This window comes from Lutjanus erythropterus, chromosome 22, assembly GCF_056507025.1.
Source record: "Lutjanus erythropterus isolate fLutEry1 chromosome 22, fLutEry1.hap2, whole genome shotgun sequence".
Taxonomy (NCBI): Eukaryota; Metazoa; Chordata; class Actinopteri; order Lutjaniformes; family Lutjanidae; genus Lutjanus; species Lutjanus erythropterus.
This window is the reverse complement of record NC_139338.1, coordinates 10,753,987-10,875,882: the sequence shown is the minus strand read 5'-3', so window position 1 is coordinate 10,875,882 and position 121,896 is coordinate 10,753,987. Positions and strand designations below refer to the sequence as shown.

The 121,896-nt window shown below is 39.4% G+C and overlaps 1 protein-coding gene across 1 annotated transcript; it reads right to left on the bottom strand.

Annotated features, from left to right (window-relative positions):
• Positions 1–1,088: 1,088 nt before the first annotated feature.
• Positions 1,089–115,049, bottom strand: LOC146306671 (copine-8). Its single transcript, XM_084710832.1, has 20 exons — positions 114,843–115,049; positions 83,184–83,224; positions 80,262–80,308; positions 78,213–78,316; positions 72,752–72,791; positions 63,779–63,855; positions 47,317–47,380; positions 46,154–46,257; positions 45,432–45,536; positions 40,376–40,417; positions 38,182–38,257; positions 34,474–34,527; positions 34,189–34,250; positions 19,475–19,521; positions 17,622–17,803; positions 16,046–16,173; positions 13,085–13,187; positions 10,022–10,079; positions 9,765–9,838; positions 1,089–2,804 (listed from the first exon to the last, which is right to left on the bottom strand). The coding sequence occupies exons 1-20, from the start codon at positions 114,938–114,940 to the stop codon at positions 2,616–2,618; spliced, it is 1,695 nt and encodes a 564-aa protein (XP_084566958.1). The 5' UTR covers positions 114,941–115,049; the 3' UTR covers positions 1,089–2,615.
• Between the last annotated feature and the right edge of the window lie 6,847 nt (positions 115,050–121,896).

Sequence of the window (121,896 nt, the reverse complement as noted above, 5' to 3'; positions counted from 1 at the left end):
CATGTGGGCATCCTGTTGCCAAGGCAGTTTGGAGAACAGAGACAGAGACAGAGAGAGAGAGAGAGAGAGAGAGAGAGAGAGAGAGAGAGAGAGAGTAGCTATGCTTCCATTCAGAAGAGAAAATAAATGCTACGCACAAAAAAATGAGAAGCTGGAAAACAGAAAGTGCACAATTTGAAACTTCATCAAAAAAAACTGGCATTTGAAATGTAAGAAAGTAAAAACTCTGTTCTTAAATGTTTGCTAAAGTTGGCCAAACTTGACAGTCCCTTTGAGACAAAACAAAAGACTAATATCATTTTTACACCAAGATTTAGCATGCATATGCAGGTTTCTTAAACCTGCTCCAAGTCTGACTCCTTTCCCATTGTCAGTAGATCAGTTTGCTTTTTTTTAACTGATGTGTTGTTTGATATCACAAATGCACTGAAGAACAGGGTTAGTATACCGTAGAAACCAGCACAGAGGCCAGTGTGGCTTCTTCTTCATATGTTATAGTCTCTCTTTCAAACTCAACGCTGACTATTTTTGAACAATGTTCAAGCGCTGCTTCAATGGACACAGATGGAATTTGTGGCCTTTATAGCACTGCATTAGAAAAAGGGGGAGGGTTAGAATGGCCACGCAACTGTCATGTTTCCAACATTGTCCATCGGACCTGGAGCTGGTAAATACTTGTGACTGGACAGTGATTTGACCCAGGAGTGAAAGCCTACCGAAGACAAAGCCAGATGCCAACCAGGTTATTTGTAGTGGTAGACCAATTAATCGCTTGGCCGATATTTTGATATAATCGTCACTGGTCGATGCCTGCGCTCATGACACCGATAAACAAAAAATGTCTGCAGACACATCTGCAGGCAGCCTTGTCAGTGTGGCAGCTGTGGAATGATGTTAGTGCTGCCCCTTGTGACTTTTGAGAGGGCCGTGAAAAAGATTGTTTTGTCAAGTTATAATCTAAAACCACCAACTGCCTAACACTTCATCATATATATTATGTATATATTTATGTACAGAATAATGCAGCTGAATGACGTCACTTCTGACATACTGTATCTTACTCTCCTTTAAATACCAGTCAATTATTATTAATTGAAGTGTGCATAAAATAATCATAATTATACATGACTTTTCTTTGTTTTTTTATTGTAAACTGCTACTGAAAAACCCTAACCACTAGTTTTTGTCCAGTGTAAGATCTTTCAGCCACGCTGGCCAATGTGACTGTACTGAGTTGCATGCTAATGTCAGCATGCTAACAGACTCACACTTGCAGGCTAATATTTGCTAATTAGCACTGAACACAAAGCACTGCTGAGAGTAATGGGAATGACGTTAGTTTTATGGTTATTTGGGAACAAATCAAAGTATTAGCCAACTTAAAATTGGGCCCTAGTGATGGAAACTAGCTGGAAAAAGGGCGAAACATATTTTACATTTTAAATATTCATTTGGAACTGTAATGCAGTGAATTTGAACCATTCATGAAGCCAATTTACGTCAAGGAACAGAAAGGGCATTTCTTTGCTATTCAGAACATTCTGTAATAAAAGCCTTCCTCTTCTGATGAGCATAAAAATGATGCATTTTCTGTTCAGCTTGTCTATTATAACTTGCCAAAGAAAAAAAGTTGGATGGAAACACAGCCAGTGAAAGAGAAAGAGTCTTAAAAGAAAGCAAAGAGAGAAAGAGAGAGATGGACAGGAAGAAAAGGGAGACAGATCAGGCCTGAGAGCAGTGCAGACAGACAGGGTGAAGTGACAAATGGAGATACAGGCCGACAGACACTCACCCCCGACAGACAGACAGACAGGCAGACAGACAGACGGATGGGTAGAAGAGGTAGTGCAGGGCCACTATATGCATGCACTTGACTGAGGCTACACTCATGCAAAAAGGTTAATACAAACACCAGAATACAGTACGGTACAGTACAGCACGGTACGGTACGGTACAGAAGGGCTACCAGGACCTGCACTGCTGCTACCTGACACACATGCCAGGAGAGAAGAGAGACAGAAAGAGTAGAGAGTATTACAAGCTTCATACTGAAACTGTGTATATAAAAGTATCAACAGTAAAAATCCTTGTTAGCGTTTACTGTAAACAATGAGTGAGTTGGAGAGAGATAGAGAGAAAGAGAAGATAGAGAAAGAAGAAGTTAGAGATGTCCAGTTATTTACAGAAAAGGTTCTTTTAAGATCAAGTGATTCCTTTGTTTTGTCTGGAGACATTCTCTTTACAATGTTTCCCAATGAGCTGTCCTTCATTTCCTCTTTTCTTTCTTTCCTTCAGTGCTTCTTTTCTTCCCAACTTGAATTCAGACTCTCCAAATCCTCTCCGGATCCTGTGCAGTTTTCCCAGGCGAAAAAACAAAAAAAAAAATTCCAGACAGTAACAGGAATGCTTGACAGTGGAAGTAAACAGACTCTCATTGGCTTTTCCTGTCCTCAAAAGCGACACTCTCCCGGCCCGACATGCAGCTTCCTGAACACGAGAAAGACCACCGTGATCCACGACGGCAAGGCATGGAGAGCGGCTTTAGGGAAGTGGAAGTATTTTGCGCATTAAGTTTGGCTAACTCCTGACTCCGAAACCGATCTCCTCCCGGCTCCTCATATCTGGGTTTGGAGGGGCTGGACCGGTGGCGTGTAGGGAGGCGGCGCTGGCGACGGCTTGATCCCGCGGGTCCTCATGTAGGACAGGAACTGGTCAGGGATCTCAGCCAAGACGTCTTTGGCGAGCCGGGCCATGCTCAGGATGTGGTTTCCCGTCCGGTCAATGTAGTCCCTGAATGGGACAAACTGTGAGGGAAGAGAGGCAAGAAAAGGAGTTATGGTGATATTTTGAAAGGAAGGGAAAGAGAAGTTGAAAGAGAGATACTGTATATTTGCAAAGTGAAAACTCCCCTCTCTCTTTTTTCATGAGTATTATTTAGCCACAGTCATATTATTCTAGTTTGGTATGTTACTTGAGTGCTAGTACCAGCGTGTAAAAGTCTGTGGATTGAAATGAACAACTTCTGCCTTGTTTGAATTATGTTCATAAATATCCTAAAATTCAGAATCAAATTGAAGTTATTCCAACTATTTCAAATGCATAAGTTATCTGTCCATTCTAATACATCAGCGTTGACTAAACTGACCAAAACTTAATCAAAATAATTCCACTGGGAATTGAAATATGGCCAGATGGGGGTTTAAACAGCCTTTTAAATATAAGTGATTATACTAATAATGCTAATTATGCTAACTGCCGAATGTGTGCAAGTTAGCCTACAGTTTCTGAATGTTGGGGACCAATAATAAGCTGGCAAGTAGACTACAATGTACGCGTGCCTTAAAGCTGCATTCTTTCTAATGGCCAGCAGGGGGCAACTGCACTGGTTACAAGGAATTCCGATTGCATGTACTCTGATGTCAAAACGCATCAACTTCTCACTTGATTTACTACCTCAGTAAATGGTTTCCTAAGGAGTCGCCCACCAGCTACACGCTGGCGCATTATCTGGCTGCATAAAGCAAAATGGTGACCCCCATAATGCCAAGTTCAAGGTTTCAAAACAGTCGTCAACAAACCGATGGGTGACAACACAGAGGTTTCTCATGGAGCTCTAGTGAGATAGGTGGTATCTTTTTTTCTAATCGCCTTTCCAGATGCAAAAACACAAGCGCAAATGTGTAAGGAGTGAATTAAACAGTGCGTTTGTCTGCTTTAACACGAGCTGCAAACAGTTTAAATATGATTTTTTTTTAATAACCAATCCCTGTATTTCATGATCTCTGTCATGCGCTAATGACAACTTATATAAGTGCTTTTAATTTAATTCACATTGTGGCATAATGTGACAGAATATCTTTTTTTTATTTAACACATTCACACACACATATATATATAAAATAAGGAGTTAGATATATTACATTATATGGCAACATTTAATACAAGTAATTAGTGATGAATGCAAGAGAACACAATAATTAATAATAATAATTAATGTCACTGATAATAATGACACAATAATTTGACAAGAAGCTGTTTGCACTTGTAACGACTACAGGAGCTGAATTAGATCACATTCAATGATCAAAACATAAATAATATCAAGGTGAAATGTCATTTAAGAATTTAGTTAAAACAGAGCCTTACAAGGCGCTAAACAAACGGAGAGCAGAAAGTTTGATGACACATTTGATTATTGCTGCAATCATTAGTCAGTTAATCAATTAGTTGTCAAAAAAAGCTATTCATTGCCAACTACTTTGATCATCGATGAATCACTTTGACTCATTTCCTTTTAAGAAAATATGTCCAAAATCTCTGATTTCAGCTCCTCAGATGTGAATATTTTCTGGTGTCTTTAGTCTTCTATGACAGTAAACTGAATGTCTTTTGATTGCGGACAAAACAAGACTTTTGAGGACATCTTTGGGAAACAGCGACCAACATTTTTCACCATTTTCTGAATTGTTATGGACCAAACAACTAGGCCTGGGTGACTGCACTACAAACTACTAATTGAATAATCAAGAAAATGATCAGTAGATTAACTGTTAATAAAATAACTGTTAGTTGCAGCTCTACATTTGATCAGCTTAAATAACTAAAACAAACTACGAACACAAAAGGAACATTCGGAGGCTCCTTTATAAATCACAGGTGATAAATAGTCTGAAAAGACGTCTGCAAACAATAAACCTGTGTATTTTCACTCATAGCTTCTCTGGCAAACCTCTTTTCTTCTCACTCCTCTCTCCTCGAGATGCATTTTAGTAATTGAGACATCCTTGACGCAGGCAGGAGGACAGAGGAGACAAGGAGCGTGGAGGAGACACAAAATAATGAAATGAGAAGCATCTCAAGTGTTACTTCCAAGGCCAGCGAAAAACAAATGGATTATAAACTGCTGAAGTTTCTGGTTTTTGCCTGGCCCATATAGTTTTTTGCATAATGTCTGCAGTCATCAAGTGTATATTAAAGTGCGTCTTTACAAAGTTGTCATTTTAAATTGAGTTAGCTGGAGAAAAGTCAGCTGCCTTGTCAATCAATTCATGGAGCTTACATTATCTTAATTAGCTGGCTTATTACAGCGGATAAAATCAGTTGTTATTTCAGCCGCAAGATTGCTTTTGTCTACCTCTGTCTGACATCAAGGGCCCTTTGTTTTGAACATGACAAAATTTTCGGTGGTAAATCTGCCGCCGTTATCGCTGTAAACTGCGCAGGTACTGTGCGAGGAGACAGAGACAGATGGTTTAGTAAAGAGGAGGAAAATGAGGAAAGAGATGAAGATTGCAAAAAAAAAAAAAAAAAAGCAGGTGGAGTGAAAAGACAAAGAACAGAGGTGAGAAATAAGATTAAGAGCAGAGGAAGGACGGTAAAATTTATGAGGGGGAAAAAGTGATGAAAAAAGAATCTGAATTACAGGAGATAATTATTTATTTCAAGTTTCTATGTTCAAAATTTAAAGCAGAAGAAGCTCATAAAATACAATCATCTCTCCTGCCTGGATTGAAGCTGCGACAGAGAAGAGAATCTACACTAATTAAGATGCTGCAGATTCCTCTTATTTTCTGATATGAAACTCTGGTTGTCTGGTGAACAGGAGCTGGTGAACGTGAAAACTTTCTCCTCAACAGCACCTGGAGAGAAATCTGATTCCTAAGGTCATCAAGATAAGCAGCAAATCTGCATATAAAGAATGAGCAAACAGTGATGTCATGCTCTTAGTGAATTAGGCGTTAACGCTCGCTGGCACTATTTGAGGCTGCTGGTGTGTGAAATCGAGCGGCTACGAGCTTTAAGACAGAGAGAGGAGACGGGCACAGAGCCAGCAGCTACATACCAGGACCTAGTTAGAAATGTCTGGGATTACTGGGATCCAATATTAGGCTGAAAATATGCAGGTTCAAATAAGGGGATCAGCACTGCTAATTCTCACAACAGAAAATTCAAGCAGCCGCAGCTTATCACAGAATATTCTTAACACGCAGATCCCTTCTTATGTTTGATAACCATGTGAACAGTTTCTAAGTCAATTTTCCTATTCTACCTTAAGATAGGAAAAGTGTATTACACAAGCATCTTAACTTCCAAAATTCTTGAATAAACTCTAACTTTAGGTTAACTGATATCTGTAGTATAACACAGTTGATAACTTACTAACAAGCTAACAGTAGCTAATGGTTGTGTTAACTAACATTTTTTCCTGTTTCAATAGATGTTTCAGTATGTTTCAATGGGAAAAACTGATGGTTATGAGGTTATTTAGCTCAGTGTCGGTTACTGGGTAAAAGACATATAAGTTGATAAGAAATGTTGAATTGAGTGTTTAGGATTTCCTAACCTGAGATAAGACAGGATGAAATAAGATAAGACAGAAAGAAAAAATACAAAATCCCATCTTAGACTCTTCCTATTTTAAAACATTAAGAAGTTTCTGTATTACTGCCCTTGAAAACCAATACTGTCCGGAAAAAATATATCTACAGTAGTCAACAGCGAGAGACGAATAATTTTTTGATCCCATTTGAATCCTGCTACAACCACACATGTGATGTTTGTCAATTTAAAGCACAATATTGCAAGATATTAAGGTTGAATTTTGTGGTAGTTTGGTGGTAGTTTGGTGGTAGTTTCCCAGTCGAAAACACACAGACATCATAGCTTAAGTGGCTCTGGGTAACGTTTATTAAATTGATAAACAACATATTGCTAGTAACTACCACAGGCCTACGTATTTTTTAAGAGATAAGGTCCCATGTTGGTCCAGTTGAAGGGGACTGACTTTGATTCTTTATACCTAAAAGATGCACCATTCTGACTTTTTCTCCCCCGATTCCAGCTCAAATATCTCAACTTAGGGCAGTGGCACTCAAACACACACGTGTTTCATTTGTTTACAGACCAACTTGACCGAATGCAATTGCACTGTAGTATTGCATGCTGTTATCTTGTAAAATGAGGGTTATTTACACACATTATGAGTATGCTCACTTTATGTTTTACCTTCAATTAAAGGTGTTTAAGATAATGTGGCTAAACTGTTCATGTCTCTACAACCTGACTGTCTGACTGCTGTCAATAGCTGTCGCTGATCTCAGCAATCAACTGTGAGTGTAATGTTATCACAGTCGATATCAATGACGGTCAGAAACTTCAAGCAAATATTGTTGGACATATCCGGTTGACTGAAGTCGCACTCCTATCCAGACTAACTTAAAATGAGTTTGTTAAAGGACATTTAGACACATGTTGTTGACTTCTTTGACTATTCATCCACCCTGTCTGTGACTCATTATTTACATCTCAGCACCGCTCAATATTGCTCATCTAAATGAGGACAGATATGAGGACGTCTCCGTTTCATTTACTTAATGAGCTGTTGTCACCTACAATCACACGATCATATGAGAGGCCAATTTGTGCTGGAAACCCTCGCTGCAGAAAGTAAACCTCGCCATGGGGTTATTAGCCTGCTGATAATGAGAGCCTGTAGGCAGAACTGCTGTAATGCTCCTGTACTGAAACTTAGTTTTACACCATCTCTGGCTATTTTCTATGTGTGTATGTGTGTGTGCGTGTGTGTGTGTACTTCAGCTTGTTAAAAAGCCAACTAACAAGCGTGCCACCCTCGCCCACGTGGGCTGAGGGAGGGTGTGAGGGAGCAAGATATGACAGCGGCAGTATAAAGGTCATGGAAAAGAAAGAAACAAACAAATGTCTCACTCTGAATGTTTGCATTCTTTCTCTTTGTCTTGCCAGGCAGTGACACGTATGAAAAGTAAAAATAAAATAAATAAAAACCCCTCTGGTGTGGCTAAATTGTAGCAGCTTGGTGAAAAAGCCTGTTGTGCACTTCCCAGGTCCCGTCTGTGCGACTGACTGCAGACCCTGGGCTGCCCTGCAGGCTTTTTAACTTGTACATTAGTCCGGGGTTATAGCTGAGGGTCTCCGTTCAGCCACTTTAATGAGAACGCTGCAGAGAAGCAGAGATTTGGCAGACTCTTCACACATGCTGGGGAGCATGCCATTTTCTCTCTGTGTGTATGTGTGTGTCCATCTTGCCATCTGTGGTCGGGTGCACCCCGGGGTCGAGGTGACCAGGCGTCGGTCTGCATGGACAGAGTTGACGAACCTGGACGAGACTCAGGTGGTTTTAAGCAACTCCCCTTTAACAAATCCTTCCACATAGTTATTCTGCAAAGTTGTAGTTTTTTTGGGGGGAAAATGACTTCTTGCTTGTCTCTCGGACATTTTTCAACATCAGCATATCACTGACTGAGTTTTGACACTTTTGCATAATTACATAAATTACATAAATAACCCATAAACCTAAATTACTGCCAGCAGTCTAATGACTGGTATTTCTACCAAGGCTGGATTGCAAACCGGGCAAAGCAGGCAACAGCTCCAGGGCGCCAAACCTCCTGTGGCCCCAAGAGCTCCACGCTTATTGTGTGTCAAAGTGCGCTGATTTAATTGTAATTTTGTTTGGGAATAAGCACCATCAACTGAAAACTGATATGATAAGAGACCTGAGTGCTGCACTACAAAGCTAGAGGAATGGTATAGGCCTGTAGTTATATATATATAGTGTAGGTGTCTCGCTTTTAACCTGACTAGATCACCATGGTAACTTATACTGAACATGTTACTTGGTCTGGAGGAGCTTATGTTCAGACTTTCAGATTAAATCACCTGTAAAAAGCGCAGCTCTTTAACTACTTCTTTTCCTGATGAAGTTCTTCGTGAGAGATATAGATTCTCAGCTGACACACGGCTTTGTTAAACGCTCAATTCTGATTGGTCAAGTACAACATTGTAAAGTCTTATTTCTTTACAGCAGGCTGTTGTTATGTCTAACAGACCGTGGCTATATAGAGCAGAACATTACTGTGCATGCAGTTCTAATCATAGACTAAGATCATTTTTAAAACATTTGAGTTATTTTAAAATTAATATTTTGCATCAAATTATTACAGTGTAATAACAGGATAATGTGCACTGAGCAGGCCGGGGTTTATTTTGCAATAATGAGCTGTTCACTGCATATTATTCCTTACCTGTTGAGTTGTACATTTGTAAAGTCACTGAACAAAGCCATGTGATGTGGTTACAGCAACGCGAACTGTACATATCACGTTGCCATGGGAACCTACACAACCTGGTGTTGCAGAAAAAAAGTGGCTGCTTCAGGTCATATTAATGCTAAATTTTGCGCAACAAATCAGCCACTTTGAATGATTATTTATGCTTGATCCTGATTTGCTGCCAAGTACAATTTATAAACATAATTTAGAAAATTGATTAGCATATTTGTATTTATCACAGGCAATATTTAATTAAATAAATTTCACTTTGATTTGAAAACTTAGCTGTATCAAGTTTAACATTTCATGTGCAGTTTGGACTGAAGTAGGCAGCATGTGATCAGTCCATTTTGTGCAGAAAACAAGGCTCAAGTGACGCACCGAACACCCCCTTTTGTGGGAGCAGAGCCTGAAGAAGAAGAAGGCCTGACTCAAGTACTCAACTGTACTTTGACAAAAATATTAATCACATTTACTCTCTCAAGAGGCATGATCAAAACATACATTTTGCCAGTGATAAAAAAGTATACATCCCTTTCTTTGGAACCGGCTAACATGAGATGAGAAGGAGCTGGGTGACCATGTGGCAGAGCTGATTTGTAATCTCAGACATGGTTTCATTTTTCATTAGCGTGAAAGCAGCGTGGTCTTTGAGGAAAAGAAAGGAGCGTGTACCTGAACAATGTCTCTCTCAGCGTATCTTCCTCTGGACGAGATTCTGACTTCGTCGCCGTCCAACTCAATCATCGCTGCAGAAAATACAAGGAAAAACAAAATACACACATGCATTATTTCATATGAATACAAAATCAACAAGACACTGTGAGCAAGACAAGATCCTCTGAAACAGAGGTCATATTCCCTTGATTCTATGGAGCAGAAAGTTTCTTACACATAAACATTACAACTGTGACGGGTTCTTGTTGACTTACCATCGAATTCTGCAGGTCCCACCCCCACAATGATGATTGACATCGGCAGACAGGAGGCCTGAGGGAGAGGAGAACAATGAATATCTGATACATTACAAACATTTTAAAACATTTGGAAAACTGTTTCAGGGTAAAGATGGACTACAGGTTAACATTTACAGCCTCTATCTTGAACAAAGCATAAGGTGCCATGTTCACATCTTGCCAGCATGTATGTATTACACAGTATGTGTAAATGTGCGAGTGAATCTTGTGTGTGTTTTCTCCAGCGCCTCCTGAAGCGCTTGCTGCGTGGGTTGAGACATCACGGTGAATAATATTAGAGAAGAGAGAATCAACAACATGGCCTGAGCTCCCTGACAGCTTACAAATGACATGTGTTTATGTGTGCGGATATGTGTGTAAGTGCCAGAGAGCGTGTTTATTAGAAAGAGAGGGCCAGTGGTGTGTGTGTTCAGTGTGCGTTGAGTAATGGGTTGACCTCAGGCAGCAGAGCAACAGATGATCTTATCGAAATATCTCATTTATTTTTTGCCCCCCTCCGTAAAGGTCTTCCTTGTGTTTTTTTCTTTACATCTCTACTGCAATCTTTGCTCTCTTTCTTTTTCTGCTCCCTCATCTCTGCCGCCTCATTTTATCGTGCTGCCTCGTCTTCCTTTTCTCCTTAACGTTTTGCTCTCCTCAACCTCTCCGCGTTCAAAGGTCTGAGACGGATCGCCGCCTTCACAAAAATGGCCGCTGTTTACTGTTCTTTTTGTTTTCATTCTACATCGTGCACGGGCTGGCTTCCCTCTGGAGCGCACTCTGACTTGACAGTGATGGAGGAGACGGATGGAGGGGAAATAACATGCTGTCAAAAGCGAGGGTGGCACCGCAAACAGAAAAAATAACAGGAGTAAAGGCTCGCCAGTCACGTCATATTTCTGTTGGCACTCCAAGAAAGGATGTATATCCAGAGATGAGTAAAAAATATGTGTCAATACCAAACATTTTTTACATTAGTGAGAGAAAAAGTACACACCCCCTTTACTTGAGTCAAAATATAGATACTCTGGGTAAAATATTACTCCAAATCAAGTGAAAAGTACTTTTTTTTTTCAAATGTAGTGGAATAAAAGTCATAAGTGTCCAAAAAAAATAAATACACAGGCCAAAAAATGTAGTTCAGAACAGTACTCAAGTAACTATATTTCATTACTGTCCACCCCCGCTTGTGTTCATGTAAGACTGTGAGACTCTGTACTGTGTGGATCAGGTAGATTAACATTATCCGTCTGTAAGACCAACACTAGGTGCCTTTTCTCTGTGTAGTAAATCCATTGTCAATACATCTAAAGCTGACAGTCAGACGCCTCGCAGCCTAATCTGGAAATACAGGCACAGCTGTTTTCCAGCTTTCATTCAAACACAGAATTTTGCTCCTGAGAGCAAAAAAAAAAAGTAATGAAAATAAGAATTTAAGACACACATTTACATGTTTGCCCAATTGTATTAAGATCTCAGGCTATGACAGTTGTACTTATTCTGATACATGTTTTCATGGTTTATCTTCAAGCAGCTATGTTACACACCACTGCATAATTGTGACATTACTTGCAAATGTTTTCTGTGGTGAATTCTTTTCTTTTTGGTGAAATGTCTGCATTTGATAAAGACCATTTTTTAAATTCATCGCTCTGTTTTTTTTTTACATCATTCACACAGAATGGTGTAAACATGTTTATACAACTGATTGGCATAAAAGTGGGAAAAAACAAAAAAACAGAATGCCTTTCCTGACATCCAATTTGAATAGATAATTTAGCTTAACAGTTCTCTGTACACAAACAGGCTGTGACAGTCTGTCTTTTAGAAACAATCTACATACTACATGTTCTAACTAAATCAGCAGCTGTCTTAACGACCGCTTTTCTCTCTTCATTCATTTGTCTGTTTGATTTTAATGTTCCGACTTTTGCATCTGTCTTATCATGTGTTATTTTTCATCTGTTGTGAAGAACATTGCACTGAATCTTTTCGTACAAACTCTGCCATATAAATGAAGATTTATTAGTTAGAGATTGAATTGTGTTGTACTGTATTTTTACCTTTTAGGCTTGGAAAAAACAATGCTTGAGATAAGAGACACTTCATCGCTCATGAATGAGCAAAGTGATTTACTGAGAGACGTTTTGGTGCAGACACAGACTCAACAGCCCTTATGAACAGCACTCAAAATTACGTCCCTTTGTTCTGGGTACAAAAAGTAGCACCCAGGAGACAAAGATACAGTGTCTAGGACAATTCAGGGACAGTCTAGAAACTTATTACAAAAAATGTCAGAGCAAATTTCCAAAGAGATGTTATTTGGATAAAATGCATGCATACTGGGAATCTAAATGGTTAGTTTCTCGCCTAAAAACTTTTAAAACTTTTTTATTAAGACATATTAGCATAAATGACTGATAGCTCATTCAGTCATTCATGGTCAGCCACTTGGATGCACGCACGGGAAAACTGATCTGATCAGATCCTAAGGACGCAAACAAACACACGTCAAACCACCTGTTTATACCTTAAGCTGCGTTTCCACCCAAAGTATCCAGAACTTGTAATCCCAGGATCTACTTTTCAAGGAACTAACAGGTTACAGGCTGTTGTTGTTTTTCTACAACAGTTTAAAGACAAAGATTTGATGAATTAGTCCAATGATGTATGAAAAAGTGACGGCTGCTTTTACATGTACTTTTTGCAACCACACCACAATGATGATGATGCCATATTGAGCTGCGGATGGAATAAAATGCTGCAAGTACTTGACTAATCAGAAATGTGCCCCACCCAAAAGGTTCCTGTACTTCTAGAAAATCCTAACCCAAGCAGACACTTTTTGGGGGATAAAAGAATGTCCCCAGAACTTAGTTAAGACCCTGGTCTCTGCAGTGGAAACACACCAAGTCACTCCAAAGGTTCCTAGGCCCTGGGGAAAGTTCCTGTGGTGGAAACACAGCTATATTGAACAATGCTATGAGCTTCCTGAGCGTCAGGTGCTTGAACCCACGTATAGTCAGGTGTTGCCCTTACGTTGACAATAGACTCCTTGGTCTGGGCCATGTCTGAGATGACGCCGTCTGTGATGATGAGGAGCACAAAGTACTGGGAGCCATCCTTCACTGAAGCTGCATACCTAAAAAACAAAAACACAAAAAGACCATTTTTGTAGTTGTTCCTGTTCTGCTATCCTCTTTGATTTAAAATGAATTAATTACACAAGCATAACAAGCATCATTCTGTATAGTTTTAATTAAAGGACTCAGCTTGTTCTCAAATTAATTTGACTACATGAAAATAGTTCTTTGGAAATGACTTTTCTCATTGAATAAATGTCACTTACCTCCCACTCAGGAGGATCTTAATCTGTAGTACTTCTTTCTGTACACATCTATCTTTATGTCAATTCAATAGATCCTCAGCTCAATACGGCTTTCAATTTCTCCTGCGATGTCAAGAGTGACCTTTCACTCCCATGTGAGTCGTGAACTGACTGTTACTGATATTTACACACCGAGATTATTTCAGTCTCCTCGGCTTGTGCTATGCCTTTTGACGCCTTTATGCACTGAGAGGTTAGATCTATGCGTACGACCGCCTCCCCCCCACTGGAGGTAGCAGATATTTAAGTGTCTTTCACTGTGGATGATCACAACACAAAGAAGGTAGAGAGAGATGGAGACACAGGGCAACAACTAAAGAGAAGTCTAGACAGGAAGAGCAGGGGAGGAGAAGTTAAGTGAATAGTTACTAAGCTGCATGTGGGAGGAAGGGAAGACATAGATGAGAAAAAGGGGCTGTTATTGAAGTATGAGGGAGATCAGCAAACAGTAGAGAGGAGGTGGAGGTGGGATGAAGGGACTGAGATGAGAAGCAGGCTTGAAGATGACAAATAGGCAGTGCGATTGCAGAAAGACACATGTATCTACAAAACCTTGTTTTAAAAGTTTTTAATGAGGTTTAGTAGGAAGAGTTTGTAGGATATGTGATAGTCTGGTACTCATCAAACCAGAATGAACCAATTCTTGAAGTTCTTATTACAAAAACCAAGTTAATGAGATGTGGACTAGATGAGAGATTTATGAAAGTATGCAGTTTCGTTTAAAAACCTTTTCATATACTTTATACTTGCAGGTATTGTCTTATTTCTTATCTCAGGAGTACTGGACAAAAGCAGCCACTCTTCACTACCTTATTGGTATAGACCCTTTTACAGTTTGTAAAAAATGAGAAAGCTACACGTGCATTTTGGCAGCGGAAGAACAGCGGACCAAAACAGCTTGTCAACGGGCTGCTGCAAATACAAGCAGTTTTGATCACGTCCTCAGTCCAGTCAGCACATTTAATAGCTTGCAGACGCCACTGGTTGCTCTGAAATGGTCAAGATCCTGTCGGAATTTTGAACAACTCATATCGACCACTGAGAATATTGATTCTGATTTATCATATATTCAACAAACAGACATTTTGGTGATTTTGGTGCTGGTAAAAATGCTTAATTCAGCCTCTGCAGCTTGATAACTCATCTGGATGACTGGGGGAAGCCGCTACTTCTGTTGCTGAAACGCTTGCGCAGCTTTTTGATGGCGTCAGCTGTAAAAGGGTATTTATTCAACTGGATTATCTGTATCTGTATATGTATATGTACAAGGACTTGGTGGGGTTTAAACTGGACATGACTGGTGCCTGAACTGGAAGTGTGAGGAACAAACCGAAAGCTGTTGGATTGATAAAAAGTTGCTATATGTATTATTTATTAGAAAAACTGTTAACATAACAGCTTTGGATTAAAGTTTTTGATCACAAGAGTAAGTAATGAATAAATTTTAGTGAATAAATGAACTCGACACATGCAGTATTAGCTACCCAATGTCCCTCAAGTACATTACCTGTACCAGGTTCTCGTTTAAGCTGAGTATTTGCTCAACCCTATAAGCTAACAACTCCTGGCTGTACCTTCATATCTCTCCCTAAGAAATCCTACTAACTATGTAGTTCTGTTAGTGTTTAACAAAACAAACAAGATGTTAATTAGTGAGCTTTGGAGATGCTGGTGGTGTTTTTTGATCTTTAGCCAGTGTCAAGCTAACTTCTCCTAATGCAAACTTAAGCTATGTTAATTGCCTCCTAGTTTCAGCTCCATATATAATATACAGACATGACAGTGTTGGTGATTAGTTAGCAGTTACTGATTAGCTTGTGCAACCAAAAAAAACGTGTTAGAGAGGAGAAGACAAAATCAAAGAGGGAAGTTCGTTAAAGGGGTTTGATGGAAAGAACACATGAGTCAGGAAAGAGGAGTAAAAGGTATTCAGGTGACGTTACACGCTAAATAAAAGCGAACTGCTGCCTCTGTAGTAGTGCTTGTTTCACCATGTCTTTTCAGAGAGCCATTTGCCTCTTCATGTGTAACTATGCAATTAAAATTCAGTAAATTATCTTCTAAATATGTGAAGTAACCTGATGAGGGGCTTCACTTGAGCACATCTTGTTAATTACATACTTGCATGAATAGTTCCTTAATGTCTTTTTTTTATTCCAGAACTTTGTCTGGATCACGTGTCTGTGTAGCTTTCCTGCAGCATAAATTATGTTCTCATCTACAGTTCACAGAGACACAAACAAACATGCAATCAGCTGTCAGGTACTTTCTCTGTTTGTGTCTGTTTTTTTTTTTTCTTCTTCTCTCCCCTGAACTCTTGTTAGCTACCTGGCAACACTCGCTGCACTGAGCTTATTACAGAAAACCTGAGAACACATGCTGAGTGTCAATCGCAGAGTGAAATGTACTCCATGTTCTTTCACGCATACTCAAGTGAGTTGAAGTTCATGATGTAAGCAGTGATAGCAAATATGGAAGTGTAAAACGATGTGCATGTGGTCTAATGAAAAAAAGAGAAGACGACTGTGGAAAAATAAATCTAAGAAACCAGATGTTGTAAATGGGGGATAATTTTGACATTAAGCCCTATAAATGGCGTGCATGTGCAGTACCTGGCCACATGGTTGATGACAGGCGAGAAGTTGGTGGGTCCGTAGAGCTGAACTGACTTCAGACTCTGGTAGTAGGCCTCCATCACACCTTCAATTCCAGCACAGTACGGGTTCTGAGGGTTCCCATTCTACATTAAGGACAAAAGAAGGGCGGATCATCATTAACCTCATCAACATGATTTGCACTGATGAGAAAGGAACAAACAGGTTTTAAGGGACAGTTTGGATTATTTTAAGTGGGAGAATGTACTTATCCATAGTCAGTATATTACCTACAGGCAGCAGGTGTACCAGTGTAGGTAAGAAAGGACTCACCAAAAAGAATCTACGTCAGTTTAAGTGTTGTATATATTTAGAATATTTTCTCTGCTTTACCTTGCGTTCAGACAGCCTTTTCCCACAGGAAACTACTAATCTTTAAGCCAAATATCAGTCTCTTGCACCCCACCAGACCCCTTTGGCAAAAACAGTCATTTTACTTGAGCTGCTCAACTATCACTGCCTCGATCGGTTAGTTTGTTTGTGTTACTCTGATGTTTTAAAGGATGAGTTCGGATTCACTTAAATCGAACATGACACAAACAAATTTACAGACTGAGGCAACAGTAGACCAGCAACTCCTGTATTCTGTGAAGTAAAAAGAGTAGATGCTTTTGCCAAAGGAGTCTGGTGGCTTTGGAGTGAGCAATATTTGGCTCATATAAAAGTTGTTTCCTGTCAGAAAAGGCTGTCTGACAGCAAGGGAAAGGTGCAAAAATATTCTATATATAACACCTAAAATATGATTTACTGTTGACCCTGTCTACAGCTGTACATGGATTTGCTTCCTACTCCGGGACCCCTTCTCTTTCTCCAAACTGGGAGCATACCACCTGCCATCTAATGAAAATAATACACTAATAATACACTGACCGTGGGTAAGTACCTCGTATAACCCCACACCAATTACCTGAATTATCCCTTTAAAGGATGATTAAATAATTAAATAAAGCAAAACCACTCTTTATATAGCTATAGGGATATAATTTTGCTCATGCATGCTTAGATGCCTTGAGTTACGTCGGGTCTTTAGTCTCAAGCTTAGAGAAGTGTAATCCAATCGGCGATTTATTATTATATATTTATTACATGAATATATACTAATGATATGGACAGCTCTGATATTTCATGAATTTCAAAATACAATACAGCTGGTGCTGTGCCAGTCTCAGCAGCCTCCTCATGCATTTTTTTTTAAACACAATGTTCCTTTTTAAATTGCTCAAACCAGCCAATGGAAACTTTGAAATTGTCCTTCACCACGGGTCTGCTCAAGGGGGCATTACACGACAGGGCATTATCAGTCCACTTAACAGCTGGCTTAAACCACAGGTGCTTCCCCTGTGTGCATTCGTTTTCTACAGTGAGTTTTCATGAATAATATGAGGGCGAGTTCAAAAATGCCGCTGGCTTTGATTGGTAAGTGTTATAGTTAAAGTTTGGGTCAGTTTGGGTGGGTGGTTAAAAAACTCCATGCAGGGAGCACCTCCGTGTTTTACCCGCCCTCGATCCTGGTCCCAACCCCTGTTGTTCCTACCAAGGCAAACTCGTGAGAGATCCGTCCATCCGGTGGCAGCTTGGCTCCAAAGCCCAGCGCGGGAAACATCTTATCGCTGTCGTAGTCCTGGATGATTTCTCCTACTGCCTTCAGGGCCATGGCGTAGGCATTCAGCTGGTAGGGGCTCATGTAGTGGAGTGAGGTGGGCTGGGCGGGGTTACCTGTTTGTGAAAAAGGAAACGCACACAGTCAGAGGAAACTCTGTGGGTATGATAATGAGCTAGGACAATGGAAGACGTGATGTGGTCACAGAAACAAAGTGACGCTTTCATGCTTTGAAAGTTAGGTGGTCGGTTGTACAATTTATTTGTTGTTTTAAATTGACTATTTCTTTTACTATCTTGACCTCATTTACAGACACAATATGTAATAACTGCACAGCCAAAAGTGAGTATTGCAGTGCATATAGTGATTTGGACCCAAAGATTTCATATTAAATAGGTTGAAATCCTATTTAACTGTCTATTCTATTGTTCTAGCGAGTTCTTTCCGCCTGCCCCTTCCTCCCCGAACTCAAGGAAACTCAGGCAGGCTGCAGGAACACTGCAGGAGCACAAGACGGGTGCAACATCGTAATTTGACAATAACAAATGACGACGGGTCCTACATTGTAGGTTGATCAGCTGTTAATAACTGTCAAATTGTCTGTTATTGTAAAGTTAAGCCTGTTGCTGCAAATATACACACTCAAGAGTTAAAGTTTCTCCTTTAACTGTTCAGTTTTTGTTATTGCTTCTTTCTGCACCAGAGGTACATTGTGGTTGACTTGCCATATATCCATGCATTAGAGCTGCAACAATTAGCCAGTGAATTGATTAATTGTTAACTATTAAATTATCGTCATCTCCATTTTGATAATCAATTAATCGCAGAAAAAAAAGTCCAGATTCTCAGATTTTAGCTTTTAAAATGTGAATACTTTCTATGCGTTGTGGATGTTTGATGTTTTTTATGGTTTTGGAAATGTTTGTGAGAATAGGATTCATCTTTGGTATAAATTATGATCTGTGGGAAACTACGGAGTCAAAATTTGCCCGATAGGTTCAATTAGACACAATTAAACCTTAAACTTGTAAAGTGATTAAATCAAAAATTGTGAAATTTAAAAAGTCAAGAGTATTGTTTTTGTAAATAACCCTTTAACTAAGAGAAAAAAAAGATAATGAGGTAATTAAATACCCATCTGTGTTGTAAATGAATTGTCAGAGGCTGCGTGGGCTTAATGGGAACCATGATCCCTACTTGAAAAGCCACTTGAACTTTAACTGATGTTTTTCAAATAGAGCAGCCTGTGATTCCACGAACAAGCAACAAATTGTTCTCTAGTGGTTCTATTAGTGATTTTCTGCATCAAGTTATTGAATTGGCTGCTAATTACGTTAATGCAATATTAATGTGAAACATTTTTCTTTTTTTTTCTGCACATGAGTTTTTTTTTATTGGTATTCAAGCTGCATTTTAAATAAACTGCAGAACTCTACTAGCCATCTTTCTCAATTGAGATTTTACTGACAGCCGGACAAGATCGAGAACACCTCAACCTCCGACATCAACACATTGGGTTTGGCTTTATTGCCGCTGCTGCCTGTCCTATTAGCGCCAAGCTCAAGGGTAGATGGATAACACAGTCCTTAATCAGGGCCATCATAGCATGTTTCTGCACTCAGCTTTAGTTGCCAGGTGTGATGGAGAGGGCTATTAGGAAACACTTGATTCCCCATCTGCATGTATTTGAATAAATGCTCCCGAGGCATTCAGCACACTTGTGCTGCTCCCTTTGTGAATGTGTGTGCGCGCATGCAAAGTGTGTGTGTGTGTGTGTGTTAACTCACCATTGGAAGCTGTGAAATCAATGGCCACGGTGAAGTTAATCTGAGTCCTGAGAAGACAAAAGCAGAGAGATAATTCGTTAATCAACAACCATTTTCCACTCTTTGTTGCTCTGTCACACACAGTCACGCACACACACACACACACACACACACACACACACACACACACACACACACACACACACACACACACACACACCTGTGAGCCAATGAGAATCAATCAGAAGAAATGAACTGCAGACATAATCAGGTTAGCGTGATCAATGTTTGAGAGTACAAACAGACTTCCTCCTGCCCTTTAGCTGCGACGGTGATGAGGAGAAAGTAAGTTTCTGGGCTTTCACTCCAAACATCCAGACATTGCACTGCTCAGAGGAAGGTTGTTGTGTTTGAATGGAGAACACGATACGGTCTCCTAAACAACTACACTTATAAAAGAAGCATGTGCCGCCATGACTTTGCTTCCAAAATTCAGCCACACTCAACTGTGACTCTGGTCCACTACAAGGTGCACCCAGGGACACTCTGATGGACAGGTGGTGAAATTTTACAAACGTAAATTAGACTTCAAGACAAACTGACAATTTGATTTTATTGTATTGTAAACAGCATTCATCATGGAACTCATATTTGCGTACAAAATCAAACACTATGCACTACATATCCAAAACATGTACTACCGTTCAACATAGTTTGTATAAATAAACAGTGGTATGAATATTTTCGGACACGCTGGTCAGCGCGTATCACATGACTTCCTGAGAGCTTCCTTGCTGGTTGGATATGAGTAACTATGGTAACACGTGCCAACAATGAACTGAATCAAAAATATATGTTGCCTAGCAAAGTGAAACCTTACTTAGATTTAAATTGAAGTGTTATTGGCGAGCTACCTTGATCATTGAGCTACCTTGATCACTGTCTACCATTGTCTGTAATGTTGTTGCTATTGTCACTACTGCATTGCAAGAGTTGGTTCCATTCAGGATTCTTGGAACTCTGGTTCCAGTCAACTAGCCCCTGTTTCCACCAGTTTTGAGCTGAACCATTGTGATCAAAGATGCACCATTAACAGGGTGTGTTACAGAAAGCACAACCTGGAGCTGGAACTCAAAATGCTCCAAACGGTTTAAAACTAGATGCATGGAAGGAGCATGCTATCTCACAATGACAACACTGCCTAGCAAGCTCATGTTTAACTGACATAATGTTAGTTTAGCATGTTAGCATGCTAACATTTGCTATGGCACTTGACACAAAGCACAGCTAAGGCTGATGGGAAGAGTTCTGCAGGCATTTGGTCATAAACTAGATGAAAAGTCAGGGGAAGTTCTTACAATTCATCCTGAGGGAAAAATGAACGTGTGTGCGAAATTTCACTGAAATGCATCCTTTCATTTAAAATGATGGTGGCACAAGAGAAACAGTCAGCAGATTCTGATTTGTTATTTAGTGATCATCATGTCGGAACAATGAATATCAGTACTAAATTTTGTGTTTTGAGGTCTAGTGCCTGTACATGTTGAGATATTTAACTGGACAATGGAACATTTGTACCATCTGATAGCGCTACAGGAAAAATCAGGGCTTCTCTAAAGTCACTAATAATTATCCTCTCTAACACTCACTGTCGTCATCTAGCAGTTATTGAGATATTTCAGTCTGGAGCCACAGGAAAACAACTCAGAAGAGACTAGTAAAGCCACTGGATAAGAGAATGTGGATATCATATTAGAGAATACATTGTGTATCTTGATAGACAGTATTCCACATTTTGAATATTTCCAGAGATGTTTAGATAGCAGCCTGTGCGCATTAAGCTGTTCTGGATGATGATAAGAAACACATTATTCATGTGCACCACGTGACAGATAGAGATGATAAAAGAGAAGCCTTATCAAAGAGAGATGAAAAAAGACAGAGATAAACAACACACCACCGCATCCAGCATGGGAGAGTGGCACGTCTCCCTCCATCATAACATTTCCTTACTTGTTAACCTGCAGGAACAGGATGTGGTTAAGCGCTCTGTCAGCCTGTCAGAGATTTTCACACCAATCCTCATCCACTGCCACACACAAACACAAACACAGACAAAAGCCTCCCTGTCCAGCTTGCACACATCTCCTGTGTTCAGATAGTCAAACAGCCAGTAGCTCATCGTCTTTGTCACCTCTGCAGGCCATGTGAAGTGCAGGCACTGCGCTGCCCAGAGGGGACAGAACGAAAGGGAGGACAGGGGGTAGGAAAAAGTTCATGAGGCGTTTTGTCATCAGCCCACGTGTTTGGGGTTTTCAAAACAGGAAACCTAAAAGCCCTGGGGTGTGGAGCTGCCCTTTCATGTTAGCATACAGATATAAGCAGAGCTGCAACTTGAAAAATTGGGTACTTTGGGCAGTCGCACTGCTCTTAAAGGGTAACTAGAATCGTCTCTCAAAGCATATTCAAAAACTTTCAACAGAGGAGCGAGGGAGGAATGACTGTAGGAGGTGTTGTAGCTATGGGAGACTGACTGACTCTTAGTGTGGACTGCAACGTAGAGCTGAGAGACAGAGTTAACTATTGCTACTGTCAGGCTTTCTGTGTCTCTGCTGGAAAGACAGGGAGTCTCATAGAGCTTTGACAGACACAAGGCTCATTTAAGTCCCTTTGGGAGAGTCACTGTGTGGGTAGCTGTGTTGTGGCTTGGCTACTACAAGCTCCACTGTGGTGGAGTGTCATAGCGTAGTCATAGCCGTGTCCCTGCTGTTTGTCATGGTTGGTAAGCTCATAAAGCACAGTTATCACTGGGCTTGTGTCGAGGTTTTTAGCCACTGAAGAGGAGTCAGTCTTGGTCATGCACGGTATTGTTTTTCTGCCAACATTTATCAAGCTAGCGAGAGCGATCTCTCTCTTTTTTTTTTGCTCATTTAATGGTCTGCCTCCAAAGAACGTGCAAGAGACACTGCCTAAAGACAATCTTTAAATCAGTGGCACAGTATGCACCCAGAGAGCCAGAGAACAAGTGGGAGGAAAACAGACTGCTGAGCCAGAATATTTTCATCTTTATTGGGGTGATTTAAGCCTTTTTTTTTCAACCAAACCAGAGTTGGTGATTGTAGGAACAGTGGAAAGACTAACCCAGACTGTTTTGTGAGTTTTGTTTGGTGCGTTTTGTGATAAGTTAGCAGGGCAATTAAGCTAGACTTAGTGCGGTAAAAGAGAGAAAATTTAATTCAGGGTGTACAGTGTTTTTCTGTTGAATACGGGATATAGGTGTAAGAATATTTTAAATTTCTTTACATTTTGTTTATTTGTGGGATGTAGCATACAGTTGGCCAGTGTTCTGCTTTTCAGATGTACAAAATAGACCTCGTAGTTTTGCTAATCACATCACAGTTAGGAAGAGTTGAGAGAATTTAACTTAATGTTCAAATTCAAGCAGACAGATGCATTTACATTTGAGCAGGAAAAGCAGTTTTTACATAACATATGTGTATTGTTGGAAAAATCCTTCGTAATCACCAAGAATCTAAAGAATCTTTGTTTATTAGCTTAGGTTAGCTAATCTAACTTAAAACATCCTCCACTTGATTTAAATAAGTTATGTGCCATGAGTTCTGTTTGTTTGTACAGAGCATCCGTACTTTCTGACTGAGAGCCAATCATAATGAGTCTGTCACATCTGTCATCTGTGAACGCAGGACCCCGAGCACATCTGGCAGGCTGAGCACATCTTGTACCTACAACTGCACCAACTTGAAAAGTTGCTGTTTAACTGAGTTTCAGTAACCCCGTCGAACAGTGAGCTTAACTACTTTAGCTTTGTGATGAGTTTGTAGGCTTACTTTGAGACTTTTCTCTTTTATGTTGTAAAATTTGCATCTTTTCCTGCCAAGTTTCATATCAAACATAAACTCCAGTTTTGGTCATTTTCACAAGTTTCAGCCAAAGAATTGCCCGGTGCCTCTATTATTGAAAAAAAAAATCTCCAACCTTTTAAGAGTTACACAGTAAAACTTTTCAACACTGCCAGATAACGTTCAACGTCATTATCATCAGTCAAAGCTGCTCTTAGTTTATAAAAGTTGATAAAATGTTCCAACAGTGACAAAGGCTGAATTATACATTGCTTAATAAGGTGGTTCATTTCCTCATCTTAATGAAAACATGAAGAAAAGTCCAGTAAATTAGCTTTTCTAAGGGACAGCTGCAAGGACACGAGAGCAGAGAGAGGAGATCGGAGTGAATTCTGGTCCAGCTCCCCACGCTGGCACAGGCACGCTTCGGCCGAGCAGCCTAAATTATGCATGCCCTCTTTCTCTCCCACCCAATCTCTCTCTGTCACGCACGCACACAAAGTTTGAGAGAGGAACTCCAAATTGCGCGAGCGTGAAGGGACAGCTGAGGTGAATTGGGGGGCGGATGATAGAAAATGACAAAAGACAAGAGACGAGATGAAAAGGAGGGGAGCAGCCTGATTACACATGTCACGCTGCAGCGTCAGCGCAGGAAAACAACTATGTTCACATCACATCGGTAATAAGACTCACACATGTACAGTAGAGTGTGACAAAAGCAGGAATTTACAACAACACAAGGGGCTCCAAAATGGACGATACTGGCTGAATGCTTTTTAAAAATGACTCACAAGTGTTGAGTCATTGGTATTGATCAAACCTCTGCAGTTTGACTGTTATTGCTTTGTTTTACGAGGCTGTAAAATTCACCCTTATTAACACGACACCTTGAAAATCAGACTCAGAGTTTCTTGCCTTACGGAGTGAACATCACCCCTAGTGTCTGACACCGTCATTTTGACACCAAACAGACAGAATATTAATGTCCACATCAGAACACAAGACATTCTCCGAAAGGTCAACTCTGTCCTCTGCATTAATCACACAAGAATCAGAGTGAGACAGTTTATTGGCTCTCAGAGTTTTCCCTGGTGATTAATGTTTCTGGACGTCATTCAACTGCCCAGTTTTTCTTTTAATTATTTTATTTCCAAATCTTCCACCTTGTTACAGTCCTTTCTTGTGTTTTTTTTATTACTTTATATTAAAGCTGCAATCGTTAGTTGATGAACTGATCGAAAGAAAATTAATTGCCAACAATTTTGATAATGGATTGTCATTTTTCAAGCAAAACTGTCAAACATTTGCTGGTTCCAGCTTCTTAAATGTGAGGATTTGGTGCTTTTCTTTGTCATTCATGAAGGTAAACAAGGAGTCTTTGGATTTTGGACTGTTGGTTCAACAAAAGGAGCAATTTAAAGACAACACTTTGGATCTGGGTAACTGTGAGGAGCATTACACAAGTTTTTGGCAATTTTTCTTTTGAATGACTTAACGATTAATCGATTGATGTTATCAGTGAAATAAGTGATTAATCATGAAAATAATGGACAGATGAATTGATAATTGTTAGTTGCAGCACTACTTTATATATATTTGTATGATCAAACCAATTTTATTGCTTGTTGTTTGTAAAACATTGTCAAACATGAATGAAATTAACAAATTAATATGTCCCTTCTATTACTATAAAAATACATTACATTGTTAAAAGTGGTGAATTAGAAAAGAAAAATATTTTCAAAGTGGATGAAAACGGTTTAAAGACAATACAACATAAAACACTTGCTAAACAACATGGGCATCATGAAGGATGCTAAAACAGAGTAAGACAGTAAAATGAAGTCGACTGATAACACCATCCTGGGCCTCTAGCGGCACTGACTAGATAAATTCATGATGTCATACCTCAGTGTTGTTACTTAAGTGTAGCACAATACTGTACTAAACACAGAGACACAAAACCACCTGAGCAATAAAAGCAGATCTGCAGCAGAGCATCTGAGGCAGGCAGCAAAATGTTCTTCTGGCAGGTATGATAAGGAATTTTCTGAGGCAGTGGTCTAAACCACAACATCACATGGTTCTGCTTCAGCAGAGGGAGGTGAGATGTGAGCTTAGTCTGCCTTAAACACCAAACCTTATCATTCTGTCGCCTGAAGATACAAAGAAACTTCACTAACCCCTGTTTTTTTATTGGCCAGTGTTAAATGGCTGCAATCCACCTCTTGGTGAGCATTAAATATCTGGCTTCAGCCAGATTAAACACTGCATATTAGCTGCACTAAAGTCCACTTTATCTGGCCTGACTAAAAATTAGTGTTGTGAATGAAAATGCTGGAAGAGCGTGTTCATTGAATGCGCTAATGTTTTTTGTGAATGGTGAACTAAACAGATCATTTTGCATCTAAGAAAAGATGAACATGGACGTAGATCACCCCTGAGAGTCAAGAAACTGTATGATTGACAGACTGGAGTTTGTGTTACAGTGACAAACAGACAAACTCTTCACCTCCATCTTCATGCATTATGATGATGGGAAGTCTATTTCTGATGTCACAGTTGGAAATTTCAAAAGTATGGTGGGGTTCAGGTTTGCTGTCTGCTGTAGTGTAAAACACTATCAAATTGATCTAAATTTTTGTTAGTAACCATAGATACAAGTTATCCTGCCCATTCAAATGAACACAAATAACATGAATATTACACAGCATTTAGTGTGACATTACATAGACTCCAGCACCCTGGTAGGAGTACTTTCTATTTAAAGTTAATTTAAAAAAAAAAAACAGAAGAAATTAATGTGAACTAGGTTATCTTTTTGGGAGTGAGATAATTTATAAAACACAAACACACATTTCTTAATTTTTTTTCAGTATTGTTTTCTTCTTTTTTTTTCCCATTTTAAGTTTCTTTATTTAACAAATGGCTCTGTCAGACAAAACAAAGTCAAATGAGGTGCAATTACTTAGTTTTTATCTGTTAAATTCGTAACAATGATTAATCATTAACATTCCCAAAGTTAATTATTTCATTTTAAAGGTCCAACCGTATGGTGTTTGTAATCTGCAAGCTCACTGCCACTAAATCCTCCACATTGGTCGTTTAATCTCTGTCTAATCTCTGGCCTTCTGATCTGTTGTGCTAAATTCTGTTTGGACATGAAATGGTTACAGAAGGCAGGCGCACCCTTTCCCAGCAGCACCGCTGGGCAGCTCCACTTAGTTGGCTAAGTGCCTTGTTTTAACTGCACACTGTTCACTTTTACTTTTGCAACTGTCCACTTCACAGTCTACTTCCTGGTGCTTCTCTCTCTACGTCTTATATAGCAGGAGTGTCTCTGTGTTCGTAATGTATTGTGTGATCGTGACTATACCTTTCACACAATACTTTTATTTAACCGAGGACCGAGTTAGAGGAACGTGTCTGTCCATTTTGAACATCGTGGACGTTGCCTCTGTGTGTAGTCTGCACAGTATGTGACAATGTGTTTTGGACGGAGGGGGGTGCCCCTTTACCAGCTGCTTTTCTGTCACTCACTGATCTTCCCCCGCTGTTAAAACCCACAGTGACTCAGCTAGGAACCAATATGACAAAATACCGCACAGCAGGGCGCAGGCTGATGAGGAGGTCATGCACTACATTCAAATAAGATTTCCTGCAGACTGAGCAGGCTGGATGCTAATGTCTCTCCTAAATCTTCAAAGCTTCTCATTTCTCGACTGTAAAACCGTTATCTCTTCCACACCTCTGGTGAAATACTAAAGGCAACCCTTATGCAACTTTCACTAGTGGAAAAGGAAATATGATGGAAAACATTTAGCCCAATTTTACCTAAAAACAATTAGTGACAGTGTTTTGAGGTCAAACTTAACACTAATATGCATTTATACAAGACTAAAGCCAGATGCAGACACACAGTTGAACCTAAACCCTAAGAAAACATACAAATAATACTGTTTACTGTTCCTTCTGTATTTTCCTATAATCTGAAAACAACAGTGAAACAGCAAAATGCTTAATTCTATTGCAACCTCTTCCACAATCATAATTCTAACAACTTTTAATCTAATTTAATCTAATCTAATCTAATCTTTCTTGTTTTACCTCTTCTGACTACAACCAGCTTCACTGATAGTCATGATGTGGTCAATAATGTGCTTTGTAGCATCTATAAACTTATTGAACAGTGATGTCACAGTGTCCTGGAGTACACCTGTACATCACTGCAGCAAAGGGGAGAAGTTAAACCACTGGAGGTCAGCAGAAAACAAGACTTTCAGAGGGTGTTAAGTTATTCTTTAAATTCACTGTAGCAGCAGGATCTTATTCGATGTGACCACTAGTCAAAATTTTTCACATAAGGCCTTTAATTATTTTAATTCTAAACAGTCCATAACTGATCCACAGTAAGTTGGCAAAATCTAAAAGCCACCAGGTCACATTTCACTTGAGAAAATATTCCATTGTTAACACAAACTGTCTTAAGAGATCTTGAGCAGTTATAAATTCTGGCAGCTGTGGGGCCGATAGTCACCACTAACCTTTTATTCCTTAAAATTTAGGAAAATCATACTCTGACCAAATGAGTCCAGACCAGTTCTCAAGTCATTTTCATTTTTACAACTACTGATAACAGCATTTCGGGAAAAGAATGAAAACCTCCATCATAATCCTGACAGCGAGTCTCAACAGGCTCATACCCTTAAAACCTTAAAGGGGCAGTTCACGTTTTTTGAAGTAGGGTCGCATGAAGTAATGATCCATGGTATGTGTATTACCTAAAAATCAATTTAAGCATAATGTTTAGAATATCTTCACAGCTTTACCTTGAATCAGACAGCATTTTCTGATGAGAAATTGCTGTTGTATGAGTCCAATATCTCTCTCTCCAACCCAACCAGACTCTTTTGGTAAAAACAGTAATTTTACATCACAAAAAACAGGAGCTGCTGCTCCATCACTGCCTCAATCTGTTAGTTAATTTGCATTATTGTGTGACTTGGATTCAACAACTTATGTAATATATGCTTCCTATTAGAAAAGGCTGCCTGAAGGCAAGGTTAAAATATTCTAAATATATTGTACGCTTAAATTGATATTGATTTTTTTAGGTAGGCTTTTTATTTGACTACATATGACCCTGTCTACAGCAGCACACTGCTTAGTTTCCCACACTGGTCCTACCTGTGGGCAACACACTGACTATAGATAAGTACCTCATACAACCCCACCTACCTCAAAAAAACTAAACTATCACTTTAAGATGAAAAGCGTTTGACAGTGTTCACAAGAAGTCTCCTTTCCTCTTATATTTAAGTGCCAGAGGGAAATGTATGCATGAGTGCACTGAGTGGCCTAAAAACGGCATCAGAGGTTGTGCGAAGTGACCTCTCCTGATGATATGCAAACAGATGTTGCTGGTTGGGACAGTATCCATCTGGCTACAGGAGGAGGAGAAGGAGGAGGAGGAGGAAGAGAGGAGAGGAGAAATAAACAGCCCATACCTGCATTAAGTCAAATTAGCCTAAATGTTGATATTTGCAGTACTTAATTTGCTGTATAACCCACCAAATAAAATGTCTGGGTTCCTTTCAGAGATACTTTTTCTCTTGATTTGAGTGTCTGCTCCTCCATCTAATGATAACCTCTCAGAAAGATTTCAATACAAGCAGAGTTCCCTCCTGCTTCTATTCTGGTTTCAATACTCAATTCACAAACCAAAACAAGGGGACACAATATCTGTCACTGTGAGTGACAGGACTGCCTTCAAAGGCTCATCTCAAAATGAAAGATATAGCCAACAATTCCTCATTTTTATCCTTGTGCTCATGAATAGAGGCCTCTTTGTTGAAAGCCATGGGTGGTACAATTGCTTTATCACAAGGAGTGAAAAGAATAAGAGCAGCGATGCTCTGGATTGAGACGGAGGCTTCTCAAATCAGTCATTTATGCTAATGCTGCCAGCAGATCATGTTCCTAATTAGGTCCAAATGAACAATTAGCTGATTGGGTTGAAGCTGCAAAAAGGGCTGTCAATCAGGAAGATAAGAGAGGAGTGAGGCAGAGAGCTGAGGAGAAATACCAGGAAACGTAACGAGCTGACTGACAAACTGACAAAATACCTGAGTTCACAGTCTAACAACACTGAGATATGATTTCAGGGAAATGCAAAATTGGGAAAGCACCTACACTGAAAAACAAAACAAAAACAGTATTTGTTTTCACTTTAAAAACAAGTTGAGGTAATTTTGTATGATTTAAAACACAGAAAAGACTGTTGGCACATAAACTTGATATTAATTAAGTTCTACTTTCGACAACATGTTCAATATGCTCAAGATATGAACTCCCCAGTCATACTGACGAGCACTGCAAACAAATTTGAAGGAACAGTTCACCCCCAAATCAAAAATACATATTTTCCCTCTTACCTGTAGTGCTATTTATCAATCTTTTTTTTTGCCATGAGCTGCTGAGTTTTCTCTTGAATATAACAAGACTAAATTGCATTGTTGAACATGTTGATTGCAACTTATTGTGATCATAGTTTTGTTTCATTGACTATGAAGACTTTATTACAAACCCAAAAATTAAATATATATATAACATATATATACATATATTAAAAGGGGATTTCTGAAGACAAATTCCTCCCAAATTCTGAGTCCGTGGTCTCATGTGCATCCACTGTGGGGCTCTTTGGGAAACCCTGCATGATTTTTTACAGTGTAAGATGGTGTTTAGTTGTATGTGTACACATGGGTGTGCTTACGTTCTTGTGTGTGAGCGCATGCATTAGTGTGTCTGCGCACAAGTACACAGTCTGCCCATTATGCAATTGGAGTAAGTGCAACCGGACCATTACAGTCCATTTAGGTTTCAAACAGTGAGACAGCACTTGGCACTTCATTTAGCCACACAAGCGTGTTACAGCACCCAGCTCACACTCCCAAAGCACCGCCAAAAAAAAAAAAAAAAAGGAAAAACACAGCTTCTTCCTGAGAGTTTCAGAGTGCTCGCTGACGGACAGAGCTGCTGAGAACGTGCTGTGTGTTTGTTTGTGTGTGTGTGTGTGTAGGGAGACTCGAAGATGGGAATTCTCCATTAGCAGCGACAAAGCGAGGAAACATATGCCAACACACGTGGCGAAAATAAATAGACACATGCATTTCAAAGCCAGCTCTCACACATGCTGTCGTTCTAACAAGCTCGACTGAAAATTGATCACACTTAGCACATGACTATAACATGCATCAATATACAAACATGACAGCCTTCCTGTCACGCCACGTTCTGCTTCATTCCGATCTCCTTAAACATATACAGTAGCTCTGACTAATATCTTAATCCTGCACACACAAAGTGCATTCCTAATGCCCTTTGAATCAATAGCATATTGATCGCTGCTCCTAGTCACACAGCAGTTTTTTCACTGCCTTATAAATGAGTGTGACAGAAGCTGCGGTTCAAAAACAACAACCTGGGAGGCCCAAACATTGTTCTCCTGTATTTTACAAACCAAAAAACTAGATACAGCTTTTTTTTAGCTTTTTTCCATCCAGTCTTCTAACATTACCTACATTAAACGTGGGTCCACATGCCCCCAGCTTGGAGAAGCAGCAGGAGTACCAGTGTAGGAAGCAAAGCAGAGTAGCAGCAGTAAAATGTATTTTAGCCACTTAAAAAAAAAAATCTGTCAGTTAATAAGCGTACAGTTATTTAAAATATTTTCAAAGCGTTACCTTGCAGTCAGTCTTTTCATTGCCATTATATAAGCCAAATATCACTCTCTCCAAACCACCCAAACTCCATTTGCAAAAGCAGTAATTAATTCTCACAGAACACAGAAGTTGCTGATCTACCACTGCCTTGATCAGTTAGTTTGTTCGTGTTATTGTGTGACTTCGACATTTTAAAACATTAGCTGGGATTCAGTGAAGTCACACAATGACATAAACAAATGAACAGATAAAGGCAGTATTCGACCAGCGACTCCCGTGTTCTGTGAGTAAAATGACTGTTTTTGCAAAAGGAGTCTGGTTGGTTAGAAGAGAGCAATATTTGGGTGTCTAAACAGCAAGATAAAACAGTGAAAATATTCTACATATACTGCGTATACCTGAACTGACATTGAGGCAGACTTTCATTCATTTCAAGCAACAGTTCATTGCTTAGTTTCCAAGCTGGTACTCTACTTTGGGGGTGTGTACTGTCTATAATACACTGACTATGGATAAGTACCTCATATCACCACACATCAAATAATCTGAACTATCCTTTTAATGTTTGCTGTCAGTCAGGATGTAGTTTAGTAACTTAATTTCACTAAGTTTACCACATTTTAAATGTCTTTGAATTATATTAAAGACAGATGAATACTCCTCAATACATAACCATACTGCATAGTCACATATATATAGGCATTATACTGTTATACTTTTTATTATCTTTCTGTGTGTGTGTTTGATAACAGGTGGAGGTGACTCAGATCAGCTTTAGAGCAGAGAGGACATATTGAGGGTCTTGTAGGTGAGGGCCGTATGGAGTTGCAGCTGTGTTTCTGTAAGTGAATTAATGTTTTCATGAAATTTATGCCATGGGCTGTGCAGAAACACATGCTACAGTAGCACGTACGGGAACCATACTTCCATTGAATTCCAATAATACTTCAGAGGATATCACACTTTTCCTTTCATATTTAATTAAGGCTTGGTTAGTCACAGTTGCAGTAACCCTTTGTAGCTGCTAAATGCTCCACAATCTTCACCATATAGTCGCTACCTTTCTTTGCTGTCTGCTGTTTGGTGATGGGCAGGTGGTGTAAAGTGAACAGAAAACCAAAACCAGTGGAAGTGGAAAGAAGTTAGAAAGCTCTGCAGCGCTATGGAGAAATCAGGTGATGATTCTCTGTGGCTTGCTCACCGAGAGATAAAGTAGAAGACATACTGCAAATAGTTTGATTAAATCAATGTGTTTGTGTGTGAATGGAGATCTAGATGTATCTGGAAAAACATCAACACCCAACCAAGCAATATATCAAGGTCTAAAGCAGGCTTTTGCATGCAAAGCCCTTTAAATTATTTGTGGTGTAAAGAGAAGTCAGCAAGTGTTGGATTCTTGGATAATCCTCTCACTGGCTCAAGCAATTTTCGTCCGTCGTTCAAGCCTTCTACTCTTAAGCTGTATGTTACCTGAAATCCCCCTGAAATAAGCAAGAGCAAGGGAACAAAAAAGAAACTGCTTGGAAAATAGATTGTGTTGTCCTTTTGTGAATTTGCTGAAGGGAACAAGCTTAAATAGTGTGTCTATCAGCAGGTTAAATGTTAGACTTTAATGCCAGTGTTTAATTAAAAGGCCAGTTTTACAACACAAATAAAGTTTCAGAATCCCCTGAACTTGATTAGTCATTATTTCAGAGGTTGAAAATGAAATGGTTGGTGAACAAAGAAAGGTAAATTATCTCAACAATATTAATAGTTGTTTAAACTGTCTTCAATATTATTAATTGGCAAAACTTCAAAACTTTGAGCGGGCTCAAAACTCAAAAATCTGGCAAAAACAAAAGTAAGTTGCCTTGAAATTTTGAGTTCTCTCAACTTTTTTGTTTTTGTGGACTGAATAGATGATTGCCCCACTGTTTATAGCTCATCTTTTGTTCAATACTGGAGATTAATGGCTAAACGGAAGTGTTGCAGAGTAGAAATCAGACCCACAGAAACTGGAGTGTTTGCAGGTTAGCTAAGTGACCAGCTCCTCCATGCCGTCCAGATTGACGCTAGGGTGGTCACCAGGGGATTAAGTGTGCAAACACGAATAGCAGGCACCTGTGTGGCACCTGAGAAATGTGAATTAAAGCCACTTTAAGACTTTAGGTACTATGGAAACACACAGATGCATTATCACCCTTAGCCTTTTTGGCAAACCATTGCCTAGTTAATACCGTGAGTGCAATTTCAATATTCACATTCCTTTTAGCTCTGTTTTGGTCTCCACCAACTCCTGGCAGAAATATCTGGCTCTTTATCCACAAAATGTTACACTATGTTGACCAGCTAGCTGCTAACTCAGTATGCTATTTGGTGATATAAGACTATTTAACATTTTTAATGGCTTTTTATGTATTATTAAGCCATTACAAGGACACGCTGCCACCCTGTTTTACTCTTTTGGAGGTTTCTCCCTCAAAATCAGGCAAAAACATTACTTCTTAAAAATCCTTTGAAGGCCAGCTGACTTTCTGTAACCACTGAAAAACACAACTACAAGGGCAGCAGGAACAGAGAAATGCAAGCACTAAAATGGAGATTTTTTTCCCCGAAAGTTGTGCACACGCACACACACACAGACACACTCACTGCCTTTTCTCTCCCTTGACAGTCTCCCCCTCTGTGAGTCTAATGAAGGCAGAGTGTGTAGGCGAGGATTCGCGCCATGCCTGGTTGCACACAGTCAACCCTCCTGAGCAACATGTGTGCACAAGCACACACACACACACAGACGCACACACACACGAGCACGTACGGCGGCACATGGCATGGGCGAGTGCTGAAACACAATACAAGATTACACACAAGGACACAGACACACACACTTGAGAGCCCGAGCCCTGTGTACTTGACTTCAGGTCGGCCCATCTGTCAGTCTCTCTGCCTCCACCTTTCACCGTCCTTCTCTCACATGCTAATGTACACTTTTCCATCTGATTCACTCACACTGAGGGATCATTATCTTTGGCATATTGCAGACACGGAGTCATGATGGGGTTGTTATCAAGACTGGGACACCGGCACACACAGCACGTCACTTCTCATTAAAGGACTACAACCCCCATCTCTCACTGTGAGTTCAATGAATGCATGGTCATTGACTTACCCTCCTTTGATGTAGTCCAGAAAGGTGACTTCAATGTCGACCAGGAAGGACAACAGCGTTACCTGTAAGCGATTGGGTCACAATCAACTGTGTGTCAGTGATAATGACTTTCAGGTGTGTATTTTTTTCTCACTCAATAAATAAATACAACAACCTGCTCAGTTACAAAACAAAACACTGATTAATATGAAACAGGTACCATCTGGATCAACTGTAGGAGCCTTTGCATCTCTATGTATCAAGGAAAAGAATGATCAGCATCAGTTTTGATAAACATTTCCTCACCGTTCCAGAGTTGAGGTATTTTTTCTTCTTCCCTTTCTTCTTTGGATTTACCACCTAAAAGAGACAGTATTAAATATATACATTATATATTATCACCTTTAAGTTGATATGACTTCTTAACAAACCTATTAACAGGTCTCCTCCAACTCCTGAAGAAAATATCTGGCTGTTCAGCTGCAAAATGCTTCACAATGTTTACCATAGCTGCCAACTTTGTAAACCCTTTGGTGACTGACAGTTTCAAGTGTGTTTTTAGGTGCTTTTTCGCTGTTAACGGCTGCCAACTGCTTCAAAATGATGGTGATGAGAGCCATGAGAGTGAACTAGCCAGACACCAAAACAATGAGCTGAAATACTGTAAAAAAAAGCTCCAAAGAGCCGAGAGGAAACGCAGAGTCAGGAGGTAATTTTCTGTGTTTATCACACAGAAAAAAATATTGATTATATCTACTGTGAGGGGCATGATTTTTTATCCTCTTATCAATTCCTGAAATAAATGTTTGCACCTGCAGCAGCTCCACATACATCACTAGTTACACACATGTTAACACACAGAGGTGGAATTTAACTGAGTACATTTACTCAAGTACTGTACTTAAGTACAAATTCTTAGTAATTGTACATCACTTGAGATTTCTGTTTTATGTTACTTCATACTTCTACACCACTACATATCAAATGCAAATATACTTTTTACTCCACTACATGTGTCTGACAGCTTTAGTTACTAGTTACATTTTAGATTACAATTTTTCATACCCTTCCTTTCCGCTTCAAACCATGTATGTTCTAACATTTTGATTAAAAGGTTTGTCTTCTTCACCAAAATAAAACATATACGTACATATATGCTTATGCTGTATATGTATAACTGCTTTTTACTTTTATATTTGATACCGAAATATATTTATCACCAGAAAATTACTTTCAATACATTGAATATCAGATACTTAAGTCACTTAAGTCATTTCCCAAAATGTACAGTACCAGTACTGTTAAGGAAAATGGAATCTGCTTCAGATTTAATAAAAGCCAAACAATGACTAACTTTACAATAATAATGTGAGGGGGAAATGAAACCAAAATTTTATTATATGTGTTGTAACTGTACACCTCCCTCTCACTCTCTATCCTCAAATACTCTGTTCCCTAATCCAGCAACCACCATGAACATGCTTTTGAGTGATGCACTTAAAGAGCAAGTTGTCCAGAGGGGCAGCAGCTAAATCCAGAGGTGGATTGTGGCTCTTACCCAGGTGGTTTGTCTTTATGTGAGTGCAAAGTCAACCTCGCTTGGATAAATTAAGATTCCTGTGCATCCAAACCAGCTTTGTTTATTGCCTGAGGTGATTTTGTGAACAGATTAAAGAGATACACTTTTCCAGCTGTGGGCCTGGATTCATTTCATCTCTCGTGTTGCAAATCAAGATCATTAAAACATACAGTTGCTCCTGTGACGTGTGAAGACCAGTCAGAAACAGACCTGAAACTCCTTTTGAATCCCAGACACCGCTTTTAAATCAGAGCTTTATAGTCTAATTAAAGTGGGCCAAGGTTAAACAGAAAGAGAGGGCCTCAGGGAAACAACATACAAATGTGTGGATTTATGCATTTCTCCTTGGTTCACATTGCAATCGGTACACACAAGGACGTGTCTGCCTCTGGAGGTGAGCTGCAGTGATTGAAATGTGGCTGTAACACAAACACACACACACTGACACAAACACACAGAGGCCCTATAGCAATTTAAAGCCATCTTCTCTTTAACTGTCAGCTTTAAGCTGAGGAAAACCTAGGGTCAGGGAATCACAAAATGACTTCATCTGTGCGTTTCTATCCGTCTGCAGTTCCTCATATTCTTGTCAGTGTGACTGTGTGTGCACCTTTGTGTGCGTGCACATTTGAGCACTATTAGGCAAACAGGAGCTGTTTAAAATGACAGTCCCCTGTGTGCTCTCTTCTCTATGTGGTACCCTGCTAATCAAGAAGTGTTGACTCTTCCTGGGAGAAGGTAAGCCAGTGATCCATCAGAACTGTCAGTGTGTGTGTGTGTGTGTGTGTGTGTGTGTGTGTGTGTGTGTGTGTGTGTGTGTGTGTGTGTGTGTGTGTGTGTGTGTGTGTGTGCGCGTGTAGTAAGTAAGGGAGAGAAAATATGCACAGAGGGATATAGATGGTCCTTGTGCCATTTTGATTTCAAAATTCTGCATACTTTTTTAAAACCTCAACTGCTTCAACCAAAATCTTAAAATCCACTATTTATATACTATACTAAACTATATATACTATACTTTGAGTCTTAATATGTCATCTTAATCATTGATTATTCTCCACACAAAATAACACAGTGTATTATGTTAGATGATAGGGGAGAATATTTAAATAATAATATATGAAAGACACATTTTTAGCCTGATTTTCCACACATTTTAGCATATTTTCCAAACTTTTTAAAGAGACATGGTGACATGGTAATTTTTTGATCAAATTTTGCTAAACAAATTATTGACCTGGCAGAAGATCACAGACAACCTCGAGAATTATAAGAAATTACTGGAGATTTCCAGGTAATACTAGTTAAGCATGAACATGGCTTAAGATACTTGAAAACACTACTATACTATACTCAAAAACATGCAGTCACTGACTTTGAACTGGGTTTGGTCCCCAGGCGCTGCACTGCCTGAATGTGACTGTAAATTGTACCATATATAATTGTATATGTAACAAGAAAGTTGATTTTACCTTTCATTTTATTTTACATTAATTATGGTATTCTATTCCTGTTTTTATATGCATTGCATTCATTACATTCTGTCTTTTTATGTGAAGCACTTGCATGTAATTTCTTTGTTGTAAAGCATTTTGGGCTGCAGTTCGTGTATGAAAGGTTCTATACAAATACAGTTTATTATTAGTTATTACTGCAGAGAAGTACAGAGAGAGCTGTGTGAAATCTGATTAATTGCCTCAAGTGATGTCACTTGAGTGAGCATCATTTTCCAGCTGAAGACGACAAGTTTAAAAATGAAAAAATGATTTTGGGTAACATGGAATTTACCAGAGCTCTGTAGCTCACTTCTCATCTCTGTTTGACACCAGCAGCAGTAGGCTACATTAGCCGCTACAAGTGACCAACTTCATTAAACCAAACTGTTTTTGGCTGAGTGGCATTGTGGGTAATGTTGGGCAAAACCCACCCTCTCATTTTGTACTGGTCATGCAGTTGGCTACATACATTTTTATTAATATCAGTGACAACACAATTTCCCAAATCCAACCTCATGTGTGAACAACAACATTAGCTCTGCTGCTCTGAAGTCTCATACACAAGCATCTGGTTTGTGTCTGTTCTTATGAACAGCGACATTATCAAAGACACACGGACATGATCCATAATGTTTTCATCCGCTTTCGCTCTGATTGCCTCAAGCTAAAGTAGCACATTTCCACCTTTAAAGGCTATTAATAAGGCTTTCTTTCAGTTCACAACCTCTAAAGCTTTAGTCTTATAGGGTATTTTTCCCCACCACATGGGAGAGGAGGATTTCAAACGAAAACACTTGAGCAGGTTAAATATTCAGATAGAAACCTACTGGTAATCATAGTCCATGCACTGTGTGTGTGAGTGACCCCCTGACCTCACACGGACCTTGCTAAATTGAGCACAGTATCACTCATGTGCATGCGAGCTCACACACAGCCACTCACCTCATAGACATTGAACTGGCTCTGCCCTCTGGACAGCTCTCTGTAGCTGGTGCTGAACTCTCCGATAAAGTCATGACTGCAGAGAGAAGCGAGCAAGACAGAAAAAGAACAAAGGGAATATATTTTAAAAAATGGCAGTGTTTGATGATATATTCTATTTAATTATTTAAGTCTTGTCATGTGTGACCAGAAAAGACTTGTTACTAGAAGTGAGAGCAACAATCATGAGGTTGTTTTGAGAATGAAATGTGAGAAAAGAAGTCTCCAAAATACTTTGATGCACACAGACAATAGTTCATACCAACAATGAAGCTTAGTTAAAGTTAAAGAAGTAAATTTCTTAGTCCCACGCATTGAAAAACATCACACCGAAATGTCACCGTGTTCCCCCAGATTGTTTCCCATCAGACTGATAGTGACACTGAATAGATTTCAGAGTATAAAGAATAGAGAAATGACTCCCTGTTCAACTACAGCTTGACAAATGTCACTCCTCTTTCTTTCTGTCTGACTGTCAGCAGCCAGAATCCAGACTCATCATTAAGGAGTCAATCTGTGACGGTGCTGCACCCAGCCTCCTTTACCTACTGGAAACACACACTAGTGTTAATTATGTGTGACTTGAATTAGATTAGCCGTGCGCATGTGCTGAATGATAATGTAATCAAGATAAGAAGTAATAACAAAATGTATTGTTGCATGTTTATTAGTGTTTACAAGAGCTGAGGTTATCATTTCATATCAGATTCATATCAACAACCTGTTGATTCAATAACCAAACTCAATAACAGCACAGAAATCATCTTAACAAACAGAACAGGAGATTATAAAGAGTCTGTTTAAAACACTGACTGTGTTGTTTTGTGTATCAAGGTGAGATCAGTCATTCCTTATTTATTTTCATTGTCGTGTTAACATTAAGATTATTATCTGTGTGCCTTGATAAATAAAGTGGTTTTTCCTCCTGGTCCTTTCCCTAAAAGTTATCACAGTACCATTCATTTTATCCTTATAAATCTGGCTTTCACATCACAAAATCTACCATGAATGTGGACTTGCACATATTTGATTATCCAGCACAGGACAGCCAGATGATTTCACATTCTCACTAAGGTTTTTGCCCGATGACACCATCTTTTCTGCTGGAGCCCTCTCTTGCATCAACAAAGTAATTCTACCGTACTATCGATTCCCAATCTAAAAGTAAATATATTTGTTATCCATCACATTAAAATGATCAGTGATTCTTCAGGTTCAGGGCAGGTTTCTTCATGTTTTCAGACTGTCCTCTTGTCAGACAGGTTTAGAACAATGTTGCATCCAAATGATACAGTTTGACCTGATGAAACATGTCCTGCAACTAAATGTACTTTGTTAAAACAAATTTTTTTCAAACTCAAAAAGCATTACCGGACTGACAGCGGGGGCTGAGATCCTCTCCTTTTTAGATGTCATGTTCTTACAGCTCTCAACAGCTCAAATTAATGGTGCCAGTGAGTACACATTAAGTGCCTGGCGCAGTACGGCTAAATCCTTGAAAAACAATCTGTAAGGACAATATATTGACTCTAGTTTTCTCGTGCTTGTATGTTTAGTTCCCTCTATTTTGTCTACCTGTATGTTTGTTTGTCATGTATTTTATCTTTCATTATTTCCTTATGGGAACATAACACTTACCTTATCTATCCCTTCTCTTTGATATTTATAATTAAAAAACATACACCTGATTTAAAGTAATTAATACAAAATAGTCAAAAATGTTTTGCTTAATGTTTTTTGGCACATGGCTCTTACTTAGATAATAGCACATTAGCTGCTAAGATGCACTGGAATCTGTTTTGATGTCTGCGAGTCTGGCTCTGGTATTACCTGGCATTGGATCAGACATTTGTGGTATCGCCCACGCCTAAAACACAGTGGCTTCGTTCAAATTAATGAGGTGACTGTCAGTGCTGTGGTCTGCCTGAACAAAGCTTAAAGCTTTGTTTATACTTCTGCAGAAAAGCGACAAACAGCAAAGGTGTAGAACCATGTGAAAACAGAACTTGGCCAACCACGCATCAAGATCAGTTCAAACAAAGGCATTACTGGATCGCCAGATCAACTGTAGTCATGCTTTTCTCCATTTAAAGGGTTGTATGATAGTTAAACAACAAAAATAACAATGGAACTGGGCAAATAAAAGAGGAATTACCTGCCATCTCGGTCCCAGTCGTACACCTCCACCTTGATTGTTCTGTTGAGAGAGGCACAAGATGAGGATCAGATTTAAAAAAAAAAAAAAGAAAGAATCTATTTGTTTTCTTTTCCTGAAAAAAAAAACAAGTCCATTGATGTTTCTCCTGATATGCATCTAGTTTTGATATTTCTTGAGGTATTGTAATGTGCATTTGCAACATATGTTAGAGGTGAAAGATGACACAATAAAAGAAAAAAGTTTTTTCTCCTGAGTACAACTGAACTGACTCACGATAATAATATTCAAAGTGCTAAAATGCTATCTTCTATACTTATACTGAAATCATAAAATATACATAGATGTCGTGTCTGGCACTTCTTTTGCCATTGTTGTCATGAAGCCATTAGGAGAAGCAGATCCATTCTGCAGCTTATCTCTATTCCAACACATTGTCTGTCTGTCACTGTATTTGCCTCCGGTAATGTGCTCTCCTCATCTCCAAATACATCTATTTCTGCATCCCATTATAGCTTACAAGGAAATGGAAAAGAAAACAGTCCGCGAGACGCAGACACACTCTGTGCTATCACTCTATCTTCAATAGGAGGGTCATTTCTCTACGACAAAGGCTGGAGAGCGATACATAGCGCACGAAAGGGGTGAGGCTAAAGGATAACAGAACAGAGACTGAATTAATATATACAGAGCAAAAGGCTCTCTGCTGGAGATAAAGGAGGAGGGAGCGTGCAATGGGAAAAGAAGACGGTGTGAAGACGTCTCAGAACCTGACAGAAAATAAATACGGTCAGAGCGACAAAATAATGTACCCTCTCGAACCGTTACGTTTAGCTTTTTGACAGTAGGAAATAGAGATGCATCAAATCTGGAAGAATAATATAATGTGCTATCAGAAGTTTGTGACCAGACATGAATTTAATTTGACTTACTCACTGTTAAAAAGTAAAGCAACCTGCTGCGAAGCTCTGCCGACTTGACACAACTAAGGGCTAATTTGTCGTTGTGAAGATGTGCCATCTTAAGTTTGTCAAACTTACCATTACTATTCAGATCTATTCATGTACTTAGATGGATAGATCCTGACAGAAAACTTGAATTCTTACATTAAATGAACTGGAAATGTTCTTATAGATTTAAAACACAGATCAACAGCACTGCATGCGTAAATCTGATTAGCAATGTTTAGTTTGACAAACATAAAATGGCATTTTGAGTAAACTAAAGTACATGCATAGATCTGAATAACACTGTTAAGTTTGACAAATTTAAAACAACACTTTGAGTGAACTTCTTAAACCGAGTTGACACAAAAAATAGTCCTTATTTGAGTAAAATCAAAAAGGCTGGTTGCTTTACTTTGTTAAAATTTTCTCCACTTTTCTTTTTTTTACAGTGCTGCAATTGCTTTACAGCTTAGACAGTTTTCTGTGACAAGTGGTATCTAATTCAAAACCTCAGCCAAGACTGCACTTTTCCATCGTCCCCATCTGTCAGTATGAGCAGAGGTGGAAACACAAACCATCGTTAATGTGCATTAGAGCCGCTTAGAGAGCCAGATGCACATTAGAGGACAGAAGACGTTACATTTAAGGAGTGGGAGGGAGGCTGGCTGATAGTGACGGGACACTCTGGGGATGAATGTGGCTCCTGGTTGGCGCAACACTTTCTCCTCAGGAGAAAACGGTACGTGCCGAGCTGCGCGTGTGTTTACGTGAGTTTATGGGCATTTGTCTTATTAAGTCAGTGTTGTGACACATCTCAGTAGGAAACAACCCGTCACTCTGAGCTTTGATGATGTGACAGGAAATTGACAATGATTTCACTCGTTAATCTTATGGCCTGCGTGTGTGTGTGTGTGTGTGTGTGTGCACAAAGCACCTATGAGCAGATAGACACAGTTCTCTATTGTTTGCCAGCTTGAGCTCATCCTTATCTCTACTCGCAGGCTGCAGAGAGACCGACTCAGTGTGTGAGTGTGTGTGTGTTTATATGTGTTTGTACTGTACGTTCAGTCCACTGTGAGTGTCCTGAGTCCCCCACTGATAAGGCATGGTGGGACTCAACTCCCCTAATAAGCTTATTGGACTAAACTTCAGATCAATGCTGCTGTCTGCTAGCTAAGCTAAACTAAACCCTGTTGTCTGCTTCTTTGTGCCTTTTTCACAACACAGTGGCGATCAACACAGGAGATGGACACAAAGACATGATCATTTGTTTTCTCATGTGGAGATGTAGTGTAAACCCTGTGCTTTCAGCGATGCAAAATAACTTTAAAGGGACGGAAACACAGATAATCAGAAGGCACGTGGATTTTAAAAGGAAATGAGAAATGAAAATACTTTACTTCATGTTTTTTTTTTTTTAATCTTCTAATAACTTCCAAGATGTTTCATGGAAAGAAACATTTTACTTGGTACTAATTAAAATGAACACAGAGACTTCAGTTGGCACATTTTGAATGAATTAATTCTAATTAACTTCTAATGTAACCTAGAGACCTTTCAGTCTGAGCACTGCAGAGCAGCTGAACTACAAAATTCTTGTTTCCTTCTTTAGTTCTAATTTCCAATAAGAAATGAATAATGATGGAATACTTACTTTAAGTAGTAGGTTTAAAATTAAATTCACTTTTCCACAAAAATGTGTGCCAAAGTATAGTAATTTTGAAAAATATTTTGGAAAGTGTTGCCTAAAAATACCTAAATGAAAAAAATCAAATGATACAAAAATAGCACCCTTTCAAAATAAGATAGATGTTTAGAATTGCAGTTCTATCAGCCATAAATACAGCTTCCCTCGGAGACTGCTGTCCATCACAGAATCAATAGTCCTAGTTCCAGTGGTCTTGACCCTCTTTCATGCAGAAAATCCACCCTGAGCTAGAGAGAAGCAGGAGGACACTAATCTACTCATCATCTTTATATGCTACATTCAAGCTTTGTATTATTTTGCATCAGCAAAGTTGTCAGTTCTTTGTCGCCTTGCTGTGCTCTAAAAGCCTCCAGACTGTCAGTCGGATATATTAACTCGAGCCACTACCAACAGTTAATTTGAAGTCATATTCTACATGCTCACACTGAGCGTATGAAAGCAGTGCTTGCCTGTCTCTTTCCTAAATGTCTTCACATTCACAAGAGTTTCATAGAGCAGAAACATAAAGTCCTGCCTCCGGTCAAAAGCAAACTGCTGCCAGTATTTTAGATGAGTTATCTTAGTGCAGTTTCATCTCCTGTTTATTTTCTCCGCTTTCTAAAGAGCCACAAAACAAACATAAAATCACATACCACGTTCATACTACATAGGTGGAGGAAGAGCAATTACAATGATAGACATATTAAAACAACTTTAAAGACAAAAGATGTGTCTTTAGGGGCAGGATGACACTTGTTGCTGCGGTGCCAAAATAAAAGCAGAGAAATGTAACCGACTTGCTGAAGAAAACGTCTGCTTCATCTCTTAGTAAACTACTGAACGACATACAAGCCACACAACCAGAAAATAATGTTACTTATCAGACCAAAAGCCAGTGAAGTATAGCCCTGAATGCATCATCTAGATAAGACTGCAGTTACAGGCTTCATTCAGTAGTGGTTCCACTATGCTGCGGTGTAGAAGTAGAAGAATCTCGACTGAAATGTGTCAAAGTATTGACTTTGATTAAAACTGCTACAAGAAATTCTGAAGAAAGAGAGTTGATACTGACATTTTGGGTTGAGGACTTGGCCCAAGTCACCAGCACCAACCCAAAACATCTGTATTTGACAAGCTGGGAACGAGACTCAACAATCAGCTATATTTCTTCAGAATCTCTTGTAGCAGCTGCAGATGTTCCTTATGGAAAACCAGGCTGTTGATCAATTATCCAAAGGAAAACCAAATAGCAAAGTCATACATCCAAAGTTATATTTCAAGGAAATATAAAAAAATACTAAACACAAAGATATTACGACTTTGTAGTTTGAAACAGCTTCATACATTTTTCATTCGAACTGCAACTAAATGAATGATATTTTCAATAGTGCCTTACAAAATAGAGTGAATATATTTTTCATTTGAGTGGCCTCAGAGGAATTTAATCCAGACCACCACTATGATACACTTCTGTCAAAAACATTTATTTAATCACCGTTCCTAAGGCGATGGTAGACAATAAAAGGCTGCATATATGAGTGTGTTTGGATGCACACAGTGTCTAAGCTCATTGTGAATAATCCTGTCAGCACAAACACTACATTACATTATGCAGATAAAGGTAGAAACGAATGAGTATATAAGCTGTTTATTATTTCTGTGGTCCAGTAGCTCCTGCAATATTGCAGACATTTGGGTTTATCATACGAGAAATGTAATTTCTTGTACTCAGAAATAAATAAAAGGTGTGTGGGCATCTATGTATTGGTGCATGTAATGTGCACACATTCTCTTTTTTGTCACAAACTGATAAAAAGTTGTTCACAAAAAGAAGAAAGAAATATGTCTTGAAAAGAAGTACTAAAGTTTGTATGGAACACTTGTTTCTGTGCTTAATTAACCATTATATTTCATATTGTTGTGATCAAAATGGTAAAGTGACTGCATTTCTATTCTTCTGACTACTCAAAGTGTTTTACAGCACATGTCAACATTCACACACAGACTCAGGCCGCCATGCAAGATGCCAACCACCTCATCAGGAGGAGTTTCTAATGCTCATTTGCACACACACGCCCACACCACTGGCCTTCAGGAGCAATTTGGGGTTCAATTTCTTGCCCAAGGACACTTAAAGGAGCCGGGGTTCAAACTACTGATCTTACAATTAGCGGAAGACCCGCTCTGCCTCTGAGCCACAGAGTCCCACCGAAGAGACAAACCTCTTTGGCGAGCGACAGCCGACAGCGTTAACGCTGTGTGAGACCATTAGACACTGCAGGAACATCCATCATATCAGCAGTGTTGCCTTGCATGCTTTTTCAGTATGTCAGAGCCTCGATGGTTCAGAGGGTTCTCTAGGCTGTTCTTCTTTAGTCGAATTGCTATAATATTCAGCATCTACAAAAGGAATAAGACTCACCTGTCATAGTCACCATTGCAAAGAGCCCGAACTGGGATCTTAAAGGCCTGCCACACTGGGTTCAACGTGTTCTTCACCACCTCGGTCTTATGGCAGATAGTAAACCTGCAGAGGGAGAAAAAAAGAGATTGAAAAAAGCAAAAAGGGGAAGGCGAGAAAAAATAGGAAGGCTGGAGCGGAGAGAAAAATAAGTGAGATTTAAGGAGTATGTAGTTGAGAAATACACATGAGAGGGGATAAAGTCGACTTAAAGATTAAATTTCCACTAACTTTCTACTAACTGAGTGTAGAAATGCTGGGCTGGGGATCTAAACTACAGCTCTGACACACACACACACAAAAATACACACACAAACACAAACTGCAAAGAGGTAATTTCATTAGTCCTTTGGCTAGCAGGTGGACCTGGTATCTTCCGCCCTCAGAGCACAAGGTCTTATCTGACTTGTCACACACTGCCGGGCGGAAAAAAGAGGATCGAAACACACACGCATACACACAAACACACACACACACACAAAATCTATGTAAACATACCACATCACTGCACTTCCACATGTAATTCACACACATGCTTAAACAGGCAGCGCAGCTTTTCATCTGAGGCAAATCAATGAAACCAATTTCCTTTGGATGCAGGGGAGGATTAAACCAAACATGAAAGGAGAGAAGGAAAGACGGAGGATGAGTGAAGGAGGAAGCGTAGGGAAGGGGGAACTCACGTGCCGTCCTCGTTGCTCCTGTAGAAGACGAGGAAGGGGTCGGACTTGCCAAAGAAATCCTTTTTGTCCAACTTGTTGCCGCAGAACTGCATCATCACTGATTCCTAATGAGCAGAGAGAGACAAAGACAAAATACCCTCTCAGTTAGAGAGATGTCAGTTTAGGGAATAAATCCACTTTTGGATACTTACCTTTAAGGTGTGTCTACAGAAATGTAAATACACACATATGATACGATGAATTAAGATGGTTTGCTGGTGAAGTTCACACTTACAGATGTGCATGTCACAGAGGAGTGGATCGCTGCCCATGATGGAGGTCTGTGCTCTTTTTTTTTTTTTTATTATTATTATTGAAAGATTGTTTGTGGCGTGCTATGGAGCCCCAAAACTGATTCAATGTTTGCCGAGCGGGAAAAAATAGGACACCGAAGATAAAAGATGAGAAATAAATAGAGTTCATAAAACACAAATAGAGGAGAAAAATTAATTTTAAGATTAAATTCATCTTATCACCTGGATGCAGGTAAAGGAAAATAATATAAAAAGTCCTATTACCAACTGACTGGGAGTGAAAGGAAAAAGAAAAGCTTTTTATTTCTTTTCACATTCTATGATTTATTGATGTATTCAGCTGTATTTGTGACTCATATGATAGATCTTTTATTTATTTTGTGAGTGACAGGACTCCATACTCATTCTAATGTCTCAACATGCAAACTGGAACAATCATCCCCATAATTACGAAATAGATTACCAACAAAACACAATACTAGAAATGCAGCATGAAATGCCAACAGCTGCTTTTAAGTGCTATTAAATGTTTAAGTATTTTAGAGGGGCTTTTGTTATTTATGAAATATTGAAACAAAGGTCAAAGGGGCGTCTCACGCCATTTGAATTTCCTCTTAAAGCTGTAAACACACTATTTACATTCAAAATTCAGACTTTTTCCACAGCCTTTCCACCTCCAATCTGCCGATAAAAATGTCTTTCCCACTTCTACAAATGAGGAAAAAACCTCAGCAGACATGAAATGGTGAAAATGTGTGACAAACAAGAAGAGAAAGGAAGAGATTGACAGAGACCAAGCAGGAAACAGATGCAGAAAAGATGAAGAAACAGCAGACACAGGAAGAGAAGAGACTTTCCAGGAATCCTCACCCTGCAGTTGTTCAGCTCCTCGGCTTTCACAATAATGGTCCCGCATTTCTTCCCCTGGATGCCTCTGTACACAAGACACAGCACAGCAAAGGGTTAAGAGATCACAATCACATGGATACTGTATTTGGCATGAAAATGTTGTTCACTCTACATGTATCCTTCCTCCTATACCTCTGCTGTTATCTGCACTCAAGGCCAAAGGTCAAGTTTACAGCACGGAATAATAATCGAAAGACATCTCGTATGTCCTGACTGGAATTTCCATCTTGACATCAGCACAGCATCTACTGTGAGGAGAGGAGTCAATGAAAACGCTACTATTTCTATATTTCAGTTTTAATACACATCCAAGAGAAGGTTCTGGGCTGGATGCCAACCTTCCCACAGCAGGATGGGAACCTGCAAATTCTTGTTTGTTTACTCAGCGATGCTCCATTCTGGCGCTCTGGTGTGTGGACCACAGGATATCAGAGACGTGCAAAAATAGAAACGAGTAAAAAGTAAGATTCTTCCCCAAGAAATCAGCACAATCAGGCTTGTGACATTTTTCAATAATTGCAGTTGATTACACCTCGGTTGTGATGAATATCATTACTCTTGTTTGCGTGAAAGTACAAAAAAAGATCTAATAGATGACACTGCATAAATTCTGACTCGTGGTTATTAGTCACTCAACTTATAATAATAAAGTATAGTGGCAGCTTATGGCGATTGACATACAGGATGATAAACCAGCTAGATCTATACCATGCTCCTTATTAGAAGGCCCAGATTATCAATAAGGTAATCAGTTATTCCATCAAAAAGTCAACCCTGGTCCGGACAATCATGGGTGGAAATCTGTGGCCACAAATTAGACTTTCTGTTGTGTTTATCTGTTTCTTTATCTTCATATTTATATGCTGTTTTATGTCATTTATGGTGCTGTGATATTCTGGAAATACGTGAAAACTAATGAAAAGTTGTGGACATAATAATGATAACAATTATAACTTTAAAAAGCATGTTTTTATCACACCTTTTAACAAAGTGCTTTGACAGGCAAAGCAAGGCAGGGACTCATAACAGAAGCTAAACACAAGGCCAAACAAGATCAAGACCAAATAAAGATAAAATTAACTCAAGAAGACAGAAAGACAGTAAATAGCAGGATGCAGACTGCCAAAATAAATAGAATATAAATCAATGTGTATATGACAACATATATATTTTATTTTATACTGGTCTTTCAAACAGATGTGAAACAGATGGATCAGTTTCACTTGTGAGATAAAGTGTGACTGATTAACGTCACTGCCACCAAACCTGGCTCATCAGCAAAGACGAAAAATCAGGCGCCGCACTGCAGGTCCAACGTGGCATTTTCATATAATTTCCTTCAGAATGTGGCCTCAGATGACATTTCTTTGCTGTGTGTGTAGAAACATCAGAACTGCTGATCAACGCCGCGGATACGTTTGATTTACAGTTAGAAAAACATTGCTGAGCTGAAGGGCTTAACACTGACCAGACCTACACCTTTTTTTTTTTTTTTTTTAATAAAACGAGACAGATTAATGTCGGGAACTCACACTTAAATGTGAAGCACATCAGGAAGTAAGACCTACTGGAAATGTCGTGTTTATGAACACAACCCTGTTCCCTCTCCTCATGGAAAGTTTTACTACTTCACACTGCCCTGCAACTTTTCCAAGATACAAAAGGGTCGCTGTGGAGCATGAGGCGTTTATGTTTGTGCATGAGTGTTAGTAAATGAGTGGACTTTGCTCTTGTTGGTAAGGGAAAGTGTGTGTGATGTGCGTGAGTGTGTCCAAACTGACCGAGGTGGTGTTTTTATAAGGGCGTGTTTTACTACTTAATAGGACAGGTGGCGATAGGTGATGCATGTGTATCTGTAAGCACTTTCACTGAATGAACGTCGGGTATTGAAGGTGAAGTCAGTGACATCATTAACAACCCCACCTCACCCCGTACACAAACACACACACACACACACCTGACTAATTTCACTGTCTAAAAACAGCAAATGTTCTTTTTGGTCTGTTAGGAAGCAGAAAGAGCAGACTGTTTAGTGTCATCCATTCCTTTTTATCCACTTCAACTCATGTGTTTATGCTGTAAAGACACTTGCAAAAACTCTTTCATTTCATTTTCTTACTGGTAATCAGATGAGACTGGAGTTTACATTATCATTATTTATGGAGCTAAACAAAATATTTTAAGATGATGTGTTTTCAGATGTAAGTCAAATATTCACTGTCCTTTTGGCTCCACTTTGGTCTCCACCAGCTCCAATATTATTAAGTCTGCTCTATATGAAATGTTCCTGAGATAACTTGATGCCTGAGGTGAATATCTAACTCTTTAGCTGCTCAATGCTCTACTATAATCACCAATCAGTTGTTAACTTTATTTATTTGTGTGTTGTTTGGTGCTGGGCGGGGAGCACAGTGGATTTAAAAGAGCCTTTTCACTTAAAACAGCATATTCATATTATTCATTAGCTTTAAAAGCTTATTCATATTTTTTCTTTCTTGTTTTTTTATCATATATCATAATATCAAATATTTAATTAGATTTACACTGAGAAAAATCATAAAAAACTTAATTGAAATGATTAAAATGCTTGTTTTCCTGTGCAGCTTTACTTTGGTTAAAAAGAGTCTTTTATGTTTCAATAACTCATCACCTACAGTGACAGTGATGTATCTACTGCCATTACAATTTTCAGAGCAGAGTAAGTAGTTAAAGGAAGCCATCCATGCATAGGAGGAAGAGCAGGACGACATAATTTGACATAACTTTTGAGAGGTCTTGCAATCTGACAAAAAGGGGCCTGTCGTCTGATGAGCTCCACTCTCAGAGACCCACCTGGCAGAAATCGACTCAGGCAGTCATTTAGACAGCCCAGAATTGGGGTCGAGGACCTCAGCGTGAATGTAATTCAAGGCTCTTTTACTCCAGCGGGGCGAAATGCTTTCGAAATGGCAGACGTATCAAAATGAAATAGATCCTGGAATCGATGCTTTGCATTGAAGAGCCTTTTTCATTCCTTTTTTTTTTTCATTCACAAAAGCAATACCTTTTTCTCTGGTGATCTAACAATGGGAAAAACAGATTTTCCTCTTTTCTTTCTTTTTTTGTTCTCTGCTTTTATTTCCAGGCAGGACCAGCAGGTGGGGGTCACAAGATTTCTATGCATTAGGTGGGTAAATGAGAAAAATATATTCAGAACATGACTGACTGAGATTAATTAAGGATTAAAGGAAGAGGACCTTGTTCACCTGCTTAACACAGCAAACACAATCACAGTTTGCCATAACAGAGATCTACTCAAAGTACTTGCTTCTGTGGCAGAAAAGGCAGAAAACATGATTGATTTCTTGTCTGTTATGTGAGACTCTTGTTGTGGGGGCTTCAGAAGAAAAACAGATAAACTGTATCAAAAACTTGACCACCACAAAATCATGAGAAATCACTGATCTCTGGAGCAATTACAGAAAGCCGTCTCCAGAAAGCACAAGCATGACCAGAGAAGAAGACATGGTCAGAAAAAAATCAATATGGCAGTAGTGATAAACTTCTGGCCCCCTCATCCCCTCCCTCTATTTTCTAGTTCTTTCATTCCACTTTAAACAACCCCTCCACTGAATACAATTAAAATAAAATTATTTTTAAAAATGTACTGTATGTATGTATTTCTTGCTATTTGCTGATCTCCCATGCCCACAAAAGACCAGCATGCTGAACAATATTTCTGTACTGGCAAGTACAGTGACAGAGTGGTGTGCAAACTCTGAGTTTAACAAAAGCAGCAAAGACAAACACGATTCATCAGGGGTATTAATGACCAGTTCAAAGTTACAGAGGAGCTGCTGACTTTCTGTCTAATGCATGGCTATCTAATGTATATTAAGCTGTATAGAAACTGCATTTTTGCATTTTTGTTAAATATGACAAAAATATGTACATAATAAAAAACATAACAGTACATTTTCAGTACTATGTCTTCACTAAAGTGAAGACATGATGATGCTGATTTGAGTTTGAGACCCCTGCTCTAGGAGATAATATGATCCCCTAACACCAAGTTCTAATGTCATTAAACATACCACAGCTCTCCAGGCATTTTGTCTGACCTAAAATACCAGTAATGTTCTCTTGAAATACCAGTAATGTTCTCTTGAAATCCCAGTTACGACTCCCACTGAAGCGACCTCTTTGGTTTTAAGCAGCAGAACAGTGGAATCACTTTGTAATGATGCAGCATCTCTTGAGGGAGAGGTTAGCCCGTTCTGCTGCACTCTGGGTGATGTTGTGTGAAGTATTTACACAGGCGTGCCCTGGGATTATTAACATCCTCTTGTAAACAACTGACCTTTTCTAGTAAAGTGACTCTAATGAAACCCAGAGCAAATTTAGTGCCACAGAAACACCCAAAAGGTCCCAACCAACCACCTGAAAAATATTTTCCATGACTTGACTTCTTCTCACCATAATTTGGTGCAAAAACAAATCATGACATGAAACCATGACAGTTATTTTATTGTTACTTCTGTTCAGAAATAAGTTTCTGGAGTTCTGCCCTGTCAGCTAAAGCTGCAACGATTAATCGATTAATTGTCAACTATTAAATTGATCAGCATCTATTCTGATAATTGTTTAATGGGTCTGAGTAATTATTTAAGAAAAAAAAAAGACATAATTCTCTGACTCCGGCGTCCTTGCTGTGAATATCTTCCATATTTTTGGATCGCGGGCAAAAACAAACATTTTTAGGGTGTCGTATCGAATGAATTGATTAACAAAGAAAATAATGAACTAATTGACAATGAAAGCGGATTAAGTGCTGGTTCTCGATACCCATCCCTGTGTGTGACATGCATGAGAAACATGTAACAGCAAACCACAACACTGACAATAAAACTAAAAAAACACTGGAGTGTTGGGTAAATACTGGTTAAAAGTCCTGTTATACACATGACTTTGCTGTTTTGTTCAAGTGACTGTACTGTGATAAATAAGAGGTTTTGACCTCTAACTTAAACTTATCTAATTTCCAACAATATCAGGCTCCCTCTATTCACCTCTCAGTGAGGACCATGTTTGAGTCAGACTGGTTTCTTTTAATCACACTAGGTAAGCATCCTGATACTTACAATAAGTTAATGTGGTTCCTACAACCTCAAAATGAAAAATGCATGACAACACTTGCTTGAAAATATAATTATACTCACTAGTAACCCATGAGATTAAAGTTACACTGTCTCTTTAGTTTAAAACATATCTGTCTTTGGCCAACATCTTTCCCTGCCAACGCTTCAGCTGCAAAAGAAGGAAACTAAAACAGGAAATTTGTACTACAAAGACGTTGGAAGATATCCACTTGATTTGACTTCCTCAGGCCGCTGAAGCCTCAAATTAACTTCAGATAAGGTTTTGAAAACATTTTTGTGCAAAATCAGAACTGTGGATTTTGTCCTCCATCGTTTACACTGAAAACACAAACACTTAATCTGTACTACATGTGTCAAAAAAAATGTTAGAAGTAAAAGCACTAATTCAACTTCTTTATTCAAGTAAAAGTGAAAAACTACAGGCTCTGAAATATATTTTCAAGTCTAAAAGTAAAAGTCGCCCGCTGAAGGACATTTTTATCAGCTATTTCTGTGCACAAATAACTGAACCTCATCTTTTCTCCACGGTCAAGTCTCTGTCTGTTTCATCTTGTTACGTCTCTTTAGTTGTTTTGTCTTGTTACATCCTTTACAATGTTTGCATCTTCATATGTTTTTGCCCTTTTCATCCTGTCATGCTGTTTATGTCATTTTCGTCTTGTTTTACTGGTTATATCTTTTACTTCATTTTAGTCTTATTAGGTCTCCTCATGTTTGTGTTTTAGTCCTGTTACATCTGTCATGCATGATATGCATTGATGGATATGCAAAGAAATAATCCTTTCTATGTGCTATTGTCCCATCAATTTAGGTTGAAATCAGCCTTGATGTTGAGAAGGCTGAGCACAAAGAGGCAGATAATCAACTCAAATGCATTAAAACTTAAGTAAGACGCCTGTTTTGAAAATGCAAGAAGTAGAGGGTACAGATATTTGTGTTTAACTGTGTTTTTAAAAAAGTGCACTTAGTTACTTTCCACCTCTGTTAGGAAGGGATCAGTTAATGGCCAGTATGAACAGGTAGAACCACAATAAATTGCAAAACCTCTTTCAAGGTACAGATGGGCACCTTACTGGTGTTTTAAGACAACAGGAAGTTGCAGTAAAGACAGATGGAGTACCTACCCTTTAAAGACCACCGTCTTTTACATTCAAATTAAAAAGCTGCACTTAAAAATAATTGTTTATGTGTATGTATCAAATAGGGCTGGGTTTCAATAAGAGTGCCAGTGCCCTTAAAGTGATACCAGTACCAAAAGAGACTTTCAAAAGTTTTAGTGGCATCCCAGCACACTGAACTATCAGGTCCTTCAAATACACATCCAGAGGGCGCAGAAAGTTCAGTGGAACATTCATGACTGTTTCACATGATGAAACAATACCCAGCGTTGTGTTAAACATACAACACGAAAAGGGAGATTCCTTTACCATCTGACTGTCAGTGAAGGGAGGCCCCTAACTAAGGAGAAGCACAAGTACAACTTTTTTAAAGTCTTAGTAAAACTCTCGTTTCTTTTCTGTCTCACACCTTCTTAGTCTAAATCATGTCATCTTGCTGCAACAATATGGCGGGAGAAATAGTTAAAGACGCACCAACACACACACACACACACACACAAGTGCCCAGAATCCATGTCACCATGACAACTCTGCCGAGCCGGGGCCCCCACTGCGGGATATCGAATGGGATTCCTCCGCTCGTTATTTCCTCACATGCTCATTCTCGCTCCTCTGTTTTTCAGAGCCGTGATCATTATTCTGGCTGAGAGATCCGACTTAAAATAATTCCTGGGTGATAACCGATGCCGAGATCGTGTAGTTACTGGGATAAATAATGTATCTCTCAGTTTTGTCTCACACACGCGTGCATGCATACAGATGTGTGGAAGAGGACGAGTTCAAAGCTCAGATCCTAACAGAAATTCATGCTACACAATGTTTCCTAAATTGGATACTACCATTTATACCGCCTCTGGGAAAATGAGTTTTTCCACCTCTGAAAAGAAAATGATAACATATTGTTGTGCTTCAATCACTGTGAGAGTTTTAGTTATTTGATTAAATCCAGCATGGTGTGCTATTTATTATTACGACAATAGAGAGAAAACATCATTTGAGATGTTTAAGAAACCAGAAAATTGGTTCTTTAACTGTTATATTTCTGTGTTTAGAAATGACCAACAACAGAATAAGCTTAAAGGAACAGTTTGGATTTTTTTTTTTGGGTGGATTTGTTTGATTTACAGCACACGCTGGTCCACACACCCCGTTTGGAGAAGCAGAGGGGCACCAGCAATGTACTGCTCTGGACAGGATCAGGAACAAAAAGTATTTCAGCAACTTAAAAAAAAGATCCACTTAAAAAAATCTGCATCATTTTAGGTGTACACTATTTTTAGAATATTGTCACCACTTTACTTTTCTGGCAGATGGCACTTTTTGTCAAGAAGCTGACATTATATAATCCAAATATCACTCTAAACCAACCAAACTACATGAGCGAAATCAGTAATTTTACTTTGCAGAACACTGGAGCTTCTGATTTGCCGCTGCTTTGATCTGTCGGTTTATTTGTGTAATTGTGTGCCTTCTGTGTTTTAAAAGCATGGTTCGAATTCGCTGAAATCGCACGATAACATAAACAAACAGACAGATCGAGGCAGTGGTCATCCAGCAACTCCTGTGTTCTGCGAAGGTAACATTACTGATTTTACAATGGAGTTTGGTTGGGTTGGCTTATGCAACAGCAATTTCCCATCAGAAAAGGCTGTCTGATGGCAAAGTAAAGCAGTGAAAGCATTCTAAATATAGCATACACTTAAACTGATATTGATTTTTTTTTTCAGGTGGACCTTTTATAAGAAGCTAAGATATCTTTTGTCGTTGATTCTGATTCTTCTGAGCTTCTGTGCTGATATTCTTCTATTCCTCTCCAAACTGACCAACATCTGCTGTTTAATAACCCGACTATCTTCAAGTACCTCACACAACGCCACATACAATAATACAAACTATCCCTTTAATGTGTCTTTTGAATAAAAACTGAGCTTTTAGTTTTTATTCTCACTCGCAGGTAAATTGCTTTCCTTAGTTCATTCCTGACGCAGAAAACGACGCCAAAGTTGAGAAAGTGCTTCAGGAATATCTCTGTCTCTCTCCCTGTGTGTGTGTGTGTGTGCGCGTGAGAGAGGAAACACTGTGAATCCTCTAATCAAGACACATGGATTTGCAATCAGCGACTGGCGAGAGACGGGTAATTAAGTCTGGACCACTTCTGGGCTGCAGTGTAGCGCGCACACACACACACACACACAGGCACAAACAGGACACACGCCTTATACGCTCGTCATTTTCATTATATTCCAGATGAAGCGAGAATACCTGAATGATACATCAATTATAATTATAAAAGCATGAGAATCTATTCCTGGTCATGCCCTGACATGCACAATCATACACTTTTCCCCCGAAAAAGAAACTCATAACCATAATTCTCTCTGACAAAGGGAGCATTGACATCAAACCCATGTCACACCAGAGGCAGACAGAGAGTCTCTTTGTCCTCCCTTTATACTGTAAATCCTCACAATCAGGCTCGTATTCACAGCTATCAGCCTTTGTGTGTGTGTCTGCCTTCTTGGCTCACTTGAATCTAAAATTGTAGCCCACTTGGCTCTTCCATAGTTCACAGGGCTTCTCTCTGACCCCGTACGCACTTCAAATGAACACTGAAAGATGTTGTTTTGTGGGAACAAAAGAGGCACAGTGTTTAAAAAAAAAAAAAAAAAAGGGCGGTGAGCGTGTGAGGGCAAAGATTGAGAGCTGGAGAGAGAAGAATAGTGAAAGAAAAATAGGGAGAGCCCCTCGAAATGAACAACAGCATCAGTGACACACCACAAGCGAAAATGTGATCAGTAATAAAATGCAAATTCACTGCAAAATGTCTCAGGTGGTGTTCACCAAACCTAAGTGCTCTCATGCAAATTTAACCAGCCAATGAGTCAGTGCAACATTTTCATGTGTTTCTGCATTTCAGAAGTCAAAAGGAGCCCTCAGAAGAGCCGCGTCTCTAGTAGAATTAATGATGAGGTGACTGAATTGCAGTTTAAAGGCCAAGTAAGCTTAACTACATGTTGTGAAAAAACATATTTCAACATTTAAAATCTCATTCTCAGGCTGCACGCTGTGGCTCTGTTCAGGTGCGTCATTGTGTCTTTGCAAGATAAAAGAATAAACACTTGGAAATAAACACATTTGCTTTCTTGTTGAGAGGTAGATGAGAAGATTGGTATCGCTCTCATGTCTGAGCACCAAATATGAAGCTACAGCTGATTAGCTTAGCTTAGCATGACAAACTGGAAACATGGGAGAAGTTAGCCTGGTTCTGGCCAAAATCAATACAAAATCTGCATACCAGCACCTGTGAAGCTGACTAATTAACACCTTATATCTTGTTTGATTAATCCATTCAAACCCTGAGATATAAAAATGACACACTGTGGTTTTTGCAGGCGATTATCGCTCAGATTTTCTTTCTTCTTGCAGGTGCAGTAACTTCCTCTCCTCACAGCTGCTGGGTAACACAGCAAACTGTTGTCATTTTTACAGTTTACCAGCACACAAGGCTAGCTGTTTCCTACCATTTCCAGTCCTTATGCTAAGCTAAGCTAACCATCTCCCAACTCTAGCTTCATATTTACTGTACAGGTAAGAGTGTGGTATCAATACTCTTAAATAACTCTTAGCAAGAAAGCAAATGAGCAAATTCACATTCAGTCACATTTTGCTAATAAAGAATATCTCATATTAAATTTATTAGTAAAATTGTAAAGAACTTTAGAAATCTTGTTTACTTATCAGTTTCTTGGTGATGAAAAGAGGATTACTGCAAAAATCTGGTCAATCTGTGTTCAGATTTCAGGTGCAATTTTTATTTTCTTTATCTTTTCACATGTAAATGACTTTAGATTATGAGCTAGAGCAAACATCAGGTGTCATTGTGTGTTTATTAAGACGGTTACGATGTCCGAAGTCAGAGCTTAGACAAGAGAGTCCAAGAACTAAAAAACATCACAGTAAGATTCTGTACTGGCTTTACACGATGGCAACATTTTCAAGAACGGATTGAGTTGGGATACTGGAAATTTATTTAATGGATTGCAGGAAAGTAGAGGTCAAATGGAAATTAAAGGAAAAGAGGGACAACGGTTGAGCGGGACTGAGAGGAATCAGACAGCACAGAGACACACGTAACACATGTAATACATCCAGGAGCCACGCATCACAGGATACTGTTGTCATTGTTTTGCTTCATGGGGTTCTCAGTCTTTTTTCCCTCAGACACACACACACACTCCTGAATTGCCCACTGGAGTTTGATTGAACAATGTAATTAGCTGTAATTAGCACTCATTAAAATTGTTAAAGACCCCCCCCCCCCCCCCCCTGTCGTGTCAGGCGGCAGGTGTGTGTCTGACAAAGTCTACACACACACATACTTACATACATAACGCACAAAATCTCAGCAAGACAACAACTTCAACATCTGTGGCCTCTACGCTTTGTTTGTAATAAAAGTTGACAGCCATCCTATTTCTGCTCTCATGACTTCTTTAAAAACAGGATCTATTAAAGACCTACAGTAAATGGCACTTGTGGGATATATGAGTCCATTAAATGCATTTCAAACATCTTGATTTTTGTAGCTGCATATATTTGTATTAACATTGCACAATAAATGAAGAGTTCATGTCCTCAGCAGCTGAAAGTACACAACTCCTACGTGCTACTTAAACAGTCTGCACTTTCCTTTCCTATGAAGGTACAGAACATCTATTTTCTGCAACTATTCACACACAAACTTTTCTCTTAGTAATTAATATATCACGTACAAGACATTTATATTTTTTTTTTTACTTCACCTACAATTTCATGTAATTTTTCAAAAAATTGTCCTCAACATTTGATGCACCAAAGCTAAAAAAGGCCACGTGGTGTATTAACCCAGGAGCTTTCTGCACAGTGCTGCTTCACTGCAGCTACAACAAGCAAATACAGAAAGTACACAGTATGTACCAATGTCAACAGCCACTCAGAGGAAAATTACTGTAAGGTGAAACACAGAGAGAAATCAATCAAGTTATGTTGTATTTTTCTTTATCTCCATAAACATATACAAAATCACAAAAAAGAATCAAGCTTTAATGATCAAATAATTTATGCAATCTACTCTTACTCATTAGATGAAACAAGGCAACAAAGCAAAACCTCAAATAACAAACTTTAACTGAACAAGGACAAATTCAAGTCAGGACTGAGTCTAAATAACACTGAGGATGAATCTAGACCAAGACTAACAAAATAGCTCCATTCCAAGTGCAACTACGTAAGGGTGTGTGTCGGTATATTTTTCCTTTTTCTGGCAAGAGAACTGGGGAGCACTGAGATGAAGCAGTTGTGCAGTGAGAGAGAAAAGCGTTATTTGGACACAAGTCCTGAGGCTGCTGTTTCAAAATCAAAGAATACATTTAGAAATCAGAGCACTCGCACAAGAAAGCAGCACTCGCGGAGCACTCGATATTTTTTGGAATTTCTGAAAGATTCTCTGTCAATATCAGCAGGGGGGCAGAAACAGAAACAGTTCTCTTTTTCTCACTCGGCGCTGTCCATGGTTCCGAAACAACAGCGGCGCTGTCCATTGTCCACTCCAAAGATAAAATGAAATCACACAAATATTGGTCAATTCGTGACCTTCCAAAATATTGGTAAGCAGTGATGTCTTGTCTACAAATTTAAAGGCCTGGTCACACATATGTGAATACAGGAAGGAGCGGCCATCAACTGCTGAGGTGAACAGCACACATACGTCTTTGCTACTGGTATCGGCTGCGACTCCAGACTCTCAAAAGTTCTCCAAAGTTGACATGAAGAGAGGATGCAAATTCGTAGCCACTTCCCTCACTTTTAACCTGAACATGTCCATGTCTGACCGTCTGTCTGATCAGGTATATGACATCATAAAGTTAAAAAAGGGATGGCACTATACATATCATTAGCGGTGATGTTCAGCCCAAAGGAGTTGCTGGATGTAGCTGGTTACTATTATTAGCTCACAAAACAGAGAGGTAGAGGTTGAGGATGTGTGGAGAGGGCAGGGACTATTTGCATATTCATGAATCCTTGAATACTAAATGAAGGCAAGGTGTAGAGCTGTATGTACGTCATTTTAACAAGGCATTTGAACTTATTTTGCCAAAAAAAATATCAGATGCAATTAATCACTTCTTGCAGAGCATTTTGTATTGTTTAAAACATGACTGGAGGTGGATTTTCACACCTTTCATGATTAAAATAGGAGCTTTTTTAGCCACACATGGCCTTAAATTTATTTCAGGATTGTTTATTGTGGCTTTGACGTACATTCTTAATAAAAGCTCCTCAGAATATGGAGGAGCAATGGTAGTTTTGCTGTTAGTGTCAATATTTCCAATTGACTACAAGTATGTGTACGGCATCTGTGTGTGTGTGTGTGTGTGTGTGTGTGTGTGTGATGTGGAGCAGAGGGAGGGAGGGATTTCTTGAACAGCGCTGCAGGGTAGACAACATCGTTTTGCACTTTAGAGGGGTCCATGGTGCACATATCAGCATGTACGCACACACACACACCCTGCACATGGCATGGACAGACAGGTGCTCCCTCTCTCTCTCTGAGCGGGAAACCTGCCACTGCAATCACCATGGCGATTGCTGCTCAAGTGGATGACAGCGTTGCTTTGAAACGAATAGGAATAGTGGAGCCTGGAGCGCGCGCGCACACACACACACACACACACGAAAAAGCCACAGAAACACACAGACACACAAAGATAGGTTGCCAGGTTGTTGACAATGTGCAGTGAAGGGATGCCAGCTTGGCTGCTATTTCCCCCAACACCCCACTTTTTAGATCTCAAAGCTCATCGAGGTTTCAAATGAACAAGCAAATTGGATTAAAAAGACACAATTGAAAAGAAGCCAAGTGGGCTTCAACCATGAGAGAGAAAATGAGTGAAACTGATGAGGCCAAAAGAGCAGCATGGATAAAAACAGGTGATGATGTATCCTAAATGGGGCTTCTAATGAATAATTTTGCAGCTGATCTTGATCAAAGTACTTTAACATCTATTGATAATAAACCAATTTTGCTAAAGCTGCACAGCGCAATCTGAGACTAAAGTAGAACTACATTATTTTTGTTATGTTTGACACAGAGGAGCTGCAGTATGTGCCCTGAATAACAGCATTCCTCTAATGCAGTTTTTTTTGTGTGAAATATCTGTGGACAGAGTGTCAGTGTGGGACTGTCGTGGCAGGAAGATTCAGGCCAACAGCAGCACTTCAGAGATGTGGTGCGCCTGCAAAATGTCACTAAAATAGAGGCAAAGCGTTATCTTTTTTTAAAAAAATGAAAACAGCTCCCTGTCAGAGTGGATAACTTTATCCAAACGGCTGGCTGTTTGTTTTGCTCTGCTCTGTGGATCACTTACTTAAATACTACAAGTGTTATGATGAAGCACAGAGAGCCTTGGTTGACAGCCTGGAACACAATGATTTACAATAAATTAAAGGACCAATGTGTAAATTTACAGGGAGTTATTGGCAGAATATGGAATATATCATGCATAAGTATGTTTTCATGCTTGTTTCAGGGCCGTACAGCGCAACATATACGCTGCATGTGCAAAGAAAGAATCTGGATTAGGCTAAGAGCAATTAAAAATGCTGACACTAATCTTGTCAGTCAGTTTAGTTTCACCCAATTCTAAAGCAAAAGCAATGTTTTAAATAATGATATACATCAGCATTAAAAAAATATCAACGCTCCATCTTTAGCGTTGCCTCTGAATAAAAGATTTAGAATCTCGAAAGCCACGCTCCTTTTGCAAAAGCGGTAGGTGGTGATTTATGTGTTGATATTAGTGTGGTGACAAACGATCTAAAGCATCTGCCATTAATCTGAGCTTTCCAGCACATCAGCGATGACAAATTAAAGATGATAAGCCTTACTGATAGGTATTTGGTTTAAGTAAGTGTATTTACTCACTGTGGATGAAAAATGGATGGATAACACACTGATGGGTATTATCCATCCATGGGAAAATGCCCTGTTTAAGTTTTTCCCAAATGGTATGTTTGGTGTAATGAAAACCACTGGTCACTCTGACAGTATTGATCTTAATGTGTGATGCATGTTACATTATTTAGAGTAAATTCAGTCAACTTAAGACAAATGACGGGTGAAGAATTAAGCATAGATGTGAATTGTATTTCACTTAAATGAAAATGGATGCATTTATCTCTAAAGGTTATAAAAACAAATTATGTACTGCTGCTTCTCAGTACACCTTTTTCATTCCCTTTTAATTTCAAAGAACTTAATGTACACAGAAAACGCGGACAACTTGTACAACAACAACAACAAGGTTTTAGGTTCACACCTTCACGGAAAAGCAAAGTCGGAAAACACGTATACACATACTGAGATCTATATGTGTTGCTGCAGAGGACGGGCTGCCTAACAAGCCTGATGAAAACGATCAGTCTCTGTTTGTGTGTGTATGAATACCCTCGAGCGTGTGGGAGTGTTTGCGAGTTTGTATTTTCATTGTAAAAACTGCAGGTATGCGCCGCTCCTCGGCTCAGTTCCCCCAGAAACAGAAGAAGAAGGATGCACCCTCCATACTGCTCGAGTCTCTCCAATTACCAAACAGCAGGTGATCTTCTATACAAAGTTAAATCTACACACATCTCACTGCTCTAAAGCTCTGCGTCTGACACCTGAGAACATTTTGATCCGCTGAACTGTAACCTGAGCTTAATTGGTTCACAGGATTTCAGTGTTTTTGCTCATGGATATACTGTCTTTTTCTGGTTGTTACCAAGTTGTTATTAATTTACTGTACTGTTAGCCAGGTGGATTTACAGGAGCAGAGACGGACCTGTGAGATGATGAGATTTATCAAACTTCTTGGAGAATAAAAGCAGCTTTGAAACAGCCCACATCTTTTTGTGTCACTCTAAATTTTTTATATAAATATGTAAGTGAATTTAAAACATTTTAATTACATGCACAATGACAGCTATCACAGATATACTTTTTATGAATTTGAACATTAATATGTGGACTATTTCGACATTTTGTCTTGGCAAGAGTGGGATGATGAGACTGATTCCACTCCTGTGTCTGTACACTTAATATAAAGCAAGAGGCAGAAGGCGATTAGCTTAGCTTAGCATAAAAACTGGAGAGGAAGGGACCACCAGCAACAACACCTGGAAATATAATAAACAGATTATTTCCTTTCTGAATTTGCTGCCAGTGACAGACTGATAGCAGCGTTAAAGTCGGCCCCTACAGTTTCTGTGATGAATTGCAAAATCCTCATTCAAATACCATGAGAATGCATTATTTATACAACTGATTAATAGTCCTGTGCATCTGATGTATGTCATGTTTTGTTTGTGTTCACTGTGGCCTGTAATTGTGGCCTGTAATACTGTTCAGGAAGTCACTGCTCCTGGCCAAGGAACAGTTCCAGCAGACAACTTCCTACCAAAAATTCTAGTTTCTACATTTTTGTTTTTGTATGGATTAAACAATTAAGATATACTAAGCTAAGCTCGGCTCAAGACAAGTCACCTGCTGCTTTGCTTTCATATTTAATATAACAGACATGGGAGTCTCAGCAAGAAAGCAATACATGCTTTGGTGTATAAATTATTCATAAAATTGGATTATTTTCAACTATTTATAATATAATAATAACATTATACCATCTATTCTGCTTGTGTAGAAAAATGACTAGTCCTTTAGTCCACTCATTTCACCACTTTTCACCATTCTCACACAAGTGCAGCTGTAACTACAACTGCAACTACAGCAACTCCTGCACAGAGTACTGACTGCTTCAAGGATGTTCCTGCAGGAAAAGACATTTCCCTCATTTTTCAGGTACAAGTGGTGGAGAGACATCATAAAAGATGAAGCCATCACAGATACAGAGAACATTTTTTGTGAAACAAGGTGCGAGTGTAAAAAATGCTCACACACAGTCAGTGCTTTAACGCAAGAACCCCCCCAAAGGAAATGCCCGAGTCCTAATACCACTGGGTGCTATATTCTGTAGGGAAAACATCCCTGACACTTCTCACAGTCAATTGATTTCATTTGCTGTGACCATCTATCAACACTGATCAGTTAATTAGCAAAATATTGGCACGTTCCCAGCCTAAAGCACACCTACTCACCCGAGAGCTTTTTCCAAGCGACTGCCCAGTGATCCAACCACCTCTCCAAGAGTACAATAGGCCTGGCCCAGAAAATCCTGCAGAGACAGAGAAAGAGACAAAAAACATCTGTTACAGTATTCCAGGGTTTCTGCAAGTTTCAACAAGTTAAATTTAAGACTTTTTACAACAAAGACAAAGTACAAAGGATATGATTTTATGTGACCGATGCGTCGCGACAGTACTTTCCATTTCCTGGTGGCTTTTTACAGCAGCTTTATGTTTTTCTGACTTCCCATGCCATTGTAATGCCTGAACACCAAAGTTTTACTGGAGAATTTTCTTGAATTTACACAGGTGAAAGTAACATTAACAGAAACTGTTTTTACTTAGTTTTCGAAGTGCTATTTTTGGCATGGAGAGGCCTTGTTGGCTACACACCACATGGCGAAACCCTAACTCGGTGTGATCCAATAAATTCTTACCATGTTGCATACTTTGCATTGGAGTTTATTGATTTCATATTGGTTTTGTTGCGTAATTATTGCAGTGTGAATAATATTTTTTCCCCCAGAAACACATTTAAAAGCCAGACAAAAGATTTTAAATTCTCAAAAGTAACATTAACTTTATTAATCCAATCAATTTTTAAGACCTGTCAAAATTGGTTTTAAGACATTTTAAGGCCTAAAATTCTGATAACTGGATTTTACAGGAGGACAAAAAATGAACACACATAAAACACAAACTGACATAAAATTACTCGCAGTCATAATGATAAAAAATGAGCCAAACCCTACAGGGCCAAACCATTTCAAAAACCTCCATGTTCCCCATTGACAGATAATATTGGAAAGTACATCAAGCCATCCTCCCACCAGCCCTCACACCTGCCCAGCTCTGCTCCCTTGCCACTTTCCTGTTAAATTAAATCGCCACCACATAATGAAACTCTGCAGCTGATACTGACAGAATGGCAGAGACATGGACAGAAAAGTAAAAAAAACACCTGCATCAGTCCTGAAAAAAGTAATTTATTTACATGACAAATGTGGATTTTATTAATTTATCAGAATAAAACTATGGCAATTAGCTTACTCAGTTCAAAAAAATAAGACTATTTCTAGAACACATAATATGACGGATCCCTCTTTTCTAATTGTATGAAAGCCATTGCAGAAACACGGCCTCTTTCACCAGAGGGCATACTACTGAGATTGTTTGTCATTATTGGACATCGTCTCTAATATCTGACCGAAGTAGCTCCAAGCAGCACTAACATAATGGCTTCTCTCTGCTCCATTGATCAGCCTCTTGTGTTATTCTGTCTCTATCTCGCTTTTCGTCAACATGTCCGTCTCATTTATCTCGACATACAGGCAGTCACTTTTATTTGTCACTGCCCACAAAAAGGCTAAAATAATATTTGTAAATGATTTTTATGATATTTTCATTGTCTGTGATGTAGAGGTTGTGCAGTAAAGTCACAAATCACCTAGCAACTGCCGCTGTTGCCAGCATGAGATCCATCAGAGAATTGGCCGTGTGCTGCAGCTAATGGCTAAATATGTAACAGCATGGTCTAAAAAAAAAAGGCTTAATATGAAAAAAAACAGATAGTTGTGTGGGCAGAGCTCCATTCAGTAATGTTCCAGAAAAATCTACTGTTTGATAGATAAGCTGACATCCACAGCAGAGGAGGAGTTCAGGGGGAGTGCGAGCAGATGGTTACAGATGGTTAAAAAACGTTATTTGATGCCAGGTTTAAGGAGAATATACAAGGAGCTCAATACTAAAGCTTCTCATCCTTTTCAGATCAACTGCAATACTGCAAAAACCTCTCAGAAATGTTAGCCACATGTCTAACATCAGTTTAACTTTTTCTTTTTGTTATTCCGCAGCTCTGCAGTTATCGTTTATTTAGAGGTGCTAATTTGACAAGTTCTTTCCTATGTCACCCTTTATAAAGGTTTTATAAGTTGTAAGTAATTGCTTTACAGGAGGAAAAGTTAAGGCATTTTGGGAAATCTGCTCATTCGCTTTGTTGTCAAGACTTAGATGAGAAGATTGATAACACTCACACATCTGTATGTTAAATATGAAGCTACCGCTAGTGGTCAGTTAGCATAGCTTAGCATCTTAACAAGACTGGAAACAGAAGCAGGAGCAGCCCAACCCCCAACTTGGTGAATTGTTGAGTTGATGCTGACTTGTTACTTTACTGTAAGTGCAATAAAAATGTATTATTTTTAGCTCATAACTGATTTATAAAGCATTAATAAAGTAACAGTAGCATTGACTTTGGGTACTTTCATGTTGTGAGATGGATACGACAAAAGCATGTCGTTAAATGTTGCTTGTTGCAGAAAAATACCTTCAAATTAGCTTTTCAAGCCATTTCAACTAAACGCCTTTGACTTTTTATCTAGCTGCATACAGAGATATAAAATAAAACGAGTGTGATCTTATAAACAGGACAGCATGTGTCTAATCTCTGGACCTGTCCCTCTATATTCCCCCCTCACTCTCACTCAGTTCCCAGGTGTGCCTGCAGCCTCCAGCTCCCATGTTAAAACATCGTCTAATGGATTGGCTCTCTGGCTTTCCCTCCCCCCCGAGACCCGGTTGGAGGCTCGTACGCTTCCCTCCGAGCCAACATGCCTGTCTCTTCTTGTATGAGATTATTGATTATAAGAAAGTGAGGCGAGGGGGAGGAAAGACAGAGTGAGGGGGGGAGACGGAAAGATCGAAACGGAGAGAAAGCAGGAGAACGAGGGTATGGCGATGAAATAGAAAGAAGAGTGGATGGATTGCCATAGTGAGAGAGAAAGGCAAGAAAAGGAGATGAGGAAGGCATAAAAGGAATGAATTGTATCCAGAAAGACAACAATGTGATGTGAAATGAGAGAAAAATCCTGAGGGACTAGACTTGACTAGACTGTGAGCATTTCTCACTGTAGTATTCAATTTATCTACACTTAGCTTCACGCAGTTGCTGACAAATAAATGCCAGCAGTGCATTTGGGGACTTCCTTTCAGCTATCTGAAAACTGCAACTCTTAAAAACCGATGGAAAAATAAAGCTCACTGTGAGTTATTGTCGGAGGTAGACAGCAGATAGTGACCATGATACCGCCGTGCAGCTACATTGCCAGCAGTCACGATGATTTATGAGCTACAGATGGGATGACCAGATGAGAGAGGGTGAAATTAGGGGTGGGAAAAGGGAAGATGTAAGAGGGAAGATTCATTTAGAGTAACACCAGACCCTTTTTTACACAGGACAAAACCCCACTAACATCCACAAACATCTGGCTTTTGACCTCAGTGATAAAGGGTACCATCATTCTGCAGTAGTCGTGGATATTTATTGTTTCCGTCGCTAACTTCTGCAAACCTTTTTGCACTCGCTTGAAGGTGCGCATTGGCTTTAACTGATGCTTGTTTTGTCTTGAGTCGAGCGATGATGAGTGGATAAACCCAATTATTTCCTGTAAATCCTTCACAATAAAAGCTCCCTGACATTTTGTTATCGAAAAGCAAAACCAGGAAATGTTGGGTTTTCACCAGCAGCAACAACAACACTTCTAATCAGCTGAAAACGAACATGAATCAGTAAAATAAAGTTCAAACAACGATGCAGGAGGGAAACTAAACTTCAGCTCGTAGAGATTCAGTTAGAGGCTACGAAAGAACTGAGAGCTGAACACACACTTTTAAGAGAACACCTCTGCTCTCCTGCACAGACATAAATTAAGACTTTCTAGTTACACAGGAACTTGTCCACTGGCAAAGGGAATTGAGTCAACTGCTAATTTATAGATCAGTTACAGATTCTGAGGCATATATGAAGCACACGTCCTGGCTGTTAGTGCCAGACACATGAAACACTGCACAGATGACAGGTCAGTAGACTGGGATTGTCATTAAACTGTAGGATCTCATATTCCTCCCTCAGTGGTGACTGCATGCTCTGTCAGCTGGTTTAAAACAGGTCAAAGGACATCAATGATTCATTATTTATGACAGTCTTATCAGTGCAATAAACAAATGAAAATACACGACTAATATTCTTACATAATTTACAAAAAAACACAACAACTAAAAGTAGGATTTGTAGCTTAAATAAGAGACTTGATCAGAAAATTTTCCAGATTCAGAGAGTAAAAGAGCTGTTTAACTACTACTTCATGTAGAATAATTGAGGATTTAATGAGAGGGTTCTCTTATTTGAATCGTCTTTCTTCTGGTGACAGCAGCATCTTGTGGCGTGTATCTCAATTATGTTATTAATTATTCATGACAATTTGGCAGCGCTCCAAAATACACACTCCGTTAAGTGCAGATTTTTTTTTAATATTACTGTTTCACCAAGTCATTTGAGCATTTTTGCCTTCGAGGCTTAAGTCAAGTCAAGTCTCACAGCACACAGGGAGCTCCCATTTTATCTTATGCATGTTATTTTTGTCATTTTCATGCTTATTAGGAGCTTTGGCTTTAATGCTTTACTTGATTTTCTGATAACGTGGAATTGTAAAATAACAGAGCTTCCTACCAACAACTCAAATGTTCAAAGAAAAAAGGTTTCTGCAGTAGATTATCTAACCCTGGCAAGATTCAAGTCTTTGCTGTCGTGAGGAATCGGTTTAAAAGATGGCGATATTCTTTAAGCATTTATGTAAAGTATATGTGGTTTGTAATTAGAGGTCTAAACATTAAATGCCACCACTTCATCCTGCACTGAAATCAGTGTGACTGTACATACAGTAATGTTCCCATCTGGTCTGATGGCGCATAATGAAACTGCACAGCAGTTTGCAGTAATTGAGCATAATGGCTAAATAAAATCCACTTCCTGTGATTCTCTGTCCGTTTCTACAGGTACAAGGGGCTTTTAAAGAGGTGTGGAAAATACAGGCTTTATGTTCTGTGCCTCTAGAGAGGTCCTTAATTACAATTATGCTATTCGTTCACTTGAGGTCATTAAATGGCGCTATGAAAAAATTCCCCAAAGAAATAAATATAATTTTTTCCCAATTTCAGGGCAGCTGTTGGCATAGTGCTGTTAAAAATGTAATATGAAAACAGGGGAAACAAGCTTTTAATGATCCTAACCAAATGCCCCCTGAGAGGGCAAGCATCATTATCTCCACCAGGAACAACCTCGAGGACCTCGCATGTTTGTGGTGATTCACAATTTTTGAGAAACCTTGAAAAACCTCTTTCAGCGAGTGAGTGCTCTGTTTTATACCGACTGCTGTTGGAAGGGACTGCAAGTCCTCAACAACTGCTAGACTAAAAACAGCGCTTACCAAGTCAGATGCACGCCATATTCTGGTCTTTATCATGGCTAAAAAACTGACATCCATAACTTCAGATTCATTTTCTAATCTAATTAATTTCCAATATGATCCACTACAGTTGAGCACAATATTAGATGAATAAATCCTTGTTCTATGTTGCTGCTATGCATCTGAATGCCATATTAGAGAGTTCAAGGCCCTCTAGTAAAAAAAAATTAGAGACTTCACTATAAAATCGATTATAACTCTGGACTGAGGATGATAACAGTTAATGGATGACTGATTAATCGTCATTTAGAATTGCTTGTTTCCAATGATCAATAAAGCAAAGTACTTACAATGTGCAACCCTATTCTAAACCAATTTTCATGAAAAATTAATTAAAATAAATAAATTATTTAGAATTTCAGGTTTTACGACTTTCTCCAAAAGTGTAGATTTCTATGTCTATTATATTGCTGTAAAGATGTCTGGTTGATTGTAATCTTCTACATAAATAAGAAAATGTTCTATATGATTAATAATGATTAACTTGAGAAGTCTGGACTTATTGTCTCGTTTCTTGTTTCCTTATTAAATTTACACAGTTAGGTGAGCCCAGGATGCTCCGTTACGTTACCATTGCACTACAGTACGCACTTTAAAGAACACTGAGCCTATACCACACAAACACACTTTCTTAAATACTTTGCATATAACTATACAAGAAAACTTACACTACCCTACACAAAAAACGTTTTTAAAAACTTTGCCAATATCCACTGCTTCCATCTGGCAGCTGCGCTGACATTGCAGTAGGTGCTTCACCATCTGTTTCCTGGCAGAGTTTTGCCCACTGCTAAGTGCACTTTTCTAGCTTTATTTTAATTTCATTTTCTGTTTACTATATTCTAGCTTCAGAAGCAAATATGCTGCTTTGTAAGACTAAAGAAGCAGTCATTTATCTCCATTAGACAGCAGATGAACATTACCAACACAACAGTATTATCGCCTTGGGCCACAAAACATGTCTCAGCGCTGTTCTATGATTGGAAATTATGTTCAATTCTGTAAACTATAAAGAAAGCACTTGCAAAAAGTGTTCCGTTTAACAGCCTTTGATAGCACTGTAGGTCATTAAAGGCAAATGTAGACATTTGGATTGCTCAAATATAACATGCTCCTCTTTAAAGCCTCAAGTCAAAGATTTCCCGTCTCCTGTTGTTTCTTCCAATAACCCCAAACCATTTCTATTTGTGTACAAAAGAAATGACACAGTCTGGGAAGTCATGTGATTGTGTTGTTATGTCGTAAGATATGTGGGCGGACTGGTTTGGCTGGACACTGAAGAGCAAACACTGATAAGAGCTAAAGGCCGGAGTGTGTCGCCTCAGGGAAAAAGCAACAGCAGCTGTCTGCACCTCTGCTCAGAGGCAGACTGGGACACAAAAGTCAAGCGAGTGGAACTTGAAATTAGGTTTTTTACAGACAGACACACATATTGTACAGCTGAAGCAATTCTCTTCCAGGTGGTGGCCAAATACTGCTGAATAGGGCAGGAGGCAATGCATGATTGCACACCAGCTATTACAGACATCGAAGCTGTGAATGTACATTTACATTAAAATGCACATTCTCATGTAATCGCCAGAGTCTATGAGTAGAAAAGACAGCTTTGTGTTTGGTTTTTTTAAATGCCTTCCATCTTTTTTATAGCTGCTGTGATTTCTTTGTGTTGAACATTGACAGTCCAGGTCAGTACTGGCTGTTGCTACAGCAAACAACTGCCCAAACACGTGTCAGATATCACTGAAAAGCTGATTTCCTGAAAACAGGCATGTGTACACAAGATTACAGACACAGACCTTCAGGATAACATCCACTGTGCAGCTCAGTGAGTGGATGACAGCGATCATTTCAAACATCATTTCCCATACTGCTGAATGATAACAGCTAACTCTTGTATGTTGTTTGTTGAATCTGCACAAAAGCCAAAGTGTAAAACCTACAGGACGTTATGCATTTCACTTAGATTTCTTGGCTGGGACCAGTAACTCACCGACGTCTTTGCTGGTTGCCTGAAACTGGTCCTGGCCAAGAAACAGTTCAGCATGTAACACCTTGCGAAACAGCAACTTTCCTTTTTTACACTTCAGTACTTATAAAATAAAACATGTTAATTAGTGAGATTTAGAGGTGCTGCCAGGCAGATTTGTCTCCTTTGCACAGAGCAAGGATAGCTGTTCCCTCTTTTACCAGTCTTACTAAGATGCTAGGCTATGCTAAGCAGCTGCTTTTCCACTGCTTTTCCACTGCAAGACCTATTCTCACCTGATCTTGTGAATCCAGCTGCCTTGCAAGAGAATGTGATTTGGGGAGCAGGACTGCTTACCACGTTCTCGTGTAACGCGAGAGAAACAGTTGGTAGCGGTAATGTACCTCTAAACATGGAGGAGGAGGGTGAAATTGGGGGGTGGGGGGGGGGTCCTGAAATATGGTCACACGGGTTCCCCAACACTAAATAAGCCCCATGAACCAAAACTTCCTTTAAGTGACTCTCTCAGTCCACTTGGCCCAGCGGGTCACTTAAGCTCACTTCAGTTCCAACCGTCCTCTGGCTCTGATGGCTCAAACATGTCTGAACATGTCGAGTAAAACTGCTGGAAGGAGTGTCAATGTTTCAGGTTGTTTTCAGGTCATCGTGGTGTTTGACACAGACAGCAGAGCGAACACACCCCCAGTGTTTCAGAGCAGAGAAAATGCTCATATTTTCATAATTCTGAGACCTAAATTTATATAGGTCAAACAAGACATGTAATCAAATGTGATGAGGTGCATTATGGTATGGTTATATTAAACCATTTCTTAAATTTCTTGAATTTACAGAACAATTACTGTATCATGATATATACTGTTACCATAATATAAAATTACATACACCATAATTTAAGATTTTGGCCATAAATCGCCCACCTGCAGCATGTGGTAGATTCATACACTGAAGATACAAGAGTGGTATCGATCTCTAACTCTCAACAAAACAAGTGTAAAAAAAAAAAGCACATTTCTTAAAATGTCAACATATAAAAGGGTTGCAAACACTGGGTGATGGTTTTTAATGCATGTAGATGCATTATTACCTGTACTAATGTTTAGATTATCTGCTCAGTTCATCAAACAAGAGATAAGTGTTTCAAAATGACTGACAGACTCTGTCATTAAAAATGAACACAACATTAAAAAACAACTGGCTTAAATTTTAAATCCAACGCTAAAAACACCAGCAAGAAAAACCTTTGTGAAAGCTGCCTTGGTCTGTTTGAACTGCAATACCCATGATGCAGTGGGCGGGACACAGCTATTATTGTTTGCTGGCAAAGACTAAGTTATCACATTGTTGTTCCTAATTACTATTATGCTAATGACTGCTATCAATGCAAAAAAGCAGGGTGGACAGGGGAAATCAATGTTTATTTAATTTCTAAATTAACTCCAGGCTGTTCAGGGAGTGTGCTATTACAGCAGATGATAAACACACTCATTGTAATGGCCAGATTACTGTTATGTGGCCAAAACGAGGCTAATAATGACAAGGATGGCAATCACACTCACTCTCGCCCACAGAGTGAAATCAGCTGAAGTGTGTGCAGAGACGAAGTAAATTCAACCACATACAAAAACGCATGTAATCAAGATAAGTTTTGGCACTCACGTGTTTCGACAGGTTGGCGCTCTTCGAGTCGACATCATACCTGTAGGGGAAAAAAAAGGAAAAGAGGGCAAGAGTCAGTGCATTAGGAAGCGATGGAGGGTGACAGGAGCTCAGCTGGGAACACGACAGGGATTACAGACAGAGTAAATCAGTAATGGGAACAAGCAGCTTGTCGCCGACGATCTCACCAGAGGCTGCGGGTGTTTCACTTCCCAGCATCACAGGCTCACAGGCATCCTCCATTAAACTGACACTAAATGGACTAATTGGCATGATTGTGAGAGCATACGTGTTTGTGCATGTGAGAAAGAGACAAGGAGAAAGTGAGAAATATGGCGCTAGTGAGTAAATAAGTAAATAAGCATCTGTTCTCCATTGTGTGTCCATCTCTGTTCATTAGTGTTACTTTTTTGTGGGTGCTTTTAATATTATTACTCATTTGTATTCCCCCATTCCACCTGCAGGTCTCTAGTACAGTACGTGTGATACTTGCAGAGATAAAAATTTGTCCAGAAATGGCTCCTCCAGTGCAGAGGCTACTCTGAAGAATGGTAGGCAATCAGACAAGCCATTCACTCGGCAATTTGAGGTCATTTCACAGCTCAGGTCATTTCACCCACCACTAAAAATGGATTGCCCTCTGCTGGGTGATCTTTTGGGGGAGAAATAAGGAGCAATTTAGTGACTTTACAGGACTGTTCAGGATAATGTACATCGTACAGCATGTGCCTCTGTGAGTGTGTTCACATTGGGTAATAAGAATTCCACATTAATCTGAATCTGAAGCATGACACGTGTCTATTTCGCCTCAATCATAAAGTGACATGCTCTGTTCTTCATCATATTAATCAAAATATATTTTTTTTCATATTCACGTCGCACAAATCCTCTACTTTCTATATAAAAGTTCCATTTGAGACGCTGTGTTTCAATACAATTGTATAAAGCTGAGTGTTTGATTAAAGGAAAAACTAATCAACAAATAAATAGAAGACCTGACAGTGACCTTTGACCTCCTAGTGAATAAACAAGACAAGAGTCCAAAACACAATGCTAGCGGCTTTATCAGGTTGTACATAAGCAAAGTTAAATGCTCAGATTGGCACGTTAACTTGCTCACAGTAATAATTTGAACATTTTGATGTTTGTCGTCTTGTTGAAGCATGTTAGCATGCTAATATTTTAGTAACTACCACACAGGAAACACTTTGCACATCTATTAGATAAGACAGGTACGTTGGAGAGAGGCGAGTTGACCAAAAAGTTGCAAAAGGACTCCCACACACTGTTTAACTCACTCACTGTCTGGGCAAACCCGATGGAGGTCTAGTATCAGTCTAGTAGTTTGGAAATTTGGCTTCATCCTCACGGGTTTTTTAAAAGGCATCATAATAAATCAATATACATACAGTATAAATGTAACACAACATTCACAGTACAGGCTACAATAGCGGACATGGTTCATGTGTGAATGATATTCACGAATTTAGCAAAGTTAGAAAGTTGGTATGAATAAACTTTTGTAAATGTTCTTGTTTTATATCGCCTCCCCAAGGGCAGTTTTTTGAATGCTTTAAAAAAAGGAGTGAACAGGATCAGACACAGTTTGTCAGGCTTTATACATACATCCCAGTTGTTTGTCCTCTTTCCCAATAATACAGGCCATGGTTGCGACTCGTAACCGTATGAATTTAATTCCCTGATTAGATTTTAAAATTATATTCTGTGTTGGTTGTAAAGCAAACAAAAGTATGTAGGGTTTATTCTCTCTCTATCTCTCTTGTTTTTCTTCTTTTCCTCCTTTCAGAATGATTGGTGAAAGCAGTACTTGCAGTAATAGTTCAACACATCATAGAATTATACAGATTTATACTGGAGATACAGACTTGCAGAGCAGTCTATTACACACAGTGTAGTCCCATAATTCAGATTCAGAGGACATAACCTCTGCTCTGTTACTGTTTTTTTCTCACACAGATCCCATCTTCATCAGCCTGAGGGTGGAAACATTCTTTCATCTGCTATCATCTCAGACTGTGTTACCCTCCGCAGGCCGGCAGTGCCAGCTATCTTCGGCTGCTGGGCATGAGAGGGGCGGCGAACACATGCAAAACACATTCACAGACAAAGGCACATGACAGCGATGCACATACTGAATGGTACTAGCAACACACACACACACACACAGGCAGACCAAAAGGCAGTGTGCCGTTTTGTTCCTCGGATGCTCAGTTCCATTCAGAAAACCACTCAGGAGACAGCAAACACAAAGCATGCACTCATATGTTCTCCTGAATGTTTTTTTATTTGTACATTCCAGCAAAAAAAAGGGCTAATAGGTTGATAGCAGTCTGTTTATAGTATGTGTGATATGTGTGATAATGTATACTGGGTCATAACATGGTGTGGTACCCAAGTGCAGCAGGCAGAGTAGATATGAAAGGTTAAATGCTTCTCTTTCCCTGAAGGTAATCTGTCCACTCCTATATCACACCTACCATCCCCTGGAACCCCGGTTGTTATGGTTACCGTCGCTAAACCGCACACACGGCCACAAACACGTGCAAGGCACAAGCGCACAACATCGTCACCATGGCCACACACAGTATGTGGGAATGCACACAACAAACACACACACACACACATCGGTTTTGCTTTTTTGTCTCGGAGTGTCCACGTGGCCCTGTGACACTTCTCTTGTGAGATGATGTATGTATTGTGACGGAGCGACCAGCTGAGATCCTGAAACACTCGCACATGTGTGGATAAACAGGGATACTGTTTGTAGACAGTGGTGGAAGAAATACTTTGACTTAAGTAGCAATACTACTGTGTAAGAGTACTCTGTTACAAGTAAAAGTCCTGTATTCAAAATTTCACTTTTAAAAAGTACTCATTATGTAGACAGACCCATACAATAAGATATATATATATTATTATATATAATTTTATATTATGGGATTATAATTATCAGAGATTAACAGAGATCAAGTTTATTACATAATGATGTATTTATTTCTTATATAATAATGTGACAGAAAAGTAACTAAAGAGTACAATATTTGTCCCTGAAATACAGTGAAGTAGAAGTAGTATGACTGTCTCAAAATCCTACAGTACTTGATTAAATCTACTTAGTTACTTCCCACCATTGCCTGCAGGAATGGGTGGAATTTTATTGATATCAGTATTACTACTACTACTGCTTATTGATACAATACTTATCAGTACTCTTATTGATACTACTTGCCATCATTTGGTGCAAACAATAAAGACATGGCATGAAAAAAATATGTACAAAAAAATAAAGCATAAACAAAGCCCTATGGACAGATATAGACATGCCTTCACCCACACACATATAGGCACATATGTTGTCTCTGTCTTCTTCTCTCTGTCTCCTCCTCCATCTCTCAAAGGCCAACACACAAACACACGTTCTGCAGAAACACTAACTCCTCTTCACGGAGTCTAACTTTTCAGAATCCCAGTTGGGTTGTTGGCGTGGCTCCCTGGTTCATAGATTATAATATAATTAGTCTCCATCTAATAAAATAAAGCCACTGAAATCCCCTCTGTAATGCAATCTGAGAGCAAATTGAGAAAGAAAATCCCCTCACCTACAGGCGGTCTGGCGGCTTAATAAATCTAAAGACCAACTCTCTCCTTCAGATAGCATCTTACAGTACGCCTCGATGCAAAGGCGAAGGGAGTGAATAATGCTAATGAGGCCAAATGTTATTGATGCAAAGGAATCAAATGTGAATGAGGTCATAGAGCTTATAACATCCCAGTGTGTGGTACTAGTATGCAGAGATTCATTGTTAATAAGTGAGAGTTACAGAGAGATATTGATGGTGTTTGTAATAACAGAATCAATACTGAGCCTTTTGACATGACAGGGATGCACTGATGTGTGTTTTTTCAAGCAAATACCAACAGCCAGTGCTTTCTCAAATTCAAGCCCGTACCAATATCAATGTGCATTTTTAAGGCAGTAGAAAAAATGTGCAAAATGTCCTTCCAGCTCAGGATTGATGCTTTGAAACTCAATTTACAATTTCAGTAATTAAGTGGGGTTTTTTTTTCAACTTTATTTTGTGACTAATTTGGAGGATGTACTTAGCGGTAGGCAAGCCAATTCCAAAATCTGCCAAATATCAGCAGGAAAAATAATATTGGACGAATACCAACGGCGTAGAATGCTTTTAACGTTTCTACCAGCCAATATAGAGAGCATACCGATGCATCTAGACAAATGAAGCTGTCCCAGTTAAGTGCACTTCTCTGTAATAAATCACTGTCTGCTAGTGCCAAGGTAAAAAAAGGAAGATTTGTCCCTGTGTAACTTTTTAAAAAATGACTGTGAATATGCAGCACAAATCGACATTAAAACACTGAATAATGCAGAATGTAGAAAACATTTTTTCCACACAGTTTTCAGTGCTTTTTTTAAAAAAAAAAAAAAATCAAATTAAGCTCTTGTTCCTGTAATTGTTTTATAATGAGCCAATACTACATTCTGTGAATGAATATTAATCAAGCGGCACGTGCATTATGCAATCTACTTAATGTCTCAATTTACTGAAAGTAAATGAGTGTAAAGTAGGAAACTCTGTTGCATGCAAACTGTACAATAAAGGCAGAAAATAAAACCAGTAGCTTTTTTTGGGTACTCAATATGAATATTCAACATTTGTTCTTTAGTTCCAGTTCAGTGCAACACACTAAATTCCTGCCGTATATCAGCCTACTTGAGTATGTTTTTCCAGTAAGACTCACATTTTAACACCTTTCTTCATCACCTGTGATGTGAAAACATCAGAAGCTCTCACGGCACTTTTGGTGAGTTTTATTTTGTGTGTGGATGATCAAAATTACTGACAGCTGTTTCAGGTCAAAAACAAAACAAATCTTACTCATTTAAAAAACACTTTTCTCACTGGAGAGATCCTTAATGTTGTCTGACATTAATATTAACAATTAACAATCCGTTCAGTGGCAAAACAAGCACAAGCAAAAAAGTGAGTGTCACCTATCCTGTGCGTCCTGCTGTGCACTCTGGTGAACTATGATTTTTTTTAAATAATTCCTCATTGAAATTGTATCACTTTGCATTTTGTTTCATCCTGTTGTTGTAATACACACTGACTGTCAAAAGGAAGGGGGCAGCCCTACAAAACAGCCATATTCGTAGCTCTAAAATAATCAGAAATAAAATAATTTCTCATTTTGCAGGTGACATCTGGAGCTTCTCAGAGGTCTAGTAGAAGCTGAGCTCGTATTTTAGAAATACTGATGTGAAGAGAGACGCTTTCTAGAAGAGGCTTCAAACTTTGAGTGAACCCAAGATCAACTCCAACTGCCATTTAATATCACGTCTGATGCCAGAAGTATTAATCTCAGAGAATGTTAATACCATAAAGACACAGAGACGCACACGAGTTTAAGCTTTACTTACAAGTCAAATCGGAGGTTCTGTCGCTCTTCAAAGAAGTAGTCCAAAATGAATTTCCGCACAAAGTCAGGATTTAGCGTGTTGTCAATCACCTCTGTTCTTCCAAACTAGACAGAGAAAGAAAGATAAAAATGCCATTTGGATAAACTGCACGAATTTTTCTCCAATACAATTCTGCTTTTCTAAATGTCGGACCACAAAATAGTGTGATGACCCAAAACTACATTATCTATGAAGATGTGAAATAATTATCTGTTGTTAGAATATTTCCGCAGTTCCCCAAATCTTAAAAATGTTACTGAAATCACAGTTTTTACAAACACTTTGTGAGGCCGCAGTGACTCATGTGAATAACTAATCAGCAGCATTTTTTACCCTCAGGAGACACATCAGGGGAGGCTGGTTACAGACGATTATGTACAGCTTCAGAGTAATGAATGCAGAGCAGCTGAAGTATCAAGTCAATGGGGGTCAAGTAGGCCCCCGGTTTGGCATTTAACTTAGTCTATTAATAATGCATGCAGATGATGGTCTACTCAGAACTATGAATAACTGTGAATGATTGGGGCTGCTAGATTTGCCCCCTCATTTCCATTCATGAATATTCATTACTACGAAACACACAGGTGATTGCGTTACATTGATGCATGAGTGCGCACATGCTCATAAACCGGTTGCAAGTGGTGGTCATGTCTGCAAGCGCATAGTGGGGTTTCTTATCATTATTAGGTAATAATTAGGTCAGATTTACTATTAAAATAAACTAGACCTTCAATAACACAATTAATTTAATTGTGTTACAGAATACTGTGAGTAATAAAAGAAGATACGATCTATAGCAAGGGTGCCAACTGAGGAATTCATAGCGTTTGTGGTCGGCCAGAACTAATCCCTGTGACACTCACAAGGTGAGGACCAGTCGACTAGTCTAAATTTACATTTACATTTAATCAACAGGGAAATTAGTTTGAGGAACATCCATACTTTCTACAAGTTGTCATTCCTAACCTGAAAGATGCTTATTAGGTGCAGTAAACCAGTAGTGTAATGAATGCAGGCTACTCAAAGTTAAAGTATTTAAATGGAATAATTAAAACTGTCATGTTCAGGGGCCACACAGACCATTTCTGAGGGCCGCCATTGGCCAGCAGCCCACACTGATCTAAAGTTTCCAAACCAGCCTGACATTTAGCTTTATTGCTGCATTCACTGACACTGGTTTATGACTAAATAAGTGGTAAACTAATCAGCTTCTGCTGTACTTTAACCCTAACTGGCAAATGTTGGCAAACTAACATAATGAACTAAGATGGACTTAATTATCCTTACACCTAGTAAACATCATCATTGCCATTGTCAACATAATAACATGGTGATCAGAGCACCACTGTGCATAAATACAGTTTCACAGAGCTGCTAGTATCACTGCAGAGCGTGTTTAGCCACATAAATAACGGTTTGTAACATACTGAGTGCATGTAAAGACTGCAGAGAAGTGGATCATGTTACAGGCATAAGCTGAGAAGTTTTGGTGGATGTTTTCAAACCGCTTACTGTAACACTCTATTTGAGGCACTGTATAACCATGTCATGACACCTGTTATGACCATGAATGGAACGATGGGATGTTTACAATAACTGTCATTAAGTTTCATTTGTTCGGTTATGTAATCTTTAATGTACAGTTGACCTTATTTGAGATGTGTTTCTTAAGACATCTTGACATTAACCAAGACAAAAATATCTTTGTTATGACAACTTGTTATTAATCAATTCAACATAACCTGTCATTGTCTTCATTATGACAACTTACGGTTACGTTGTCTTGGTTGATGTCAAATTGTCGTAACAAAGACATAATTAGCTTGATAAACTCAAACAATGTCAACTATGAATTTCAGATGAGATAATTGACCACATGACAGTCCTTCATGCTCATGACAGGGGTCGTGACATGGTTATGACAGTGTAATAACACCCCTGCTTGATCCATTTTGGATAACAATTGATGACAGGACATAAAGTGTCCACTGCATATTCTCAGACACTCACCTCTCTCCACTCCTTGTTGCCCATGCCTTGTGTGTAGAGAACACAAACTGTGAAGAACAGAGACACAAAACATGATAAAATTAAAGATCATTAGTTTTAAACACATGGGGATATCCATTAGAGTTGCACAGCATTTTTCTCAAAACTTTCTCAATTATTCATATACTGAACTGAACAACCACCTGACCATTAAACAATAGGATTCCTCTTTAAAATCGTATTTTTGAACTGACAGGTAAGGCTAACAAATGGAAGTTTAGAAGAACATTGAGCAAATAAATTTAATAAATAACTCACATGTCACAGAGTTTAGTGTATTGGATCCATCAGAATATAACTAATAAGTCCTAAGTACGTGAATTAGAGAAAAAAAAAGAAAACTACATCAAAGCACCTGATAGCTTTATTCATGAAGCCCAAACATATATATTATATTCCCATCTTCAGATGGTGAAAAGACATAATTTCAGGCCATTATGCAATTTTCCCGAAACAAGGCAGCTCACTAAAAGGCAAATTACTGAGCTCACTCATCACACACTTCACTTCTGGAGGCCTTTGATGTTCTTTTTCACATAAGTGTCAGAATGATATATAAAGATATAATGTGCATGTAAGCACACCCACACAGACACACAAGGAATTTCTTTGGGGTCTTATACAAACAGGCGGGAGATATTTTAGGGAACAGATAGACTTAAATCAATACTAAAATAGGAAACTTTGGATTCTTCACGGTCTTGCAGCTTATGTATTGAAGGTCTTTATGTCATTTTTTCCACTTGTACCGGAGTCTTATTTTTCCTTTTGGATCACTGCTCTTTATTTTTACTATGAAGTGGCATATAAAAAGTATTTGTGTATTCTCAGTATTTCTTTTCTTTTCTTTTTCCTTTACCTTCCTTGCTCTTTCTTTAGCCCTGTCAGGCCGGTTCATATCAGGAGGCCGAGGTCGCCACACTCAGCATAATCACAACTGCTACTCAGCACAAGAGCACGCTGAAATGTATGGCTAAAGCCTGCGCTCCTTCCTCCTCCTCCGCCTACTCCTCCTCATCATCATGTTAATCACTGTCATCCTCGTCATCGTGTTCATCACTGCCATCATCATCACCTCCAGTCATTTTTATCCCATGCTACTGCAAATGTGCTGACATACTATGTTTTGCAAAGACAGTATGTGTGCATGTGTGCGTGTAGTAGAGGCTGTCCTCACATGGCTGTATAGATTGTCTGTGCAAGACGCTTATTCCAACCTATATTTACACGACCTCGAGTTACTGTGGCTATTATGACGTGAGCAAAGGAGGATGACTGGTGACAAAGTAAGAGCAACAAAAGAGGAACAGAGTCCACATCTGAAGGAGGTCGGGTTGGATGGATGGATCAAACACAGTAAGACTTTCACCTGGAGACCGCTGTTTTTGAGAACGCTGCCTTATTTGAACTTGTGTAACGTACTTAGCTTACTTCTTATACTTTATTGAACTTAAACCACGACCTTTTCCTTTGCCTAACCAATAAGTTAACCATACTTTGACCATTTAACAAAATTAACCATGTGACCATGAACAACAAAGATCTGATGCGATTAAAGTCTGGTACAACAAAGGGCCGTCGTGTCTGTTGTGGGGCTGGAAGATATAGACAAAAGATTTTTTTTTTACAAAATACCTCAGTATCAATATTTATCAATACTGCAACTATACTGTAGGGATAACTATTGGTATTTTCACAAAATATTACCACCAATAATCATCATTACTGAGGATATAAGTGGGTCAAATAATAGCACAGCTAGAACAGTGTGATAAGTTCACTTCACTGTTAAACCAGGAAAAAAAATAACCAAAATGTAAGATGATATCAAGTCTCATATCACTGTATTGATATTTATGTATTTGGCAATTGAGCTACTTAGTCGTTTAGGTATGAGGATGTGTTGGTGAATCATCACAGAGCACCAAATGTCATCTTGATATGATAATCTCAAATTCACACACACCTCAAGATGACAAATTCTCTGATAACATTAATGACTTCATTTCATATTATTAAGCCATGAATCTTAGCCTTGATCTCACCCTCCACACACTCCCTAATACACACTTGATCACATACACAGTATCATATCCTTGATACAGGTCTCAATAACACTTTAAATGTGCTGAATGAAGGTAGGGAAGTATTGAAGGCATCGCTCGGGTTATTTGAAGTGGGCTTGGATGAGGTACTAAATTACATTTTGCTGCTGACTGTCCACAGCAGTTTACTGCTTAACTTTCCACACTGGTACTCCTCTGCTTCTTCAAACTGAGAGCAAACCAGTCACCACCCACCATAGCTAATACACTGATTATGGATAAGTACCTCATACAACCCCACTTCAGATAATCCAAAGTGTTGGAGGAGGAGAGGTGTATTGTCACCTGTTCTGTGAATCTATAGGGAGAAGCTTCTTAGTTGGCTTCATGTGTTAGTCAGACCCGCCTTGAGCCAAGCTCACACATTTAGCAAAAAAAAAAAAAAAACACTTCATACACACAAAAGGAGTGACTCACGACTACATATGGAAAAAGACAAGACATTCTTTCTCTACATCCCTAATTGATTTCTCACTCCCTCACACGCCATTTGTTCCCCTTCTTTTATACATTTTTCTCATTTGTTCTTTACTTTTTTTAACTTTCCTTCATGTCTATCCTTGACTTCTCCTTTTAATTTTAGTCTACAGAAATGAATTTTCCAATACTTTTATGCTTTTGTGCCCTCCTCCTCCTACTTCAGTCTTTCCTGTCCTCCCCATTGTGAAGTTCAGAAATGATATAGAGCCAAGACCTCTCTCTTAACAATCATGCACTGACAGGAACACAAACTCATTCTCCATAGGTTACAGACAAACACAGAGGTGAGGGATCTTACTTGGGTCTGATTTAGAGAAGGTGTCCCTGTCCAGCAGGTTTCTGTGGAGACACAAAGGGTAGAGAAGTTAGAAAAACACAAACATTCATCATCCAAACGTGACAGTGAATGCATTTTAACACAGAGACTATTTATGTGCTCTGTTGGCCATGAGTCGGCACAGTGCCATCACACTCCTTCTACACTATCCCTGTGAAAGGATTATCACAAATACCGGATTTACCACACACATGCCACGGTACAGTACCGATGCGTGTGCATGACTGGCGTTCATAATTTAGATGACAACACTGAAATAAGTAACAAAAACAGCATTTGTTTAAGTCTCCAAATCCTGGTAATGTCCTACATTTTTCTTCAACAACAAATCCCATGAGATGATCAAAACCAACAGTGAATTGATGATCCTATTAGTAGGTGTTGAGCTTAATGTAGCTTATTCCTCTCCAGTGTTGTTTAAAAAATATAAAAAATCAGTAAGACATATTGCTACACTGGGTGTTCCTTCATTATGATAAACATGGGTGCTGCAAATACACTGTCCTACTGCTGTAGATACTAAAATGTGTATTAATGCACATCTGAAAATAGTTGCAAACAAGTGGACTTTTGCTAAAAAGTGTGTCCAGCATTGCTGGGTTTGATGATTTTGCCTTTGTTTTTTATGATGTGTTCCTGTGAAAGCCAAAACTAAACTCACGTCTGTACATTTTTAGAAGCTCTCTGTACTTTTTTAGCTTCTAACTGAATCTCTGTGGTTTGAAGTTTCTCTCCTGTGTCCCTGCTTGTACTTTGAGGTATCTGCTTTACTGTTTCATGTTCACTTTCAGCTGGATAGAAGTTGTGTTGCTGCTTATGTTACTGCTGATGGAAACCCAACATTTCCTGATGCTTATCGATAAAACCTTTTAGACGGCAAAATATCACAGGACTTTTTTTGTAAGGAATATATAGGAATTTGATGTGTTTACCAAGCATTTTACAGCCACTTAACCCAAGACCAGCACATTATCAGTCAAATATTAATTAATCACAAAGGTTATCAGTCGAGACAGCAAGCCTTTATTGTTTCAGTTGGAAAAGAGGTGAAACTGTCATGTTTCCATCACTGCCACTCACAGCTGGAGCTGATAAATACCTGTGACAACTACCTTTGAACCTTTTAAAGACGAAAGACAGATGTTAGTGGGTGCTAGTGTGTAAAGAGACTCAAGTGGGCTACCAGGACACCCCAAAGACCAATATTTAGACATCATCAGTAGGAAGGATTGGGCTTAAATGAGCTAAAACAAACAGAGCAGAGATGCTGTTAAGTACTAAAAGACAGACTTATGCATTGTTGTTTTTTTCTTTTTGTTGGGTTTGTTGACAAGACAAATATAGGATTTTGCCATCCTTAACCTGAAAAAAAACAAACAGCTGTCTGAAACAAGCATTGAACTGACAGGTAGGCATTTGGGAAAAGTGGGAACCAGTGGTCTATCTTTGAAGAACATGAGCTTCTATCCACAACATTTTCCTGCATTCTAATTCCAAGAGTGAGCAGAAAGGCGTTGGTTTCGGTTAAACACAACGTGAGAAGACAAACCGGGCTACGTGTTCAGCATAGGCTTCGCAGCGCTGAAACCTAAAAACATTTCTTCCAAAATTCAGACAAGTCCTTCCTTGTCACATAAACGGTGGGAGGCCGTCCTCAGGTCAGGCAACAGAGCAGAATAGTACCAACTTCTATTCAGACTTTTTATCTATGGGTGAGAGATTTTATCACTCCTCATTTCATGCTTGAAAAACACAAGGTCTAAGATCATATTCTCTGCAACTGGTGATATATTGGGCAGTCCTCTGAGTTTCAGCCAAGATGGAAGAATTAAATGAGACCTTGTCATTAATTCTGATTTGTGAATAATGAGATGAATGACGGTGGTAAAGACGATGATGGCATGGTTTAGAGAGGAGAGTCTCTGCAATGAGTTTTAATCACCCTAGCACACAAAGGCCTTGATATAATTAAAATATACTCTCCAAACTACTGTCTTTTGTCTTTAACAAGTCCTGACATTTCCTGGTTGCGGGCATCAAAATGCTGGTAATGCTTCCCGTCATCCTTTCAAACCCAGGGATTGTGAGAGACTCTGAAAGGCTCTCAGACAAAGCTCTGAAACCATCACTGGCTGGAAAGGATCCAGGCTGCAAGCTGGTTTTCAGGAACAGCCTCTTGAACTGTAGCTCTTTTTTATCTCAGCTCAGTTTCACTTGTCTCCATCTCCCCGTCCCTGTCTCGGTATCTTCTTCTTGTGTGAACTCGTCAACACCACCTATGACATTTTCTCTCTGTGTCACTCTCTCGTGTATGTTCTCAAAACAAAGAAACACCTCAGGTATCCACTCCGTCCTTCCTGCTTGTTTGTCGACTCACTTGTCCCTCAGTCGCAAATTGCAGCGACCCTTACGTCAAATCACTCATATCAAACACGCCACGTCAAGGCACTTTGCATGACGATTTGCTGTCACTTGAGAAACTTGAGGCAGTTATTTGAAGAATTTGGCTCAGGTTGCATGTTCAGTTAAGGTCAGTTTGAGTTTACCTCTCGTAATCCAAAGACACACACACATCACTGACACCCTGCAGACTCAAAATGACCCATTGTTGTCCACATGTCTGTTTGCCTGTCGTGTTGTTTGTCCTCAGCAACAAAAACACTACAGTCCTACTAAGATTACATAGAAACCATGCCATTCAAACTTCTGTTTACATGCTTTAAAGCATAGCCTAACTTACGACTAATGACAAACACAGATGCTCCTTAAAGTTTCTCAATAGGCAGCTGATTAGTCATTGGACTACTTTAAAATAGCTGACTAGTCATCACTTATAATATTGGTAGTTGGACTGATCAACCTAAAAAGAAACACACTTATCTTTGGCTACCTGACTGGAGCTTCACACTGAGACATGCAGAAAAGACTTCAGAGTGAACACAGCAACATAATCAACAGGACTCCAGTTGCTTTTTGTCAAATTAACTTTGCTGGAACTAGCGCTGCACACCACATGCTCGAAGCTTCATTTGTTGCCATGGTATTTGAACAACAAAATTAGTACTTGACTGTTCACATATATATGATGATATGATGATCATCTCCACCTACGTTGTGGGAGTATTAATACTAATACCATACATCCTGGTAAAATGTTAGGAAGGTATAAAGCTACTAAGCTAGCTAAACCTACTATACATCTTTTAATTCAAGTTCTCTTTCTTTCAAGGTCTCTTTCAATGACTAGCCTGTTTGCCTTGTTAACTCAATGTGTGTGTAAAACACACTTCATTGAAACTCAGCAGAAACGAAACGAAACTCACCAAAAACATATTTTTTGGTCTTTCCATCGTTCCAACAATCAACAGCGCTGGGTTGGTTGAAATAAACCCTTTTCGCTGAGTGGTGGCCCTCACTTGTTCTTTGGAGGCAGACCATTAAATTGGCAAAATAAAATAAAAGAATTGCCTGTAAACAAAAAATTGCAATGGACTCAATCTCTGATGGCTGATTGGGAATCGTTGAAAACAAGAAGAATATGCAATATTAATATGCTCTGATATAGCTGAGAGGCAACATGAGAGCAAATGCCACACATAATCTAACCGATCAGAATTGATTATTCTCAGCTGCCCCTGTATAAACTAAATTGAATGACCTATTTTGTGGCGAGACTGTGACATTTCCCATGATGCATGCATTTACATGAACTTCTGAATGTTGAACTGTCCCTTTAAGTGAAGTAAATACTCCAAAAAAGACTCTTTTCAGTCCATCTGTTGTCAGTACGGAGAGGGTGGAGGTGAAGGAAATTAACAAGCCACTTTCATCATCTAACGCCATCTAAGAATAAACCTGGAAAACATGAGCACACACCTACACTACCTGCTAGAAAATACAAACACTCCTGCAAAAAATTTGGCACCGTTTGGCTGAGAGTCATTTCCCATTCTGAGTCTGGGGTACGGTTAGGGACACGAGTTAAAACACACGTTCTCCCTCTGAGAAAGAATTTGAGTCTCCACACTCTCTGACTGGCTGCTGCTCAAAGCACATCACACATGGTGGCACTCCAAATGGGCTCCTGGGCTCCCCCTGCATGTGTGTTGTGTGTGTGTGTGTGTTTTTGTGTGTGTGCGTGTGTGTGTGTGTGAGTAAGACACGTTTTTCAGGATTTCCACTTCAGAGGATAATGTGAATGAGTCATGGCTCTCCCTCTTTTTCTCTCGCTCCTTCCCTCTTTTCATCCAGAGGCAGGCAGCGGAAAACTAAAAGCTGCCATCCGAGTCACAGAGAGGTCTGCGCGAATAAAGGTACCACACTGAAATAGTGTTCGTATTTTTAGCAGAGCGAGTTTCCTAAAAACGTCATCATCTTATACTAGCGATGTCTTTTCATTCAGATTTTATGCCTTTCTGGTCAAATAAATGACAGTACATCAATCTCCTCATGGAAAACAACAAATATATCAATCAACCAATCGGCCATGAAGACAAGAAATGGAATCGCACGTTTAACTCTCTGTGGTACAGCGCCTCTCGAGGTAAAATCCCCATTTTTGGCCATTTACACTCACACAATACATCCACAACGGTGCAATCCTTTAAAAAAGAGGTAAAGCCTTAAGGAAACTAATAGCAGGGTTTCATTTTCTCACATGACACTCCAGGGGCCATGTTGAATCCCTTTTTTGACACTTTTTCTCCCCACAAAAACAGTCTGAGAACATCTTTTTTTGGTCACTGTATAATCTAAATAATTTATTCACACAAATAAATGAGAAAAGTTAAATTTTTAACAGTTTGATGCACTTTATTTGATAATTAAGTAATGGAAAACTGTCAATTCTGTCGTGTTGCCTATTTTTGACGGATGCTGAGTCAGTTAGCACAGAGCGGATCGAACGAGCAGGAAGTCAGACACAGAAAAGGCAGGGAGAATATGGTTCATTTTCAAAATAAAAGACCTCATGCAGACTCAAGATCAGAAAAAAAAGAGACAGAAAAGAATCTATTTAACCACGAAGCCTGCTCATCCACGGTAGAAGCAAAAAGAGCAAGGAAAGAAGACCTAATCAACAAAATCTGAGCAAGAGTTCTGGGTGGAACCATTACACCATAGAAGGGTTCTCTGCAGAACCTTGCATAGGGGGTTCTTGGTGTAACCTTTAACTCAGACGCAGTGAGCCAAAAATTTTAAACACTGTCTTTTATCATTCCTTACCATACAGTATGTGCTGCTTTAAGGTGGCACACCCCAGTGTGCCCTAAAAAAAGCAATTTCTTTAAAAATGTCTTTAAATTATGAGTACTTGGTCTATTTTATGACAAAAAACAGAGAGTGAATAGCAAAGTGAAGCTCTCAGTCATCTCTAAAAATATTGATTTCCTCAACAGATTTCCCTGAGGCTTTCAGCTTTGGTATGCTAAGATGCATCTCTCTCATCCTTCCTCACAAAAAACACCGCCTTTGGCATTTCTGCTGGCCCTCGCTCACTCACACAATAAAACACTTCTCAGTGCATCTTCTCTCGCTAATTCACTTGCCACTTAATCACTTAATTGGATATTTTTTCTCCCTCTCTCTCTTTCTCTAACTTATGTAAAACCCTAAGTAGCTCAGTTGGCTCTGACTGGATAGATCATCCTCATAAAAAAAAAAAAAACATTTGTCGATGTGAGGATATAAATAAAGATCTAAAAATGCAGGATTCCAGGGAACGTTGCACGAACAGATGCACATGCAGCCTCTGACGAACTGTTGCTGAACTTTCAGGTGGAAAAAAAAAAAAAACCCACAAAGAACATTACATGGCAGCAGCCTTTTTAAGCATTCACCTATACAGCTTTTAAGGCAATTAGCAGGAAAAGAACAGAGACCACGCATGACGCAAAGAAAGCACCCCCATTAGATGATTACAACGTTGGAGACCTGCCTTTTACCGAGAAGCAGTTACCACATCCAGTGTTCAGATGAGTTTATGATATGAAGAGACGTCACATGTTTGTGATGTGAAATGATTCAGTTTAGGCAAACACAGCTTAGCTTTAGATTAATTGGTTATAAGCAGCTGATACATTTAAAATTAAGACTCATTGTTGCCTTTACTGTCAAATTACAATGCTGTGCTCGTCTCGCACTCCTGCAGTGTCCCTTCTGCTCGCCTGAGCTTCCTTGAGCCCGGACAAGGTAGAAAGAAACAATTCACTTCAACCATAGACTGTATATCAAATAGGGTTTCAGACTACACCATCTACAGTTCCAACAATTGCGCCTAAAACTAAAATAATACAATTTTAAATCTATACATTTTCTCAATCACATTTTTGTAAGATTTTGCCTTCTGTATTCCTCTATATTTCTAGTTGAGTCAGTTTCTAGAAAATATGCAGATTTATTGCGCTTTAATTAAGCATACATGCATGGAAATTATCAATATTCTAGGGGCCACTGACTAAGTGTAGTTGCAGTATATATTTTTCAGCCTATGTTGGTAAAAAGTAGCTTCTCATCTTCTTCTAATTAATGTCTGGCAGGATAGATGCTCTACCACCAAAGATACTACGCATTTAATGAAAACCACAATGTGTATCATTAATAAAATTCATGTGACGACTGATGAGTCATCACTGATATCACCAAGGCAATCAAACCAGATCATATTTAGGGTTACTGTTCTGCATCACTGTTCAATGAAACCTCCAAATGTGGTTGTTTGGATTTTTTTTTTTAGATTTTTCTCATTTATGAGTTGAGAAAATTCTCCGACTTCTTGAAGGGGACCTATTATGCGTTCCCTTATTTTCTGTCGTAATGTTACAATGTTGGATGTTCACATGAAACATGTCTGAAGTTTCAAATAATGAGGTAAACATATGGAAAAGTAATTCCTGTGAGCAAAAAGTTTCCAACAATGTTTTCTATTTTTGATGATGAGCTGACGTCAACTCAGGGCTGCATAAAGGGCCATTAGAAGATAAATAACAATGTTTTTGAACTGTGGATCATGCAAAACTACTCTAGAGGAATAAAAATACAGATCTGGAAATGAGCAGAGTCGGTCCCCTTTCAGTTAAACAAGAGTATAAAGAAGCTGAAAATTGAACTAGGGTCTGCTGAGTTAAAGGCTAGTATATCGACAAGAGATGTAATGGTATCACGATATTCAATGTATTATTATGTCCCGAGTATCAACATCTCTGACAAGTGTCGTGTAATATTTTAATCATATTAAAAAGTCTCCTCCACATCTTGCAAAAGGAATCTCTGTTCATGTATTGTTTTTTTTAATTAACTTCACTCTTGTATTTTAACTGTCAGCTCTAAAGACTTAAGCTACACAAAAAAAAAAAACGCACCGCCAGGATCACCGACACACTATTGTCACCATATTTGACAGCACTGATCTCAGATTTGATCAAAGCGTCTCTTCTGCTGTCAAACCACGCTTTCTCCTCCCTGAGGGAAACCTATACCAGCACAGTTCACTGCCATCCTGGCCCTGCCTCTGACGCATCACCTCTGACAGCTGTCAATCACAGCAACAGGAAGGGAACTCTGACTCCAGATACACACACACACACATATGCTCCTTCATACTGATTTGGTTTCTCAATCTCCTTCTGAGAGACATAATTAAAGGGTAAAAAAAAAAACGACAAACAGAGACAAAAGACAGACGTGAAGAGGCACATAAAGAGAGAGAGACGGTGAGGCAGCATCTTCAGCTGATATGACAACTCTCTAATTATGTGAAATGCCTGGTGGAGCTTCGATGTGGGGTCAGAGAGGGGGGTTATCTCTCCCTCCCTCCCACACACACAAGCTGGAGACACACCTCGGGAGAACCACATGATAACAGCGGTGTGGGGACAGTAACCATGGCAACTACTGACAGCCAATTGGGGCTCACTTGACCGAGTTGACTGACAGTTGTGTGTTGTTTTTTTGCCTGACACTTGACAAGCAGGGGATGCCATCAGTGCTGTGGTATCTGTGGACTCTTTAATATAAAGGCGCCAACTAGAACCATATGGGTTCTTCACCTTGCCCCCACCTTTTTGGTTCTTCGCAGAACATTTTACAAAGTTTCCGCTTGGAATTGTTTCAGATAGTTCGACTAGAAGCCAGCATAGAGGGTTATACCTAGAACCATCTGTCAAAGGTTTCATCCAGAACCCCCTGTGAGATCTTCTTCATAGAATTCTTCTGCCCAGAACCGTGGCTGGGGCTTCTAACCAAAACCTGTTCACCTTCTCAGGGTGCTAACAAGATGCCATCCAGGGGGTTCTACCGAGAATGCTTTTATAATCCAAGGGTTTGATCTAGAACCCACCCAGGAGGGCCTAAAGAGAACCCTTTTATATAACTGTACAAAGAACTGATGACAAAAGAGTTCTTCGAGGATCTCAACAATCCCTGACAAACCCCTTCTTCCAAAAAGTGTTCTTCACAAGCAAGTAGAACCTCAGCACTTCAGGAGGAACCCTTTTGAAACCCTTATTTTTTTTAAGAGTGTGGTGCTCACCTTTCCACCTCGTTCCCCAGTCATCCTCTCCTCCCTTATCCCACTTTTCCCCTTCTTCTGATCTATTTTTCATTCATCTCTCCCCACTTCCCTCTCCTCTCTCCTGTTATTAAATTAATGAATACATCCTCTGTGCCTTTTGGACAGGCTGGAGAGTCTGCGCTAGTAACACTGTGTTACGTTGACTACACAACAGCAACCATTTTTAGCCCGCCGCAGGAGGGTGAAGAGGAGAAGGAGAGTGAGGAAAAGTAAAATTAAAGATTAACAGAGGAAGGGGAAGCAAATAAAAGGGATTGTTAGAAGAGGAACAGGGAGAGGACAGTTGAGAGAAAGAAAGAACAGGTGTTGAGTGGAAGAGTTGTTGAGGAAGAGAGGCAGGCAGTCTAATTAGCCATCCCTAAGTCTGTGAGAGGAGCAAGAGGAAGCTTGTTTTCTGTCTGTGTGTGTTTGAGATTGTTCCTTTAACTGCTCTATTTTTGTTGTTATGGACTTTATTTAGGCTTAACCATGAGCAGAGAAAAATAGAGAAAAGTTGAGAGGGGCACCGTGAAAGAGGAGGGGGTTTAAAAGCTACAGAACGTGGAGGCGCCGAGTATAGACTCTGAGCTAGATTTCTTTCTCAGGGTCTTTTAAGACATTTCCCTCAATCTCTCTCCTTCTGTGTATAAATGTACAGAGAAAGTACATGATGTATGAAGAACACATGATGGAACATTTCATTGTCATTATGTTTTTGATGTGTCTTGGCATCCTCTTGCTGAGATAATCAGGGACGTCCCTGAAAAAAGACAGGTGTCTGGATGGCAGCATATGTTTCTCCAAAACCTGTATATACCTTTTTACTTTAGAGATGGTGTTGGGAAGTAACTAAGTGCATTTACTTCAATTTAGAGGCCCCTTTATACAACTTTATACTTATTCTCCACAACACCTCAGAGAAAAAATTGTACTTTTTACTCCACTACATTCATTTGACAGCCATAGTTGCTTTTCAGTATACATCTTGACATACACAGTGGGCCTCATGTATGAATGTTTTCTTATTTCTCTCTTATAATTGTTCTTAAATCAGCAAGAGGAAAATAAGAATGATGTTGTTGATGAATCACAGTTGATGCACGTGTCAGGAAGTTTTCAATTATCATACGGAAATGAGGAAATAAATCCATATTAGAACAGCAGGCTGAAGTGCCGTGTGCAAAACCACAAACCAACAAGCACAGAAAAACAGGGGGAAAGAAATTAAACGGAAAAGACATAAGGGCAGAAAAAGAAAGAAACAACTTTTTTCAGCAGACATGGATGAGCGCGTTGGAGCATCATTGAGGAGGTTTCTCTGTCGGGGGTGCAGCAGGTGCAGCCAAGTCTTTGCACTCCTTAACCCACCAGCCAGGGGACTACTGTGTTCCAGATCTGAATATTTACTGAATGGATTTTTAACTTTCAGGTAACTTTTTTTGACATCTGGGTAGATTTGATCTTATCTAAGAACAAGCAGGAAGTACAGATGTATTGATCAATGCCACAAAATTTAAGATCAAATCTGTTTGTTTGACTGATTCATGCATGAGGTCCATTTTCTTCAAAATAACTTCACATAAATTAGGGAGAGAAATGACCTATAGATTGAAGTTTTGATTACGCACTAATACAGAGGAAAACCCTCTGAAGGCAAATTAGGTTCTCCTTCCTTCCTGTGGTTCAGATTCAGGTTTCAGTATGAGCAGCCACTCCTGATCTGTGTCATCAACTGACATTTACTTTTAACGACTGGTTTTCCACTCTGGTGTGGTATTTCTGGTCATTTCCAAACCATTCGGCTGCTCCTGGTACAAGCCGTTTGATACCCTGAACTTGCTGCTCTTTGGCTCGATACACGCTGTGCTGTCTTTCCATCACATTTCTTCTGCTTCACCTCTGCTTCCTCGAACCTCTCCTCTCCCTACTTGAGCTTTTCACACAGCTTCAATTATTCTCCACTCCTTTTACATCATTATTACTACACCGTTCTTCACTTCCAAGTCCTCTGGTCTCCTCTCCTGTCTCCTGTTCTGTCCTCTTCTCAGGGGAAAAGGGGTTTTCTCAGTGAGAGCCCAAAGCATTAATTCCCATTCTGTCTTTTGACTGACTTCTTTTTTCCCCACCTCACTATCCTTCTCTTCTCTTTCTTTCTGTCTGTCTCTCTCTCAGTTTGACCGTGACCTGAATAGACTCTGTGGAGACTACACCATCTCACTGAACTAGATACAGCTACACACATGTAGACACATGCAGAGAACCACATGGAGGAACCTGCGTACGGTCTAGTGATTTTCCAGTTCAACAACTACCCCACAACCATGACGTCATACAAACAAATGACCGTCTGAGTGATACTGCTTCATGATATGTTTAGGTCCAGTATTGCAGACCTAATAAGCCTTAGGTCCTTTTCCTCAATAAACAAGATAAAGAACCCATGCACAGATAAACCGGCCATGCTAAAGATATCGCTGGGTGGAAAACAAAGAGGCTATTTTTGTTGTGGTGACTAATCTGAAATTAGAGTCCATGTGTGACTGTACACACCAGCAAATGAAAGACAAAGAAACCCTGAGAAAGATACGATTTTCTCTTGTAATTCCTTTTACAATTTACTCGATTTATTCAGTGTATTGTTAGTGATTTACAATTCAATGACACTGTTTTTTCTTCAAGAGAAGTGAACATTGCCACTAGGGACGTTCCTGGCAACTAATTTCCCTGTCGATTAAACCCAAAATTTAATTTAGACTAGTTGACTAGTCTAACACTAAGTCAAAAAATACTGTGCGCATTAAGAGCCATTTGAAGACATTAATCACAGTCTAACTTAAAATGCTGCTGAAATGCGTACCACTTTGCGCTGTGCAACACTACACATTAACCTATAAAACATGATAACAACTCACTAAACGCTTCAACTTTTTCAACGTCACAGACTACATCCAACATTATTTCCATTTTCTAGATTAAAACACTGCCAAACCACGCTGGTTTTACAAGCTGTCATCAGTCCGACTTTGCTGATATAAACATCCGGTGTTGCCTTGGCCATCGGGGCATATGCGCTTGTAGCATATGGAGAGAGGGGCAGCATTTAATCATGTAGTGGACTAATCACGCACACCCCTTATTGCCACAAACATACTTCATTTCAAACATTCCTTAAAGTAGTAAAATTGGTAGAGCTGTACTGATTAGGCTACATTCACACTGCGAGTCTTAGTGCTCAATTTTATGCTCAGATCTGATTTTTTGGCTGTTCACATTATTTTTAAAATGTGGACAAAATCATTCCAGTGTGAATTGATCATGGTCCTGAAAAATCCTGCATGTAAAAAAAAAAACACTTCAGTGACATTTGAGCAAAAAATGATTTGGGCCACTTTTGCCTGCAGTGTAAACGTAGCCTTAATCAATCAATTAGTTGTCAGCTATTAAATTAATCTCCAACTGTTTTGATAATAGTTTAATCTTTCTGAATATTTTAGATAATCTTCTCTGATCCAGCTTCTAAAATGTGAATATTTTCTGGGTTTTTTTACTCCTCAGGAAACCCTTGTGCTATATCACAATATAAAACAATATCTAGTCTCATATAATATTAATAATGCCACGCCATACATCATAGGTAACTATTCAAAAGTTTTTGTTGTGTCTTTCAGAAAATGTCACTTTCCAAACATTACTGTCACTATTACTACTTTTGTCTTATTTCACAAAGCACCTTACGTGCAGACTTTTCTCTGACTGTCCTCTTTTCACCCTGACAGTGTGACAGAAGTGGCCTGATTCACAGCACATCTAAATTACATATAGATGTAGGTCTGATGTGAGCCTAGCAACACAGGAGGAACGCAGATCAAACATTCGCTCATTATTAAACCAGAGACTTCAGTTCCGTTCCTCTGCCTTCCAGCTCATCAAAGACTTTCTCTTTTGTCTCCTCCTACTCCTCTTGTCCTCTTTACTGTTCAGGCGGTGATGTTCAGCCATCAACAGTCTTTACCTTTACCCTTAATTTGTCCTACGGGTCAATCATCTGTCAGGAGACAAAGGAGAGGCAATTCTGAGAAACTTCCCATAAGGTCCAGACTTGCCAATCCACAAAACCACAATGAATGTTGATGCTAAGCGGAGCTGGGCTGTACAAGCAACCCCTTCACCTCACTGGGAGCCCTCTCATTAAATGTTAATGCCAAAAAATACTGTCTAATGGAGCTTTAAGCGCTTGTAAAGCAGGTCTAACGCACCTCATACATTATGCAGGGACTGTAAGCGCCAAATCACAGGCTACTGACGGGTTTAGAAAAAAGAAAACCCTGTGATGTTTTCTTCTTCTCGCTTAAATGTCAACATGATATCTTGAAAGTAAATACAGGAAATTCTTGTGGCCTCCTCTCGTCGCATTTTACACATTCTTTCAGTTCTGGCATTTTCTAGTTGGGATGTTAAAAAATTTAGTTTTTTATCAAAGATCTATACTGTGTTCATGTACATTTACATTTAAATAGAGGTCCTGTTCTCTTGGCCTTTCATGCACTTCCACCACTGCTGGACTCTTCGCTGTGTGTGTGTGTGTGTGTGTGTGTGTGTGTGTGTGTGTGTGTGTGTGTGTGTGTGTGTGTGTGTGTGTGGCTGTGCTTAGCAACAGACCAGGAATATTCTTGGAAGCATGTGGAGCGAGAGGAGACAACTGGGCATGCTCACATGTTCTCAACAGGTCGCTGAGCACAGTGCTACAAGTACCTGCATCTCTTCTTTTTTTTCCCTCTCTCTCTCCTTTGTGTTCTTTCTCCTTCACTTCCTCCCCTCTACATTTTTACTGATCTATCCTATTTAACAGTGATGACCATTTGTTACAGAACATGATGAAAAGCACATGCTTGCACAAGCCCTCACACACACATACACACACTTATAGACGCACACACTGAAGGGGAGCATCAGCAGCTTGTATTCTCTCTCTGCTTCTCTAAGAGGGCTGCCCTAATTCTTCTTGACAAGGGCTGGGAGAGCCAAGAGAACATCTCAACACACACACACACACACACACACGCAAACGCACGCACACACACACGCTGAAATATGCCACGCCACTATCCATGTGTAGCAAAATACACATCAGTCATGGACAACACACAGCCACACATCTGTGCTAGTGGCTTTTCACCTTAATTGCCTTTGTCACTGCTTTCAGTGCAGTCTAGTCTGGCTCGTCTATAGTTTCCTCCATCAACGCACGTCTCAGCCTTCAAATGCATGTAGCTGCTCAACGAGCAAGGAAGCCAAATGTCAAAGCTGTTTTACATACACAGTAGGGATGTTCATGATGACAAATCGATTGATCGGTTGAGAATTTAACCGATTAAAAATGTATTAACCGATAATGTACGTTTGTGTACCACTTGGCATCATCTTGTAGGCAAATTCATGGGTTGAAAATGCAATCGATTAATCAGTAATAATTAATAAGATCATTATAATGTTTTTCTCTTTTTTCTATTTTCTCTCATTTTAAGTCTAAGTCTCTTTTTTTCACAAATGCGAGACATAACAATATTAAATGAGGCATTATTACTGCTATTTCAATTAATTAGCAATTAATACATTTTTAATTGGTTAAATTCTTAACAGTGATTAATAAATTAATGATTGAACATTATCATCTCTAGTGGAGCCATTTGTTGAATAAGGACAGGTTGACAAAAGCAGCTTTTCTGAGCGACAGCCTTGTTGGTTATTACTTTGTTTCCTTTGGGGTCAGTGTCGATACTAATATCAGGGAGCACACAAATTCTGATATCGCTATTGATATCAGACAATATTCTTTACACAGAATATAGAGTAGTGCAGCTATTAATCAATTAATCAATTGTGAACTGATTATTAAATTAATCAACAACTTTTTTGATAATCGTGTTAAGTAATTTCTTAAGAAAAAAACTCAAAAGTCTACTATTCTAGCTTCTTAAATGTGAATATTGTTTGGTTCCTTTAGTCCTTTATTACATTTTATAGACCAAACAACCAATTGATTATCAACAGATTAATTGATAATGAAAATAATCATTTGTTGCATCCCTAATATAGAATATATACACATTTTTTGCAGTGATCCCTCAAAATGATCCCTCACTTGTGACAAAGACACTAAGACAATAAAGGCACAATATTTTACATATTTTTAATTATTAATCGATTATTGATTGTTAATGTTTTCAATTATCAGTTAAGGAAAATGTGAAATAAAGAGAAGGTGAGATTATGACAAAGATGTTATTTGTCTCATTTGCAAAAAAATTTTTTTATAATTTATGTTCAGTCATACAGTATTTTCTTAAACTGCAATGTCAGAGTTGACACAATAAATGGAACATGCTCAGATGTCATGCAGCCAACCTTTTGGCAGCAAAGCATGTGTGTAAAACTTGTGTGTGTGGTTTTTAATTGTGTCTGCACATGTCTGTCTGTACAAACTGCCTTACAGAACGTCTGAGAGTGTGTAAGCTTATGTTTTGATGATGGAAGGGGGAGCTGCCATTGTATAAGGGAGGGAGGAAGATGGAGTACACAGCATTAACCTCCATATCTCTCTTTGTCTCCACGACATGAGTACTATGGCTGCCATGCAACGTTAACAACAGGACGCCGAGTGTGTGTTTGTGCATGTGAGAGAAACGGAGAGACATGCTTGGATGTGCACGCTGAGGCCAGGGGCTCCTACATGAGCGAGAGGGGGAGACAGACAGAGCGGGAGGCAGCATCCCTGGAGGAATTCAAACAGCCTCTGTGCTATGTGACCGGGATGGAGATGACTTCATTAGGCCAGCCAGTTTCTCTCTCTCCCTCTGTGTCTGTCTCTCCCTGGCTGTAAATAGGACTGTGAGGGTGATTTACTGTATGTCAACTAATCTTACTTGTCAAATAGTCTAAATCTGTGTCGCACTGACAGTCTGAGAGCTCGATGTGGAGTCTTTTTCTGGTGAAACGGTAGAGGGAAAATCCTTATCAGATATCAGAGATATCACACCCAAAATGTCAAAAAATCTAATTGGCTGGCAGAATTTAGAGGAGATGTTTTGATTTGTTTTATTATGGCTTTATTTCCCATGGGAGAAACTCTACATCAGAGTGAAAATAAAATGTCAGAGCATCAAATGTGAGCATATTTTATGTGTGTGTGCCGCGCTGTGTGCGCTGAAAATGTCATCAGCTGTCTGACTGATGGGAGGCTCTGCAGCACAAATATCTGAGCGTGTGTGTGTATGCAATGTGCATGCATGACTGTTTAAATGCTTTTAAATGCATGTGTGCGTGAATCCTTGAGCTGAATTGCTCCCTCAGGCTTTCCGCTGTACATCTTGGAAGCTATTGATGAATTCATTTGCTATCAGGTCTTGTTCTCTGTATGTTCTTGGATGGCCCATTGAGCAGAGCTTTTAACGCCTGTTTGACCCAGAGGGTCAACAGGTCTCACTGCTCATTTATTCTAAAAATACCCCAGAAGGACATCTGCTCAACACTTTGACAAAACCATCTCTTACACTGCAGTTCTAATAGAAAGTCCACCAGGTTTGCGCAGTAGTAGGTGTTACCAGTGGTGTTCAGTCTATGCTGATTAAATTATCTGCCCACCACCCACACCATCTAAGCATGTGATCAATACTTAGTTGGACGATGGGCGCAACAATTATGAACTGAAAGTATCTGCTCCGTACAGCAGCAGCACAGTCGTACACAGCAGAAGTCAGACTTCAAACATACAGCTCTAGGCTAATCACAGCCTGACATGAGGCTGTTTGACAACTATGGCTGTACTGAGTGAAATCCACTGGAAGAGAGCCCCAGCATCTCCAAACAGTTGTGGGGTGTGTACAGAAATAAGAGTGAGTATTGTGTTGGGTTCACTAGCTAGTGCTAATTTGTCAACACTAAGGCTATCCTTGGCAAGGACAGAGCAGGAATTTTACCACATCAAAACGACCAGTGCTATGGATGTCCCAGAGTGTGGCCGTGATGCCCCTTCTACCCACTCGGCCAGTTTGGCATGTCCTGTTTTGAACTGACAGTTGTGCCCTCAAAAAGTATCTGTAGAGCGTGTGCATCACAGAACCTCTTGCCCTCCATTTCAGCCCCTGTTCTGTCTCACCTATTTTTTCCGTGTTGAAGACAGTGAAAATTATCTGTTGATAGTCATATTGACATCATACCAGCAACCCCATTCACTACAGTAAATGTCTATATCTGTAGAATATGTCACATACATGAAAACAATCAAGTAAAGGCAGCATCTTTCCCTTGCACTCTCTTTCTCTCTCCTTCTCTGGATTATAGTGATGTCGAGTTAACAAGATGACTGTCAACATAAGACACCTTTTATGCTGTGTTTCTGGGGTTATGTGGTTTTTTGTTGGGTTGTTTTTTTTGTAATTCCTGTTTCCTCAAGAAAGCCTGGCATGATATTTTTCCCGGAAAGCGCAGCGAGTTTTAGTTAAGTTGCAAGTCATTATAATAATAAAAACTGCTGAGTTAGTATCAAAATAAGACTTAACTAGGTTTCTCATCATAGTAACTTGTTATAATAATAATAATAACTAACTAAACTAACTAACTAAATAAGAATCTTTATTCCCATCACACTGGCAGAAATGAGCTTCCATACAATTTAAACTGCTAATACTGTATTTTTTAATGTCACAACTGCAGAAACACAGGATAATATATAGTACAATAAGGTTGTTTTATGTTATTTATTGATTACATTAATGGTTCACAGTCTAATAATGTATGATTGCATTGATTACTGACAGTGACAATTATCATCTAATTGTACTAATACTGTTTGACTATATAAGTAATTATCACTGGTTGTTATTGCCCCATTAGTTTTGGCATTGATGCCCAAAGTCTGGGCTACTACACCCCAAAAAATTAATATTTATCAAAGGCCAAATTGGTCTAGGCTTAAAAATTACTTGATTTCGGGTCTGGGCTTGTTGCCCTTGTAATCAGTGTATTTCTAAACACTGTGTAATACCTACATTACTTGCACACCGTTCCCAGCATCCAAGCAAGTCATCAATACTTAGTCAGATCACCTGGACACTTAATGATTGACCATCATTCTAAGCATTTTTGTTCAAAGTAAGGGGAAGAGCTAATTATCTAATGTTAAAGGTCAAAGTTGGCACTCTAAAAAGCATTGTCACTCATATCTTTTCCTATAAAGTGTCCGGTGTAATGGTAATACCGGTGTTGCCAAAGGTGTATTAACCTGTGGGAAAATTTCCCCACCGCAGCATCCCTGAAATCCACATGAATACAAAGCTGTAACGAAAGTCTGCAAATGTTCATAATTTTCTGTAAAAACAAAACAACAACAACAACAATGTGCTATATATAATTTGTCCCAAAGTCCACAGTAACTTTTCAGGAATAGCTCAGGTTGACTCTGTTTAGCTTGCCTTTTTGTTGCTGATGTGAAATGAGTGCATGTGAGTGAGTGTGTGTCCTTGAGTCCATGCTTTATCACCTGCTTTTTAAAATAACACCACAGCTGTCTAACCTTGAGAGTAAGGTCAACATGTACACCTATTACACCTCCACTTATTACTTTCTGCATGTAGTAGTAGAGTGGTACACAACTGCTTTGTGTGTGTGCGTGTGTGTTTGTATAGCCCTTGACCTTCGTGAATGACTTGCTCTGCCTCTCTGTCAGATCTTTATCAATCCATTTTCTCAGCACTGCTATACAGCTTGATGTATGGAGCAGAGGCATTGTATCAGTGTGTGGTTCTCAAAATGTGTGCAGCGTACAGTGCAATTAAACACACACAGACACACACATGTTGTGACAGTGCACACTTCGTCTGGTGACTTATGTAGAAAACCACCCACAGTGAGAGAATAACAGTAGGAAGGGGGTCGATAGTAATTCCCTCCGAGTGCAGTAATTTCCTCCGAGTGCATAAATCTTTACTGGCTTGACTAGAAGAAGCCCAAACCTGATTACAGAATAGGATTCTGCCCTCTAACACACACACAAAAACTCTCAGAGATGCACATAAACACACTCTGATAGCACCCAAAAGCATAGGACACTCTGTTTCACTCTGAGGGAAGACAGACAAGACAATGGCATCAATTCAGAAAGGCTTTCTTCAATATAGCTTTGTCTCGCTGATTGCCAGCACCACTGTGCTCCCATCCAAAATCATTTGCGCTCCCCGCTGTTCAGAACTACATGTAAACAGACAGGAAAAGTTAGCGGCCGTCCTCATCGTGCACACTCGCGCACACGTCCTTTTGTGTTATGGGGCTGGCATTGAACCGGGGCGCAGCAGGCAACCCTGTCTTCCCTTCAACATGATGGTTGTCAGTGGCGTCTTCAATAAGAGAACCATTATGTGAGCTCTATGGGGCCAAAAAGGTCAACACAATCACTTCCCATAGGCGGAGTGGGAGTGAGCGACCTGAAAATAGATAGTGGGTCGACCATGACTCGTGGTGTTAAAGGGTGGGGTTGCGGGGTAAGTGGTTCACCCTTAAAGCTGGGAGCAAAATGAAAGGCTGCGCAGTGAAAGATCCTCTAGTTGCTTTGCAAGAGAAATTGCAACAGCGAGTTTTAAAAGGTGCATCGATACAATCGATGGTATGAAGTCCACAGGGGGCATGTGACCCTCAGGGAGAGCCACATCTTGAGGGGACGAACAACATTAGCTTCACTTTATCTCTTCAAAAAATACCTTGACACTAAGAACTTTGCTGCTAGCAATGCCTCATGCATCAATCCATTTTCAACCTCTTATCCAGGGGCTGGGTCACGGTGGCTGTGGGCTAAGCAAGGTATTCCACACATCGCTCCCCCCTGCAGTGTTTTCCAGCTCCTCCTGGGTTGTGTAACCAAACCAGAGGAGATATATAATATCTCCAGCTTATTCTGGTTCTAACCAAAGGTCTAATGCCAGGCGGACATGTCCAGAAAAACGTGGGCACCCAAAAGGCAACTTGTACCCCTTTTTCATACACGTGCTGACTTGACTTGTTTTGACTCAGTATGTTAGCCCAGTGCGGCAAGTATCTGCATCCCAATTACATCAGAGCTTCTCAGTAGAAGGCATGTATTTAATCAAAGATGAGCTTGATAAAGCTTGATTTGAGCGGCTGTTCCTATAACTACTTATCAATAAAAGTCTTTAAACTTTAAACCACAGAGATTCAGTTAGAAGCTACAAAAGTACTGAGAATTAACACACAGACATCTTTAAAAAACCTCCCTGTCTTTACTGTCTTGCAGGTCCAGCACACTTTGGCCCAACACCAGAGAAGATCCATCTCAGGCGCGACTTGGTGCAGCTTGGCTCATTAATGCAAATGCAAATGCAAACCAGCGCAGCATGGTTTGACTCGGTGCAGCCAAAAGTGACAATGGAAAAGTCCCCCCTCATTAGATGCCCAAACCACCTCAAGCAGCTTCTTTTCTGCCTTATATGTTAATGATAAATGATAGCAACTCTAAAGGCTACCTTATGGTTAACATTACATTCCGCCCATAATCTGTATTAATTTCATACATATCTGTGCACATTTTCTGAATTTTCTGATTACAGATACGGACCATACAGATGAAACAGAGCAGTATCACCAGAGGTCATGAGGGACAGCATAGCAGTATGGCCAGTAGTTCAAGCAAGGCACAACCACGGGACATGACAAAGGAGTTTTAAAATTTCCAAAAGTACTGGAAATTACGTTTGTCAGTTAGCTAATGAAAAGAATTCTTCATCACCATGTGGTGATGTGATGGTTGCACACACCTCCTTCTACAACACTGCCTCTACTTTTGCCTTTTTCACTATGTTTGTTGTTGTCAGAAGTTTTTGACTCTTCCTCTTTTTCTTTGGGGTAATGTTTGACTGAGCAGCGCCGTCTTGTGGATGTACTGCTTAACATCCATGTTAATGTACAGGACACATGGAAGTATGTGGACAGTAATGGTTACATCATTTGAAACAGACATAGGTAGCTAAAGTGGGCATAAATTAGCCTTAAGAAACATTACACTACATGGAAACACCCAACTTGAAATCTAAATATTCATCACCTTTTCTGAGGGCTTATTTTTCAAAATGACTAAGAATGCATTCATAATTACAGCAATGGCCTGGAGTCCAAATACAATCTGAAATGTCAAGCTTTTCCTTTACTTCTGTCTCAATAGTCCCAAGTCTGTTTTTTGTAAGACCCAGCCTTACACAACCTACATTTATCCAACCTACTTTTCATCTTTTTCTTGGCTGTGGCCCAATAACCTGAAGCGTCTTCCCTCTATCTGCTTCCCAGGGTGAGATTCAACCACTGCACTGTTTTCAAATTGGAAGTCTTTTATCTTGTATTGAAGATGTGGTTATATGAGCTCTCTTTAACTTTTTTGAACAAAGAAAAATCAACATGGAGACTATAAGGCAGAGCAGTCAATATGTTTTTCTTAATTTGTGGAAGGAGGTTCAGACTTTGGACTGGGATGCACATTGTAGATAATGTGGGAGTTAAGTGGTCCATGTAGTCTATTCTACAGCTTCACTCAAGTCAAGATTAACAATCTCCAAAGTAAGAGTAAGAAAAAATGGTTTTGTTTCGACCTGTAAATGGTGTTTGTTTCGACCTGTTACAAAGCGAAGGCCTCAACACACACTTCACTGTGTAATTTATCCATCAAAATATTACAAGCTTTATGTCTAACTCTACGCTTTGGCCTCACTGAACAACCCATCCCTTCATACACAGGTCTGAGTCGTTTTAAAGATTATATCTCTTTGTCCCTGGTTGCCATATCTCAAAGCTCATGGTGGTTTAATATTACTTTCTATAACAACATTACAATGATACATTGATAAAAATGCAAGCTGATCGGGGCGGCTGTTTAGCTCAGTTGGTGGAGCGTTCGCCCCATGTATGGAGGCTATCAGTCCTCTGCAGCGGCCGCTGGTCCGACTCCTGCCTGTGGCCCTTTGCTGCGTGTCATCCCCTCTCTCTTCACCCCCCTTTCCTGTCTGCTCTTCAGCTGTCCTATCAAATAAAGGCAAGAAAAGCCCAAAAACATAACAAAAAAAAAAAAATGCAAACTGATCATTTTGTCTTTCATCTTTTTTTGTGGTGTTGATTCATTATCAATAGAGTTTAATACTGGAAAAACAATCAAAACTTTTAAACAGCAATTTGTAAAACATCCAGTTGAAAAAAGTCGGCAAATTACTACTACTTCCTACAGGTTGCTTTAATATTCTGTTCATCTTGGAGGCCCCTGTGGACAAAAGTGGTAGTGTTTCCACCATAATATCCACAAAATACAACCTAAAAAATAAAATTATCTAAAGAAAAATCTCCTCCTGCTGTTTTTGAACTGGTTGACATACAACTCACTGTAACTCTGCCTGGATAAATTTATACACAGGCTTGTTTCATCTGATTTCCCATAGAATCCGACCCTGTGGCAGACATTAAGAATAACTAAACAGAAATAGCTGAACAGTCTCACAGATGGTCTTTTAAAAGGTAAATTGAGACTGTTGCATAACTAGTTAAAAATTCCTAGTAGTAGCTTTAAATGAGAAATATGTAAGACTCTAGCATTGAAAAATGCGTACTACAGTCCCAATAGCAAGTTTGTGCCATAGATGTATATTAAATTGGTTGAATCTCTACTTAATATAAATCTATGGTTGAGCCAAGTAGTTTCCCCCCTGCCCCCTCCTCCCCAGACTTGAGCTACGACAGGTTGCTTGCAGGCTACAGAGGCACCTACACAACTGAAGGACACGTGTAATATAATACTTTGACAAGCGACGTCAAGTCCTACACTATCAGTTGATCAGCTGTTTAGAACGGTTAACTGTCTGTTGATTATTATCCCGAAAACAAAATCCCACTGCTCCGAAAATAAACACACTGGAGTTCAGTGACTGCCTGTCTCACTGCCTGCCAGACTCCTTCAACATTTTGCTTAGTTTAACTCTTATAAACATTTACTCCTTGTAAAAGATTATCAGTGATTTCTTATGACTCATAGACAGACACTATGTTGTTCGGCAAACATTCTGCATCTCCAATAAATGACAAAAGGGCAAACAAAACCAGACGTTCAACACATATTTCTCCTTTAAAGAAACAATAAAAATACTGGCTTTTGGAAGCTTCAGCCCGAGCCTTCTGGCATCATATCAACCTTATAAATCCATCGTGTCTGGAACCTATATTGAGCATTCACTCAGGCAGACTTGTTTGTGTTGATAAAACAAAGAACAACTGTCTGTGCTTTTAGAGAGGTGAAATAAATGCCTTTGGCAAACAAAGCTATTTAGAAATACCATAAAAAGACTCATGTGGAACATTTGGCGACACACAAATTAGCAAAAGATAGCTGAAATGGGCTACGTTGTGTTTGCATGAAACAAATATTCACATACACCCACAGCCAGAAATACTAACAGAGTCACATACTGGTGCTTCTTAAGAATGATTGTGTAGGCAGCATGGCCGACAACCAACGTGACCAACGTGTGGGCAACCTGACATGCCCGATGGCCTGACTGCCAGAGAGACAAACTATTCTCTGAGTAGAAATTAGTAAGTCAGGCCAGACAAGTGACAGAATGACAGACTAAATAGGCTGCAAGAGCAAGAGCAAAAACCCATTTTACCCTCCTTCCTTCCAATATTTTCCTGCCATCATAATTTTACCTTCAGTGACCAGTGTTGAAGCCAGCTGAGTTTTCAAAGCCAATTTCTTTTTCATTTCAATGACATGAATTATCCATCAGGCATATTAATAAGGATTTTGGAGTACTAATGCTGCTGGTAGTGGGAAATCATATGCAAATGTTAAACCAGTCTAAAAGCTTTGCTCATGCGCCTCTGGTCATGCTGTGTTCAGCATTAATGTAGCACCAGCTGATGGGCAACAGCGGCGCTTTTGAAGGAACAGAGGAACAAGATGTGACTCATTCCAATGGGACTTTTTCTGCGGTTTCAAATCAGTATGTCACTATGTGCCTGTCAACAAATACCGACAACCACGGTGTTAAATGAGCCCATTCAAAAGGCCTGGTTTTCCAAAGGAGGGAGAATACAAGCAACCTTTTGAACACGATGACAGACATAAGATTACCTTGTACGCCCTCCATTCTCCATTCACTCGGCAGTGATCTTGCCTCTGTTTGAGACTTGGGTCCACTGGTTAGTTACCTCTCTGTTTCCAAAAACGGTCCTGAGGTACTACCCAGACCCTTTTGTTTAAGAACAAGTTCGTCAAGGGTTCTTTGGTAGACTTACAGTACGAGTCCTTTAAAAGACCTTTTCTTCCAAAGTAGCTAATTTACAACAAACGTGATTTCCGGAACTTTCAGAACTGAAAAGTTCTTTGTCGTATCCTGTGGTCATGCTTTGACTTCTTGAGGATTATTGCAATTCTTTAAGAACTTTTTTGTGAAGGATTTGTCAAGGGTACTTTGTACTATGATATAAAAGGGTTCTTCATAGAACTAGAACTTGGTGGGTTCTAGATAAAACCTTTGGACCAGAAAGGGGTTCTTGGTAGAGCACCCTGGGTGGGTTCTAGATAAAACCCTTGGAATATAAGAGAGCTAGATCGAACCTTTGGGATAAAAAGAGTTCTAGGTAGCCCCCCCTCTGTGGGGTCTAAATAAAATCTTTAGAATTAAAAAAGATCCCTAGTAGAACCCCTGGGTGTAATATAAAAGTTTTTTTTGTAGAACCTCCTGGGTTTCTTGAAGGTTCTAGATAGAAACCATTACACCATAGAAGGGTTCTCTGTAGAACCTCTCACAGGCCTTTTCCACCAACATGGAACTGGTCCCCATTCCTGCACCTACATTTGAACCATTCTGAGTAATTCCACAAGGTTCGGAGCCCAAAAAGTTGGTTCTCAGCTGGAACCAAAAACTATAGCAGGTTTTCCCTGAGAACCACAGTGGGCATGTCATACTCTACAGGTCATTATACAGTATCCAGTATTACAATGGTTCCACTCAAAACTGTTGGAGACAGCGGCTGGTTCACTGGATAGCACCAAGGTTCCAAGGAATTTAGTGGAAGACCCTTTATAGGAGGTTTTGTGGGATACCTTTCACAGATGGTTCTTGGTAAAAACCCTCAGACAGGGTCAATCAGGGGAATCACATTGTCCCAAGTGATTAGGTCAAACTGCTCTTATGTAATGGGTTTTTTAAGTCATATCTGGCATGACAAGAAATACCTAAAGCTGCAGGACTACTTGTGGCTTGAAGCTGATACGATGACACATTTTTTGAGTGAATCCATTAGGATCACAGCAGTCGCGTGTCCCAGCCTTCAGGCCTGCACAAATATGACCTCATTTTCAAATTTGGCCTCTTTTTTCCCCAAACCAGCCTTTAGTGAAATCAGTCAGGAACAATTTGTATACACATGCACTTACTTGCATAAAGTATTTTAGATACATGGTGATTAAGACCTACTGAGGCCTGAGCTGCCTGATATGAGGATAATATGATTTGGCATCCGCTCAGGGGTCATACCCATGAGCATATGATCACGTTTACCTGCAAGTTGTTCGAAGACACAGGACAAAGCACCTGCCTCTCAATTCTTCATTTACACAACTACCAATGTGTTGTGGCAACTGTGGAAACTGGAAAGATGTGCCTTTTTTTAACCTTCCCACCACCCGAGTGCAGAGAGAAGGTAGACAGAAGATGAGAGAATATGAGAGTTATTACTGTCAACAGTTACCCTGTTTGCTGACAGTGCTGGGATGCATGGAAAGACAGAGACAGAGACAGACAGAGAAAGATGTGTCAAACATTCTGGGAGACACGGGAGGGAGAAACTGTTTGGATTCTCCTCAAAAGTCAGTGCCTTTTTAGCTCTCTCAGGGTCGCTCTTCTGCTGCAAGCTTGTTTTAGCGTGAATGTCTTTCTTTCCTATCATGCTGGTACGAAAAGGACTTTCTCTAAAGATTAAACAACCATCTGAAATCAAGCAATCCACCACCAACATAACACAAACGCCTTTTTGATGACACATTCACATGCTTGGTCGAGGAAACAGCAACCCATTGTGCAGCATGGAACACGAACAATGTATTCCCCTGGATACAAATATTTCAGCAGGCAGTCTTTCACACTGCATGAAGAAATGTTAGCAACAAAAGGTTGGTGTCCGTATTGTTATCACTGGATACTGGAAAAAAAAAAAAAAAAAATCAATACTTGGACAGATACAATACAACTGTTTTTACGCAGCCAAAGAATTTGCTTGAACAAAATACAATCTAAACTTATTATATATTTTATGCATATGGTTTGGTTTTCTTTATGTCACAAAATAATAATAATAAATAATAAAATAAGATTTAAAAACTAGTAAAATATCACCTTCTTTACTCATTGCAATATAATGAATCGTGACCTCTGTATCATGATACGCACCACGGAGCCAGATTCTTGCCAAAACATGGTCAAACTGCAGGAATTCATGTGCTTGGCAACGTTTTGTTACTTTGATTAGCACCCATATAAGTTCACTCAGTGCACTGTGGCTCATTTAGTTCATCTAGAGATAACATGCAGAATTTTTTTCCCATCAGACAAGACAATTGATTGTTTGAAGAATAGCTCGAATTTCAGTCAAGCATTCAGCCCTTATTTTGTAATATCAACTTGAGACACTAACTCTACAAACACAAACCTTCTTCAACTTTCTTCTACAAACATTACTCACTCGAAATATGACACATATTTCTTTTGTGTGTTGTGTGCGTGTGTGCGTGACTGTTTAAGTGTGAAAAAACAGGTAACAGCCGGTGTGCTGGCCTGATCGATGACCTTAATGGAATATTTGGGCTTAAGGCCATTCACAGCAGAGTCCCCTGGTAACACTAAAGTGCATCAGGGAGTAATTTATTCTTCTGTGACTGACTGACTGCTGGAGTGTGGCTGAGGAATGCTTTGTGTGTACGGTCATTCATATACTCTGTACGCCTATAAAGTACGTGTGAACAACATACTTTTATGCATGTATCCTTTTGAGTGACACAGTAGGATACTACAGCTAGTAGCTTATTGATCCCAGCTGATACCTCGGGCTCTCCCATCGATCAGCAAAATGTCTTCAGCTTGCTGCTGAGTCTGAGCCAAGCTCTTACTTCATGGCCCCGTGGTATCAGAGCATTATCTGAATTAGCTGGAGACGCAGGCTGAGAGGATATGTCAACATTTCTGCACCACTTATGTCACCACTGAATACACAATAATTAAACAAGAAGAGCTTCTACTCTTGTAGAAATGGTGCTAACTAGAACCATAAAGGGATCCTCAGTTTGTCCTTACACCTTTCAAAGAGCAACAGAGCCATTTTGGAAAGGTTTCAACCAGAACCCCCTATGAGATGTTCTACAGAGAACCCTTCCATGGTGTAAAGGCTCCGCCAAGAACTCTCTTTTAGGCCTTTTCCACAAACGTGGACCTGGCCCAGTTCCAGCTCCTTACCTTATTTTGAACCATTCTAAAGGGCTGAGAGTCTGGGATTACTATTCAGAACCTTTCTATCTTCTAAGAGTGCTATCAAGAATCCACCCAGGGGATTCCAAGAATCTTTTTATATTCAAGGGTTTAATTCTAGAACCCATCCAGGAGGTTCTACCATGAACATTTTTATATTATGGTACAAAGATGAACCCTTCCAAAAAGGGTTCTTTAGATGAAAAGTCTTACAAAGAACCCTAAATGAACCCTTTCTTCAAAAAAAGGTTTCTTAAAGAGCAAATGGCTGTGGGTAGAACCTCAGCCCTTCAGGAAGAACCCTTCTGGAACCCTTATTTTTAAAAGTGTGTGAATGAAGTATCTGCTTGAAGTCTCACAATCTCTCTTTCTTTTCTTGCCCTCTTTTCCACTGCACCTCATTGGCATAATCTCCATTTTAATAAGTCATTCAGTGTCATAAAAAAAAGCCTTAATAAGCATGAATATCAAATTAAAAGTGAAAACAAGAGATGATTATGTTACTTGTTGGCAAATTGCTTGTTTCAGTTTTTCCCAAAACAGTTGACAACATCTTAAAACCAGAATGTACACCCTACGTGTTTCAGTAATGCTGATTTGCATTGGAAATAAGACAAATTGAGTCATCTTCATTGCAGATATTTGCACCCATTTCCATTAACATGCACTCAAACATAAGACTTTTGGACTAAACTAAATGACCTGCCGAGATGGAAATCTCATCCTTGATCAACTGTGAATGACAATGACTATCACTGTCATTCACATTGCACATATTAAAATCCCAACTGTCTAATAAAGCGACCACTCATTGATAGCACTCTCTCTTAGGCCATTGTCTCCTATGTGAAATTTCTCACCCTAACACCCCCCTACACACACACAGAGGGAAACTTTAATAAAAATCGTTCCCATGGTGATACTGTACACTGCCCATTGTGTCCACTTACTTGAAACGCGCACAAACACACAACAACATATACGGTATAAGCACACACAAACATGTGAGTGTATGCACACATACACCTGGCCGTAACCATGGCACTCCCGCTCTACCTCAGGTTGAAGGTGGGAGGACGTCCACCAAAACACACAGACACACACACACACACATGCACACACCCCTAGGGGGTGAAGGAGCTGGGTGACTCAGACATTAGCAAACTCTGCCAAACATGTTCATATATTCTGCTGCAAGATGACATGATCTCTCTGTTACTAAGGAGATTGTGCTGAAACCTTCTGGAGATCCAGTAATCGCAGCATCCATTGGACTCAGGCAGGGTAGGAAACTGTTTCTGTCCGCTCCTTTAAGGCTAGTAGCTTAGCATTAACATCACATAAAGTTGTTTCAGCTCAGTCAATGTAATTTCTACACTTTTGAAAACAGTGCCAACACACACTCTATCCTGCACTTAAGTTAAACTGAAATTAGAACACTGACATTTGCAGCAGTCTAATTAAAGCAGCTACTGGAAATCGAAATGATAGACGGATTGATGCAGTATGTTTCAAATTTGCAAATTAAAATAAAATTTGTAACACTTTTAATACTGCCTAAATGGAGATTGTCAGGATTATGTTCATGACAACACAATTAGACCTGCAACAAATAGTTGTCAGCTATTAAATTAATCGACTGTGTTGACAAACAGAGAAAAACAGTCAAAATTCTCTCATGTCAGCTTCTTAAATATGAATATTTTCTGCTTTCTTTACTCCTCTGTGACAGTAAACTGAATATCTTTGGGTTGTGGACAATTCAAGATATTTGGGGACGTCATGTTGGACTTTGGGAAACAGTGGTTGACATTTTTCACCATTTTCTCACATGTTATGGACCAACTAGGGCTGTGGCTAATTATTATTTTAATCTGTCATTATTTTCACAAGTAATTGATTAGTTGTTGGTCAATAAATGTCAGGAAATGTCCATCTGTCTCCCAAAGCAAAGGCGTCCCATATTCAATATTCTGTCTCTTCTTCTACTCTCTTTATTTCTCTCTCTTTTTTCATGTTAAGTCATCTCTGTGATTATTGTAAAATGTGAAGCACTTCCTTCTTACGTAAGAATTCCAAGTCCTTTTACTTCCTTATGCTTCCAATAAAAATACTTGAAACAAAGCCAAGACGTCCTCAAATATCCTGTTTTGTCCACAACCCAAAGATATTCAGTTTACTATCACAGAGGAGTAAAGAAAATATTCACATTTAAGAAGCTGACATCAGACTATATTGACTTTTTTTTCATTGCAGCTCAATCAACAAACAATCTGATTAATCAAGAAAATATTCAACGGACTAATCCATAATACACATAATTGTTAGCTGTGGCTCTAAGCACAATGCCAAAATGTTTCATCACAATCACAATTTCATCACAATCTGACCAGGATGTTTGAAGAAAAAACAAAAAACAAAATCAAAACTACAACAATGCACCAGCGGCAGGAGGAAACAGGAGGAACATACAACAACATAAACATGCAAAGACATTTTCAGTTTCAGTTTCATTCATCTCATCTGAGTATTTGTCCAAGCCCAGAAGGAACAGGTTTTCTACATCCAGGAAAAGTTCACTTCTATTCAACTGCAACCAAGACAGATTTACATATCGTCACAGATATACAGGCACAGTGCCTGGTCTCCTGTGAGCGTTCATATCAATACAGAGGAACGTCAATACTGAGCATTTCAACATTTTAACATCATATCTCATGTAGACATCTGCAGACGTAGGACTGCTGATAGCATCATGGCTAAAAAGAAAGCAGTAACATATTTCACAATGAGTGCATCAATCTGAAAACATATCCTCATCAGGTTCTATCCTCATGATAGAAGACATCACTGACAGCAGGCTACATGTGCCATGCCACTTATTTCATTTGATCGGGGAGGCGTCACATTAAATTGGATTTCCTGACATGGGGCTCCTGAGAACATGTGGCTGACCTGTGAAGCGTACAGTACAGCCTGTAGCCCACTGTGGGTCACCAGTCTGGCACAAATAAACCACATTCTCTGCATTTCTCACCTTCTGCTCATACGCAGAGAGGAAAATCCTCCCTGAATGAGAGAGAAAGACCTCTTTCAAAGAGGGTTAAATACACACCAGCCTCATCCCCTGCTTTCTCTGTCCGTTTCCATCACGTCAGAAAACACGCACAGTGCACACTCGCACGTCCACACACCATAACTGCCTGTAATGATTTTATAGGATTCTGATACACAAAATGGATGTTTCTCATGACAGGTGACCGAGGAACAGTGACAAGATTGTCAGCTGTCAAACATTGCAAATAACAACAAACAACATAATAGGGGCAGCATTTTGGGTATACTGGGGACAGTTGCGACAAGTCTTATGAATTAATCTAAACTTCTAAGATACATATTCAGCATGCCTCTGGGTCAATGTGTCTAGCTAGCATATGATATTCTGTCATGGCTAACCATCCATTAAAACAGACCATGCTGTAGTATTTTTCAACATAAACAAATCATTGTGGAGCACATGAAGTATAAAACACAGATATACATGTTCAATAAAAGTTTGCTCCAGTGCAAACTGTTCCATTCTTCCAGTTTAACACTGAAATATTGGGAAGTTAAATAGCAGCTCTAACATCCCCAAGGCTGGGATCAGTTGCAACATCTGACCTCTTCCATTCGAATAAATATTGTGAACAATATGTCACATCTAATCGTCATGGCTGATTAGCAGACAGATGTAAGTTTATTACATAAAGATTTGGATGGTCTAGTCCAAATAGTCCCCGAGTACCTGAGAGAAATGTTAAATGTGTTGCAAAAGTCCCCGGTCTCCCCTGCAATATGAAACGTCTATGAGGACTAACTTAAAAACACTGTGTTCTTTATAGACCCAATGAACCCAACTCAAACATCTACCGAATAAGTTAACCATTTTATATCTTATCCTACCGTTTCTATTTCCTGTTGTTTTACTGTATTGCACTTGCATGTTATTGTATCCACATTATGTTTGAAACAGACATAAAACACATTGTTTTCTCCTGTAATCACTGTAAACAAACCAACCCGAGTAACGTTGATATCAACGTACAGTAGCAGCTGCGCGTCTGTGGTGCTTTAAAGTGGGTTTGACGGGACCTTAATAGCTTTTTAACGTTACAGTACTGACATAGTATTCATATTTTACATTAAATGTTTGCTATAACAGTTGTGTATGTGTTATCGCGATGAAATAGTTCTTTTAGCTTGTTTTAACAGCGCTGAAGTTGAGTAAAAGTAACAAACTCGCATCACAGCTATCTATTTTAGTTTGTAAGGTACAGAAAATAGTTTACTCGTCATTAACAGCGTAAATGTGACATTTTTCACGGTGTTCTCGGTGCTAAAACAAGCTACACGGAAACTAAACGCAAACTTGGACGGAGTTAAAGCACAGGTGCGTTCACGGCTCGGTGTTTTTCCGTAAGTCACCCCGCGAGACTGGAAGCAGGTTAAACAGACAAATCCCCCTACCTGCAGGACACTGTGATTTCAACTTTGGTGGCCGGGATAGACGCGTTGAGCGGGTCGAAGTCGCCTATCGACGCCATGTTTAGGAAACTGTTGTTCATCCTGTCAAAAAATTTTTTTTCCTTTTTTTTTCCCTTTTCCGTTTTCTGTGGTCCAGCCCCTCTTTGTGAGCCAGCGAAGGAGGACAGAGAAACTGTGTGTGCGCCTCCTCGGCGAGAAGTGGAGCAAAGGTGCCAGAGAGAGAGAGAGAGGGAGAGGAGAGAGAGAGGCAGGGAGATGTGATGTCACTCCTCTCTTTCTCCTCCTCTCTCTCTCTCTCTCTCTCTCTCTCTCTCTCTCTCTCAGTGTGTGCTCAGTTTTCTCCCTTCCCTCTTTCTTCATGCCTCTCTGCCATCTCCTTCCCCTCTTTCTGTCTGTGTCTCAATTCAGTTCAGTTCAGCTGACTTGTGTTCAGCTCATTTAAAATTCAGTGCTGCAGATTTACTGGCGTGGAAGTAATGACAATGATACAATCATCAAGGAAAGAGGAGAAATTTCTCATGAAAAGTCTTTCCTGTGTGTGTGTGTGTGTGTGTGTGTGTGTTCCCTTAATACTCTCATTCACATCAGTTCAATCCCATTTACTCCAGTTCAATTCAGTGTGGGTTGCTGGCATGAAACACCCCTCATTCCTTCGTGCATGGCCTGATTAACCTCTTTGGTTCTCTTCAAAATGCACTGTTGTTTCGGCTTGGCATTGGAGGCCGCTAATTTATAACAGAAAGCCTGTGTTACAAACAGCAGTGGAGTCCAAAAGATGTTGCAACCAGGCAGGAAGGGTCAATTGAAAGATGCTGATGGTTTGCATTGTGGGAAATGTAGTATCAAGTGTTTCGCAGGCTGAGGCAATTCAAAAATGTTCCAAAACGTTTGGAAAACACCAGCCGTGCTGCTTTATCTTTTTTATCCGGGGTGCTCGGGAGGTTGCGCTACTGTCCCGCCTGCCATTACTAAGCAATCAGCCGATTATATTCATTCGGAGATACCCTCAGTGTCGTGCATGAAGGAGTGGCGTTCATTGCCTGCTCATATGTTTGGCGAATGGTGAACTGAACTAATCAGTTTTCAATTGATGAACATGAGCATTACTGTCATTCAGTCCTGAGAGAGATTAGAAAATTCAACAGTTTGTTGGTGTTAAAATTTGCTGTCTGCTCTTGTGCAAATCATTCTCAGATTGTTGTGAATTGTTTTTACTGACTGTATAGTTAACCGTGTTCACTCAAATTAATACAAAAACATTTAAAATGAGACCTAAAAGAACTATTAATGTGCATTACTTTATTTTAATCTCTCTGAACTGAACTTTGACTGGCAAGCATAATGATAGCAAACACAACTAGAAACCTAACAACAACATATAATCATGCTCACTGGTTATCCAAAGTTCTGAGCTGATATATCCCCAGGCGTTGATTCTACCTTTGATGTCAAAATAGTATGAACGTGTCAGGTTGTACAGCTCTGTATCCTTGAATGACTTTAATTAGCCAGTCTCCCATCTTCAGTTTGGCTGACCTCTCGTCATTGGACGGAAAGGGTATGAAAGTCCCGTGGAGCTGATTAATTCTTGTCACATGGCCTGCGGTGCGCTTGCCCTGTTTGAAAAAGTTGGGGTATTTCCATCTCTGCTCACCGCTGATGTGGCTGAAAAAAACAAAAAACAGGTGCACTGCAAAATAGGCGCCTGTCACACGTCTCCATTTAAAATAATGAATGTTCACGCGCATAAGACGCAACACATGAACACCCCTTTAAAACAGCTCAAATCTAATTGTGTCTGCAAAGGGCCCTAAAAGTCAGTATATCTTGATCTCTGCTGCTTTTGTTTTGAATATTTTTTGTTGCTGTGTCTGTTGCACACCTTTCTGGTCCCAGCGAGAGGATTGTTAGCATTATCATTATTAGTGTTTGTGTAAAAGCACTAACAAGTCTCTCTCTAGTTCTTCTCCCTCGTTCCACACTGTGAGGATAAGCATCTGATTTAATTAAGTGAAAGGGAGACCCTCCACTGGCAGAGAATAGAATGACAGCATGATGAATGTGAAGGGATAAGGAGGAGGGTCATATTATGAGGACGTTGTGTGTATGAGTGTGTGCGTTTCCAAAAGTTTTGTTTTAGGTGTGTGCTTGTCAGAAAGCAGTGTGTGCAATCCATATAAATAGCTGATACTGTACTCCTTTGTGTGTGTGTGTGTGTGTGTGTAAATATGCAAGGGTACGACAGCACACACTCTTTCTCTCGAGTATCCCAGACTGCCCTGCTGGTGAAAGAGAAAGTGCCTGCTCACTTTTGCTATATGCAGCACAAGTGTGTGTGTGTGAGTGTGTGAGCATTATGTTTAGATGATACGAGTCATAGAATTTTAAAATGACGCATCTCAGTATTAGTCAGTGTGTTTACTGGCAAACCGCGTCTCTAAATATAGCTCTCTTACAGACACACATGCACCGACACGCCTTGGGCTGGATGTGCGGCATGGTGGGAAAAACCATTAGAGCACCTTTGGGCAAACATCATGCCACCGCTCTGTGACCACATGGGTGGGAGGCGAGGGTAGATGGGTTCATAAACACACAGGGGCAAAAATGAATGGACACACACAGGGACAAACACAATCACACACATATACAGTGGGTACAGACAAAACATTACATCATCGCCACACCAGACAGTGCAACAATGGGTTAACCCAAATATAAACCCACTGGTTCATGGACTTATGTTTTGAAGCCTGATGTTTTGCATTATGGGGGTCGACATTTTTTTGTTGTTGTTGTTAGATGTGACCATATTTTGAAGAGGTAGACAGGCCTTAAAGTATTATCGTCTATTTTGCTGTACATGGCACCATAATTTTATATAATAATTCACCATATTCACATGGCGGCCATTTTCCTCTGATCTCAGGGTGGGAAGCTTGTAGGGAATCTGACAAATCATCATCGTTTCACAACTGAAAAGACAACGGATACTGAAAATCTGGAGGGACACTCAGCCATATTTCAAGCTAAAACATCATATTAGCAATAGTGAGGCAGCTAACATAAGCATTCAGTCATTTCCTATTGAACATTACTGTTTGATGATGTTGGACAATATAATTGGAAAGACGTAAATTAGGTCTGAAATATTAACGCTAATCTTGGGCACATGATTTAAGCCTGTGAGTAAAATGCATTGCGTGTAATCAAGCTAGCAATGTACTGTATCTTTCCAAGTATTTAAGCTAAGCAGCTAAACCAGTATGTTAGGTTAGAACAAAATAACAGTCTGATCTTACATTTTGATCTAATCTGTATAACGGCACACTGAAATATGTGCTCCACTGAGCAAAAGCACCAGATGAAGCAAGACGCTTAATGTTAGCCTACATTGTTTGATTACATCCAGTGCATTTTACTTCCAGGCTTAGCATTAATTAAAAGCGCCCAAGATGTGCATTTATATTCAGAAGTAATTTATGCCTTTTTAATTATATTGTGTAACACTTTCAAATGGTAGAGTTTGCTAGGAAGTGGTTGAATGCTAACAGTTATCAAATATGTCGTTTTAGCTTGAAATATGACCCAACATCCCTCCGGATTTTCGCAATCCATCGTCTCTTCAGATGCCGATCAATCAGCGACTGGTAATTTAACTGGAAGAGATGTTTGTTTGTCCACGTTTGTTTTTTTGGCTGACTCAGAACTCGGCTGTTACAGAATAAATATGCAATCCCACCCTCATTTGAAAGCCAGATGTGTCCAGAAAAAAGACTCTGTGGTTATTTTTAACCTGCACTGAACCATTTTCGAGTAATAAACTCAGGTTGTCTTGGGTGGAGGACTTCGAAGAGTGAACCTGAGGGAGAATGCGACTGAGGCTTTGATATCAGGACTCTTTGAGGGAATAGAGGAAAGTCTCCTTATTGTTCAGTGCCACAGGTGGATGCTGCCGAGAAGAACCCTGACGGATGTTTTTTTTTTTTTTTTTTAAATCTTTAACTGATGTGAGCTCCTCAGATCATCAGGACAAGGCGACACCAGGCAGGAAGCACTGTGTTCTCTGTTGCCCTGAAGAAGAAAAACAGAAAAACCTTCAAGTGCAGATCTTGTCCCTCTGTGTGTAATTTCAAAGCATCTCTGCCTCACATAGTGGCTGCTGAGGACCAGAGGACTGGAGAACTGAATTTCAGCCATGCCAGGGACATGACACACTGAAAAAATCAACTATTTGATTTAACTAAGTTAGTTAAGTTAGCATCTGGGCTACCGTAAAATTTTAAGTTGACTGAATTTGACAAGAAAAGTTTTGTAATGATTCAAAATAAATCAATTTTGCTAGTCAAATATTTTTGATATAAATTAAGTCGTACTTGATTAAACATTTTTGCAATGTTTTCATTATTGTGAAAACAAGCAACCATGGCTGGGTATTCTGCTAATATGTTGATCATGTTTCTTTAAAAACTTAATGTAATGAGTTGATTGAATTCTGGCCAGTACATTGATTCAACTCATCATTTCAAATTTAAAGACTTCAAGTTAGAAGAACTCAAGTATTTAAGTTCTGAGAATAAAGAAATTTTAAGTTTCATTAACTTGAATAAATAAAACATTTATGTTTACATTAAGTTAATGAGAAAAGGGGACATTGAACAGATGAAAATACCATATAAAAACTGTTACGTTGTAACGTTTCAACAACATAGCAGCAATGTAACTATTTTTATTCATTTTAATGAAAGGTGTGAATACACTGCCCTTATTTGAATTAAAATCAATAAATTCAATAATTTATGTATATGTGTTAAATGATACCTCTTCAATTTAAGCCACTAACCATTCCTCTGTGATGTTTACATGACAGATTAAATAGAGGTATGTCAAATGAGGTGAAAATAGACCAGAAACTGCCACTACACAAAAGGGTTTAAGATGTATACACAGTAGTAGAGACGCACAAACAAAAGAAACTTTTCAGTCCATATTGTAAGAATGTTGCTGCCCATTAATCATTATGCAGCTACTGAATGCTGAACATGCATAAAACATGAAGCTATTTGTTACGAATAAATGGCTGCATAATTATTACACACAGCCATGATAGCAATCTCATTCATCTGTGTTAAAGGACCCACCTACACACGGGATTCACCATCAGTGTGTTTGTATATACATTATGTAAACAAGTTAATGTATTTATCTTTCATATAGATATCATATTACAAAAATGTAGGGTGTGTGTATTTTACCTGTGCTGAGTATTTATGGATGTCATCCAACTCAGTGGAGGTCTAATGAAGCACTACATTTACTTATTTACATCTCACAATTTCATGAACAAAATAATATATCCAGGATCCAGACAAGTAGATCCAGGCACATGATGACATTTTGTGTTTCAAAACATCTGTTTCAGTTGAGAAAACTCACCACAATGTCTGTTTAGTAGCTATTCTGAGGCTTTTGATCATATCAAATAATCTTCTTCGATTTTCTCGATGCAGTTTTTTCTTTACGTCAATGACTGATAAAGTAGGTAAACATGAGACATCTGCCTAACATGCAGATCATGTCTATATTTCCTTGATTATTTCAGGACTATATGTCTAAATAAACAGATTGGAGTTCAAAATTTTAACATCTGTGGATGTGGAAGACAGTTGCAGGATAGCAACATGTGATTAATGAAATATTTTTAATTTTGTGATTAAAGAGAAATAATTACAGGCCTATGTATAATTTATTCATGAATTGATCAGATAGAGAGAGTACAAGAGAAAGAGTGAGTGGGTTTTATGTCCTAAATAGGGACTTAAGGACCTCCTGTGGTAGTCAGTATTGGACATTCAGAAGATGCCATAAAAATGTCCATTCCGCCTCCTCAGGGGACGTCTTGTCAATGTGCAACAAGATATCTTTTGGATGTATCTTAACTTAAGTTAAGCTTTATTTTTTTGTAGTTTAGCTAACCTGTCTGCATGGGAAACAAGTAAACTTTACTCTCAGTTTTTGTAGAATTGCATACATTGCAAACTGGATTAATTGTGTAACAGCTAAGTGGTGTATACGGAGAATAAGCTTGATTTGGACACATATGTCATAATATGTCTTTGTGAGCCTGTCTAACAGGTAATGTTTGCCATGTGCACAATCTTAGTTTAGCATGGTAACAAGTGCTAGTTTAAATCAAACTGAAAGTGAGGCTAGCAGGAAGGACAGCCTATTGTGGTCGTGAAACAAAGGCTGTATCTAGAGCTTGTTTTTGGTTTGTCTCTTCTGGGTTATTGTACACACATGGTATTACAACATGGCGGACTCCATGTAGCTATAAATGCTTCCTTCTATGGTAAGAAAAACAGGTTATTTTCAGGTGATTTTACAGCTTACACACAGGACCAGAAACCCCTCAAGCAGGCAAGAGTCCTCGAGTTCCTTGATGCTCTTGTAATTCTAAGAGTGCAGGGAGGAATGATCTCTCATGTTCTCATTTACTCTCTACTACACAGGGTTCCACTGGAGAGCTCTCTGGGTTTAATAGTTAGAGACGCCACGCAGTTGATACTGACTTGCACTTATATGTCCAACGTATACACTTGACCCGCTCACTGTGGCTGCCACTATCAGCTCTCACTATCAGTTCCCCTTGTTCACACAAGGTCAAGATCTCCTTCTCTGTGTTCACCTCCCATAGTTTCTGATAATCTCCACCTCTTCACGCTGCTCTCTTGGTTGAGACACAAAAACTCAAGCTGATTCAGTAAATGAAACACAGATGTCATATCTTCAAAAGGCGCTGCCCTCCAATTTCATGCTAAAACGCTTTCGCCGGCATATTAAAAATGTTGTTCTTCCCAATCTGTTTTGCTTGATAACTGAGATCCGCCGAGAGGGAGGACAGGGTTGATTTCTGTAGCCGCATTAAGAGAGAGAGCAGCAGTATCACGGCTCATCAGTTCTGGTCATAAAGCAGCAGCGCTGGTATTTTTAGCCGGAGGATTCACTCTGTGGACGCTCAGAGATAGGAGCTGGG

Bases quoted from the DNA above. Each gene is read 5' to 3' on its own strand.
- LOC146306671 (XM_084710832.1), bottom strand. From the start codon at position 114,940: ATGAACAACAGTTTCCTAAACATGGCGTCGATAGGCGACTTCGACCCG. The intron at 46,258-47,316 runs GTGAGGATTCCT...TCTGCTCATTAG, and splicing joins AGGAGCTGAACAACTGCAGG to GAATCAGTGATGATGCAGTT. The intron at 45,537-46,153 runs GTGAGTTCCCCC...CTCCCTCTGCAG, and splicing joins AGGAGCAACGAGGACGGCAC to GTTTACTATCTGCCATAAGA.